Below are 107,500 nucleotides of genomic sequence, written 5' to 3'. Positions count from 1 at the left end.
AATAGGCTTAATTTGATTAGATTCGGAGAAGTTTAATCTGAAGATGATGCTGACTATAATGTACACATAAATAAATAAACACTGTGGAATAAGACATTGCTCGTTGGTTTGGGACCTACATTATCATCACTTCTGTGTGGATAGATTGTTTACAGCCTTTACAGCATGAGCATGTACGTAGTTTCGATATTAAGACGAGACATCAAAATCGGTGAAACTAGCAGCAAGGTTTAGTGTTAAGATAAATGCAATAAAAATACACACAGTCGTTGTTTCCAACAGTGGCATGCACACTTGGTCTACTAGTATTACAATAGACATATGGTAGAATTGGTTATTGAGCATCTTTAACCAGTCAAATATCCAACTTGACTGACCACATAGACAAGACAATGAAACACTTTCACAGTGAGAGGTGAATCTCTGCTTAGGACTATCTTTCTGTGTATGCTTTTTTTATTTGGTAACATTAAATCTTGTAGTTGTAGCTAGTTATACAGAAGTTGGCATCTCATCTCAATGAAACTGCATGCTCACGCTGTAACATCCGTAAAATGACTGAAAAAGAATAATGCAGTCATACGAGTACTTATCGTTCACTAATTAAAAACCAGAGGTACAGTGGAAAACGCGAGCTATTATGATATTTTATTTGATTTTGGAAAGAAACATGAATAGACTCTATGTTCGCTTTGTCACGAGGGAAAGTACATGTCATTTCACGCACTAACTCTTTATAGAATGTTATTTTGAACTGAATTCATGAAATGTATATACCAAGCAAAGTCTCCATTTTAACTCACAAATGCATCGTTCATAGTCATACCTCTGAAGGTCATGATAACAAGCTTAGCTGGAAAAATAAGCCACAATATTAGAGTGCGGCTATGCTGACTCTTATTCAAACCCTAACCCCCTAATCCTAACCCTAACACTAAACTTAATCCTAATCGGATTCCTAACCCTAATCCTAACCCAAACCCTAATCCGAAACCTAATCGGATCTCTAACCCTAATCCTAACTCTAAACCTAATCCTAATCGGATCTCTATAACCCTAATCCTAACCCTAACCCTAATCAGAAACCTAATCCTAAACCCAGCGCTAACGCTAACCTGGTACATAAAATATTAGTTTTATTTCTTCCGTCTGTTCTGTCATTCAAAGGCAAGTAAACAATAGATTATAAATTTTAGATGCAGGTTGTATATTTCCAATTAACTCTGACAAGAGAAATGTCAACATAAAATAAACACGGTCTCCTTTTCAAAATAAAAAACGAACACGACAAAGGGAGTGTTCAAATTAGTGCAATTCGTACTTATCCAAATACATACCAATATAGTTTTTGACCCATTTTAAATATTTTCAATCTGATTACTTCCAAATCAATCAACTGATCTCTAAAACATATATTATTCAATACCTATACATCAGCCATATCAGATTTTGGCATTTTTTGGGACTTGGATTTCATGATTGATGGATTGTTATATCGATCATAACATCTCAGTTTTATGTCAAGTAGATGCCATTGCTACATTTTATGTCGATACATTGCTACATTTTATGTAGATACCATTGCTACATTTTATGTCGATAACATTGCTACATTTTATGTCGATAACATTGCTACATTTTATGTCGATACCATTGCTACATTTTATGTCGATACCATTGCTACATTTTATGCAGATACCATTGCTACATTTTATGTAGATATCATTGCTACATTTTATGTCGATAACATTGCTACATTTTATGTCGATACCATTGCTACATTTTATGTCGATACCATTGCTACATTTTATGTAGATATCATTGCTACATTTTATGTCGATAACATTGCTACATTTTATGTCGATACCATTGCTACATTTTATGTCGATACCATTGCTACATTTTATGTAGATACCATTGCTACATTTTATGTCGATACCATTGCTACATTTTATGTCGATACCATTGCTACATTTTATGTAGATACCATTGCTACATTTTATGCAGATACCATTGCTACATTTATGTCGATACCATTGCTACATTTTATGTCGATACCATTGCTACATTTTATGTCGATACCATTACTACATTTTATGTCGATACCATTGCTACATTTTATGTCGATACCATTGCTACATTTTATGTAGATACCATTGCTACATTTTATGTAGATACCATTGCTACATTTTATGTCGATACCATTGCTACATTTATGTCGATACCATTGCTACATTTTATGTCGATACCATTGCTACATTTTATGTCGATACCATTGCTACATTTTATGTAGGTACCATTGCTACATTTTATGTCGATATCATTGCTACATTTTAGGTAGATACCATTGCTACATTTGACGTCTGAATATTATCACGTGACTGCTATTTGTACATTGTATGTACGAATATCAATTACACGTTACAACAGAATACCATTTCTGACGTCTCTAACGTTGATGAATAGTGAAATCTACAATGAATATTTGTTGTAGATTTCAACATCTTAATTACCCCAATTTGTTGTTTAAGTATATGCATTATATCGAGTGAGAACGGATGTGAAAGGTCAGTGTCAATATTGGTCTTCTAAGATGAGATTTTCTCTATATTCCCAAAGGCTATTGACCTTTCCGTTCTGAATGTGAACTGAGAGATGTTAAGCGTAATGAAGGCACATCTTAAAGCACGGATGCGGTAACATCTGATCTTTCTATTTCAAACGCAGATGAGCACAATTACTCGCCTTGAAAAGTCTAAGAACGTCGTGGCGTTACAAACGTTGTATTCTTATCTTCATGATATGATGATATGATTTTTATTATGTGTTAATGTAGAGAAGATGGTTATTCCGATGATGGCTTCGGATAAGATGACAGCACTGGAACATCGCAATTATTTACCGTCAGTGTTGCAGCTATTTTTGTGTTGTTGTCGCCCTGCTACCCTTGTATATATTTTTAGCCTTTTTAATTGTAACAGGGTTTAAACAGGAATAAATGTTCCTTAAAAGATGATGATGATGATGATGATGATGATGATGATGATGATGATGATGATGATGATGATGATGATGATGATGATGATGATGATGATGATATGAGTGGTGGTGGTGGTGGTGGTGGTGGTGGTGATGATGATGATGATGATGATGATGATGATGATGATGATGATGATGATGATGATGATGATGATGATGATGATGATGATGATGATGATGATGATGATGATGATGACGACGACAATGTTGATTATTTAGTGTATTAATGTTATATAAAATAACATTCTATACAAACAACAAGACTTGTCTAACAAATATACAGGTCATAAAGTCAAGTATCGCAGTTTATAATGAAGTTGACGATGATAATCTTATGATCTTGGTTACCAGGAAACTATTACTCCTACTCCTATAGTGCGTAGACATCGTTACCATAACAACATAACCCCCCCCCCCCTTGGGCAAGACTTCATTGTATCACTGTTATGATACTTTCTTTGTTACTGATATCTCCATCAATTATTCAACACCGTGAGTACATAAACAACATCCCATCATTCCATGTTATTAATTACGTTATTAATCCTAAACAATACTGCCTGTCATTATATCCTGTGCCACACATGAGGAACCCTTGAAATGAGTAATTGCTAATTGATTATCAATTAGTGACAGGAGGTGTCAAGTGACCATTTATATAATGAGCTTCGGGAGAATTATTTGACGATACTTTGTTATCGTTCGTCAAGTGTTTTACGCAAAATAAGAGGCGGCCATACATAAAATAGTATAGTTAAGTTGTTCCTATACGGTATCGTTACGATTTACATCTCGGCATCCATACTATGAATAGAGCTATTGAATTATGATGAACGTCAGTTTTGACTATTTATCAATTATATATACGGTTGATTATTGGGCAAAGTTCGTTACTAGCTCCGAGCTATTCTTCATACATGCATCATATTATATGCAGGTCACGTTTTGCGCATGTGATACTTTTTTAAAAACTGCAATTTTGAGGTGTTTTACTCGAAATGTAAAATACGTATTAATGCAAAGTCAATACAGTTGGTTTATATGGGGATCAAACAACCAGTTTTTCTTTTTTGTGTCTGTCTAGTCCGTCTGTCCGTACGTCTGCTTGCCTGCTTGTCTGTCTGTCTGTCTGTCTGTCTGTCTGCCTACCTGTCTATTCAGCATGTCTATCCACCCATCCAACCATTCCATCCATCATCATGCATCAAGCTGATACGTTATTGTGGGGTGTGTTTGTCCTATTATGACCGAATTTTAAATACGTTATTTTTTATTTCAACATCCATATTTCTTGCAAACTCAATCGCACACAACAATATTCATTTGATTCGAAAGTAAACATCTGATAATTAAAGTGATAATTGGTAATTTGTAAAAAAGCTACACGATTCTCATGAGTAAATGAAAAATGAAAACTGTTTGACAAGATAAATGATTTAATCGTCGATGAAGCACGAAAAACATTTATTTATGTACATGACCGTGTTTTCTTTGGAAATGCACGGTTTTGTTCAGTCATATTTTGATCAGAACCCCGTTAACCACATAGAAATAGATTTCGATTGCAAAGCGGAACACGAAATAAACTATGTTAGTGCTGAATTACACAGGTGATTTAACAATACTCACAATGACTTCGATTAGAGCTACTCACCTGGTGGAGTCCTTTCTTTACCGTCTGGCTCACCCCGTTCCCGAGTGGATAGAACAGACGAACACGTGTCGAATTCACTCTGCTCTCTGTACGTACGTTTGGCTGCCTTGATCTTTTGGGAGCTGCTAGACCCACATCCCATCGTGTTCGTGAAGAGACTCATAGACGTACACACTAGTATTTAGTAGGTCTACTTTCACTCCTTGATAGTCCTATAGGCATACACTATGCCATAAACCTAGGGCGACAAATGAAAGACGCTCCGTTTAAAAAGATTGCAGTTTAAGTAATAACTATAGCTAATACATACTCGTCGGCTTCAAATTCATACGTATCTTTTGTCGTGTTCGTCTTAAATTTACTGAAACATTGTCATAAACGCTATCGTGCTGGGATAGGGATCACCTAGTGATACCCATCACTCCTCAAGTTATCTATTAACAAGTTATCGAAGTGGTAAATTTGCCAAAATATTATTAATTATGTATCTCGAATAATCGATCATTGAGGAAATTTGCAAAATATTATTAATTATGTATCTCGAATAATCGGTCATTATATTGATGATACTCACACAATTGTGGCTAGGTGTACACACACACACACACACACACACACACACACACACACACACACACACTCCTCTCTCTCACACTGTGGTACAACAGTACATTATTCAAATAAATCACATCGCTTCATCTTAAATCGGAATTTATAGAATTTGACATAAAAACTTAACGTAGTCTATATAACGATCATATATATTTTTAAAATCCCGATTCGATTTCAGATAATATGGTTACACAGTAACGTGTCAGAACACGAGACACGTGTAAGTTTATAACGATTTTGAAATACATGTACTGTACTGTATATGTACGTTTAACACAAGATGATGTGTTGCATGCAGTAGATAGACGCCTTTCGATATCGATGTTTCATAAAATCTACCTCTGAGATCACGCCAATTATCCATACTCTCCAACGATTACGTCGATTTTGGATCTATCCTCACCACGTTCATGTATGTAAACTTAACATACTGTTCCCTACTTACCGTGTGTTAAAGGTTCAAAAAACGATGTATTTTATCCTTCACAGATTTCATATAGCTGTGTTGATGAAGGAAGGCTGCAGAGTCATCGTGTTTTGTCACTCTTAGCTAGGTTTGAGCAACAAGCGTTCGTCGACGGACAATAGTCTCATTAGATGTCTGAATACGACTCAATTATCGACACATACGAAGTGATGTCTTTCATGATATAGTGACAATCACTGCGGGTTGTCTCTCTGTTTCTAAAATTATAAATGTGAAGAACACGTTTGTTGAGACATCACTCACCTGTGTGTGAAATTATATACATCCTGGTTACAGAATGAATTAAAATGGAATCGCAACTTAGCCGACATAAATAATGGCTGTCACAACACTAATAGCAAAGATAATCACCCTCTTCTTGACAGTTACTATGGAAATGGTACCCTATTCCATTCATGCATACGTTTGCGTGGTTCCTACTACCGGTGTGTGTTTTTGTCAAAGATGACAATGATTCAGTAATCAATTGTACGCATGCGCCACAGCAATAAAATGTACCTTTGTCATGACTGTACGTGGTTATTAATTCCCAGTAGTAGCCAGCAATGAATTTCTGATTATAAAAGATGATACAGATAACGATCTGATTACATTGTAAGATAATTGGTTGTAACATGCATCTATTTCAGTATCTACTCTTTTGTCAATTACATAACCTAATACATGTAAACTTGTAAGTTGTAAACGTTTAGCTTGTGTCTCACAGCGGAGTCGTTAGTGTATGTCTTTTTCTAATCATTATTCATGAAATATTAACTAACCAATATTGCCCGGGTGAAAAAAAATACTTAAATTATATGGATACAAAACAAAAGCATATACGGAAGAATACACACATGTGGAATACTTCATGATCAGTAAACAGGTATAAATTACAGGAATCTATTAAATTGTTTGTTATACGTTCAACTCGGATGCTTCTCCATCCCTCGATGTCTGTCTGCATCATTTGTGCCTTCAGTAAAATGGGGTTGTCTTTTGAATTCAGCAATCAACAAAGTTAGGCATTAATTGGGTAATTTATTTAGTATGCTAAAACGTATGTAAATGCGTTGGTAAAGGCCCAATTATCAATGCAATGTATCCCGTTCAGCTTTCACTCTCACTTTCACATTCATATACTGTATTGTAGCAACATCATTTTTCTTCATTTCGATTATAAATTTCATAATTTCAAGAGTTTTTGGTACAAATTTATAGATAGAATTAATTTCTATAATATTGATCTAAAACAACTTGATATCTGTCAAAAAGGTTACACGACGAGAATTTTCTTCGAATGATTTTTAGCGGGAAAGGCTTGATTCTGAAGAAGTTAACTTCGAAATCTAAAATGGTTCAACAATAATGATTGATATCCGGGGGGAATTAGAACATAGGTAGAAGAGATGGAGGCAGAAAGAAAAAGGCAGAGTCGGTAACCATTATGGGAGTTAAAAGATATAAAAATGTGACATCCACGCCGCGTTACTTCTAATTCTACAGTAAATGTAGTCCCTAACGAGGAAATAACTGAAACGATTGAGAATAACGTTTGTTTGATCATAGACGTCTAGTCTATGGTTTGATACAGCACTGCTTTATTAAAGCTCACATACAGGCTAATGGCCACGCTATTACAGAATTAAAAGCTACGTGACAAAGAAGCATATAAAATAAAAATGAAGACCGCCATTATTATTATCAACCATTACATGGCATCGTTTTCCGTGTTTAGATTACAATAAAAAGGGTCAGTTCATAATATGTATTAGCTTTTATTACTTTTGTACTATTCAAAGTTCACTGACCGTAGATGATTTACTAGGTAGTTCATGAGCCAGGGACTATTCATAGATATGTATATAGTAAATCTAAGAAGTTATCAATTTCACTCATTTAAAAAACAACAGTTTATAACGTTTAGAAGGCAAGGCCAATTCGTGTTTCTTAATAGCAGATAGTGTAATTATAAAGGTATATAGAGATTTGAGCGACCGCTTCCGAAATGATATATATTCCATTGTCATTTTTGTCACTACAGATCAGCTATAAAAAAAGAGATAATGTATATAATTACCAAGATGATACTGTAGATCGTATTAATAACATATGTTTTAGAGTTAAATTTCTGATTAAATATTACTTTCCCAAATTGAAGGGACATTTTATGAACTTGATAAAATTATTCAACTTAATGTCCCGTATGACCATGAATATGCAAAACTCGTCATGGTTGCTAGGGACAGTCGTCTTTTGAACAATATCTGTTGTTAGGCCTAATTTTAATATCATGGATTGGGATCATCATGTCGTGCATTCGACTACTTCTTCATCTACACACCCACAGATGCATCAAATTTCCATTCCCATCAAATTTCAGCCCAATCTGCCAAGATTAAAGATTTAAACAAAACATTTTTATACACAATTTGCATGTCACTGACGGTATTGCCATAGCATGAACAATCTTCTACACATCCCACAAGAACATTCCAACCCAATTTAAGGCTAATCTGTCCGGTAGTTTTTTTAACTTAAGTTAAATTTTTATGACCTAAAACACACACACATAGATACATAGATACACACATAGATACAGATACATACATAGATACATACATACATACATACATACATACATACATACATACATACATACATACATACATACATACATACATACATACATGCATACATACATACATACATACACACCAAAATTTCACCATTCCTATAGCACTACAGAACCCCAGTTTAGTTGTCAGTGCTAAAAATGCAATTTATTCCATATTTTCACCTGTATAAGGACAACCTCCAAGTGTTTCATAGAGTGAATATTGCTGTAATGTTTTGAATACAAAGAAATATGACAAAATCTACACATATATACAACAGCTCCTCAAGGTTTCATTTCAGGTATAAAATATTAACACATTCAGCAATTGCCATGACCTTTTCTTCCCAGTATTGCTTAACATAATATTAAGTCTCTTAAAAGTTATGCGTTACAGATAAAAAATATTCCAAAATCAGATAAACTCAATTTACATTTTATTTCACATTCATACATGCTTTCAAGATGTCAATCATGGTACTTAATAGGGAACTTGACAAACCCGCCATGTTGAATGTTGCATCATGGGAAATGTGATACTAATCGAATAGTATTGTATTGTAAACAATAATACTGCATTGTTTTTAACTACAAATTATCAATTCATAGTCAATTGTGGCAGGTTTATTTTATTGGTAACTCAAGATTAGGTATTATGATAACCACAGATAATCCCATAGTCCTTTGCATCTGAGCATGCTCAGTCTGGATTGCAAGTTCCCTATTCATCTGCATTAGCTGTAACTAGAATGTTTGGGATTTTTAAAACTGTTTTGATAAATATGATGTAATATTATACACCTTTGACAGTATTGAATAAACTGTGGATAAACATAATTATGTAACTGTACAGAGTATTGTGCAACAAATCAAGTCTGGGTTCCAAACCAAGAGATTAGTGTCCCAATGCAATCATGATATCAACTTATTACTGTACTACTAATAAAAAATACTTCTAAATCTTGTCTAATATCTAAAACCTATGTAACAAGATATACATAATGTAAGCATGTACGTACGTACGTACGTACTTACTTACTTACGTACACGTGTGTTTGTGTTTTGTGTGTGTATGTGTGTGTATATATATATGTATGTATGTGTATGTGCGTATATATATGTATATACATACGTACGTACACATGTCACATCTATGATCTAGTCTGTCTGTCTGTCTGTAGGTAGGTAGGTTGGTAGGAAGGTCGGTCGGTCTGTCTGTCTGTCTGTCTGTCTGTATGTAGGTAGGTAGGAAGGTAGGTAGGTAGGTATGTAATGTTGTGTACAGCCCGTTTCAAGTTACTGTTCAGTAGCTGTTTGATAAAACCACACAGAAACCAATAAGAAACTATACATGCTACACTTTAAGATAGCAAGATTGAATAAATATGGTTCATTTCAACATTTTGTCTTAATAAACTAAAGTGCCACCATATGCAGACATCAAATCCAGATGTCAAAACATTACTGCCCATCCAACTACATCGGGTTGCAGTATATTTAAATGGTATATTTCATAATAGACAATATCTAGCAAGAATTGAGATCTTGCAATCTTGGAGTGTAGAATATGCAGTTTCTTATTGGTTTCCATTTGGTTGTATCAAACTGTGCCGCTGAATGGTCAGTTGAAAAGGGGTATATGTATGTACATACGTATGCATGTACACATACGTACGTGTGTGTGTGTGTGTGTGTGTGTGTGTGTGTGTGTGTGTGTGTGTGTGTGTGTACGTGCGTGCGTGCATGTGTGTGTGTGTGTGTGTGTATCTGTGTGTGTGTGTGTGTGTGCATGTGTGTGTGTGTGTGCGTGTGTGTGCATGCAAGTATGGGTATCTCTTTTCTTATTCTCCCATTTACTACCTATCAAACCTAGCTAACCTTCTCCTCCTCAACTCATCCTGATCAAGCACACCAGATCTAGGGCGTACTGTTTGTTCATGCTGATCAACGAACCCATAATTAGGAGGTTCTCTATCTGTATTTGGCTCAACAAAGCCATATGCAGGGGGTCCTTCATTTTCATTAGTGTCTTCTGGTTCAAGTGGGGGTGCACTCGGAGGAGGAGGAACATTATGATGAACTGGCGGAGAAGCATCTGGTTGTGTATTTCCCTCCCTGGCAAGATCTGGATAGAGTTGATTGTATGCCGGTGGTGTACTTGGTCTTGGTGTGACTCTAGGACCTGTAATGGACAATGACACTGATTTACTACATCAACTTTAGGAACATTATTAGGTTTCTGTGTAAACGAAACAAGTGAAATTGTTCATTTATAAATATGCCCCTCCATACCTTTCTGCAAATTAGCCACCCACTTTCATCCGTGGAGAACACGGCTTTCACAAAAGATCATACAAGACAGCCATTACAATGATCTGACCAATGTTAAAAATTGAGACATGAAAGTTGCATCTTTTCCTCAAACTTACTTTTTTCATCTTTGTTCAGTTTAAAATAAATGAAATGGATGTGCATTTGTCTGTGATGGAGGGGGGGGGGGGGTGTTAAGAAAACATAGAAATTTGTGTGTTAATGGAAAAATAAATTTCTGTAACTGCAATCATTTCACAGTGCTGCCAAAACATTAAGTAAGCTCAAATACAGTTTCATTTCTGAGCATAAATCTACATAATTTATGAAAGACTTTTTCCCAAAGTGAACTCTGATATCATGAGATAAGTCACATTCAAAAGTAATAACTAGGGATGTGTAAGACCTTGCATAATGAATGTGACATAACACATCACATTTGTCAAAACACAACAAGCACTTCATTCAGACATATATATCGAATGCATACTCCCACTGACATTTACGACTCAAAAGTAATTTTCACTGACCTGGATATACACTGTTGTTCAGAGCTTGTTGAAGTTGTTCCTCTTCTGTCATGCCACCAGTATACATGTGTTCATCATACTGTGAGCGGTTATCATAGTCAGGCTGAGGCATACCACCACCAGTATCTACATTACCATTGTACTGTGGATATACAGGTCTTTGTTGTGGTCTTTGTCTTCTACCGGTAGTACCACCACCAAAGAATCTTGAAGCCCAGTTCAAACGACCACCACCTCTCTGCTGTGGAACTACGGTACCTTCTACAAGTAAACATCAAACATGTTCAATTACATGTACATGTAGTTTCATTCACTGTGTAAAATTCTCATTCCTTGATGATGATGGCTGTCAGTCATCGAAATATTGCAAGACTCTGATTGTTGATTGATGAAATTACATTTTGTTGAAACATCACACTTACATGTTTTAATCATAAAAGCACGATAGAGAATTGTAAATGTTAAATTCTAATCAACAGGTAATAATAAATATAAATAATTAGATTTCATATATACTATATTTTTTTAAAGTAGTGTTATCAATGTGACAGCAACTATTTCAAAATCCCACAAATCTGAACCTCAGAGTATATTTACAAAAATATATACCAATTACACACACACACACATGCATATTACACACACATACACAGACACATACACACACACAGACACACACATGCATAATGTTACACACACACATACTGTTACACACACCACACACATGCATGTTACACACACACACACACCACACACACATGCATGTTACACACACACATACTGTTACACACATACACACAGACACACACATGCATGTTACACACACACATACACACACACACACACACACACACACACACACACACACACACACACACACACACACACACACAAATCTACTATGACCCACACACACTTGTGAGTAGAGTGCTGACATGCAAACATGAACAAATCAATGAAGACCAGTCTGATTAAAATCTGATGTTGTGAATAAGGCTCTATTACTTTATTTACATATAATATCATTCAGTTTATGTCATTTGTTTTCAATTTTGTTGTTCTGGGAGTAGGAATAAGGCAATAAATCGAAAACAAACAACAATAAATGAATGAAAGAGAGGTAAATATAGTCTAAGAAATACAGCTATATTCACCCCATTAGATCTGATTGAATGGAGACATACCTGGTCTTAGAAACATGTCCATAATAGACTTCAACGGACCCTTTACATAAGCCAGTCCTACCAGGATACCAGCAAGATGACCAGTAAATGATGCATGAGGTACCAGTAACTGAATCACTACTAACTCTACCCAACATGCAATGCGTGAATGTACTGGAATCAGTCCCATGATCCATTGGGTTCCTGGAGGCAGGAAGTGAGTTGTCACCATTTTGATTGCAAAGAGGACAGCTAAAGGAAAGGAGATATAAAAGTTGAAATGCATATTAATCATTCTTTATAATTGATCAGTTCCAACTGGTGAAGGGCAGCACCACTCCAAGTAATTGTTGTAACTTCAAAGAAACATTTTGTACAACTTTCACTTGATGCCATGTTAAGCAGTTTGAGACACAGAAACATAAACATTTACTACAAGTGTGTACACTCAACTAGAATGGGCAAATAAAAGTTAATGGGGATTTCAATTTTGACTGGCTGACTTCATTACATGTTGGTGGTTAATTATTTGAGATTTACAAATTTTTCCACATCTTATTTTTAATTTCAGCTAACACTTACAGATCTTCTTAATAACATAATTGGATTTGACCTGAAAACAGGATGGATGGATGGATGTATGGAGATAGATAGATGGGAATGGAGATAGATAGATAGATAGATAGATAGATAGATAGATAGATAGATAGATAGATAGATGGATGGATGGATGGATGGATGGATGGATGGATGGATGGATGGATGGATGGATGGATGGATGGATGGATGGATGGATGGATGGATGGATGGATAGATAGATAGATAGATAGATAGATAGATAGATAGATAGATAGATAGATAGATAGATAGATAGATAGATAGGTAGGTAGGTAGGTAGGTAGGTAGGTAGGTAGGTAGGTAGGTAGTCTATCAGCTAGACAATGCTATCGAGGATGGAACATCCGAGGTCGAGCGAATGTCATCAGGATATAAATAACTGCCAATCAGAGAACCGTATTAGCGACAAGCACAAACAGAGGACAATAGCTAAATTTTCATGTATATTCATCTTAAGGAGGGGCTTGTAAAAATAACCACCAATGCGTTAACTAAAATGTGTGAATGACAACGTCTACACACTCATCAAACACAATTACCATAAACTGATAAGACATAGTAATGACATAAATGTGTTTGTCAACACCTGCATGCAGAGATTGAATATATGAAAGTATATATATGCCCAACCCTCCGCTTATCGTAATCTCAATGGAATGTCCGGTCTGAAAATGACATTCGCTAGACTGTTCGGGCAAGCCCTCACATGCGAACTTCGTTCGCTTATAGTTATAGCATCGAAAGAAAGCCCGAACGTCTAGCAGCAAGACTAGTAGGTAGGTAGGTAGGTAGGTAGGTAGGTAGGTTGGTAGGTAGATAGATAGATAGATAGATAGATAGATAGATAGATAGATAGATAGATAGATAGATAGACGGACGGACGGACGGATGGACGACGGACAGACGGACAGACGGATGGATGAATGGATGGATATTAAAAACACTAGTTACCTACAACCATATCTATTTCTTGCAATATTGTGAAATTGTTAATAATTTCACTCATTGTCTTACTTACCAGAAAAACCAACAGCACATGAAGATATATACGAGTGATCATCTAAAACTTCAGCTGCCAGGATATTTAGTCCAACAAGTAAAGAACTACTAAGTACAGTAAACACTGCAATCATATAGGCGAAGTATTTACTGCCAAGACGTCTTTCTAGAGAAATGCCTTTCCAAAGTAAAGACACCATATTAAAGTACAAATGCATGTCACTTGCGTGAAACCAAGGAGCTAGGAGCAATCGGGACCAGTCACTCCGGTACCAGACTTCCCTCGCACTTATACACACACTACGGATACCGGGAACTTTCAGAATCCGTAAAAATATTGCAGTGTTAGCAGCCAATGTAGCAAGGGTGACAGGTGGAATATTGTCCAAACCCACACGCATGACTTGTAGGGCTAGGAGAAATATTCCAATCCCTTCTGCACGGCGACGACCGTACATACCCCCACGTCTTCTCCCGATCATGGTGGAGGTCAATCGATTGATATGATTTAGCAAATTGATGCAGAAGTTCGATCGATTGAGGATGAGACGAACCTTTCCCCTAAACTATGCTCACATAAATTGTTTATGTAGTTCTGCTCAGTAGAATGTAGTTATTATCTATAATTTCAAAAAATGATTTCGATTGAACGTGTCCAGAGTCAAATTATCACCAAGTCAGCTGTTTCACCTGTAGATTCTGTGTTTTCCTTTCCTCGAGAAGTCGCAATGTGGAAATCCTCTTCCGGGTTTGTATATTTACCATCAGAAAATCGTGAAATTTCGTTTCTCGTATCGTGTAAATGTGAACTTATGTCCAATAATCGAGTTTTATACCATGACTGCTATTGGTACACGTCAGCTTTACTTCTGGCAGTAAATAACTCACGATATATATAGAAACAGATGACGAAAGAGGGGAATGAGTCAACCAAAACATACGAACCGCTGCGGAGCGACACACAGACAAAATACAGGGACGCGCATGCTCAGTGTTCTGCTCTCCCCTTGAACAATACGTACGTATATTTTAAAGTTTAATTGTTGCTTAGTGTATTTCAAGAACGGAAAAGTAGATAAATTCCGATAAGATTTTATCAAATTTGGTGTCACCATGCGTTTCTTTTTAAAATGTTGATATGTACAATACTCTAAACCTTTCAAAAATAATTATGTTGAATTGCACTGGGCTCATTTATGGAATCTGTTGGGAATCTGCTGGAATCTTACATATAATATATCTTTATAAAAACATAAATTAGTTAATCAGTCAATTGTCTTATATTACGCCCCCTTGCGGCAAGACCCTGAAGATGGTACCACAGGAGTTTACATAAATATAATTATCACCAGCTTTTTTTAACCGTTATTCCAAAATGTTTTACACCAATGAAAGTTGTTATACCAAGGGCGCACATTACAAACATTGTCCTTATTACTGCTGGTACTGATGGTAGCCGTCGTTCTGCAAAAGTGAAGTCTGAAGCTGAGTGGTTCTAAGGAAAGTGAACAGAAATATTAGGTAAATATTATCATATTATGTCCGGATAAATCATGTGTAAAAATTATTCTCTCTCTCTCTCTCTCTCTCTCTCTCTCTCTCTCTCTCTCTCTCTCTCTCTCTCTCTCTCTCTCTCTCTCTCTCTCTCTCTCTCTCTCTCTCTCTCTCTCTCTCTCTCTCTCTCTCTCTCTCTCTCTCTCTCTCTCTCTCTCTCTCTCATTCTATCTATCGATCTGTCTGTCTGTCTGTCTGTCTGTCTGTCTGTCTGTCTGCAGCTGCCTGTCTGTCTGTCTGTCTGTCTGTCTGTCTGTTTGTCTGCACGGTCTGTCTGTCTGCCTCTATCAGCCTGTATGCCCCTCTGTTTGTCTGTCCATATAGGAACTTCCTTTCTCAATCACAAACCATGTAACTTGCCTCGTCCGTATTTCTTTTTTCAGTCTTTATCACTTCACTTTCATCGATTTGTCCTACGCAATGGAGTACCTGTAATAACGAATCATGTACAATGTACCTGTTATAATGAATCATGTACAATGTACCTGTAATAACGAATCATGTACAATGATGGGTTACTTGGCAGACACCAAGTGACAATCGACAGAACAAGGTGCCTTGCTAACGGCCCCAAGCTGTTATAATTGAGACCACCACATAAGTATACTGTGAACAAAAACATATGTACTATATATTTTCTCAAAATCCTATTTTGTCAACTCCATCCATGCATCTGTAGAAGGCCGGATGGTTGACCTACGCGCATTCTCTTTCTTAGCCTGCGAATCAGCATTTTCAATTTCAGTATTTCTTATGGATACCATACGTAGAAGCTGATTGGTTAAATCATGATGCCTATAATGACAAATTATTAGTACCCAGTTATGATCTCATTGGCCGTAAGCGGATATTTGACTTTTGTACAAACAACTTTGAACGTCAACAGAGGATTTGCTGAAGTTTCCTCACCGTTGTAGGATAGACCCTACACGTGTAGGGTCTATGGTTGTAGATTGTGAGGCATGACCAAAAATACCGAGTTCACAGGCTGAGTGGCGAGAACGCTTGCCAGGTCCACTACCCTGCATGTTACATTCTTTTTCAAAAAAATAAGCCGAAAATATGCCTATCTTAAATGTCCGAACACCTTACAATTAATTTAGATACTGTATATGATTATTTAAAAAAAGAAAAACAAAAAAGAAAGAAAGAATATAGAAGACTTCCCTGAAAGAGTTTCAAACCTCGGGGTGTGTAAAACACTATCAACTCACCAAATTATGTAGCACCATACGTACTGGTACATTTATTATGGTAATGTTTCCATTAGTCTCCAATTGTCATAATCATAAAAGTTTACCTCTCGTGCCGCCCTGCCTCCGGCTTCAATTGCCCCGTCCATATAACCCGTCCAAACAGTGGCAGTCTCCGTGCCAGCAAAATGAATACGACCAAAGGGTGATCTCAGATCTCTGCAAAACATCGGACAATGACAGTAACCCTTTACTGAAAGACGCGCCATTCGTTTCTATTTCTGATAACCCAGATTCAAACTATACCAGCTAAATCATTATAACCACACATGCAATATATATTACCGGTAGAAGCTTTACATGTAAAAGTATTGAGATAAACAAACATAATACAATTTTATGAACTGTCACAACTCTATGTATAAAACAATCGAACAGTTCGTTCATCGTCGTAAAGCACAGCCTCTTTTATGGCACCGTCCAAGACCAACCTGATTAAAATCCGATGTAGACGTCGGCTAATCTTTCATTATTATTTTACCTCCGTATTTTCGCTTCAGTTGACCTTCGTGATACATGTTTACGTTTTTGTCTTGAGGAGGCGGCCATCTAGACAAAAACGAAAACATGCGTATCACATGCGGTCAATTGAAGCAAACATACTGGGATATTAAAAATAACAATACATCGGATTTTAATCAGATTGCATCCAAGAGGCTCCGTCGAGAGGCATATTTCGTTGCGTTTCATGTGTGCTCTGGCTTGAGAGACTAGAATGAGTTCATTGCATAGATAAGTGTTAACAATGTTTAGACTATGAGATTATACTGAAACATTTGCAGTCAGCTGTTATAAACAACCTACAAAACATTGGTTTGTGTGTGAAACCAAAATTTAAAGTAAAATCGTAAATGTCTTAGATTGGAAAATTGTTTGCAATAAAAATTCGTCAAGCGATTTCAAAATTAAACTAGCGGCACATGACATGTAACTATGGGTATCTGAAAAAAACCCTATAAAATGTGGTCAGATAATACATAAAATAAGTTTATTCAACAAGAATAGTGCCACCATTCTACAAAGGAAAAGTGAATAAGATAATTTTAGAGCACGTGATAAATTTAAAACTATCAAAGGGTCAGATGATTGAGTTGTGACAGTTCTGAAAAAGAAATTCTCTCACGTCAGAATTTTACAGGGGGTGTATTCAGAGAAATTAACAGGGAAAAATTGCAATTGTTTGGGTTGTCTAAGAGGTAGTCATGCAATCAGTAGACACATTCATTTTTGAACTACGAAAACAGACACTGTTGCCAAGGTTACACACCACACTACGTCATCAACAAGAATACATGTACAGATTCTGTAAAATTGTATATTTAAGTGGCTGCTAAAAGAAATGTAATTTTGTTTCATTATACTAATCATAATTTCAGAATTCGTCATTGAATGTAGATAAGACGTCATCAAATGTTGATTTACTTACTGTCCGTATCTAGTTAGAACACCTGGTGGTAATGCACACACATAACAACCACCTGAGTATTCGTCTGCTGTCCAATCACATTCAACGTATTGTATTGGCTGAAAACATGTGGACAATAGAAGAAGGGAATTAATTGGTCAAACGACTTATATTTCTAAGAGCACAGTTGACGTCGAAAAGTATATTTCTGTGTAAGTATTATTGACTGGATTTTGGTTTTATATATATATATCAATTCACAATAGTCTATGTGACTATAAATGTACTTGAAATCTACGGGACTGTATTTCCTGAAACAACTATATTTCAACACGTCACTTCCTGTATTTCTAAAGTACAGACATGAGAGACTCAAGTCATAGATCTGGACTTCTGAAGTCGAATTTCAAAAGACAAACAGCGTTTTATATATTGAAATCACTCAGAGACGTACCGCACAAAATTCACGCGCGCGCACGCGTACACACACACTACTCACACACACACACACACACACACACACACACACACACACACACACACTACTCACATTTAGTGCCTCTTGACAATCGAAGATCTTGGCGTACTCTTCACATAGTATTCTTTTCCTGTTTGAATTTAGAAAATGTAGAGATATGTATAAATTAATGACGACACAATGATTCAAGCATAAATACATACATTCGTACATACGTACATACATACATACATACATACATACATACATACATACATACATACATACATACATACACACACACACACACACACACACGTACGTACGTACGTACGTACGTACATACATACATACATACATACATACATACATACATACATACATACATACATACATCGGTAGAAATAGAAACTCTAAATAACCCAAATCAAACAAATCGCCATACCGTGTTTCTTTCGTTTCTGTACATAATCTTCGTGCCCAGTCACCATTAAGAAAACTAGAATTAAGAAATACAATTACGCAGTTGGTTGATTTGTAATTAGCTTACAAATTGTACCATGTGTAGCTATAAGAAGATTGTTAAAAGTGGAAGAAGTATATTTAAGTATATTTAACGTAGTGACATCTGTTCAGTTCACTCCTCTAAAGGGGGGGGGGGGGTTATACTCCCCTAAGATCACCATTCACCTGAAAGTAAACGCTCTCATTCACAAGTATCTCCAATTGGAATCTATAATAGTGTCTTGACAGTAAAAGGTATGGGGAAGAGCTTGAGATGGGGATATGTCTCCCTCTAGTGGGTTAGGAGTCCTAAGGGAAAGGGTCTTCCCCAGAAGCTCTGGAGATTTTTTACTCTTAAAGCCAATTTTTAGGCTATTCATATATCTTTTGGTGCAATAATTTCCAAGCTTTACAATATTATACAGCACCAACATGTAATTAGAAACTACATGTGGCTGAAATATTTTTTAAAATGCTCAATCACGTCTTGACAGCAAGAGATAGGGGGAAGAGCTTGACTGCGATATGTCCACCTCTTAAACCAGTCTTCTTATGATATGAAATGCTTCCTTTGCATAAGATTGTCCACCAAATATACGTAGTGTTTTCGAGGCAACGTAATGAAGACCATGCGAAACGTAAAATCATTGCTGATAAATAAAAAGGAATTGAGCAAGGATACGGATCTTGAGTGCGTCACCATCGGCCTTGCACAATTCGCGCATCCGGTCACGTCAATTACTTCAAGATATCAGAGAATGGTGTGGTACGCATTGAACGAGCATTTTGCACTTTACTCCAGTGGCCGTTGCAAAAATGAAGGCATGCTTGTTTTACTTTGAAATATGAAAAAAACCAGACGTTTTCCGAAAGCCATCGGAATTTCCAAAATTAATCTGGAAGGACATATCCAGTCATAAAGTAATTAAAATGAATCTTGAGGTTTGTTTTGAACACAGTAATGGGACACAGTGAATGTAAATGCAATAGAATGTCACAACATCGTAAACTATTCGGCAGAATATCCACTTAATAACCGGTTTTTATCCCAATAATAATGTAATATGGTGATATATGGCATGACGTTGGCATTACCAGCACGTAACCATCTCTTTAAACTTCGTCACTTGGTAAATAAAGTAAAGTAAAGAACAGAATCACACAATGAAGATCAAAATACAGTTTGTGGAATTAACGTTGGTGTAGATCAATAATGTACGGGCCATGGACAAGACTAGTTCCATGGTCCACATCAGATAACAATTGTCTATTTATTTTGTATTCATTTTGTACATTTGTATCACGGTTTCTTTGAAAGTGTAGCTTATTTTTGTTATCTGGTGAAATAAATTTCACTGAACAACGAACGGCTCTGGATTATCTGTCCCTACTTTGATGACCTAGGTTCCGTTGAGTCAGCAAACACCGTTGCTATGACAGCATCATCAATGTCATCCCAAATGTCCTGAAAGCAATGACAATACAACAGTTGGTAGATGAATTAAGCACTAGTATTACGTGTTTGGTCTACCATGTGTCTACTGTATTACATGTTTATTGATCGTACATCACAGGACTCCAAACAGCAAAACAGAACAATGTGGTAGGTAAACAAGACAAAGGGTGGAACTGGTGTTCATTTCCTAGTAAGGAAAACTGAGGAATGAACCCGAATAAAATTGACTGATATTGTCGATTCTATCACCTTCGTGAATATAAAAAGTACACTGTCATCAAAATATCAAAGAAATACACAAATAGATTTTAAAATGTAATCTCATATAATCTTTTTATTGCTGGTAAAGTCCAGTGTCACTATTCAAGTGGTGACGTGTTTTGTGTAAGTGTTAACCTGGACATTGACTAGGATTGACTCAAAGACAAAACATTTCTACGTTGTATGTAAATCAGTGAGGATTTAATTTGTGTGTAAATAAGTTGGTAGTGAATTATCATGTTATAGTACTATCAGGTGGCTGAGTTGTTTACGTTTAAATGCAAATTAGGTAAACAGAGAATTAACGCATGTAAGGGCATTGTTCCAAATTTCACACATTCTAATTGATGCACGTGTACATGTGTTTGAACTGGAGCTTCATTCGGAGGCTGGAGAGTAGTGTGATAACAGATAATATAGTTTTACGGCTCCGTGAAGCTCCGCTAAATCCATAATTATAAGGCTCCGTGAGGATCCGCTGGATTACAGTTTAAGGCTCCGTGACTCAGTCAAAGACTTCACTAGTTATAACAAAAACTCCGTGACATCGTTACCAAGAGGATTGTGGATAAATTGTTGGACAATCATTTTCAACACCGTGGAAAACAGGTATTACATTCAGCGAACAATCAATACTGACGGTGAGTCTACATCGGACTGATCTGGACTTACAAATAATCGTAGGACATTAGAATAGTTTATAAAAGTTGTTATATTTGATTTCATCGATTAAACTGACGGATTTCTCGTTTGATACCGTATTTGGATTGTGGACATTGTGATTTTGAGATCAGTGTGCCAACGAACGGATAATTCTAGTGTATTGTAAGTAACCTGCTGTGGGACACATTGGATCTAAACGGGCTTGTAGAACTATTAACACTTTGACTCTCTAGACAGAAGGTGTTGCAGAGAACATGAGGTATTATAAGGCTGCACCATCTACACCCAGTTTGAAGTTTCTTTCTTGTCAATTCATTTGTCTCTTCCAATTACATTCACTCTCAGTTTCTGCCAATCAGATTCACATTCACTGTTCACGTAGTCATTATCTGAAGTCAAGCACAGTGTACTGTAACAGGTGGTTGTTCATCTTCAAATTCAAAGTGTTTGTTGTAGACTTGCTAATGGTTTTGAACTAGCAGAGTGGACTGTGTGCACTCTTGGACAATATCAACTTTGAACTTTGACTGAAATACTGTATTGCCAAATAAACATATTTCTTGAAGTAACCAGGTAATCGCCATCAGTGAATAGGTCAGCAACCGTAAGTAAAACAAGTTTATATGCATCAAAGTATATTGCACATGTAGTACTTGTAATTTGCATTGCCTATGTGTGAAGTCGATACTTGAGTTGAATACTCCGTGTTAGACTGCAATATGTCAATGTTATAAGTTGTCAATATATGTGTGTGTGTGTCAGTGTGCGTGTGCGTGTGTGTGTGTGTGTGTGTGTGTGTGTGTGTAAGTGTGTATGTGTAATTGTCAAATGGTTTCATCTGACATTTATTCCTTCTAATATTATTTGGGGTACAGTACTACTCGTTACTCATATGAAAATATTACACAGTGATTCCATTAGCTTTGAGATCTCTGGAGTCGTTGCTGAAGTTTAAATATTGTTTTCAGAAGTGCATGTCACATATTCAACAATATGTTCGATATTTGTACTTTGTACAACTCCATGAGTTTCAACTACAGTATTGTAAATTGAGGTTGGGCAAGGGTGTCCCCCAGTACGATTTACAGAAAAAACAAGTGTTGAATTACAAATTACAAAATAAAATTTGTGTCCCCTCCAACCGCCATCCATCCTAGCCTCCTTTGTGGTATTAAACTTAGCGAATCACATAACAACGCATGTTCGCGTTGAGCTGACACATATCCCGTGATATTGGTCGACAATTAAATGGACGGTCTTTCAAGAGGAACATTCATTCTTTCCTTGACCTTCATAGGCTTGGACCCCAAGCCCCCCCCCCCCCCTAAGAAAAGACACATTGTCTTCTGATAGGACTGCTACTTTTGCAAAGTCCTGGGTATGCGAACATTTTATTGAATCCTTTTAACATTGTACAACTACAGTACAGTTGTATGTATTTTTCTTTTACATGTACGAAAAAAGTGGTACTTTTACAGTCAAAATAAACAGTTGATATGATTACTCAGTACGTTGACCACTGAATTACAATTTTACGGACTTTAGTGCAACGTTTTACAAATAATAAAAAATAAAATGGCACTATTATGAAGTACGAAAATACCCCTTGCCCACCCTCTAAATTGTCAGGTCAGGTCAGGTCAGGTCAGGTCAGGTCAAGAGTCAAGTCAATGAGTCAAGTAATGTCAAGTCAAGTAAAGGTAGGTCAAGCTCAAGCAAAGACAAGTCAATGAAGGTCAAGGTCAAGTAAAGGTAAGTAAGTCAAGGTGTTGTTTTTCCAAAAACTAATAATCTACATTTTGAAGTTGAGAATTTTAGTCTGCATGTTGAACAGTAGCTGACATGTTGAACGAGTTGGTGTTAGTAGTATTGAAATGTCACCTGCTATTAAAAGCAGATGAACCAAGATATAGCGAACCCATGTAACATCCGACACCTCTGTCATGTGACTGTCCTCGTTCAAGGAAGAGGTTGTTAGGAAGAGTTGTTGAAAGAATGCTTCCCTGTTGTAAACCCTGAAATATAGGATATCAATTTCATAGCAGTTTGACATTTTTGTCCATAGAACATCTTTGGTAAGATCCTCCACCAAAGTTTTGAATTTACACCCATGGTGTACAATTATTGTTTGTGAAATAGACCAGGTTGATAACCAGCTTTTGCTGTGTGTGATATTTTCTTTTCGAGGAGCCATTGTTAAAGGCAATGAGACTTACACAGTTCAATGAGTTTTTGCAAAGTCAGTAGCAATGTAATTCCTCTGTAGTTTGCAGGATCAAAACAGTTCAATCATAGAATGTATTTTGTGCAACCATAGAATGTAACAAATGTATTAAATGCAAGTGCCTGGGACTATCATCCCATTCAAGAATGTATTTCGTGCAACCATAGAATGTAACAAAATAATGTATTAAATGCAAGTGCCTGGGACTATCACCCCATTCAAGAATGTATTTCGTGCAACCATAGAATGTGCAAATTCTCCGGCTATCGTCAGATCGTCGAATGTATTTCGTGCGACCATGGACATTCAGTGGAAAAAATGTATGAAATGTATATCGTGCAAGCTCCCCGGACCATTGCTCGATCCTAGAATGTATTTTGTGAAACCATAGAATGTATTAAATGTTTTAAATGTATACAATGCAAGCTCTGACCACCCGACCATCGCCCAATCCTAGAATGTATTTCGCACCTCATACAATGTAAAACTTGTGCTAAATGTAAAATAGCCAAGTACTTGCCATAGATCCTGTCTCTAGCTCTCCCTCTCTCTCATACACACACACACGTACACACACACACACACACACACACACACACACACACACACTATACCTATGTGTACTCCTGCCTGCCCCCCCCCTCTCTCTCTCTCTCTCTCTCTCTCTCTCTCTCTCTCTCTCTCTCTCTCTCTCTCTCTCTCTCTCTCTCTCTCTCTCTCTCTCTCTCTCTCTCTCTCTCTCTCTCTCTCTCATAGGTGATTGCAATGAAATTATCTACGTACCTTAAAGTAGCCAAGTAACTGTGATGTCCTCAGACTATCCTAACAATTATCCAAACGATGCGCAATGTCAGTAAATATTGTACGCATACGCGATTTCAATATTTCAATACCGACCCTGAGCGCGACTTGTGTTCTTCGCTGGTCATGGAGACAGTCCAACCCAAGAGAACAGTGTTATATGGGCACATTCCGGTTTCACAGCACCAGAAGATTTCTTATCGATTCAACCTACTGTGTGGACGCGTTTGCGTAGTGGTTAGCGCACAGGATTAGCAGTCGGGAGGTCACGGGGACTCCTGGAGTAATGACTCGAAAAGTCGGGGACGATTACTCACACGGATATAGCCCCGCAGGTGCTATGTTTGCCGGGCCTGGGTGACTCTGGGATAGCCTGTGGACTGACTGGGAAAGCCTTGACATGGAGCATAGCTCTGTTGCGTAGTCCCAAATCCGAATGGATCTCTGTAGCATTTGTGTGTGTGTGTTTGTATTTGTCTGCATAACAGAAATCGCTGGGAAATTTATTTTTTTTAAATACAAAAAAAAAATTAAAAAAAAAAACATTTTTGACATTTGCGAAAATAGAATTGCCACTGATGAGTTTCTGATTACCCATTTTCATTGACAGTGATTTACTGTAGGAGATAGATATCTTAGGAATTTGTCAACATCTTTATTGAAAGACATAATAAAAGTTTTTATAAAGTAAGGGCCTCCAAACATACCAATCAGAGAGAGCTGTGGATAAGATAGGATATTGTAGAGTGGTGTAGTATTGCGTGTTTTTGGCATAGACGGGAGACACAGGCAAATATTTCCTGTATTAAGGGGCGATATTAATAGTTCAATGTAGGATAAAAAACTAAATTCTTTTACGTAACTTTGGGGGGTTTCAGCCATTTTAGTTCTCACCGTACAAAAACGATATTACTTTTAATGGGTCTGTTTTATACACCTAAATACAAATATTTCTAACAAATGTCAAATTGAGAAATGGAAAAATGTTCGCATAGTAAATACATGGCACTAATATAAAGTAAAGTGTCAACAACAAAACATTTTTTTCCTCACTACATACTGGCTTTGGATTCATAGCACTACATGCTACTACATACTGATTTCAAATTGATTGTGTGGTCTGGAACAGTTTTCGATTTTAGCCAATTTAGTTAGAGGGGAGGGGGCTAACTAATCGAATTTAGTTTGGTTTTTTTTGCGATTTTGCTAATTTAGATTTCGATATATGGATTAATAATGATTCAGTTACAATTTCAAAATAACTGTTTTACTGGTTCAAATCATTAAGGGGTTAAATGTTTATTTTAGAGGATATTATTATACAGTAACCACAGATGCATAATTATCTGAGCCTTTTTCTGTCTCTTTCCTATACTTACAATTATGCTCAAATTTCGTATGGGGTTGCCTAAATCTTCACTGAAATGAAAACTGAACTACAGTCTTTAATTAATTAATCTTGTTTCTCATCTCGAGTTAAAGCATACATTTACTAAGTTATATTTTTACTCATTTAAGATTTCAACGTACACATGTTGCAGTGTTAGCATGCATGGTTTCGCTGTTTGGATTTTCTGGTATATACCTGTAATTAATTACTTTCACATAAAATAATGTTTTTCGGGAGAATGGGGAGGAGGGGAGGCCTTTTCGTCTAAAAGATGAGGGATTTTGAAAGCAGACACAGCCTATGCAAAGATGAACATTTGAACTGCCGTTTGTTTTACCTCATAAGAACTGGATGATCACCATCAGGTGTTGTGTCATCCATAGATAGCACTGGTCCATCTGAAAGTATAGTACCACTAAAACCTATAATGAAACATTAATACATTTTAAAACTATTCAATAGGGAACTTGCAATCCAAACTGAGCATGCTCAGACGCAAAGGACTATGGGATTATCTGTGGTTATCGTAATACCTAATCTGGAGCTACCGATAAAATTAACCTCCCACAATTGTCAGGGTAACTATGAATTGATCATTCGTGGTTGCAAACAATGTAACAGTTGTTTACAATACCAATTCATCAGTATTTATTATCGCATTTCCCATGATGCAATATTCAACATGGCGGGTTTGCAAGTTCCCTATGAAGCAATACAGTTTGACATCCTTCATTAGTTCGACGTATCAACTATTTATAATAATAACAAACGATTTTATAATGCGCCTGTCTTCCAAAGAGCTCTTGGCGCAGACACAGAACTATTAACAAAATGAGAGGATACAGAAAAGCAATATTACAGAACCAACCACTTATAATATTAAAATGATCGATCTATCAATATGTGGGTCAATTCTCGGTACCTGTAATATAATTTTACTTCCTAATTGTGCCATAAATATAATTCCATTTCTTGGTCGACGCCATAAATTCCGCTCCACGATACACATGTATTACTATGGCGCACGTGAGAATAAGTCGACTTGTCTGTTCTATTTTGATTCCGTAGTATGAGGTGAAATGCTTAGTATTACACATACTGTGAATTCATGGTAACATACCGTGACAAATTGATGAAAAGAAAATCGTAATCAGTCTGTCAAACCATACCATCGATCGATGATAAGATCTTTGACAAAATTACGGTGTTATGTAAAAATAATTAATAACTCAAATCTCTAAAAACAACAAACATAAAAATGTTTATATTCATAAGAGTATCACTGAAATACGTTGGTCATTATACGGATACACCCTTGTTGTATATCCCATTACTTTCACATGCTAAGTAGGTGTCACGTGACGGGGGGGTTAAACCTTTACGACTTAGGATATCATTCTACATAACTGAATGAGGCTAGAACCCATCTACTTTAATATAAAACATATATGATAAGTTAAAACATGTCAGTTGACGTCATGGTTACCTTTTTGTTTCCAGAAGCTGTCTCTATAATACATGAATGTTTTTATACAACATCCCATGGGTATGCGTTGTTTAAGCTGCAAAGAAACATATTTTTAAATTATTAAGTTGAAAGTCGACTCTGCCTAGCATGTAAACATTTCATGACCCAACAATTTGTCTGTAATCGAATTTCAACTCAAAACCAATAATTTTTTAATAAAAACAAATAACGAAGGTGACTTCTATAATATATATACGGCTGTTAAATGCAAGGTTACAGTGACCCTTCACTTTTCAAATGACGTACGTAGTTCGTATATCATCGCGTCATCAATTCGAGTAAAATAACTAGAATTGTACATGATCTATGACATCTTCCGACCGCAAGAGGGCGACAGCCTATATCGGCGAATCACGTTGAACCCTAGGGGTAATCTCCTGGATCACACCTGAGTATACGGGAAGGCATACCTGTATTCGTGATGCAGACAGTGAAGGAATAAATGTCATCTTACTAAGTAGATTAGGAGGAACAGCACTAATTGCATAGGTTGCCTAAAATTATAAAAATATCAATATACAAGAGAGAATTTGATTAAACAATATGGGACTTTCAATTGACATTCAATTATGCAAATTACATTGATACGAACTTTCCAGGTACTAGTATTCACATCGTTAACAATGGCGACTAATCCTAGGCCTCTGGTTGTTAATTGTGAACAACATAAATCTGCTGACATCAGTAAAGTATAAAGTTATACAAGACGATTGAATATGAAAGAAATCCTACGTGTATCAAATATATACCCTTTCGCACAATCATACTGACAACGCCATGTCGTGTGGCTTGGTGTGAAGGCAAGGTTACTGACCTCTCTGTGCGGTGTACTGTGAAGACTCACATTACAGCTTCATCAGCTATACTCAGTATAGTCTAGTTTATAACGTCAACTATATACGCTATACTAATGATTTGGTGCCATAGCACAAGCAAATCCACAAATTAGGGAAACAAACTTGCGGCTACTAAATGATATTAAAATCAACATAATTTTATAGAAAGACGTATACCCGGTAGTTCTTTCCTTCGAAAGTCTTCGCAACCACTTCATTATTGTCTTGTTTGAGCACAACAACTGGACTCGACAATAGAACGTTTTCTGAAGAAAAAAATATGTAAAGTTTCAGTGATCGAACTGATCATTATCGTTATCGCATTACGTCGTCATCATCATCATCACCATCATCATCATCATCATCATCATCAACATCATCATCATCATCATCATCATCATCATCATCATTATCATCACCACCACCACCACCATATCATCATCATCGTCGTGGTGATGTCATCGTCATTTTCATCGTCATTATCGTCGACGACGACATAGTCATGTGGCCTTCTCCCAAAAATTATATGAAGAGAAAAGATCAATTCCGTGATTCGATTTCCACTTTTTTTCTGGCACTGACTTACCTAAGCCAATTTTTTCAGCCAGTTTCTCACTTATTTGTTGAGTTCCTCCGAGGACCTTTCTTTCCTAGAAGAAAACAATATCAAATCTGTCAAGGCAATTAGTACTGAACGTAGACATGCATGTAAGAGACGATTTAACATTACTTGTCACAATTAAAAACAATGCAGGTCAAAGTAATTGCTCTTTGGTACCTTTCGCGAGGCTTACCATTTACCATCTCATACACACCTCAGACCACTAAAGAGATATAGTGGTCTGAGTACACACTTACGTGACACGCGCGCGCGCACGCACATACAACTACAAGTGCGCGCGAATGCTCTGCATTTCTTGAGTTTATTCTACATTGTGAGACTGACCGTCTAAACTTTTAGCAACAGACACGAATGAAAAGATGTTGAATCTCACCTGTGCTCCACCCTCAACCAGATGTATTTTCTTCACTCCTGGATGTAACAAATATTACAACATTAGAGGTGAAATGGCAATCAATACATTATCATTGGCACGGACCTATAAGAACACACGTGTCCTTTTTGCTTCTTCAACTCCCCAGGGAGAATGTAATCCACTGACATAGAATTCTCTATCCTACCAGATATTGCAGGATAGACGGTGACACAATGCTAGCCCTGTCAACATTTGTCCTGCTACTTGAACACATCGTAAAGTCGTTGACTAAGTGCTCTTTTTCAGGACAAAAGTATTTTTACACATCCCGCAATGGAAAGTACCTAAAATATTAATAAATTCTAGACAAATGACGTCATAAAGATGATCTTCTCACCTCCAGCTGAGTTGATATACCAAAGAAAGTACAGAAATGACAGGTCACGTGATTCAACGGCAAAGTTTATCCTTACGAATATATCGGCATACACTCTTGTGTTTCTTTGCATATAAAGCACAAAGGAAAACAACGTTATAGTCTTACAAAATGAGAACGTGATCAAGGAGTAGAAAATAAAGGCTCTTTGCATTCATTCATTCATTCATTCGTTCATTCATTCATTCATTCATGGTATGTCGTATTATTTGTATTTGTATGATCATTCGAATTGGAATAAAGTATAGTTTAGACGTTTTAAAACCAAGTAAAATGTCATTATCCGACTGTTAGACATGATCTCGATGTTCACGTTACGATAAGAAATTTGAAAATGGTTTAAATAGCGTGGGGTCTACATTGTACGTAAAAAATACACCCATCTATTTTGTTAACATTTATTTGGACACTAAATAGTTCTTACCGAAATATAATCATATGCATTCTACAATATAAAGTAAAGGTTTCCATATGGTAACAGTCTAGGAATACAGACGAAATCTGGATCTTGAAGGAATAAAAAAAAGGCCCCCTACCTTGTCCAACATATTTGATCGAACCATGATTTACACGTCATTCCATCCCACTCCTCTGCATGTTTACACCTCCAAGGCGCATCTAGGGGAACCTGTATAACGACGACACATTACACAAATATGTAGTGATTTCAATATTGGCACCATCTTGCCATTAAACTATACTTGTGAAAGTATGTTAGAATAATTTAAACTTAATTCGCTGTGCAGAATTCTCAACTGTACAAAAGTTAATTTCATTGATCAACAGCCTGAGTAAGCGAAAATATCTAAGACTTCATATTTTTCCGACTGGCAGCCACCTTCGTTTGAGGGCGCAATGATTTCGAATGAAACTCGTTTCGGTTCGGAAAAGATTTCAAGTTCTATACCTTACTAAGTTGAGGATTATTAGTTTGTATTTCATAACTGTTACAAAACACGTAAAGACTGGAGAATCAGTGAACGTAACACCGGTCCAGGAGTTTTTTTTGCACCTCAGTTATTCTTAGATATACAAGAGTTGTACCATGGCAACAGTACTGTAAAGTGTACAAATGGTTGACGAACTAAACTCATCAGGCCTTTTTATGGCAAGGGTAGTGACATGCTCCCCAGAGACATGTTACTGGGCCGCGAGAGACGGGAAAATTATTCAGCCAGGTTCGGAAAATTGGTGAAGTAACATCAACTAAATTCAAAACTAAATGTAGGTCACTATCACTTTACATGCAGAAGTTAGCCGCAATGTAATATAGACGAATTATTCAAAGTTTACCTGTTTAGCCAATTTACCAATGGTTCTAAACAAGTTGTTTGTATCTATCCAAGCGATAGGGTTGGACCAGTGAGGGAAGTCATCATGCGATATCGTTCTTTTCCCCTGTAAAGGTATAAAGTTAGTTTTGGTTATTGTTGACGTTTTACGTTCTTTTTTCTAGTAATTCCCGAGTAGTGGAGACGGTAACACATCCTCAAACTTTCCCGACACAGACTTGTACCAAGTTTTGGTATTTACCCTTTTGTAGCCAACAATTAGAAATGTACGTCACGTGATGATTTCTGGTAATTTCTTGTACACGTGTCCACCTCCCCGTTCTGTGTCGGATGAAGTTATCATGATTCATTTCAATATATAATCTAGATTCTAATTCTATAATGATCAAACTTACAGAAATACGGTGTTGGCATAGGCTATTCCCTAAAACAGATGGAAAAGTCCAGTCCGACTTATCTCTGCTTTAGTACGCTTGTGTTGTGTACAGTGCTATCAACTTGCATACGATTTTGTTTGATAAAAATGCACCTCGGTCAAATTTGAAATCTTGCAAAGAAGCCCTACTACACTTATTGTGGGGTTTCCTACAACTAAGGGTTAATGTGAAAAACTCTGGTGATGACGTCATACTTGCCGAATACTTTGCTCACCAATGAACTTTTCCTGTATGTAAATTGAGGAGGTTATACATACACTTGAGCAAAAAGGATCGAGACCACTGGCAGAAATTAAACGCAAACCGAACACTAATAGAAGACTGACCACGGTATGAATGATGACGTCATCATCTTCAACCACATGGTAAGTCTGAAGTCCCAATTCATCTAATAGTCGCAATAACTTGTATTGTGTTGGTCCAACAAAGGCGCCTCCAACGTCAACGTAACCAATGGACTTCTCCTGCGCAGTGATACACAATTCATTCCATGTTATCAGAGAAACATGCGTATTTACATGTAGTTCACAGGGAATTGAAGAAAAAAGTGAAATGTAAGGTACATAAAAATCGGTACAGATTGGTAGGGTTGTACATCTAGGCAGTTATAGATAAAACAGTTGGCTTGGTGGATATTACCATACGAGAGAGTGGTTGTCATGGTAACTCGTATCATATAGGAACTAGACTGCCTTACATCCTTAATATTGTTCGGTCGTCCAATAGCAGGAATCACTACGTTTCAAATGTGTACAGCAATTTTTTAAAGTACATTACAACATAGTATGATGTTTTGGTTTCGACATAAACATATTAGCTTTGAAATTAACTATTACAACATTGAATGTCCGTATGGGTGGATATACAGTGGAAAGGTTATACACACCACGTGCATAGACTCGACTAAATCAACTTTACCCGTAATGTCCATAATCTACCACCGACACGATCCCTTGCCTCTAGAACCACGATACTTAATCCATAATCCTGCAAAGTCTTAGCGGCTATAAGTCCTGGGTAAAACAAATAAAGCCATATCAAATACATCAAATCTAATGGAGAAAAAAAAGCCATTGATTGACAACTCTTTTAGCTCACAGAGGTGTCGTCATTATTTACAGCCTGGAGGCAGGGGTGGGGTTACGAGGAACTGCCGCGAAGGCACAATAAATTTTGCCAATTTTTAACCGAGAAGGCCTGTTCAAGTTCTACGATATGTCATATTATGTGTATAAGTGTATTCTATACTTCAGTATGTTTGCAAAATATACAAGAAGCTTCCTTTCGGTTTTTTAGTAACCCAACCCCCTTATATATCTATTAAAGGTTTTTAGTAAGCAAACCTCCTCCCCTTAGATTCCTCCAACCCCCTCAGGCCGTAAATAATGACGGCTCCCTTAATTCCTTTTTGCTTCGACCGTTCTATGAACCGAATGAGTGTATTGTCATATATAAGAAAATCAAAGGTCATGACCTCGATGGCTTTCTAAAAATACAGTAATATGCAGTGACTGTTTATCTGTGTTGCCGTCAGAAATAAGCTGGTAGTGGTACCATGCATAACAAATGTATTTTGTCATTATGATCTGCGTATGTATGTATGTATGTATGTATGTATGTATGTATGTATGTATGTATGTATGTATGTATGTATGTATGTATGTATGTATGTATGTATGTATGTACGTACGTACGTACGTACGTACGTACGTACGTACGTACGTATGTATGTACGTACGTACGTACGTACGTACGTACGTACGTATGTATGTATGTATGTATGTATGTATGTATGTATGTATGTATGTATGTATGTATGTATGTATGTATGTATGTATCAAACTAGAGAAATAAACATTGATAGACACTGGACTAGGTTTGTCGGTAATTTAAATTTAAAGCATACAATTTTTTTTGAAAATCCTTTCTAGTAGCTGTTGGAAAACATGATTGCCGTATAGTGTCGTGGATCATTCCAACCCTTCCCAGGAATCAAATGGTTTATCCCTAATAGTGTCCGCTTACCACTAACACCAGCACCTATAACGATGACGTCACATCTTCTAGCAAAGCTCGACTCTGGCATTATCGTTGGCATGGGACTTGGCTTCGACCCACTCTAGGCCTACTGTTGGAGTATCGAGTATTGTTTCTCGATGATGACAAGACAGGTGCTGATCAGTGTAAATCGATGTTACTCGTATATTGACCAAACACGGCAGATTAATCATCTGCCTCGATATAGTAAACGAACGTTTCACTGGTACAATCGTGTTGTGGCATGTCATCGAAGGTCACGCTGAGGTCAAATTAATGGCATTTGCAGAGCCGTGGGATTTGAATTCGAAACAGCGCCCTCGATGCCGGTGAATAGTTTTGTAAGAGAAGTTGTTTTATCATTTCAGCACTGAGTACTTTCCTCAAAATTTGTGTTTCTTTCGTCATTATTGGTATATTTCTATTTCGCTTGGATTTCGTTGTGCCGACTTGATGATGTCCTGAGAACTCAGAGCTCAACAGTGTTATAGAAATCTCACGCGCATGAGTGTAGACAGTTTTAAGTTTACTATGCTCAACTCAGTGCGCGAAGTTTCAAAAGGATTAGGATAGACCGACGTCTGCTCATTGATGATGCACAGTAACAACGTAAACTCAGTCCCTGAATCAACTCGATCCCTGTCATTCACTCTTCAGACTATTATGTGACAGAAACGTGCACAGAAACATAGTAGTGGCAGCATAAACTTTTCACCCAATCAAATTACAGATCTTTCACCCAATCAGACTCTTTCACCCAATCAAACTGCAGATCTTTCACCCAATCAGACAGCGAAAGAAGTGATAGGTGACGTATAACACATTTTATTTGTCGGCAAACTAACAAACAATCTCTCGTCTAAAATCTGACTTTATTGGTTAAACTCCAAGTGTTGAATCGTTCCTTATTTTTACAAGTAACTATCAAAAAGTTGACCTAAAATATTTATAAGTTCCATATGTTATTTTTCTGGAAAAAGCAAGAGTCCGTTAAATATGTTGTAAGACTGATCACTTCGACCGTCGATGGCGTAGTCTTGATTGGGACCTAGCATCACCCAGACTTCGTCATTCTTTGCCAGTTTAATGATGACACTTTGAGACTGCATAACTTGTCTTTCAGCCGCATCCGTTGTCAAGGTAACAACAGCTTCCTTGTTCAGCATGAGTGCCACACCGATATGTTTGTCGTTATAGGAACGCATAGTAAAAGAGAAGTAATAGACACCTGCTATTAAACAGGTAAAAACTCCCTTCTTTACGTCATAGCCCTTGCCCCTCTTTACTTTGAGGTCATTAAAGATAACAGTCTGGGGGTTGTCTGGGTGTCCGAGTAGTGGTTTTGTCAGACCGACGGAAAACACCATTTTCTTGCCGGCTGTGGAGATGAAAGACAAAGTCTTTTAGCATTTGCGAGTAAGAAATGAGTAAGAAAAAAGGATCAATGCGATACACATTACAGAATTATGCTGTCTGGGCGCCCTTATCGGCCTTCGACCTCATGTAGTGTCAGATCTGTCGCGCGTGTATTGCTATGGCAACACTCCTATTGAGAACACAACTCTTGCTGTGTAGTTTGCTAGGGACCCGTACTATGTCCTTTGTTTCTCATCGTAACACCTTTAAACTGATTGCTCGGTCGATCTGCCAAAAATATTTGTAAAAACTCGGTACAAAAGAGGAAACTTCGAACGTGGATTTTCAGCAATAATGATACTCATATTCGCGCTCGTGGCCGTTGGGTTCCCAACTGACTATCAGTCATTGTAATGGTTTTTTTTCAATTCTGCCGTAGAGCGTTCAGTTTTTTTTTTTAAAGTATAGAGTCGGTCGAGTCATGAGAAAAATAGCATTTTAATTATAAGACCGCCTATAACTTGGTGATAATTTCGATAATATTACCCTCTCAATAATGCTTTGGCAACACAGAGATGTATAGGTAGAGTACAACGTTTTTTTTATGAAAATCTTTTGTTAGGTAAAATAACTCGTAATACCGTACACCATGAATATTATTGCATCACCTGTGGGTAAACTTATATTTTTAGGGCTGTATACACGATATTAACTGATTTGCGAGTCCGCACCAGCGCCCTCAACGGTGACCACGATTTCATCTTGATTCTGTGTACTAGCTTATGGATAATATCGACCAATGATTAACATGTACACTGTCTAATTATTGGTATTTTAACAATTTTCAGTGAATATATTGTGGTTGTCTGATTGAGAAATGATACTCCACTTACAACTAGTACAGTTTTAACATGGTGACAGATTCAAAACCAAACTTTCACTCAATTTTCACTACACTACCTACAGATAATACTGACCACTAATTAACAGATACAGTGTCTTTTTATAAGTAACTGACAAATTTTTAGTGAATATATCTTTGTTTTCTTTTGATGAACAAATATCCCAGTTACAGCTGGTGCAGGTTTAAAATTATTAAATTCTCCAGAATTAGACTTGAGACCCTAAGTACCATCACTTTCTGAACTATAAATCTTCAAATTTGTGATTAGCATACTTACATTTGGCTGCAGTTCTTAACATCTGTTCCATTTGATTTTCGATAACGTTTTCTTCCACTGATCGGTGCTGAGAACTAGTTCCGTCCGTTGATGATGATTTTGTCTTTGTGTGTTTACTGGCTCCAATTCGTAATTTGCCATCGTCACTTGAGGAGAGAGAGGAGTGTTCATCCATAAGGGAGTCTGAGTTCTCCTCTTCAGATTTGATGAGCCTAGCAAGAGCTTTGCTCATGGTATGTATTGCATTTTCATCTATTGCATCATTATATTCATAATCATTGTCATTATCATCATCAACATCACCAAATACTTTCTTCTTTGCGAAATCGTCAGTTTTAAATCGACTCCTTAAAAGTTCGATTGCTTTGGGATCTATTTTGTAGAACCAGTCGTCAGCGAGCGAATTACCCACTCTTGTACTACCTTGACAAGTTTCTGCGCATGTCACCTCTCTGTTGCTAGCCAGTTCAGCCACCCTTGCTTCGAGAAATAACACTTTTTCAATGTTCTGATGACGATCTTGAAAGATAATAGGTACCATTTCAACGACTTTCTGCAGTTGTTGAAGTCGCGAGGCCTGGTAGACGACAGTAGCTTGCAGATCAGTGTTACTTTTCAAGACTTCTTGGAAAGAACTTTCTAATACGTTATACTTTGTGGATATTTCTTCCAGACGATCGACAACGTCTTCTACTGTAGGCACAGAAGATGTTTCCAGCTTTTCAGACGGTGTTCCGATGCCGAACGCAACTCCAACGAACAGAATTGAAATCACCCAGTACGCCATGATGGTTTACTTAGCTAGAAACTTCGTCATCTGCAGGTCACATCTCAGGTCAAATTCATGAGATAACGTTTAGTCGTTTACTTACACATTTTTCCAGTATCGTATTAGTATGATACTCTTAAGTTTTGACACGTGTTTATACCTCTAGATACTACACAGAACTGTTTACATTGCGTTGGCATTGAATCAAAACAGTCTGCTACATCGACCACCAGTAGGCCTACGCGTAGTCCACTTATTGCCGAGCCTGTTTACTAGTAATATGACGTATGAAAGACATTCTGGTTCGTAGAAACCATCATTATGGTACCTCATAACTCATGATAGGTGTAAGCTGGGACCCATCATGGCCACAGGGGGTTTTCATAACTAACTAAACGTGTATGTGCATTCCAACTAACGTCCTTTGACTATTCTGGTATAACCTCATGGAAAGTAGCAAATATGACCAAATTGTCCGCTGTGTTTTATTCACCGTACCCTTCTGCAGACTTTAAAATGCAATCTTTGGGATATAACAGCACCGCTTACGAGTGTATCTTGCTGGCTATTCTAACCCCTCCCCTCCCCTCCCCTTCCCAGAGAATTTTGTAATAAAGTCGCAAATGTTCTATTATTATTATGTGACCTCAGTCGATTTTGTCGTATTCCGTTTTGATAAGCTAAATTGATGCCGAAACCAGAACATATTTCAGAAGGGGTTTCCAATTTCATAACTTGTTGAAGGCCGCGTTGTGCTTAATAAATGAGGTGGCCATTTTTTCACGAAGAAGACGTGAAGTGATGTTCATGTATAAATCATCAGCGAATGTACTGTGTGGTATACCTGCGCTTTGTCAACTTTATGTGACTCCCAGTTTCGAATATCTAAAATTGTCCCACCGATCATGATGGAGGGTACACTCTCTCCTACCATGCATCCCCAACGCCTACCATTCAAGAGTTAATGGAACACTCTATAAATTATGGAAAAAGCCGTATTAAAGTTGTATATCCTTTTATTACAGTAGCAGACGATGTATACATATAAATACAAGTCGTACCATTTGCAGTTGACGTTCAACCGTCTTTGCTTGTAGTGTACAATAGAAACTAGTTAACCTAAAACAGAATGTTGTCTCAGGCTGTCTTAACATGTAGTTCTTACTGCACATTGTCATGGCTACATTTTATCGTCTGGCTCGTCAAAATCTTCCTCACATTACTATATATCATCTGGCCCGACAAAATCTCCCTATATCATCTAGCTCGAAAATTTTTCCCCACATTGCTACATTTTATCATTTAGCGCGACTAAATCTTGCTCACATTACTATATCATCTAGCGCGACAAAATCTCCCTCACATTGCTACATTTTACCATCTAGCGTGATAACATCTTGCTCACATTACTACATTTTACCATCTAGCGTGATAACATCTTGCTCACATTGCTACATTTTACCATCTAGCGTGATAACATCTTGCTCACATTGCTACATTTTATCGTCGTACAATTAAAAAATTATCGTTACATATGTACGTTTTAATCTTTTTCAGGGTGCTGATCACCTAAAGATAGTTCATGCAAAGAAAATACAGGTAAGATTTCTTGTGGACCAGATAATAGAATATTGCAGTGTTCGCAACATTTTGTTTCGGAATTTTTGCGATCAGTTTTTGTTGTTGTGACGTACAGTTGACGGTCTGCTTCATGCCAACTGCCCTCAATCGTATATACTTTATTTCATTGGTGACGAGGTAACAAACAACCCCTGCCCTAAAATTGTCTTTTGTGATGGTCTGAAATAAATAACTTAAATCTATGAACAATATATATATGACTATGTAAATGCACAGCAAACATGTTCGTGTTTATCTTATTTTTCTGTAAAAAGCAAAACTCCATTAAATACATTGTAAGTGTGATCGCTCCGTCCGTAGATGGCGTAGTCTTGAGACGGACCCAGCATCACCCAGACTTCGTCATTCTTTACCAGTTTAATGACGACACTTTGAGACTGCATCACTTGTCTTTTAGCTGCATCCGTTGTCATAGTAACCACTGCATCATCATTTAACATCAGTGCCGCACCGATATGTTTCTCATCATATGAACGCAAAGTAAAAGAGAAGTAATAAACACCTGCAATTCGACATTTGAACACTCCCTTTTTGGTGTTATAGCCCTTTCCCCTTTGCACTTTGATTTCATCGAAGACAACAGTTTGGGGATCTTTGGGATGTCCAAGTATCGGTTTTGTCAGGCCTACGGAAAAGACCATTTTCTTGCTCGCTAAGAAGAAAAGAAAAGAAGAAGAAAATCATTAAAATTTTCGAACTCAAACAACGTTCTGACGCAGAAAGGTAGATAAACTTGAACAAAACGGACGTGGTCATGCCTGATTGGTGTATCTCATTCAGCTCATCAGTGATACAGTTCAACATGGAGTATTCAGTATTTGATCAAATTTATACTGGCAAAGTGTGTTTGTTTGTGTGTTTGTTTGTGTGTGTGTGTGTTTGTTTGTTTGTTTGTTTGTTTGTTTGTTTGTTTGTTTGTGTGTGTGTGTGTGTGTGTGTGTGTGTGTGTGTGTGTGTGTGTGTGTGTGTGTGCACATATACATGTACATACATATGTGATACGATTCAATTCGTAACCTATGGAGGAAGAACTGTCAAATTTTTAAAACTTCTGACAGTTCCTCTGGCAAGTTTTATTTTACATGTACTTACATTTCGTTGCAGTTCTCAGCATGTGTTCCATTTGGTCTTCGATGTTGTTTTCATTTATATGTTGGGTACCAGTTCCGCCCGTCAACTTTGTTTTTGTTAGTTTGTCGTAAATGTTATGCTCATCAGCACGACCAATGCCTTCGGAATCTGTCTGAATTCGTAATTTCCCAACATCCCGGTCATTTAGAAATTCAGGGTTTTCCTCTTCAGCTTTCACTAGCCTGGCAAGAGCTTTGCTCATGGTCTGTATAGCTTTTTCATTTACGTCATCATCATATTCATCATCATCATCATAATAATCATCGTCATCAACACCACCACCAAATGTTCTCTTTTTAGAGAAATCGTCAGTTTTAAATCGACTTCTTAAAATTTCAATATCTTTTGGATCTATTTTATCGAACCAGTCTTCTGAAATTAAATTACCACTTCTAGTTAATGTATCGCGACATTTTTCTGCGCATGTCACCTGTTTGTTGGTCGCCAGTTCAGCTACTGTTGTCTCCAGTGACTGCACCCTAGCCTTGGTCTCGTGACGATCTTGCAACATCGTTGGTATGATCTCAACGGTTTTCTGTAGTTGTTGAAACCGTGAGGCCTGGTAGACGACAGTAGCTTGCAAATCAGTGTTACTCTTCAACACGTCTTGAAACGAGTTTTCTAATAAATTGTATTTTGTGGTCATGTCTTGAAACGAGTTTTCCAATAAATTGTACTTTGTGGCCATGTCTTCCAGCCGAACAGCAAGATCGTTAACCGTCAGCACTGTTGCCTTTCGCTGCCATCTAGATCTGTACGGTGGCTCGATGCCGAATACAACACGGACGAACACAAGAACATAGACCCAGTACACCATGTTGGTTTTGGGATTAGAAACTATGTCACTCGAAGGTCAATTTTTCTCAATTCATGGCAGGAGGTACAGATCCTTGCATTTATATACATTTCCGTTCTCTTAACTATGACGTGTACCCTTTGTATATCTCGCCTTAGTGCAAATCAGAACAGTTTACAGCATGTACGTCATATTGTAATGGAATGAAAACAGCACAGCATGTTATATGATGAAAGGTTTCTCTTATCATGGATGCACGTTGTCGATATACATCCATATCCTTATCGGCGAGTCCCTCGCCTGGCACGACGCCCGTAAACAAAATAAGTGTGACCTGGAGTTTACTCTAACCATAGTGAATTACATTTGCCAATGCAATAAGGGGGACTTCAGTGTTTACAAGGGGGAGGTCCGGGGGACTTCGGGTTTTTAAATAAATTCTTCTCTGGGAAATGCCATATTTTAGAAAATTGAATTGGGGAAGAGTCACATTTTACATTGATTCACTATAATGTTTAACTTTGCATTATTTTGGGGTCGCTAGTCCTAAACTTAACCACTAACCCTAACCCAAATGGGAGTAATAAGATTTGGAACTGGTTGCAGCGATGGGATGGCTACATAACATCAGCCTATATCCAATTAATTGTCCGAGTTGCGGTGTGAGGAGAGAAGTAGGTCCTAAAGGAGTAAAACGGAAACTGTTGGGTACGATGCTTGGAACAATGTTTTGGTGATGTTGACCTCGGTCCCGTCAATGTGGAGAGTGTGCCAATCTAATAAATCTTTGGGAGTTTGTGGCCTTCAACTCAGCCAATGAGTTCCAAACACATGTATTGATTAATGCAATGCCTTCATTTACATGTGGTAGTGGTGGAAAATAACCAATGCCTTTAAAAACTTGAAACATGGTGGCAGCGATGGGATTAAGTCATTACCATTGATTCGGGGACCCAGTTCTGACAGCAGTTTAAGCCATATTTTTGAATTACTTTAACAGGGAGTCATGTTTTTAAGAGAAAGAAAGCTTAGTGATGGCCACTTTTTAACACGACGGAGGGTCATATTTTACACAACAACCCTGGGCCTGATTTCCCCCAGCCCTCCTCTTGTAATTACTGGAGGCTCCCTAACTCTGCGTGGCAATCGTCCAGTTTATCCCTCCGACAGATTTTGAATAAAGTTTCTTTTAACTGTAAAAGCACTGATCACCCCCAGTAACCTAATCCCCCCTCCCTCATAACCAAAGTTTTTTTTTATTACTAAACAGAGGCATGTATGTATTTAAAACAGCCCTGATAACAACGTATTTACAACAATGGATCACAGCTTCTACACTTCCGTTTTAACAACCCTTTTACCCTGTATATATGCCATAAACAACCCTTTTACCTGGTATATATGCCATAAATAACCCTTTTACCTGGTATGTATATGCCATAAACAACCCTTTACCTGGTATATATGCCATAAACAACCCTTTTACCTGGTATATATGCCATAAACAACCCTTTTACCTGGTATATATGCCACAAACAACCCTTTTACCTGGTATATATGCCATAAATAACCCTTTTACCTGGTATGTATATGCCATAAACAACCCTTTACCTGGTATATATGCCATAAACAACCCTTTTACCTGGTATATATGCCATAAACAACCCTTTTACCTGGTATATATGCCACAAACAACCCTTTTACCTGGTATATATGCCACAAACAACCCTTTTACCTGGTATATATGCCATAAATAACCCTTTTACCTGGTATATATGCCATAAACAACCCTTTACCTGGTATATATGCCATAAACAACCCTTTTACCTGGTATATGCCATAAACAACCCTTTTACCTGGTATATATGCCATAAACAACCCTTTTACCTGGTATATATGCCACAAACAACCCTTTTACCTGGTATATATGCCATAAACAACCCTTTTACCTGGTATATATGCCACAAACAACCCTTTTACCTGGTATATATGCCATAAACAACCCTTTTACCTGGTATATATGCCACAAACAACCCTTTTACCTGGTATGTATGCCATAAACAACCCTTTTACCTGGTATATATGCTATGATGACTCACTTTTATGCCATAAACAGCAGTCGATGACGAAGGTACTGAGTGAGTGAGTGAGTGAGTGAGTGAGTGAGTGAGTGAGTGAGTGAGTGAGTGAGTGAGTGAGTGAGTGAGTGAGTGAGTGAGTGAGTGAGTGAGTGAGTGAGTGAGTGAGTGAGTGAGTGAGTGAGTGAGTGAGTGAGTGAGTGAGTGAGTGAGTGAGTGAGTGAGTGAGTGAGTGAGTGAGTGAGTGAGTGAGTGAGTGAGTGAGTGAGTGGGTGGGTGGGTGGGTGGGTGGGTGGGTGAGTGAGTGAGTGAGTGAGTGAGTGAGTGTACCAAGTGATTATGTATGACGAGACACTAGTAGTTGGTCCAATTTATTGACATTAGGGCTAGCAACGCTAGAATACAGGATAAAATTGACAGAATGATTGTTAGAGGCTTTATCTAAAGTGAACGTAGTGTCTGGTGAAAGGTTTGATTCAATAGTCTTCAGAAGCTGCTTCGCCACTCAGTGGGGAGTTGTGAACTACGTGAGTCTTGCTTATTCTATAGAGGACGAGTGTCATTTTCATTTTGAGTGCTCCTTTTATCAAAGTCTTAGGGAAAAATTACTACCACAGTGGATATTTCGACATCCAAGTCAACAGTTTTTGGCAAATCTTTTTTTCAAATAAAGATATTAAAATTATATGTAACCTGGCAAAATGTGTCTACCAAGCATTTGTATTGAGGAAGGACTCGAAGCTGTCTTAGGGATCTGTAGGAGCTAACTTTTCCTTTGAGCGGCTGATTTGCAATGGGTCGGTGGCCAAAGGCAAATTAATTGACACACCAATGATAAATATCCAACAAGTTTAATAACAAACCCCAATATTAATTTTCATAAAACATGTTTTCTTTGTGTGGCGTTTACAAAGCGCACTTCATTTACATAATACATGCACATATGCAAATACATGGCTGAAAATATATTGTAGCTGAAAAGAGCATAAGCTGATGAGTTGCATGTATTTGAGGTTAAATTTTGCTGTCTGTGTATGACAAAAGGTCATAGTGTACTGGTCTATTTACTGTCAGGTAAAATATTTTTAAAATATTGTCTGTTTCCGATAACTAGTTTCAGCCGCCGACCCTATCTGATTAAAATCCGATGTGGTGAAAGCGGCTAGATGTCCTTATTTACCTCTATTCATCGTGTTGTGACGTTTGTTTTGTTCGGAGTGATCGCCGCCTTCCCACGCGATCACTCCGAACAAAACAAACGTCACAACACGATGAATAGAGGTAAATAAGGACATCTAGCCGCTTTCACCACATCGGATTTTAATCAGATTGCCGCCGACCCTAAACATTGTTAAACATTAAAGCAAAAATATAAGAAATTCTCTGTCTTCTTGACGTTCATACACGTCTGTTTTCTTTCATGATTTTACATCAGATAATTTTCGCTCGGTTGCCAAGAAACACCAAGTTGATACTTTTTCAACGCTGCAGGCATGAATATTTGTTAGATGTACACTGAATATTCATGACAAAAGCTCTTAAGAGTATCACTGAAAGAACAACAGAGGTGAGAAAAAGAGTTTACATTTGGTGTTTCTTGGCAACCGAGCGTAATTTATATAATGTGAAATCATAAAACGACTCTCAAGATACCAAAGTTTATGAAAATACTTCTATTTCCTAGAAGAAAACAAGTTTTATAATAAACTCAGCTTCTGCCATTTTAATAAATTCATCAAAGTATTGAGTATAATTGTTACTATAATACTAATGTCAGTAGTCTAGTGTTAGATAATCGGAATAATATGTACGTAACTCTTCAAACTTGTCAGTTATTTGCCATAAAGTAAGATACCATTTAATGTATTATACGTGAAGTCGTATCTTGCGTAGATGGCGAAGTCTTGAGATGGACCGAGCATCAGCCACACTTCGTCTTTCTTCTTCAGCGTTAGTATCACACTTTGAGATTGCATCACTTTCCTCTCACTCGCATCAGTCGTCATGGTAACCACGGGGGTGTCGTTCAACATGAGTGCCACACCGAGGTGCTTGTCGTCATAGGAACGCATGTTAAACGAAAAGTAGTAGACACCAGGTGTATGGCATTTGAATACTCCATTCTCAATGTCATAAGCGTTGCCTTCATTGACCTCCCCGTGGTCAAAGATGACGACCTGGGGTCCATCGTCTTTGCCCAGTAACGGTGTTGTTAAGGACGTAGAAAATGCAACGTGTTTTTTGTCTGCAATTTGGGCAGAAAAATGAATATCAGTAATTAAGATCTCAGAAGTACATGAACACAAATGGAAACTGAATGTCTCCGCAAAACTCAACTCAAAAGGTTTCCAAAATTGTGACTAGCTTTCGCCCTGTTAACAGAGCATCGTCAGTTCAGTATCAAGAAGTGCCTGAAATACTTGCAGGCAAGATACAGCCTGAAAAACAACGTAATATTAAAGTATCGATTCAAAAATTCAAATTTGGTTTAAATATGCTTTTCAGATTATCATTGAGAAAAGAAACATCCATGGTCACACTTTATGCCAAGAAAAATACTAATTAAAGAAATATGCCTCTAAGAACGCTCAAGATAAAATCCTTCGATAAACACCTGTACTATACAGGCTGTTCCATGATGTCACCAAATGTTGAAGTCTCTCTAACTCATATCCGTGTGTTTATATATAAATAATGAATCATAACTAATTAACGTTGTTACTTTGTTCAAGAAAAATTCTCGATAATTTTGAAATGGATATCAAATGATATTAAAAATTCTTCAAAATGATTGCCGAATACTATATTAAAGATAGTTTTTCCTTGAAAACAAGATTGTGATCCCATAATTTCTTTTTTATTATTTCAAATGTACCAGAAACAAACTTTCATTACAGCACAGATTTGGAGAAATTTGAAAACTAAATATGACCTGACCGACGATGCTCTGTTAACAGGGCGAAAGCTAATCAGAATTTTTTGAAAACTTTTTGAGTTGAGTTTTGTGAAGACATTGATTAAATTGATCAAAAGAGGTGTTTTCCGGATATTACTTACCTATTACGATATTTCTCACAATTTCTTCTAGTTGGGCTTGTAGTGCTTCTTCTTCTTCTTCTTCTTCTTCTTCTGTAGATCTACGTTGTCGTACCAGAATGTCCGATCCCTGACCGTTATTCTTTCCACTATTACCATTCTTATTATGTCCATTGCTGTCACGTGAACGACGATACCTTGCTGGGACATACTGATTGAATGGTGGTAGTGGTCTCATTTGTACGTCACTCACATCAAGTTGAGGTCGCGAATTTTCTTCAGCTGCAGGACTTTCTGGGGAACTATTTCCTTTGTTCTTTTTAATCAACTTGGCCATTGCTCTACTCAGGCTTTTTATAGTGTCTTCATCCATCTCATCCTCACGGTCTTCACTGTCAGTAGTTTGCTCCTGTTTCCTAGCAACAATGTTACTACGGAAACGTTGTCTTATCTTTTTTATCATGTCTGGTTTCACCTTCGTTATCCAGTCCTCGTTGAGAGCTCTTCTAGTCTTATTGTTTTCTTTCGTGCTTGTGGACACGTCTGGTTCAGAGCAACCTTCTGGGCACGTTACCTGTCCGTCGGTTGTCATACCTGCCAATCTTTCCTCCAATGCCTGTACCCTTGTTAAGAGTTGACGACGTTCACGCTCCATTCTCGGGACGTCTTCTACAAATTGTTGTAGCTGATCAAGACGTGACGCTTGATAAACAACAGTAGCCTGCAATTCAGAGTTACTCTTCTTTATTTCTTGGAACAAGTTTTGCAATAAATTGTAGTTCTTCGACAGCTCCTCGAAGTGAACGACCAGATCGTCTAACGTCATTGCGGACAACCGTTTTGCTGGGTACGGCGTCTGATGCCATTCGAGCGCTGAAAATTCTTCTAAAGCTCCGCTAATGCACAGTAGAACGAAACACCAGTGTGCCATGTTGTCCAGTTATCCAGAGCCTCTTGTTCTGTATTTGTTGTTACAGACTGTACTTCACAATGTGCAGACAGGACAAGGTGACATTTTTATATATCCTTTGCCAACATAAATCTAAACCAAAATGTGTTTATCTTGCCGGAAAGTGCGTTGGTGATGACAAATCCGTATTATGATTTAGTGTGATTATCACGGTACACAGTAATACATCGCGGTCATTGACCATGAATAGAAATTAAATTGTGCAAAAAATGTAAAATATCAAATATCAAAATGATATCTTTTGATAATTAAAATATAACGACCGGAACAAGTACCTGGGAGAGGAAGGTAAATTTTAAATTTTATATCGAACGAACACACAACAAAGTCGTTGGGTTGATTAAAAAAAACAGACACGTTTGCAACTTTGAGACATTCTGAGATTTTCAGATTTAAAGTGAAAATTGTTGTACATTGTCAGTGTGACGTTATACACATTTGAAGTTACATGCGGGTAACTATAGTGACTCAGTTTATCGTGATCGATATCCCATCTTTGCAAGTACATAGTTTACTTTTTAAAATGTTGTTATTCTTTGTGTGACTGTTGTTTATTTGGCTTCTGTAATGGTGTGATGAAAGTTTTACAAAGTGTTTCATTCACTTTGTTGTATTGCCTATCATCATATGACGTCTAAAAACATCGAATCAGATCTTATTTCTTCGTTAAAATTGCCATGCCTTGATATGTACGTAATATTGTCCCATTCCATCATGACACAGTTCACCCTACCCATCCTGTCCTATCTCAACCCTATTCTACTTTCCACGCACGCCTACCAGGATGCCGATCCTCTATATAAAGTTCACGCGTACTGACTTCTGCGGTTTCTGATGTAAGTAGCGAGATGTATACTTTATAGAAACTGCCAACTCACAACAGAGCGTTCTATATAAAGCGGTGTACAGAGTGTTTATACACAGTGTTTGATACATTCCATATGTTCGACGGTAGTTGGTAGCGTCTAGCAACACGATATCGCTCTTATGAAAATAAACAGTCAATTGAAAACTAACCACACTAGATAAACGTTACCAACCCTGCGTACCAGGGACCAAGTAAATGTTATGACTACATGAATACATTGGGTCGAGTAAATCACACGATAATGTACGGACATTTTGATTATTTATTTATAACTAGATGTTAAAATATTTGACTCATGTTATAAAGTCAAACACGAGATGTGTGACTGTGCAAAGGTTCATCAAACTAAACAGCAGTGGGTCTAACAATTTTGGCTACTAGTAGTATCAATTTTTCCAGGGGCGAGGCAGGAAATGTGACTGGACAAATGAAAAACATTCATTCCAGTGTTCTTCGCTTGTTCATTTCAGAGTTATTTTCTTGTCCATTTCAGTGTTATTCCCTTGTACACTTCAGTGCTATTAAACTTGTTGTCAGTGTTATTCCCTTGTACATTTCAGTGCTAAATTCTTGTACATTTCAGTGTTATTCCCTTGTACATTTCAGTGTTATCCCCTTGTACATGTCAGTGTTATTCCCTTGTCCATTCCAATGTTATTCCCTTGTCCATTTCAGTGTTAAATTCTTGTACATTTCAGTGTTATTCCCTTGTCCATTCCAATGTTATTCCCTTGTCCATTTCAGTGTTAAATTCTTGTACATTTCAGTGTTATTCCCTTGTCCATTCCAATGTTATTCCCTTGTCCATTTCAGTGTTAAATTCTTGTACATTTCAGTGTCATTCCCTTGTGGTACATTTCAGTGTCATTCCCTTGTCCATTCCAATGTTATTCCCTTGTCCATTTCAGTGTTAAATTCTTGTACATTTCAGTGTCATTCCCTTGTGGTACATTTCAGTGTTATTCCCTTGTCCATTCCAATGTTATTCCCTTGTCCATTTCAGTGTTAAATTCTTGTCCATTTCAGTGTCATTCCCTTGTGGTACATTTCAGTGTTATTCCCTTGTCCATTTCAGTTCAGTGTTATTCCCTTGACTATATTAGTGTTAATTTCTCGTCAATTTCATTTAGTGCTATTTTCATGACTATTTCAGAGTGCTATAATCTTGCACATTCCAGAGTGTTACTTTCTTGTCCATTTCATTCAATGCTATTTCCCCCGCCTAATATGTTATTTACACTCTACTGGGACCCAGACAGTACACGTAATTACAGCTGTTATCGGTAATTGAAACTGTGTCCAGCTTATAACGCGACCATTGCATATTGTTTGCAATTATGGATAGCAATCATCCGAAACAAGATATGTTACATGATGTGTATTTGTCCAGCAATCACCGGTCACTCCACAGCCCAAGAGTTTAGGTGACACTTGAAAGGTTTCCTATGTCAATCTTGAGTTTATCAAAGTATCTTATGAAAGAGATAAGAAGATGGATAAATAAAATGTCTGCAAAGTGTTTTATTTTTGTAGCTTTCAAATTTTGTTTATTTAGATATTTTATTATTTCTAAATTCTATCAGCTTTTTGCCAAGTGTCGTGTGTCACGTACTATTGTCTTGTGTTACTATTATATATGGCAGAGCGATTGCTTTTTCTTTTTTTTTAGGAATTGTTGACTTTTTCCAGTCTCTAGGGTATGTTGTTTGCTATGACGTTGGATTTTCAAAACAAAAAAGTATACGTAATAAGACAATGACATTATCTCTGAGCTTTGTACAGATGTAATCTATTGTCCATCTGTTGTAGGTCTTACGTCACAACAACGTTTATCCTTTCAAAGAATCTACTGTGAGTGGTCTGAGAAAGAATCGATAAAGTGGGTCTTACGAGTAATCCAGTGTCTGTACTATGTCACATCACTATATATGGAAAGAAACGCATGTGTCCGATTGGCTAAGATCCGTGACGTAGTCGATGACGCATGGATCGGCCTGTCATTGACACTTAGCATGAGTTGTTTACAAGGATAACCACCTCATTTATAAACATCTGACTTTTCAATCATATGTCAGTACAAGTTAGAACGCACAGGAAAGCTATCTGGTCAAACGAGACGCCGGTGAACTGTGTACACGGTAAGTACAGTGTTGTGACGTTGTATATACAGATTAGGATGTTGACAAGTCCGTCACTACCTCCTTGGACATCGGTGACCAGGAGGGCAAGTAGGATCAGTTTTCAGCCTCTGACTTTTGTACGAAATTAACTTTACCAAAGTTGTTTTAAAAATATGTCAATCGGAAACAAATTCGTCTGACTGTCATTGCAAATCCAAGTGTTGTTATTTCCCGCAAAAACAAAACCATACCGTGGATTACCATTTACCTTCAAGTTATATTCAACGACTATTCTACAGCATTCATAATGAAACTGCGTGGGGAGATTGGCGATTGGAGGGGAGAAGTGGCCCTTCATTAGAACTTTAGTCTGTGTCTTGCTATATCCACATGCAGAGATACAGTTTGCTACAGATTTACACCAACGTTTCAACGCGGGGAAATGTGGTTTAATTGCCCCACTTCCTAAAGTATTGAAAAATCGCTTCATTTTTTTGTTGCTTAATTGTGATTATTTCCATGATCCTGGTTTAAAATAACTTCGGCTGTACCAAAAAACTTATCAGATTTGTCATTTTTGTGTTGGACGGTGCTGAGCACTGTCCTTGTCAACATGGCCAGTTAATACAGGGTCGCTTTTACTCGACGAGCCTCAGAGAGGGGGTGAATGTCGTGGCCATGCTGTCACTGGTAGCACGTGTACTTGGGATAAAAGTTTTATGAAGTCACGTTATCGATCTATCCAACTAATTCTAATTCACCATATTTCCACGTCTCGCACATGGCATTTAACCTTATCGCACGAGTATCGGAATACCAAATAGGGCACTATGTTAATCATAACAATATGATTTCACTTTAAAATTGAACTACATATTTGACACATAGTCTAAGCCGACCCTAGAACTATGACATTTAATCCAAAATTGACATTCGTCAGGTTGGAGTGGTAGAGAAAGCTAACATTTACGACCTTCAAGGCATACATGTTGCTGAACGAGATTACAACTAAAAGAAGCAGTATTCGCTACAAGACTAGTATATGGCACTGTATACATTTATGATCAAAGTTCATAATTTGGCAAGTCTATGCTGTTGTTTTACTTGATAGATAATAACACGTTTGCTACTGAACACAGCATGATTGTTATTGAGGGAAATTTCAAAAGCTGAATGAATATAAACAAAACTCTCGCTTCAATCACAATCCAGCTGTGTTACAATAGTATTATCTGCCACTAAAAGAACAGTCCCAATGTGTCAAGTGATTTACGTTGATCATTAAATGCGAGGTACAATATTCTGGCGAACACTCTGTTGTAGCTGTATGTAAGCATAGTGAATCAGCATAACACCCTAAGATGCTATTAATACAGTTTTTCTTCAAAAACGCTGCTTGCATTTAACTACAACTACAATAAAATGCTAGTCGTACAAAACGGCAAACGAGGCCATGGGGATGGTGGGGGGGGGGGAGTCACGAACATATACAGTAGTCGACATGATTCACATATGCAAAGTGTGCACAGTTTCATCTTTACATGATTTGATTGTCAAATAACCGAACTATACTAAAATGATTAATTAGTCTGTGACCATCTATACCAACAATCCATGACCTTAATTATTTCCTGAATAACTTGATGATTTGCCAAAGTTACGTGATGACAACTGTGATTACTAATATATCTAGAGGTTGGGAACCATAAAATGAATCATTTGACCTATGAAGTTGCTAGGATTGAAATCGACAGTGATGTTCCTTGTTTTACTTATAAATGTAATATTGAAGCCATCAAAATGTCAAGGGCTGGGGTTGATGGTACAAAGACCACAGTCAAGCATGACATAGGATGCGATCGATGGGAATTATCTATACCACGTAACTCTTTGGAAAAGAAGAAAATCGAAACTGCTTAGGAAAAGTTCATTATGGGACACTTCCTACAGAAGTTTATTCTGGATTGTATGAAGTGATTGTAATATTATCATATTGAAATAGTGATGCCTTTCGTAAATTAAAGACTTTAAAAAGAGGAAATAATAGTTCTCTTTCGGACCAGTTGTTATCCAGGCGACTGGTCAGTTTGTTGTCAAGGCGACTGGTCAGTTTGTTGTCAAGGCGATTGGTCAGTTTCTTATCCAGACGACTGGCACTTACTGTCTCGTACCTCAACGTGATATCGTGCATGTGTGGGGATGGGGGAGTTAGCTACTTAGATAAATGAATATATGTACAGTCTCAGTGTACTATTAAGATAAATATATACGCCTTTCTAGTGTTTGAATAGCATCACATTCTCGTTATTCACGGTTTCACGCCCTAAGATTTGCCAAGACATTCAGAAACATCGTGATCATTGGAATCACCCTCCTTCAAGTCATCAAGACAGAAAAGCCACAGTCAGGTTAGGATTACACTGTAAGAGAGAAAAACAGCTATAGAAAATGTTAGTCCTGCCCCCCCCCCCTAAACAAAAAAAACCCCACCACCACCACCACCAACAACAACAACAACAACAACAACAACAACAACAACAACAACAACAACAGAAACAACATTCTGCGCCCCTTTTCAATCAACTCCGCATATTAGATATCCATAAACTGTGTAAATTCCAAACATGCATGTTTGTCTATGACTTACAAAATAACCGCTATGCTCATAATATTAACCACTACATTACTAACCGTCTATCCCATAGCTACCCTACCAGATCAGCCCTCAGTTGTAACATTCCCATTCCAAAAGTTAATCTTACAATTTGTCAAAAGAATTTCAAATATGCATTACCCAAACATTGGAACTCCCTACCAAACAAACTTAAGAATATACACAAGCGACATGAATTTAAAAAATGTATAAAGACACACCTTTTCTCTTGATTCTAATTTGTACTGTAAATATGTAAATATCTTTTTCTGTACATGTGCTATAATAGATTTGTGAATATGTATGTGTGTATTGATTATTACTATATTATTTGTTATTATTAATTATTTATCATAAGTACGCCGTGTATCTTTACCTTCTATATTTTGACAGGATAAGGACCATGGACTAGATTAGTTTCTAGTAAACTATTTCCATGGTCCTCACCAGAGCATTTTCTTTTACTGTATTTGTATTTTCCTCTCTGTAATGTTATTACCTTATGTTTCCGGTGAAAATAAATTCAATTCAATTCAATTCAACAACTACAACAGCAATAAAACTATCCTGTCCCATTCGTATGATTAACAAGGTAGCACTAATGCGCGAGACGTTTGACCAAATACATGACTGGGCTAATGTGTTAATGATTTATTTTGTATAGAAATATACGCATCTCACTTCATTTTCTTGTATTTTGTGTTTTTTTCTCTCCATAGACTTCATTTAGACATCTACAATTCTATATTATTGGGCACCACGACGAAATCCCATCATGAATGTCAAGTTATTGATAGCGGTTGTCTTTGTCTTGGTATTAAGTGATGCCGTCAATTCGAGACGCGTGCGTGACAGAAACAGGGGCAGGGAGCCTACTCTAGCAACGGTGCAGACGAATGAGCCCTCGTACCAAGCTCTGAGTGACCAGTATGAGGAATTATCTCGACGGTTTGAAATCTTACAACGTCAGCTTGAGTCGGCTATTAGCGCTATAACGCAGTTATCAGGTGATGTTAGTTACGTCAGGGATGAGATAAATACACTGAATGAAGACGTTCCAGTGCTTCTTCGCAGCGATGAAGTCCAGTCAAGGACATTATCTGATATTGAAGACAGGCTTAGTGAAGGGTGTTCCTGTAATGGAAACGGTGGTGGCCGGGGCGAAACAGGCCCATCTCAGGGCAGAAATTCGATGGATGGTTGGGTCAGTAATTTAGACCGCGATTTTATACATGGTATGAGACAGAACATCAATCGTGGACCATCAGCTGGCCGAAACGCCGACGACGACGAAGAAGAAGAAGAAGAAGCAGATAATGAAGTCAATGTCGACCCGGATGTGGTGAAAGCTCTTGGTAAAGCCTTTGCAGATATGATGACACCAAGAGTTGTTGAAAACGCTGGACGAAATGGGATTAATATTGTACGTTCTCATCGTCCACATGCTAGTGACAGTATTGCCCAACAACCTACCGCTGTAGCAAACCCTTCGGTGACAGAAAAAGAAACGACAAGAGGGTTCCCCTTCCGTAGACAGGGAAGATCTATCAGTCATCGTCATAGGCGGGAACTTACAGAAGACGAGGTGTATACCCAGATGGAGAGAACTTTCACTGACTTAGTGAAATGTAAGTAATCCATTTAAATTGTATTCAGTGTAAAATAAAATGTCGCGAAAGGATGAGTCACCAAATGAACATACACTCAATCTCAGACTCAATACACCAATCACACACAATGATGTGACCACGTGCACTTTGAGATACGTACCTGCATAAAGTCGAGTAGGCAAGTTTTTATGTATACGATTCCAGACGAAAGTAAAAAAAGGATGTTTCAACACAAAATGTCATTGATCAATAAAATATGTATGTATGTATGTATGTATGTATGTATGTATGTATGTATGTATGTATGTATGTATGTATGTATGTATGTATGTATGTATTGGACTTTGAGAGAAATGTACGCATAAACTGTAGACATCTAAATTAAACCAGCATTTTTTCCTTTTATTTCCAGCGAACAAAAAATGTGCATTTTCCTCCATCCGTACCCAACCACTCCTTGGACTGTCGGACACGCCACAATTGATCACTTTCCAAAAAAATACAGCAAATAAGGGGAAAGCCTTTGAACGTGGTAAAGGGTTGTTTACTTGCTCGATTCCTGGCATTTACTACTTCTCCTACACGATGAGGAGTTACGATCACAAACACATCGGTGTTGCCCTCATGCTGAATGATGGTGCGGTTGTCGCCATGACAACGGACGCAAGCGACCGTAAAGTGATGCAGACCCAAAGTGCAATGATACAGTTAGTGGAAGGAGATCAAGTCTGGCTGCTCCTCGGTCCCTCGGAAGACTTCGGTCTCTATGGCAACGATTTCAACTATAATACTTTCAATGGTCAGCTATTATACCCGAACTATATATAGACACTAAAGCCTATAGCTTTGTTTTCAAGATGAAATACGTGCCAAATATATGTGTTTATTGTGTAAATGAACAAATGGACCAAGAGATCTCTGATTTACAAGGCGAAATCACAGATATAGACATTCTTTCTGAATTGAGAATAAAGGATCGTGGTTTGAATGGGGATCCAATTAACACATGAAAATAAAAATAAAAATATTTTAATGACATCTTCATATTCGTTCTTAAGCTTGAATATTTAGAACTGTCGGCGTTAGTACCCAGTAATAATGTCGAAGATTTCTATAGTCAGTTGTAATGCGTCTTTTTCAAAACCAGATTAAGGATAGAATTGATTTTAAGGCTGCTTTCTAAGTCGTTTCTTTCCGATGTCTTGTACATATAAATAGAGATAGAGATACCATTTGTGGTAAGAACCTAAAGTTTGAGTCTTAGACTAGCTAGGGGTCATAGACATTACAGTAAGGATTCGTCTTTGACCTTCCATAATATCGCATTTATAGAGAAACACTGGTTCATTCGTATCGGACAATCTTAAAGATACATTTACATGTCTGCCACTCCGAGTGAGAGCTAGAGTATGAGTACAAACTGTGTGTTCTATTTCCAGCTTTCAGTCACCAGATTTATGATCACGTGACGTGCACGTGTAAAATGTAAATGGAAATGGGACCAACTTGGAGAAAAACAAAAACTATCAGTATATCTGAAAGAAGTGGAGTCTGAGATATTTTTTAAATACACTTATTTTACTGTACAGTTCATTAGCTCACGGAAATAGACACCGAATTATATAAACAGTTTTATCCTTGTACACGTTACTACATTTAATACATACTACAATCTGTGTACGTCTTTTTTCCTATGCATTTTTTTTGTTAGAACAAAGATTACAGAAAGGAAATTTATTTTATGTCTGCAATAAAAATATGCTTTTTATATTATGACCATACTCCGAAAGTCTATTGCTTTGTATGTATGTATGTATGTATGTATGTATGTATGTATGTATGTATGTATGTATGTATGTGTGTGTGTGTGTGTGTATGTATGTATGTGTGTGTGTGTGTGTGTGTATGTATGTATGTATGTATGTATGTATGTATGTATGTATGTATGTATGTATGTATGTATGTATGTATGTATTGAACTTTAAGAGAAATGTATGCATAAACTGTAGACCACTACTTTCCATGATGATGATGGTTGTTGTTGCATACATTAAGGTATTTTGCATAATAGCGATGGATGGTTTGTATATACAAATGTACTAAGGTTTTTGCATAATGGCGGCTGTTGTTTGCATACATTATGGTAGTTTGCATAATGGTTGATATCATGATTATCATAATATTATTCTTGTCTAGTTTTGGTTGTGGTCTACATATATTTTGCAAATCCTATAAAAGTGCACATATTTGATTATTTTTTAGTATGATGATTATATCTGCAATATTTCAGTGTTTTCAATAAAAGGGTCTCGAGAGGTTTGCTGTATTTAGTTATGTTTGTTTTGATGGTTATGCCTGAAATGTGTCAGATAGTAAAACCTGTGGTTATATCTTGCATATATTTGCATATATTTGCATATATTTGGATATTTTGACATCAACAATCTTAAGGCCATAGTTTAGTTCATACGTTTAACTTAAGTTGGATAGCGGCAATGTTTTCTCATTACTTATTTGTTACCTTGACCACTGTAGGTATGCCGTCTGTACACTTGAAAACTAAATACCCATGTCCTGCTCTCTAAATAGAATACGTGGTGTTTTACTCTGGTGAACCGTATAATAAAGGTCAATACGAAAATGACGGTATCATTGTGTTATTGTTATATCATGTTGGGTATGATTGCAGGACGTCTATCAGTGAAGGCCTAGGACAAGGTCTGACTACTTACATGTCGGGTATGATTGCAGGACGTCTATCAGTGAAGGCCTAGGACAAGGTCTGACTACTTGCATTTTGATCAAAACAAGTTTGAAACAGCCCGACATTAACATATTATGTTTGTATGCTCCCCCCTTCAAACTTTCTTCCTATACCCCGCCCCCACGTAACAAAACAGAAAACAGATTTTTGTAACTGTGATATTGCGAGAGTGTGTAATGTTCATTGTTCGTATTTTTGTTCACAAACACAATACGTGCCTTACCCATACTATTCTGGATGCCAACTGTGGTCTAACAAAGTTCCAACCACCTTCTTGCATTTAATTTCAATATTTCTTTGACGCCAAAGTTTAGGTGCAATTGGACAGAAATGTTTAGTTTAAAATTTCTCTTTAGAAAACTAAGTTTTGTTTTCGTACCGTGGAATGCCAAGGCACAAAATATGTGAATTAGACTACTGTTTCGCCTTAAAAGGGCATACACATATACTGTAAGATACATCATCGTGTTGTTCAGCCCTATCAGGCTTCTTACATGTAATGAGTGCCATGGCTGGTACATGTAGCATGGCATGAATGTCTGTGTCTTATTATAGACTAGCATACGCACACACATTTTCAAAGAGAAGTTTCTGTTCCAGGACTGCCAATAACCATAACTTATACGCAACTGTGGCCTATATCATGTATATGAAACAGTATAAACCAGATGGACGATGAAAGTTTTAAATGAATGTGTATATAGCACACTACATGTGGTAGAACATGTTCTAAACATTTAACCCAAATGACCCCGTGGTCAGCAGAGATCTGTCACGGGGTAATGATTTAAACCAGACACACATTAGAAAGTCTTTGCTTGACATAGATAGACAATTGACCCTTGGACCAAAACACATCGGAACAACTTTGTGAAATATAATTGTCGCAAACCACGGCCTGTTTACGGCACTGTTCTTAGGGAGCCGTCCATTTCGAAGTGTAGCGGAAGAAATAACAGCTCTGGTTTGCGAGAATGATTTATATCATCTATATTATATGAGAGGAGGGAGGAAGGGACGGAGGGAGGGAGAGACATGGGCATACAGACTGAGTTACAAGAACTTACCGACAGACAGACAGACAGACAGACAGACAGACAGACAGACAGACAGACAGACAGACAGACAGACAGACAGACAGACAGACAGACAGACAGACAGACAGACAGACAGACAGACAGAGGGGAAGGCGATGATTTTCTGATTTGTTTTCGCTTGCTTGTACCAGAGTACATTGTCTTTCGAATTAATAATTTGGTAACTGAATTTCGAGTAGAATTTTCTTCAACACTTGTGTTGTGTCTACATAAATGTTACACTTGACTATTTGATCTTTCTTGTGAATGGCGCCTTTTTCACAAAATTATGTAACTGTAAGATAGGGTTCAGGTTTGAAAAGTAAAACATACTTCTGAGTCTACCACAGTCACTTGTGAGCTAATATTCTATTCCAGGATGATCATTCTCTTCCAGGATGACCTTGATACAAAATAATGACGTCATTAGGTGTTTGCGAATATTCCAAAATTAACATCATATCGGCGTCTGTCACGGATACACAACACATTGTATACGTGGCAGACGCCGATGGTGGTAGTTTTGAATATTCGTGTATACCCAATAACGTCGATCATTATTTTGTATTAAGATCATCCTGGAATAGAATATTAGCTCACATGTGACTGTGGAGGCTACGTATTCTACGAGTATTACTACGAGTCACTGCGTACATAGTCCAATTCCTATACAGTATCATTACGATTTATGTGGTGTGGTTAAACCATAGTCTGGTCATCCAAACTAATGCGTACACGACAACCATACAGTATTGGTGATTGTACATCTTGGATACATATACCATGATCTCAATTGACTACATACAGTCTCACCATGTTACAAGATAGCACTATCTATCTATCTATCTATCAATGAAGTACTAGATTACATCTAGATATATAAACCAGACACTATAATACAAATTCGGATAATCAGCTGAATAGTTGTGTCACGCTAAACTAGATAAGCGTTTGTTAGGTGTACATACATACATACATACATACATACATACATACATACATACATACATACATACATACATACATACATACATACCTTCTCTATATACTCTGTATTGTGTAACATGTGTTATCCAATCAATTCTATTCGTTTACGTAATGAGGTCTAACCCATACACTCGGTAAATGTATGAGTAACTAACTTTACAGGAGTGTTTGGGGTGAAATATAGTACTATCCCCTGAGACTGATGAGCAACAGGCCGAACGCCTGGAGATTTTCATAATAAAAAGATCGACAAAAAACAATAGGTGATCGAACACTAATATTTCACCGGATATGTCACAAGGCCATGCGTTGGCATCTTTCAAAACAACAACAACAGAGTGTTTCCTCTGTTTATAAAATAAAAGAGACTTTCATAGAGTCATATTCGTACTGCCTACGCGTTGTGTTCCTTTGCATTGGGCGTTACCCTTAGACTGGTCACGTGCAAACCATTGTCTTCAATGGCCCCATTTAATTAAAATTGAGAACATACACAACTTGATAAGAAAATCCTTGACTAAGACGTTGTTGATAAACGCCTAGGATATGTTCATATGTTCTGGTAAACATTACAGCCACTAGTCCTGCTTGCAGACGGTGCATGGGTTGGTCTAGATTACTGACATGACCCCCCCCCCCCCAATCCTTATGCAAGCAGGACTATACAGCCACATACAAAGTGTATTTCTCTGCCATCTTTTCTCCTCACTTCTCACTTCTTAAAACCCACTTTAGAGGTCGAAAATGATAACATTCCCGCGGCCGGACACTAATATGTGCATGTTTTTTTTTTTTATTCAGAAATTATTTTCTACAAAATACAGAGAATACTGAGAAACAAGTTAAAGCCGTTGTAAACAGTTCTACTAAATCACCATGACGTTAGTTGAAAGTTAATGTATTCCAGCGTGAAAGAAAGTGACGTAGGCTTTGACATCAATGGCTGGCAGGGAATCCGGGTCAAAGGTCAGCTTCCCAGGCCTGGAGGAGTATAGAAGGGTATATAAACAGATCATGGTATAACGTATACCTTCAGACAAGGGGCGTGCATTGCATGTGACAATTACAGTGTACATGTTTGAGACAATCTGAAGTAGTGCGTTCTGAGCTTGGAATCACCTACACAGTACCCTTACTGAGAGGTAGGTTACATAAATTCTGTTATGATTATTTTATTTTCAATACTTAGATAGAGATCATGATGTCATTGACGATAACTACTTTGAAAATCAAATGTTTTAGGGTTTATCATAATATAGGATCTGTTCTGTACGTGTTTGCTGACAAATCAAAGTTTGAGCGAATATTTCTCCAAGTACAGATATTTTCTGTAATTTATTCGATAGCAATACATATATGTCACAATGTCATTCAGGACGAACAAACGAAAGTTCAAGTTTTGCAACGAATATGTTGAATTTTGAAAGTTGAAAATATAACCATTCGTTGTCTCCCGTGTCGGCAAAGATCAACGTCGTGTCTTTTACAGAATAAGTACAACTCGAATAGTGTCCCTATAGTCAAACAACGCTGATATCACCACCGCAAATATGAAGGCAAAGGTCACATAGTAGTTAAGATTTCAATAAAATTGGTTGTCATGGCAACCATAAACGACTCGGAAAATTAAGAGTCTGTCTTCTTCACGTATAAATATCGAACTGCATTTATAACAAAAACAAATAACCATGTCACTTTGAGAACATACATCACAAAATTGAACCCAATGAATACCAAGATTAACAAAGTCGCGACTCATGATCACTGCGTGGTCAGAAACCACACATCCTAAAACTGTCGTCTGACTGACAACAGAAATCTTACTAACATTGTTAAATTTGTCAGATTTCTGTGACGTCAGACAATGGAATACTGCAATGTTATTAAGATTTACTGTCGAGCCAGTCAATTTACTGTTTCATGTTATTGTTAATTAACTACATAATGAACTGGCTTTTAATGTATTAGTTTGCTATTTACAGTAATATATATGAAACATTTCGGTATATAAACAAGAATACTATGTTTGAACCATTGACGTGATAGAGCTATTCTCTAACGTATGGTTGAACCGAGCATTGCCAAACTACTACATGTGACAGAAAAATATACGATATATTTCTTTTCTTTTTTCTGTAGACAGTCAATTTTAAAACAAAATGGTTGTGCTTAATATATATATATATATTATATGTATGAAGTCCAACAAAACTAGGTACCACCACGTCGCTGTGGTTACCTTACTAGCATTTCCAACAGAATCCATAAATAGACACGAGTTTGAACAATTGAAAATATGGACCTCAGCTGTCCCTTGCATGATTTATGAGCATCAGCCCATGCTGAACGTTATCTGTCAGCCACATAAACCACAAAGTATCCATCACAGCTATTAGCACTTCCTTTGTGGTTTGTTTATGAGGAAATCAGAAATTTGATGCCACCATTGTCTAACGGCCCAGGGAGCGAATCGTACGATGTTTGCAATTTACTATGTCGAAGGTCACTGCGACTGGCAGACACCCACTAAATTCCCCTGGCTAACTATTAAATCAGCCTGTGAATCGCAAACACACATGTGTAAATTAACTATAGAATTGGACCGTGAATTGACAATTATAGACTGTCATGCGCAGTTGAAGAGCAGAGAAGAGTTGATGGAAGAGAGATGGAAATGTTGACAATATTTCTTTAAAAAGAACAAAATTTTATTCCAAATCATTTTCTGTTGCATCGTCTTCTGCGATTATTATGCAGGGTGTATGCACCTACTTCATTTGTTTAAATATGGACGAAGCTCATTCATTATGAAAATGTCGCGTGTTGGATAACGAAATGGTCAATCGCAGACTTGTCTGTGGGTCTATGCACCATGTTCGAAATCAAAAACTTTTATCAGTTATCAGCCTGATAGGGGGCGCTATCATCATAACTGAATAAGCTGAATAAGTTAACGCGTGATTGTGAGCAGATCAAAAGATCAAATAGACACTGAATTTTTTACTGATGTGACTAAATACTTTAGGTATGGTAACTTTGTAGACCAACCACAGGGAAAAGGATGAATAATCAATTTTGTTCCTCACGAATTTCCAGATTTCTAATATTATTTTATGTATATTTCAAAAAAAGTTTTAATCATTATTTCCTCTCACTGTTTTTTTTCCAATTTCCTACCTGTTATCACTGTCTTATCAGAGTTTATCAGCTTTGCATTAATTAGTAGCTTGCTAATCCGAGAAAAACTCACTAGTTATTTGCCCACATTAACGCATTATGCCATGAGTGTAAACATCCACTGATCCGACTAATGGCAGTACACGTACTGTGATGTGAACAGTATTGCATCACCTGCGGTAAACATATTTTGTATCTGTATAAACGATAAATCAAATCAAATTGATTTTTTGGGTCCGCACCCAATAACATTCAAAACCGAGCTTTCGCTCAAGCTAACTACAGATAATATTGACCACTAATTATTGACCAAAATTTGGCAAGAACGTTGAATTCGCCGTTGGTGGCGCTCTCTCAGTCTAAACTGAATCCGGCATCCAGGGCCTCGCCATCGATTAACATTTTGGTGGAGGTGGGAGGAGAAGTTACTTCGTTGGGTAATGGAAAGAGGTGTACCCTGGCGATATCACATTACAAGTACAGTCGCTAAAAAGAGTACAAAACTACGGCGGGAAAAATGTCCACATTCAGCCAGAAAATAGGGGTTAGAAGTATCGAAAAATCTGAAATCGACAAGTGTGGGGTTAAACTTAAAGGGCGTACGTGCATCATGTTCACGTGTTAGTTATCTGTGGTGCATTCAAAATGCGTAGCCTCAACACAATGCTTATACAGAAAATGAAAGATTTTAAATTCTTCATAATTATAGTACATAGGTATATACACCACTTAGTATATGAGTATCCCCCGGTGGCTGGGTGGGGGTGGGGGTTGGGGTTGGTGGGTGTGTGGTGGATGGATGGGTGGGTGGGAGAATGCATGGATGTGTCTGTCTGTCTGTCTGTCTGTCTGTGTGTGTGTGTGTGTGTGTGTGTGTGTGTGTGTGTGTAGTGTAACATTTGTATTTCTCTCATGTATTTGCTTTTGCTTACATGGTAACATTTGTCAAAACACATTTGCTCATTTTGTAGGTATAACAGTTGGATTAAAATAAGTGAAATATAACTAAAACTCACAATGTTGTGGTTAAGACTGGTTGGAGGGTGTTTACTACTTGCATGGTGTACCAGTTCGGTCGATCCCCGGGCACTGCACAGAAATAGACCGAGGTCTACTGAAACCAGTGGGACATCAAGAAGCGCGACGAGTGAACCAAGTTACGAACAAATAGTGTCACGTATGGAAGATCTGTCTCGAAGATTTGGTCTCTTGGAACGAGAACTGCAGCTTAGTACGTATAACAACGAACGCTTAGAAGACACCATAGAAATGCAGACAGTACAGATTGATATACTTCTCTCAAGAACACAGGCTGGTTTTATACAAGAAACTGAAGGACGACTTTCTGAGATTGAAAATAGAATGAGTAGCGGGGAACTTTGCGGCTGCTCACCGACCGTTGGTGGCGGCGGCGACGACGACGAACAAACTGGCGGTGGTGATAGAAGATTAGAAGGTTGGGTTGAACGGTTAGATCCTGATAGTATACATGGAATAATCGAGGGCTTTGACGAAGATCGTCGGGCAAGTGATAGAAGTCTCGGTGCAGGCACCAACATCCTCAGTACAGACGAGGACGATGACGATGACCTCGTTGAACTGAATCCTGAGGCTATCAGCATTCTCAGTAAAGCGTTTGCTCAACTTATCACCCAACAAGCAGAAGGCGATGGGTTGATGCTAACTGACGATGAAGACAATGATGGGGAGCGGGAAGAGGAAATCGTAGACGACCAACAAGAGAACAGACAAAGACCGACAACCCCAGCCGGTCAAAGTTCGTCAAATGTAGAAACTCGTCCTCGACCTAAGTTTCCATTCAGACGTCCTAGTAGACGACTTCGCCGAGATGTTACGAGATCGGATCTAGAGGGACAACTGGAGGCAGCATTTACCAGCTTAGTTAGAGGTAAAAAAAAACATGTTTGGTTTCAATTTAAAGCTACATACATAGATAGATACATACATACATACATACATACACACACACACACACACACATACATACATACATACATACATACACACACACACACACACACATACATACATACATACATACATACATACATACATACATACATACATACATACATACATACATACATACATACATACATACGTACATATGTTATTCTACATTTTTACTTACAATTTGAAGCGTGCCTTTAAATTGTCGTAGATGACGCTCTAACGTTTCCGTTTGTTTGAATTACAGCTAAGAAAGACAGAGCGGCTTTTTCTGCTGTTCGAACTCAACCCCTGTTTGGATCATCAGAGCCTCAACCAATCACCTTCCAGAAAAACCAAGCCAACAAAGGAAAAGATTTCGTTCGCCAAAATGGTGTATTTACATGTGAAATACCCGGTACATACTACTTTTCATTTACAATGCGCAGTTACGACTCCAAACATATCGGTGTTGCACTCATGCTAGATGAAAACCCAGTCGTCGCTATGACAACAGACCCTAGCAACCGCAAAGTGATGCAGACACAGAGCGTTATGCTGGAATTAAGCCAGGGAGACAGAGTTTGGCTGTTACTTGGCCCTTCTGAAGACTTTGCTCTATATGGTAATGAACTCAGTTACAACACTTTTAACGGAGTCCTTTTGTTTGCAAAATAACTTTGCAGGAGACAGTGATTCGCTTTTCAGGTTACTGCATGAAACTCGTCATTAGAACACCTGTAAAAGTTCCTTCCGTTGTGTATATATTAAGACATCCTTTCTAACGGCAAGTGATTGAAATACGTAGATTTGAGGCCAAATTATACTTAAATGGTACAGTCTCTCTGAACATTACTATGCATGCATTTAAAATCCTGTCTTTAATCTTAATCCTTAACTTTCTCATCATTCATTAGAAGGGGTTATTTCTAATTGAAAAAAAAACGCTTAAAACAGCTTAAAGAGAAAAATGCATTATCTCCGATGGTTTTTGAGGGAAAATTGTTATAGGTATATGGCACTTGTAAAATTATCACCAGCATATTTCATATTAATCACGTGAAACGTAGGTTAGAAATGAAATAAACTGTTATCAAAAACAAGTTTTTGTTTCCATAGTATTTTATTGTTATACTAATAAAGTTACTGTTCTGCTGCTTCACCATGTAGACACCGTCATGAAACTATTCTTGCGGGAGTTTGAGCAGGCTTTTGGTGTGTGTGTGTGTGTGTGTGTGTGTGTGTGTGTGTGTGTGAGTGTGTGTGTGTGTGCACGCGCGCGTGCGTGCGTGCGTGCGTGCGTGTATGCAGTTATGTATGTGAGTGGGGGTGTTACGGGATAGTCACATTCACATAAAACACATAGAGTTTAACTGTGCATCCCATTGTCACTTTCTTTTCATTAGCGGGACGTTCATGTATGAACGACCAAGCAAAAACGACTAATGTCCAAAAAGGGAAATGTAAAGTTCTTTTAAAAATTAAAATTTATTATATACATTCGGAAATTCCTTGTGTCATACGTACCACTGTGTGCCATGATATTTATATATAATCCCATGAAATCAATGTTAGTTTTACGTCATAATGCTCCGAGTATGATTCCGCGGACTAATACAAATTCGAGCCGGTAGGCGAGAATTTGTAGTCCCCGGAATCATACGAGGAGCATTATGACGTAAAACTAACATTGATTTCATGAAATTATATATTTATCACATAATTAAGTATTTCCCCGTATTTTTCTGAAATTTTAAATCGTATTTTACGAATACTGCATCATTTCATCGCACTATATTCTTCATCGCGTATTTAAAAAATTCGCCCGTCGGCTATGCAAATTACATAATCGCGTGACCTGTCGCGAGGTCAAGCTTACCATTGTACGGTATCGATCATACTGTTGTGTGGTTTATCAACCAAAATTATCGGTTATAACCTTGCGATGTACATGTAATATCGAATTTAGTTTAAAACGTAAGTAGAATTGTCTGAATGCGACTTTTGTGCCGTCATTTTAATCATATTTTCTCGGGTTGTGTAAGTTCGGAGATCTGAGCTCGACGGAAAATCTGAGTCGGAAGCTTTCCGGCTGTGACATCGATAATCTACGTGATTTTTAAATAGAATAAAATGTATCAAATACAAATAAAAGGACTTCTATGTATCAAACTCATGCCATCCAAGGATATATGTAACGTAATGTATGTATTTACGTTTGGAAAGCACATAATTATTACGATAAACTTGATCGTAGCGTGGGATTGACACGAACACTTGAACAGTACGGAGAAAAAATAGTTCGGTAGAACAGGGGTGATATGCTCTGAAATCACCCCTGTTTGACGTCACACAGTAGAAGATATGCACGTATTTATGTGATAAGAGTAGTTATACCATGGTACGGACCTAAATAACAATGAAGAACTAGTAGTTTAACTTGAGGAAAAAGTTACTAACCGTCTTCTGAATAAAGAGCGGTGTAGTTAATCAACAATTCCTCCTCATATTTCCATTCATGCCCCCCCCCCCTTGTCCTGTGCGTTATCGTTATAATCACGTACATCACTACCGCCGCCGTCATCACCAACATCGACAACATGCAACAATGGCCTCTCTATAATCATAAATTGTGTCCGGTTAGAAATCATAGGGACGTGTCTACATTGTGTGATGGGCCTCATAAAGTAAAAAGCGTTAGGCTTGAAGGCTCGAGAAACATCATGTCCGTTTTAAACTATCAACTTGTCTATAAAACTTATTGTTGTTTTACCAATCATGTTGGAACATCATAGTGAACTCATCGTTTGCTTAAAAAGGTTACAAATTGCTAGTAACAGTTGGGATTATTTATACTACTTTGCTATCATCGACACCAGTTACTGGTATATCCTTCCTAGTGGTTCTACAACGGATCTATTACCAGGAAGCCAATACAATTGTTTATCTGATTATCATCCACAACAACAGTACTGAAACAAAACACCACACTCGTTAGCGAAATCAGTATTAACAACAACAACAACAACAACAACAACATAAACGACGACGACGACGATAACAACAACAACGGTAGTAGCAACAACAACAACAACAACAACAACAACAACAACATCATCATCATCATCATCATCATCATCATCATCATCATCATCATTATTGTTATCACCATCAACATAAACACACGCCATATCGTCAGTGTTCCGTCCTCATCGGCCTTGCGCATCGAGAGATTAGGCCGATGAGGGCGCCCAACATATGCGCTTTCAGATGCTCTTTCAGATATACCAAAATGTACCACGGATCCCAAAAAAAAACACAAGGTCAAAGCGTAGTAATGCGTACCAAACAGGTTGTTGTACATTCTGGGTAACAAACTTTGCACACATATTTAAGATAATTATGATGAGATGTGATCTGAAAAGTGGGTGGGCTCAACACACAGACATAACTCAAATAAAAAAACAACTCAGACCAGCATTTGTCCTGATCACTGAGCAAGTACATTGAATCATCATGCCAGCAAAAATCCACAGACTGAATTGATATTTGAGGGAATATATGTCGCCAATAGAGAAGCTATATTCACGTTTGCGACTTTGAAGAACTTCATTATGAAAAATAACATTTCGAGCGCAAAGTATCACTACCGTATTATGATAATAATTGAGAGTTTTGGTAAATAATATGTATATGTTTTCAGATTTTGGTCAAAGCAAACATTATTGATAATATGTGTGGTTCTGACATCGAGTCACCTTTGAAAAATGGCAGGAATTATATTTTGCGGTGTTTTCTTGTTTTGGTTTAGGCGGTATGATATCTCAGTTGTTTTGGGGAAATGGCGAAACTTTACAACCAATCACGTATATATATTGAGATAACCCTATGATTCCGCCCTTGTAACTGGTCTAAATCTTCCGAGCTTTAACTAAATGTCATGTTTTCAGAATCTTCCTTTATCTCCAAATTGTTAGCGTAGATGAGGAATCCATTGAACGTTATGTAATAATAGTCCGATCGGCCTACAATTTGGAACTGCTCGCTAGCGCCAATCCACAGCGACACACGATCACCAATCTCAAGATTCAACATTGCGGAATGACTTTGCATTATTTCCCTACTACTGGTGTCCGTACTTACGGTGATTGTGTTCTCGTCATTTTTTATCATAGTTACTCCAACAGCCTTGTCGGCATACGATCGTACCGTGAATGAGAAATAGTAGATTCCTGGAATTTCGGCTGTAAAGTAACCGGTGTCTTCGTCAAAATCTTTCCCCTTGTTAGCTAGGATGACATCAAACGTTACGATAGTCGGCGTGCCTATTACACCGGCTAAAGACTTTGTACGTACCGCTGAAAAGGCACACTTATTGGCATTGACATCGCTACCTGTTATACAAACATGAAGAGATAAAAGAAAACATTGAAGGAAAAGTTTCAAAGCCCTACGGTTGTCGGGGCGCATGCGTGGGTTTCAGCTGATCACTTCCATTATCTGTTTCGGGCGATAGGATAGTGTGATACAGATATGTATGGAACAGAAACCCGTCCCTAAGAAGAAGAAAGAAATTGAGTTCTGATAACTGATATCCAGCGAGAAAATAAATAGCTCACGAGAAAATATTCTGAGACATTTATTTTCTGTGATCAAAACAAAAACGTTTTGAAGCACATAAATAAAAAGAAAAGAAAATCCACGGGAAAAGTAACGATAATTTTTCGACACCCTCGTATGATATACTAGTATCTCGGTCATTCTCTAAAAGTTCATTGACTTTCGAACATTCAAGTAGAGAGTGGCCGAAAAGGTGGGTGTGATTCGTTTAAGTATCAACAAATGTCGTCTAGTTTAGGCACAGACAAGTAACACGTGTGTTACTTGTCTGTGGTTTATGTGAAGAGATTGTTTGTAAAAGCACAAAGCACTTAATGCGACTACACCTCTAATAACGACAGCGCTGGCGCACATTCTTGACAGAGTTAATAAGACATACCAATGCATGATCATGATATCGGAGGTCAACCCAAATCAATTACAAAGCATACTTTATCTCACTTGATAACCAACAAATATTTGATCTCTATGACACGGTACAGAAATAGATTGAACATTTCCGAGTTGACAGCATGCTATTGTACATGGTTTAGAGTCACTACCGCAACTGAGAATATATAGAAGGTGAACTGGTAAAAGGAGTGATGAGTGTCTGACTGTACTTCACTTTAGGCCAAATTAAAAAAATGTTTGGTTCCGGTTACCCGACCCCACCTAGTTTTTCACGACGACCCTAAAATTTATTTTTACGTATTCGAGAAAAATGATAATAAAATCGCGAAAATCGTGAAGTTTCGCAAGAAATAGTGGGTAAGGAAACTGACACCAACTTGAAAGAGACAATATTAAACTATTCTTCATCAATATCATGCATGGCTGTACATCTGATAGGAAGAAATAAACAACACAGAGACCAATATTCGATCAGCCCCACAATTAGTCCATCAGAATATTAATGTATCAATAGGTAACTCGCTGAATGTTTGGACCTATATATCTATCGATACACTAATCGATCAATTCAATCAATCAATCAGCGCAGAAAGCCTTGCATTTATTTATTATAATCGATAAATGGCATAATCAGCACCCCACAACACCCCACCCCACCCCATATGCCATATAAGATGGCGACATACTACATACAGACAGATATATCATTTACTTACCAGTAGACTTGACTGTATTCAGGTTTGGTACAAGTTTATTGTCAACTTGATCCATTCCTGTCATGAGGACGGCATTGTTATTACCACTTCTCCATTTATCAATTGAATTAACGATAAATTGGTTGTTCGTCTTTCCTTCCTTGATAATATATTTCTTTGGTTCAAAACGTAATAAAGTGTCGTCAACATTAACGCCAGTGGTTAACTCTGAATCTAATAAATCTATCGGTACGTCTTCACCATTTGATTGAACGACTCGATCACCTGGATATGGTGTATCTTTTTGGACCTTTTTCTGACCACTTGATATTGGTATCGGAACAATGAAATCTGGACTTTGGTCTTCTTTCTGTACATCACTGAGTCTGACATCATTTTTAAGCTTTTCCAGTTGTCCTACAAGATCCCGATTACTCACAAATTTAGGATTTTCTTCGCTCCCAGCATTAATACCGAGGTTCTCAGGCTGAAATGACGCAGACCTCTTGAATGTTCCGAAATCTTCGCTTGTGGGAGGTTGTTCAGAAATCTTTGTGTTTGACAACAAATCCAACGCAGCCTTCAAATCATCGTTTGCCGTTTTCAGTTCGGCGTACCTCTCTTCCAAACTATTAACACGTTCTAGCAATTCTTGTAAAACGTCACTGTTCGTCTCAGAGCGTATCGTGGTGACTCCCCTTACGTAAATAACGTCTGAGGTTAAAATGATAGAACACAGCAGCGATAACTTCCCCCATAAATTCATGATTCCGAGCTGTTCGGGTTTGAAGAGACCGTGACAAGCAGTTACTGTTCGCTTGCTCAATGTCAACATCAGACAGCACACAATAATTAATAATTGTTTTGCCCTTTAATACACTCACCTTGACATCCTTAGAGGCTCAGAACATCAAACAAACAAACAAAGAAACAAACTAATGAACAAACACATGAATTAATAATGATAGTTATAATGAATAAAAATTAAAAACAATAAAATCAAAATGGGTAAATATGGGTCATGTTTATAAATAGATTTTAACATTGTTTGGTTGTTGATGAATGAATTCCGTATCTGAGAAGAGTTTATTGACCCCAGAAGTACACTGCCTTCTAACCGTAACTGCAACAAGGATGAAAGCAACACGATGAACGATAGACACAATTTCTATAAAATATTTGGCCTGGCGTTTTCGTTGACAGCGGGACTAAAAACTTAAGAGGAATCTAAAGTTGTCTTCAGGATCAAACGAGATTACCAATTTATCTTTGGAGCTATACGGTAAACTTTATAGTGAGTAGATTAAATAGTTATTAGAATATTTACACCTATCTACTTACAGTGCTGATTTCGAGTCACCTCAGCGTGTATGGCTAATGGTAATGAGATAGTTACCCATATGTGTGGATATATTTTGAACATTTATATTGTTATCTGAGTTACTGTGTTTTCTATTTCGTCATCTTTATCTTCAACTGCACCACCACCACCACCACCACCACCACCACCACCACCACCACCACCACCATCATCATCATCACCACCACCACCACCACACCATCAGATGCATCATCATCATCATCATCATCACCACCACCACCACCACCACCACCACCACCACCACCACCACCACCACCATTCCTCCAGAAAAGTACAACACAACATTCAATGTTGCTACAAGTTGTATTTATTCACTTTGACGTGTGTCAACATATTCTATAGCACTACTTCTATTCAACTTGCCACATAGGTGTACGCATTAGTGTTTCCTATACAATCATCCTACAATTAAAAGTTAAAAGTTTGAATGATGTAGAAATGTTAAAGAAAAAACTGTCAAAATCTATAAAGATCAACTACCATAATGTTGAACTAATTGTCCACTTTCCATCACCTCCTACAGAGATTTTCTGAATATACTTATTTCATTTATTAGATAGGCGTCATCTACAATGAATACCTTGTTCAATCACACATGCATGTGGAGGCAGTTCAAAACACATGAACTGTATCTTTTACAGGAGGCAACCAACTGTACTAAATAAAGGAAGTCTAGTTTTCATGTAGCTATCCTTTCCGGATATTTTCATACCTTCCATGTATTATAATTTCTTATCATTCCACAACATATCAGGTTTCGCTTCCACTTTTAAATGGTATCGACATGCACACGAAAGCTTACGTACTTTCTCTAGAAAATCTACAACTGATCATTTTACTCTCATTGTATAGACAAACGTTGTCATACATTTAACAACGATAAAAATATACTGACAGTCTAAAAAAACAAACTATGAGTATCATTTGATAACTGTTACAATGAAGAATTTCGCGTTTTGCAACTTACATCATTACTTTGTGGTTGTATTTTACTTTCAAAAAATATTCTATCTTGTAATTATTTATCAGTGTACAGACTGATGCCGTTGAATGTAGCGTAATGATACTTATTGCTATAGATAGCGAAATTTGGGCTTCCTCCTAGTTGGAGCCAGACTTGGTCGGCATTTTCCAGCCGTAGCATTAGTGACTGTGTCTGCATCACTTTCCGATCGCTGGGGTCTGTTGATATGCTTACCTCGGGCTCGCCGTTTTTCAACAACGTCACACCAATGGTCTTGTTGTCATAGGAACGCATTGTGAAAGAGAAATAGTATATCCCAGTTTTATTGCAAGTGAAGACTCCAGTGTCGATATCAAAGTATGCTCCCTTATTCGCCAACGTGAAATCGAAGGTTATGTTTTGTGGACGCGATTTGCCTAGCAACGATAACGACCTGGATACAGAAAAGACGCACTTGCCACTGGCGGCGAGATCTGAGGAGTAAAGAATCGTTATTGCTGTATGATTTCAGATTACGTCTATAATCATTACCTCTCCGTTTTTTGTTTGTTTGTTTGTTTGTTTGTTTGTTTGTCTGTCTGTCTGTCTGTCTATCTGTCTGTCTATATAATGTATGTCTATATGATGTCTGTGTGTCTGACTATCCCCGTCCCTCACTCCCTCTCCGCATACATGTCAATTTTTCTGTACACCAGTTCCCTGTGTCCACTATACATGTCCTAGCCTGAAAAAATTGTCGTTGCGACCCTATTTGTCACGTCACTCGCCGATGTGCATGTGTGGTGTGCATGTTAGCAAATAAATGACTTCCAAAACGACCAATCTTTCAGATTATATGTCCTTATGCCTCGCCCTATTACCAGATAATCAGTTTCAAAAATCGAAACATGACGTCGAAAATGAAGTGTTATTAAATACGAGAAAGGGCGCTAGAACTGAATTTGGGATAAAATTAAAATTGGAAATTGAAACTAGGCATTTATTCAGTAATCTAGGGACTCTGGGAACTCTTGCAATAAATAACATAAACTTCATTTGATAACGATTTTACTGCTGAGTTCTCCCAGAGCAACGAGTGCATTCCTGAATAATCTGACGCAAGTTACACAGCGTCACTGATAAGTGGGTGGTAATGAATTGCAGACCTTCCCTTCAAAAGAACCCGTTGTGTTCTGCAGAGTTGATACGAATTCTTGTTAGGAAAGAACACGTTTATCCACTCAGCGCAACGCACAGTACAGTTAGGCAAAACAAAACAAATATTTGTTTCCGATAACATGACGTCACTGAGAAAATAGGATAGGTAGGTCGGAATTTTATTTTATTTTACGTTAATTTTCAGTTTACTTTGACCCCATATATTCGTCGGTCACAGTACTTCCGTGCGAGTTTTATGAGTTATAAAATAAGCAAACAAATTTACCTGTTGCCATGGGAAGACGAGATTTCAGATTCTCGAATTGATCAGTCAGGAATTTCACTTGCCCAGACAAAGCCTTCAGGTTATATGACCCCTGGTCTTCATTCACTTGCAATCTTTGATCTTCTTTTGTAGTCGATTTGGACCTTTGGTCAACCTGTAAATAGTCTTGAGGGGAAGCAATGTCTGGTACATTGAAATTTTGATTGGCAGTTTCAGCTACCAATTCCCTCACAGATGGGTAGAATTTGAACGTGTGTTGGGTCGTGATGCCGTTGGTTTTTTCGTTTCTGTTTACTTCGTTCATAGGTGTTGTACCATGACGGTGTTCTGTTCCGCCATAATCGTTTTTCATACTATCAAAGGAATCGAATAGTTTCGGAACGTCATTAAATGACCCGTCACCTGTGTTAAGGTCACCGTTTTCAGGGTGTTGTAATTTCACTGGTGTATTTCCATCAACAGCTCCGTGGTCTGTCATACCAGTTCGAGATTTCAATCGCTTCAACTCACTGTTCTCTTCTTTGAGTTCTGCATACTGATCTTCAAGTTGTGTGAGCCGATCTAGAATTTCACCAAGATGGAGGTTCTTCAAATCTTCATTTGTGACTTCGTTGTTTCTAAGCAATCCTTCCACAGTCATAACAAAACCATGAATCAGAAGACACAAAGTGAATGTGTAAATTGGTCTTGACATGGTTAGATAGTGTCGTCTTCGTTCAGAATCGAATTCACAACCTCATATAGGTTACTGTCTCATCAAAGGATTGAAATGGTCAAACTGTGAACGTTTTATGCACAGGTTTTAGTTTCTAATGTGAGTCAACTTGTTTGATTATACGGGTAGCAATAAATCACGAAATCAGTAGCACGTGAAATGTCATGAGAGGCAAAGGTGGCGCTCTAACAAACAAGTGTATGGATAGATCAGCCAAAGAGATGGCAAGGATTTTGTGTTTTTGGCATCTATTTCAACATATTTCAAAAATATAAAAAAAGTATAAACACCTGACGTAAAGCACATCTAGAGGGGAGGACGGAGACGGAGATTGGTCATGTAATAAAATCAACCAAGTCGTCAGTTGGTGTTCTTTGAAACCAGATGTGAATGTTAAATTTCGTTGTGAGTTCTATTCAACATACAGTCCAAGACGCGGTACGGTACCTCGTATAAGAGATGGTTTGAGAAGAAACTAGTTGGTCGGCTAAATCAACGTTATAGTCTTAAATGGAACAGACTGGAACCGTAGTGCGAGTGAGTACTTCCCCATTTAAACACAATATATCGATAAAACTGCACGGAAAGCCGGTCGATAACGTTTCACTGGTACACTTGATATGGCTGCTATAACGATTGTGGTACATACAGAAAAACATTCCTTTGGTGTTATGGGTTGTACTAGTACGTATCAGGATCAGAACCAGATTGACAGTTGTTAGTGAAAGTCATTGACATGTACTCTATTATATCATTACTAAAGAGCAGTGTTGTCATGTCCTATTGTGCAAAGCTAGAAATTACCCTAGAGCAATTCAACTTGACATTTGAAATATTATATTTATATTTGTGAAATTCAATGTTAAAGGCCATGAACACGGGGACATTTCCGGTTGGCTATAGTTTGTACTACATGTCGACATCATCATCATCATCATTAATTGTCACCACCACCACCACCACCACCACCACCACCACTACCACCACCACCACCATCATCATCATCATCATCATCATCATCATCAACATCATCATCCACTACGTCACGTCACATCACATCATGTCACGTCACGTCACGTCACGTCACGTCACGTCACGTCACGTCACATAAAAATGCACATACGTCTCAGCACTGATCTTCTGTCACGTCATGACATGTTTTGACACATCACGCCAAGTCAGGATTTGTATCATGACATATTTTGACACGTCACGTCAAGTCGGGATTTGTGTCATCACATTTTATCAGTATACTAGTTTATCACACCAAACCATACAGTAAAAAGAGTATACCAGAACTACAATGTTCATTATTGTTTATGTCAAACTAAATTTCTATCTTCATTTTTTAAGGTTCGACGTACAAAATGTGAGAAAATCTTACACTGCGTGAATAAATCGTTCATCCAGAAATGGACAAGATAACTGCTTCACTGTGATATGAAGAAATAGCATTTAGTACTATTCTGTAAAAGGTGTACTCTGTCAACAAATTCGGCAGTTAAAAGTTTGAGAAATGTTTTTTTTTTAAATATGATGCAAATCTATGAATATCAATCTCCATAATCTCGTAATGACTGTCTAGTATGCACTAATTCCTTACAGAGTTTTTATGTTTATATGTACTAGTATTCACCAGTACATATATTCCATCGACAGGGACACTTCTACGTTCGAAGACAGCCCAAGTTACCAAAATGGTGTCAACAATATGGTCCTACAGTTAGTTGGCAAGTTCATGAAACATCATCATATACAGCAATGTGTGCTCATAACCCACGTTGATGTTACTTGACCAAGATATAATAGAATATAGTGGATATCAATTATAAGAAATAGTACCAGACGCTGGTATGTCAGACAAGGTCAGTCTGACTAGACAGCCTTTATGAGATAATATTAACGGGGCGAGCATACAACATGCATATAGCAGCCACCGCTGGCGATGTCCGTTGGAGGCTAATACATGCGAGTAAAAAGTAAGTTTACAAGAAATGTTCACAATACGTGGCATATGGGTCTCTTTAACAGAAAGAGAAAGGTGTTAAGATGCAATTATATCAGCTTTTCATGATTTAGTTATTATTTCATTTAACATCTTCGATTCTCTCTTTATTCTTATCTTCCCATGCCTATGCCAGATTTATTTTCACTTCGTTCCCGGATATCTAATGGAACTATGTGCCAAACAAACCAATGTACTACCTCTACATACTCTTACAAGTGTTAAACACCCACGTTTTATAAATAAACGAAGCTTTAGACACCGTATGCTATGATAAAACACTTTCTAAAAACAACATGGAACATCAAAGACGAACGCTGGGTATCACATACTAATGAAGAACTTCAGCCAGTTCAATCTGATTAAAATCCGATGTAGATGTCGGCTAATCGTTCATTGCTATTTTACCTTCGTTATTTAGCCTTCTCTACGCGATCAGGACGAAAACGTTAACATGTACCACGAAGGTCAATTCAGGCAAAATAACGAAGGTAAAATAGCAATGAACGATTAGCCGACATCTACATCGGATTTTAATCAGATTACACCCAGTTGTGCTTTTGAACTTATAGAAGTGCATGGCTTTCAAAAATATATAATTTTATTTGGTAATATACAGAATTATACCGTTGAATGTAGCGTAATGGTAATCATTGCTATAGATAGCAAAGTTTACATGTGGTCCTAGTTGGAGCCAGACTTGGTCGGCCTCGTCGAGCTGTAGCATAACCGATTGGGTCTGCATCACTTTTCGTTCGCTGGGGTCCGTAGACATACTAACCTGTGCCTCGCCATTTTTCAACAATGTCACACCGATGGTCTTGTTGTCATAGGAACGCATTGTGAAAGAGAAGTAGTATATACCGGGTATTTGGCAGGTAAAGACTCCACTGCGCATGTCAAAATACTTCCCCTTGTTTGCCAACTTGAAGTCGAAGGTTATGTTTTGCGGACTCAAATTGTTGCCTAGCAACGATTTCGATCTGGCTACAGAGAAGGCACACTTGCTACTGGCGAGATCTGCAGAATAGAAGGATTATCGCTGTTGGTGAATAACTAATGTTATGTTATATAATGTTATGTTATTTTATGCTATGTTGTGCTATGCTATGTTATGTTATGTTATGCTATGCTATGTTATGCTGTCATGTTATATTATGTTATGTTATGTTATGTTATTTGTTTACAAAATGTCCTTTATGGACTTATGAAATTATAAATACAATTCTTATTACAATTTACAAGTTTGTGGTATTAATGGTAAAGTCTGTCATCATGTATATTCATATGACTAAAGTTTATAAAAAGTTGTTATTTTGTCTAGTAATAATTTGCTAAGGTCCATGTATAGACTACAATAAAACAAAAACATGTACTGATAAATAACTAGCATAACTGAGGGTACAGCGACAACATTCCAATATTCTATCTTTAGACGAATGCAGTTCCATATGGTTGATCCCTGTGACTTTAGCCATGACATGCGCTGCGCTGATTGCCACTTGAATTGTGACCTTAGGTGATTTTCTGATGTGAAGTTCATTTGTGTCTGCCAAGTCGCTATAGTAGTCTCATTTGATTACCCCAATACTAGTACTGACTGAAACTGATGACAGACAACTTAACTTCACGTTTTCATCCACCCGATTCATCTACCTCTACTTCTTTAGTTTGTTTGTTTGTTTGTGTGTGTGTGTGTGTGTGTGTGTGTGTGTGTGTCTGTCTGTCTGTCTGTCTGTCTGTCTGTCTGTCTGTCTGTCTGTCTGTATGTATGTATGTATGTATGTATGTATGTATGTATGTATGTATGTATGTATGTATGTATGTATGTATGTATGTGTATGTATGTATGTATGTGTGTGTGTACGTATGTGTGTGTGTATGTGTGTGTGTACGTATGTGTGTGTGTGTGTGTGTGTGTGTGTTTGTTTAAATGTCCGTCAACAACAATCTCTCTTTTAGTCTGTACGTCCTCATGCATATACCATGATTTCACTTTTCCTATTGATCCCTCGTTCAGAAAACTATAATATCGAGGAAAATGAACTGTTTTATCGATATCACGCATGAGAAAATGAGTACTCGTACCGGACAAACATAAAGTTATTTCATTAAATTGAATTAGGAGTGTAGTTGCTTAACAAAACGACAGGCACTAAAACCTGTTGCAATCTATGATAGATGGCTTAAACTTCATTTGCTAATGTTCATACGACCTTGGAGTAATTATATCCTGACCGAGTTCTCTAATATCAATACGATGGATTCTCTGAAAGAACGGTTCCATTGCGTAACTGATACGGGGTCACATGTTAATAAGGAAAGTGTCTCCTGTCAAAGGGAATACGAAGTGCTATTCAGAACTGACATGAATACGAATTGTTTGCTTGTTAGATTTTAACAAAAGATCACGTCTGTACCATGCATACAGTTATTTACTAAACGCGATTTATGCTGTGATTACATTCATTTGGATTCTGAGATTAGAATACGTTCACAAAGAACAACAAAACAATATTGTTTATAATTATTGTAAAAGGTATGAACGTGTTCACAATTGCAAATTTACCTGTTGCCATATCCATGGGAAGACGAGATTTTAAAGCCTCGAACTGACCAGTCAGGAATTTCACTTGCCCTGATAATGCCTCCAGGTTATAGGATTTCTGACTTTGAACCAGGTGTAACCGTTGAGCTTCTTTTGCTGCCGATTTGGATCCTTGGTTCACCTGTAAGTAGTCTTGAGGGGAAGCAATGTCTGGCACATTGAAGTTTTGATTGGCAGTTTCAACAATTTCCCTCACAGAAGGGTAGAATTTGAACGAGCTTTGGGTCTTGATGCCGTTGGTCTTTTGGCTTCTGTGTACTTCATTCACAGGTGTTGTACCATGTTGTTCTGTTCCGCCATTCTGGTTTTTTATAACATCGATAGACTTTAACACCTCCGTGACGTCATCGAACGACCCATCTCCTGTGTTACTGGGAAGGTCAACGTTACCGTTTTCATGACGCCGTACATTCCCTGATGTATCTCTGTCATCAAACGGTAGTCGCTTTGCTTCAAGGGCAGATTGGGCTAGCAATCTCTTCAACTCTCTGTTCTCTTCTTTGAGTTCTGCATACCGATCTTCAAGTTGTGTGAGTCGAGCTAGAATTTCACCAAGATGGTCATTCTCCGGATCTTCATGTATGACTTCATTGTTCATGGGCGATTCTTCCGCATTCAAAACATAGCCATGAATTAGCAGAAGAGAGAAAAGTAAAGTGTAAATTGGCCTTGACATGGTTAGATAATACTTAGTAATACGGTGCGCGGTGAAAGAACCCGGTGTTATCTACGTTCAGAGTTCCAACCTCGATGGGTTACTGTCGCATCGCAGCAGGAACAGGTAAAAGCGGATTTCCCCGGCTAAAAATAGCTACGGTACACAGACACTTCTCAGAAAAGATTGATTTACTATCACGACACCAGTGTCACGGGGAGCACTGCACTAGTCCCTCGACCTGGAACAGGGGCACAGAGTTAACCATAGGTGGCGCTCTTTCAAACGTGTGTAGGACGCGTTAAACAGACGTAGAGAAAGCAATGATTTTGTATTCTGAACATCTGTTAAAGATAAATAACATGTACATGTACACGTATAAATACTGACTGGACCAAATTAAGGATTCAAAGTATTAAACTGATGCCCTCGGTCCTAATAAATTAAAGAAGTGTAAAGATAACATTTCGGGCAAATGTTGAGTAAAATAAATCACACATCAACTGTGCAGGAAAGGTCAAAATAGAAGGCAGTAACCAATGTATACTTCAATTAACTGCACGGAAAGCCCCAAGGGGTGTGCAAAACCATCGAGGAGTGAGTGGATAATACACGAACGAACGAACGAACGAACGAACGAACGAACGAACGAACGAACGAACGAACGAACGAACGAACGAACGAACGAACGAACGAACGAGCGAGCGAGCGAGCGAGCAAACAAACAAACAAACAAACGTACGTACGTACGTACGTACATACATACATACATACATACATACATACATACATACATACATACATACATACATACATACATACATACATACAAGATCGGGTTAGTACCCGTTCTTCTTGCTAGTTATTCCTTCTTTTGCTTCAACATTTTCATCACAACCAGAGATCTTCAAAATCACTTTTACAGACAGTTCAGATGCGATATGGTCATTACTAACTAACACTGTGAATTTTTCAATCTATTTTCTGCTCCAGCCTAAGTGAAAATCTGCCTGCCGATCGATGTTAGGGCACAACATATACTACACAACAGCGATACAAAAGTTACAAGCTTTCAAGAAGTAATGACTGATGAGGATAGCATACAGCAATGGACAATTTGTGTGAAAAACCTGTCAAAAAATACACAAAATATCATTTTCCCCAAAATTTTTACCATAAACGTTCCCAAGATGAAATAGTTTACGGCAGCAATCATAGACCCGACACGTGTAGAATCGTGTAGGGTCTATGTCGCAATGTACATTCATAGTTCTCTCGTTTCTTTTCACTGCTCTATTGGATCATACGGTTGACATAAGAGCTCAGATGTTCGGTTCCGTAGAATTTGTTTAAAAGCGATGCCAATATTGTGGAAAAAGAGTGAGAAGAGCGCCATCAACGGCTGATCTTTCAGTCTAAGTTATCATGCCCTATTTATACACGAGTACATTTATTTCCCTGGTTTCACTTCAGCTAATGGCCGTCCGTCTGAAGCATAATACCTTTGTAAATTCAGAGAAACACCCAACGTATCTAGATAGACACATGCACATACATAGACATAGATATATATACATACACACAGCCAGGCACACATAGAGACGGACGGAGAGATCCTTGATCACCATGGCATTCACAAAACCACCCGTCCAACCATCATATGCATACTATGTATGTGTTGAGATTTTTGCAAAGTTTCGTCGATCAAGATGGTATTGATGATGATGATGATGATGGTGATGATGATGATGATGATGATGATGATGATGATGATGATGATGATGATGATGATGATGATGATGATGATGATGATGATGATGATGATGATGATGATGATGATGATGATGATGATGATGATGATGATGACGACGGTTGTGATTGTCAACACACATTTGAACACTCCAAAATATGTTATGTATGCACGTGACGTGATGGCTTTATAGATGAACGTGTGGAAATGTTCATTTAATTCTAACACTATTTGTACTCATCAGTTCTAACTTCACATATCAACGATGAAGGGTTGACGAGAGGTCGCACACTTGCCCTCAGTGATTGACACACCAAACAAAGAACTATCTAGCTTTGCTTGGTTTTGAAGTTACTGAAACGGTAGCTTTGTCGTACGCTGTATTAATGTCACGCTATTTTCACGGCGAGGTGAAAAATGTCCGTTGTTTGGTGAAAGTTCTTTAAAACACGGTCTCTTAGTAACACAATGACTTTATAATTACTTTGGTTCTCTTTCATATTTGTGGAACCTTGACTGAGCTGGCACGTGGGTATATGGTTGTGGTACGCTTTGACCCTAGATCAAGCCTGTAGGGGATGCATTGCTTGGTTATTGTTGAATTTTCGGGGAAATGGGCTAGTAATGACACGAAAAGACATCCAATATAGAATTCAGGGGAGAACCATTTGATTTCAGACAAGGGGGAGTGCTTGATGATTTTCGGAAAAAATGTTTAGGTCCAAGAGAGCAGAAGGTCTGGAAACTTGTGGTAGCAAACTCTTTGCTTCAGGGAAGAAGTAAAAAAAAGTACAGTTGTTATACGATGCAGGTGTTGAAATTTTAAACCACTTCAAGTTCAAAACGATTAATTCGCTTGGCTTGCTGCCCACGACTGCAAAATTTCAACATGTCTATACAGCAGCAGGCGACTAAGTAGTGATACAGCCCTATCTGATACTGTCGTTGCAAATCTGCATCTCTCTTCGCCATGGCATTTCTAATTCACTCTTATTTCGATGAAAAAGAACGATATTTATTGACAATTAATTTGATTTATATAATATACAGCATCTCATATCCATGTATGTACACAATTTGTATATCTCAGTATCAACAGGTTTTTATTTGTTAAAATGTCATTTCGTTTATAAAATCACATACGTAGGGACAATGAAATATTCTCTAGGTATTCTCTTCATTCAGCCAAGGAAAATGTGAGTGACATAAGGGGCTTTGTCACTACGAGTCAAAGACGAGTAACGACAAATTTAAATTCACCTTTAGGTCACTAGTATTTCCCAGCAACTGAATGAAGGAAACATTGGAAAAGAATGTTATTTTACCTGCGCAAGCGTACTTTACGACAAATCGGGATATAATCGATTTTGAACGTTTTCACTCTTATTTCAAGTACCACACAGAAATAATAACGTAGGCACTCGTTGTCGTGACGCGTGATGTAGAACGACCAGTGTATAAATCCCATATTTTTTTGTGCGAACGCGGTATAATAACACGTGTTACCACACCGTATCTGGTTGACCAGCACTGGCGTATCAAGTAGGGAGCTCTATCGATATTTGATGAAGAAAGAATTCCCTAGCAATCGGACCAGACTAAGTATTACGATATACATACATGCATACATACAACGCTGGAACCCCTTGGAATTAATAGATTATTCTCGTCTTTCCCAATCTAATTATCATGATTATTGGGTATTTTTTAAATTTCAGGCGTATTCTATTGGGTTCTATTAGGTGCGTGCGAATTTAAGAACTTATCCCACGTACAACCGTTTATTTATATCACGCGCGGTTTTGTTCCATTATATTTAGAAATGTTCGGGTTGTCACCTGGCATTTCTCTGTCTCGCCAATTTTTCCTTTGAAAAAGAATATTTATTCGAAACGTCGGATTTAACAGCTATATATACGGACTGGTTTATTAGTTCCTTATGCATTTCTTTCTGCATACATACATACATACATACATACATACATACATACATACATACGTACGTACGTATGCAGATTTTAACTTTAGTGGATAATTCAAATGATGAACATTTCATGGTAAAAATAGACAGTATCTAGAGAATGCAGGTTTCAAATGTTAAATAAATTGGTCTGTACATTAATGATAACAAAGCATACATATCTTGCAATGCTTGTTTGTGGGGGTTAATGAGTCATTTGCATAATTAATTATTATTTGTAATTAACCAGTATTTTAATAACAATGCAAGCTTCAAATTTCATATAACTTGTACATACAGTGTATAATTCTGTAACTCAGCCTAATACTAGTATTGAGAAAGTACTTTCAGTTAAAGATGGTTTTCTTTCATTTTTGCAATTATTGCGTTACAAACACGGCCTTGGTCTGCGTTGTTTTACCATTTTTAAAACATGGTAAAATATCCAAATAGGCACCCCATTCTCATCCATATGGCCATTTGTCTAGGTTATTTGCACCCCTCCAGCTCCCCTCCTGCTCTGTTTTATCTCCACGTCGTTCGAAGTTTGATACCCTTTCGGAGTAACATATTGGAGTGTGTCATTGGACATGTGGTATCTTCCGTACATTGTTTCCGACGTGCCATTCTATTGAATGTACTTGACCGATAGTGACGTCATTACACATGACTGATATCAATCCTATTGTTGTTTCCATCTACCACATACAACTAACCATTCAACCAGGATGACCTAACGGTGACCCGGAGAGACATCCACCAAAGTTAAACTAAGAGATAACAATCGAAAATCCCACAATTGCTATACGGCAATTTGCTGAGAACAGCTGGGTAAGCTGGCCTTTGTCCCAAATTACAGCCCTCCAAACTTGAATGCAACCTCTCGCTTGACCCAACGGATCTAATAAGCAATTTGAATATTGCCACGTGCGCAGACAAGGACGCGGAGCTCAGATATAGGCCCAGCTGCGAAGTGGGACAATAGCCGATCTATTTGTTACAAAACTTGACACTTCTTTGCCGCCTTCCCGCGAAAGACGGAGAAAAAATGAATTGATAAATACCATTTAGCTTTAACACATTAAATCTTTCATTGATTTTTTTCTCTCTAATCTTAACCGCGGTCGAAATCAATATGTGAGTAAACGATAAGAGAAGTCAGTGTATCTAACAATACCAACGATTCAATTTACTTCAATACAGTCTCGTGTTACGAAGCTCCCCATCCAAGCTCCATCAACTTTCTGATTTCTTGCAACGTGAATACCTTGTGTAGTTCAATTTCGATTCCGGAAATCTCCGTTGACCATCTATTGACTAATCTATAAAATCACAAATTTTTTCCGTAGGAAACTTCGAAAAAGTATACTCACGAAAACTAATTTTTTGCGTGTAAAATTTGTTTTGATGACAGAAATGACAACAATGTCAATGCACGAGTGCCATTGTTGTACCTAGTAACCTTTGTGCGATGAAAACCACATCTACTATGTTCTATCTGATTTATAAATGCAAACCACACGTTCTTCTTCGCCCTTCGTTTCGCCCTATAGTTTTGTTAAGTTCAACCTGACCCCCCCCCTCTCTCTCTCTCTCTCTCTCTCTCTCTCTCTCTCTCTCTCTCTCTCTCTCTCTCTCTCTCTCTCTCTCTCTCTCTCTCTCTCTCTCTCTCTCTCTCTCTCTCTCTCTCTCTCTCTCTCTCTCTCTCTCTCTCTCTCTCTCTCTCTCTCATATTTACCGGTAAAAGGAGAACGCCACATCACCCTGTGGTATTAAGAAAATCAATGCTTAGTAATCCTATCATACGCCTTTGCACTTAATGGACTAAAGTGTGGCTAAATAAGTACAGTACCTAATACCACGACAACTGGTTGCATAGATACTACCAATACAAAGTTTACTAAGCATGTTTTGTGGTTTTAGTTGTTATGGATACGATGAAGCCTGTCTTTGGCGTTGGTGGAATTTGATATGTAAGCCTGAGAATAATGGTGTTGAAATTTTGTCTGCGGCTGTACTTCACTGTTTAATACGGTGTGTAATGCTTAAAGAATACGGTACTCAAAAGTTTGCTCTACAACTTGAACTACGTCGTCCAGTCACTAGACAATACACGTGTGTGCAGACAAAAATACACAGTAGCGAGAGAGACTTTGCTGTAAACGGACATTGTGGGTGGAGATTACACTCCAATTTCCGAGTGTTACCACGATGTTATGATGTTTCCTTGACATTTACGATGATAATCAATTAGTGACAGCTTGGATCGAGTCAGATTGTTCAAACACAGAAGTTGCAACATGTTATTTCGTGCGAAGCATTGGGTGCAATATAGACAGATGTTAGGACTCTGAGAACACTGTCAATGCGTCCTACGTATAGAATTGAATTGACTAAAGACAGATAAACTTTGATATGCATTGATTTACATGGTATACGTTATTGTATATGTGGCGAGATCTTCTAACGATCAAGTACTATAATGGTCCAAACTTCGTAGTTCTATAGCATCATCAAATGTTTACTTTCCAAAAAATGTAGAAATCAGGCTCAGGCATACAAACAAACACAAAAACCGTGATGTACCTCCACATCTTTGATTTTCTCCACATTGTCATTATTCTAGCAGAACCCTATATTTTGACCTCTGCGTTCGCACACGTCATGACATTCGTAGCCGACGAAATATAAAATCTCCAAACTATTAAGCAAGAAATAATAATTTGGTTCGGCTGTAAGATTAACTTACGGTAACAGGCTGACGAACCTATTACCATTTCAAGAGTCAAAAAACGGGACATGACAAATTTTAAAGTCTACCTTTAAACAAGAAAAAAAAGGAAAGAATTCTCCATCATATATAGTGCATCAAAGTATAGTCTTACAACTTGTCTAGAAAAGTGCTCGTGTCATCACTGATTCGTTCACAAATAAAGGTATAAATCAGTCTAAGAGTCTATTAATGGCGCAAGAGGCTGGGTCCAATTATCAGTATTCTTATTATATGAATATATTATCTATGTGATAACGTGTGTATAAAAAACTCAATATTTGAAACCAGCCTCTTGCCCCATTTCTGAAACCCGGTTACTGCCTTCAAAACCTAGTTTCAACAATACCCGTTGCCTCTACAGTGTAGTTAAACTGGCCCTAGTTCATGCAATAAAAGTACAATGAGAACAATGCCATCTGAAACAGAGCATCGCCTGGCTCTACTAAAATCTCACTGCAACATTTCATTCTCTGGCTCAAATATGAATCTTAGACATTGCTACATTTTATCGTTTTGCTCAACAAATATTATAATTATAACCCCCAAGTAAAAGAAAAAGTAGCAATATCTGTAAGAAATGTGCTTAGCCAGATGAGGAAATGTAGTAATTTTGTTAGTAAGATTGTTGTTGAGGAAGACGATAAATTTTGTAATAACATCACGATTTTTGCCGATCCACCTGACCAAGAATTTTGGGGGAGACGATGAAATATAGTAAATGTTAGTATTAAATGTTTAATAGCCAGACAATTAAATGTAGCAATGTTAGTAAGATGTTGACACGACGATAAAATGTAGCAATATCAGTAAGATGTTTGTTGTGTCACACAATAACATGTAGCAAAATTGCTACATTTTATGTCTGACGCAAGAACACCTTACTGGCATGAAATGTAGCAACGTTAGAACGATATTTGTCGGCCCAGACGACGACGTGTTGTTTCTGTTGACATGATTTTCGTTGTTAAGGGGTTAGATCAAACACGGTCTAGAGTAGTTGAATACTATGAAGTTGGTTATCCTAATGACATGTATCAGCGCACACAAAATTACACAAATAACGTGAAGCAAATAGTATCTTTATTTCCAAAAAGGATGTAAAATGTATATATCAAGACATACAAAATAGAACTATTACACTATTGTTTGAATATGTTTAGAAAAAAAATAGCTATTTACAGCGTTTTAAGTAGTATGGAAATAGCTTCAAGTGAAAAATGAAACCTCGACTGTTTTAATGAAAATGTTTGAAATTTTGCTTTTGAAATATCACCTGGTGATTAGAAACGAAGTAGAAATTATAAATATATAAATTATTTTTTATTGTCTGGAAAACCAAGTAGAGATTTTTAGATCATATGCAGACTTCGTTGTATCTTTGAAGAAAATTTAAAAAGTTAAGGAAGTTGGTGATGTGAGGAACACTGATGTGGTGTTAACAAACAAGTGAAACTTTTAAAACACGAATGATCAAAAGAATATTTGTATCTATGGAAAGTAAAATAACAGATATCTCGGTTCCATAGAAAGTTTTGTTCCAAACTACGTTTCCCCTCCGAGTTATGCGTCGATGCTAAATTTATCATTTTAAACTTCGAATTGAGTAATTTTCACCGTGATATATGGCGCTTTAATCAATGGAATACAAATGTGGTTGTGGAAAGTACTGAACAAATCGATCACTGACACATCTGTAAAAAAAATAACTCGAGTTTTGTACGGCCAAGCTCAAATATGTTGAGCTTGATGATAATTTACGTTTACCGTGAAACTTTTAACTTTTCATATCTACAATCGTGACATAATCGAGTTGGTCCTGTTGTCATATGAATTCTTCCAAAAAATGAAGAAACGATATGACAAAAATATAATGCAATAAATAATGCAATAAATGATATTTTTTATAAAATGAATCATACTTTAGTCTGATAAAGCAATAACACCATATATCGGAATATAATTAGATATCAATTTTTGTCTTAAAAAGGATTTCAACTAGATAGACTGAAAAACTAATGAAAAGTGTGCTCCACTAATCATGAATAAATTAACGGGGTCAACACAAATAAATTACACATTCTGACAAAAGTAAATGTTGAATAACAACATGCATTGTGTATTTTTATATTATATAAATTAATGTTTAAAATCAATCAAAAATGAAATAAATAAATTACCTAAATTAAATATCTCTCAAATAAATTCTTTTTCAGAGTCGTGGCGAAAATATATATTCAGAAATACATAAATAAATATTATGGCGTTTAAATGAATTAAATTTACTAGTTACCTTTTTAAATGTTCACAAATTAATATAAGTTCATAAGCTTCTTTCATGTAATATAAATAATGTTTTAAAATTATCTGTCAAATAAATAAATAAATAAGTAAATAAATAAATAAATAAAATTACATTCATTTGGAGAATAGCAACGCAAAATGAATTCAAACCTAGGAAAATAAATGCATTAAAATGCAGCAAACAGATAAATGCCTACGTTACGTCACGTTACGTCACGTCACGTCACGTCACGTCACGTCACGTCACGTCACGTCACGTCACATCACGTCAGACGACAAAATGAGGACGATGTTTAACTATTTGCATAATTTTTACTTCATGGGGTATTCTGTAAATTTCAAATATTATTTGATGATGGAGAAATGTCTGGAAATATTTTATTACGTAGTCTCGCAGTCTGAAATCGTAAAAATAAACTATTTGACTGTATGGATGAATAAATCGGAATGTTCAAATTTTCCAAAATAGGCCTTTTTTAAACGTAGCAAACACACGAATGGCGGTTTCCATTAGAAAGTCAAAAATTGCTATAAAGATATTGAGATCTAAAGATATGTCCTGTGTATCCGAGGGAGAACATTTTCCATCAAACTATGGATGTGTTGTACGAAGTACTTTTGGCCTAATGTACCCATCTCGTTCATCACGTTCGTAGTATTTCAAGTAGTTTTGAAGGCATTCTTGTAACTAGCAATAAATTAACAAACGTTATTATCATAATATGTGCTTATAATAATTTTGATGAGAATTGCATGATGGTATAATTCAATGAAATCATCGAGCCATCTTATTCTGACCCAAGATTGGAGGGGGTGGGGTGGGGGTGTGTGCAGACCCACCTCTTTATGTGTACCGTATGTACGGCTTTTGACCCCATACAAACTTTTTGGCTGAAAGGTTTACGTTGTCGATTTTCCAAAATGTTCGGGTTCAGTCGTACTGGGCTCCACAGTCGTGTTACCAAGACAACACCGGTATACTGACCAATCCCAGTAATACTAACCAATCCCAGTGTGGTCTAATAACGGACGGGAGCCTCGTTCACAACTTGAAAATATATCTCCGATGAATATGATAGAAAGGTATGAAATTAGAACCATAAACTATCAATATTTTAACGATAAGATGCATAAGTAGTTCTGTTACTTCTGTTTTTGGAAGGAGCTATATCGTCAACGGATGAAACAAAATGTTCATAAATTTGACCAGTGACAATGTAGTGGCGCCTTATTAATATCACAACAGTTTAAATGTGACAATTTCCCTAAGAAACATTACTTTTCTGTCCTTTCAATGTGAATGATATTTGTATAATGATAGTTCATAACAGAACGTCAATCGACGATACATTACAAAGACATACATTACAAAGACGTCCATCATACTCCACTCGAGGTCGATCTCAAAAAAGAGGGCCCGTTCCCAATCTTATATCAGACTTCTGTGTTAAATGATTCATCTCAATTCAATTCAATTCAAAGTCTTAAGAAGACAAAACCTTACTCGCATAGCTCATCATAGTAATAATTAAAATACAAAGTGACTTAATGACATTTAAAAGATAGATATATGCGCTTATTCACAACATAAATGCAACTAAAAAAACTGTGGAGAAAGCAACGTATCTTTAATGGTATATCAAGCCGAGAGACAACTTGTTCTGCTTCACTTGTCTTCATGTGAACTCAAGGAATCATTATTTTCTCATTTGATCGCACAAATACGCTTTCAATCCCTTAGCTGCTAAATCCAGGGTGCTGCAGGTGAAGACTTTTCGATTCAAGACACCATTTCGTACTCAAACTTTCATTATCCTTGGTTTGTTCAGGGCTAGCGCTTGTGTGGTTATGTATCCGTTGACAGTGATTCCAAGGAAAGGCAAGTTAGGTATGTAGGCAGGTATCCTAGGCACACGCACCAGACGTTAAAATCCACCTGTGTGATGAAAACAGTTGCTTTCTAAAAACGGCACAACGCATGGCCGGGTTTCTTTTACTCATAATTCCACTCAATTAATGACATGTAAGGTAATCCAAAGGGCAAGGACCTGAGGTTGGCCTCCTAGTATGTAACATCATGACAACAGCTACCACAACCATGGTGAAATGTCATGAAGTTATGTGTCATGTATTCCATGTGTTCCACAAATTCTATATCCATATAAACTCCAACACAGTGGCACAAATCCTTAGTTAATCCTCTTGGCAGTATTTATGGATGGTTGTTACTACAACAGTAATCAGTACAAGTTTTTTATCCTGGCAAATAAAAAAGCCACATGCTTCCTCGAGAGCTTTATCAAGAAAGCGATGAGCGATGTAACACAAATATTGATAGAGAACTTTTAGCATACATCCAGAAAGATTTCAGTTTAAACGTTGGAAGCCAGCTACATGTACACGGTATACGTCTATTAGAACGAGAAACTCCGCAAGTGATTACGATAGTGAATATAGTATATTTGCTGATAATATATTCTAATACTAGCATAGCATCTCACTATCTACACATGTGGCAGGTACACATACAGGTATCCGTATCTCGGATTTCCATGGAACAAAAGTTCTTATTTTCTTCAAATAAATAAATATATGGCAGCTATATCCAACTTTTTATCTGGTTATAATAAGTTTTGCACATAAAAGTATTATATATTGCGATGAAATGGCACGTCCTTATCCAAGTGTTCATTTGATGAAATTGGGATACAGGAGAAATCCGTTGAAAGTGACGTAGTTAAAATTGTTGCTATAGATCCCATACTCCGGATGTGGGCCCAGCTGTAACCACACTCTGTCTCCAATCTCCAATTGCAACATGATACTCTGCGACTGAACAACTTTCCTGTCGCTTGCATCCGTCGTTATGGCAACCATTGTTTCGTCATTCTTCATCATGGTGATACCGATGTACCTGCCATCGTAGGTCCTCACGTTGAAGGAGAAGAAGTAGATTCCTGGAATCTCAGTGACAAAGACTCCACTGGAGATATCGAAGTCTTTCCCCTTGTTCGCATTCAGGTGGTCGTACGTGATGACTTGGCTCGTGGATGATCCGAGAAGGACCGTGGATCTTGATGCAGAGAAGGCCGACTTCCGCTTAACTGCAAGAAACAAGTTAATAGAAGCAAGTGTGTTCTTTTAACGACATTAAACATTAAGTAACACAAGATCCATTCCTTTATTGGATAAACAAAAATGACAACAAATTATTTTGTTATCTTTTAAAGGCGTTTTAACAACAAAATGTAAATTGAGCATTTCTTACTTTAGCTGAAACATTGATGTTGAGATTGGAAAAACGGAAGTATCATTCTGACGATGGACATATGGATTAAAAGAAGCTTAAACGTATTAATCCAGCTTAATAGTTAGTTACATCTTTACTCATCATATTATTTAAACTTGCTGTATCTTCATAAGTTAAACTTGACTTTTAAGTAAACTATGTCAACAAAATAGAACATGTTCAAAGTGAATAATGAATCTGAACTAATTGTGCAACTACTTTTTTTGTTATTTATATTTAAATGTTAGTTACTAATTTTCGTATATGTGTCTATTTCGATGTTTGTAATGTTAAAGATAGAACGAATGATTATTTTGGAGTACTGCAAGACATACATAATTATATACAAACAGAGCTAGGGTCGCAACGATCAAGATATTTGTCAATATGATAATTACAGTGAAAGTGTGATTGAATGTGTTATCGTATTATGATATATCTCCGCACAAGCTTGTATCATATAGTTATTATTGAACTAATCATTTACACGAATTAACGTTTAAGATATTTGCCAATGTGGCTATACGTTAACTTTAATATAAATATATTAATGCGAATTTACCATTGAAATAAAGAAACCATAAAATTACAGAGTAAAGGAGATGTTGTCCATGCTTGGCAAGAAATGTATTTGGTACCGAAAGGGTACGGTTTGGAATCCGATATGTTGACTATGCAAATTACCAATTCGTTTTTTAACCTGTGAAGCACACAACGTATGATGTGAGTGTTTAAGATTTGTATGTCAAGTATTATCTATCCAATAAATTCAATGAATATAGTATTATATTTCAAGAACATTGAACAGTCAAAACGAAAATCTCTACAAATTTCTCCCGGCTTAGAATCTATCAGAGTCGATGCAGCTTGTATTCGAAACTTCGAAAGTGGAGAATATATTGTTTTTATTAGTCTATATTGATATTTTTTGTGACGAACATACACTTAAAGCATGGTTTGCACTGGTAATAATGGAACCAAACAAATGGTTACGTGACCGCCATTTTAAAAGAAATTTAACGGTTTTTGCTTGAACTAATTACACCAACTCTGTTAGACATCCCCTGTGTATATCTTAACAACGACTCTTATTACCAATACATTGTGAATAATTATATGTATCAGTGTTCATGAAAGATGGGTGTTTGGAAAACGTCTAACTGCTGAACGTGACAGGAACAAAAATTGCCAGTACAAAGATAGGCAATTGAAAATACATTTAAAATGGTGTTTTGAAAGAATTTGTGATTGATCATCTAGTATTGATAATTGTGGGCGATGCTGACAGCACTTCAGTCAAGATTTCGTATAAATTCACCCAGTGACGTTATAATTGAATTTTTCAATTGACAAAGGGCTATTTGTTGTATGTCAAAACTTCGGCAGAAATAAAAGCGTTACGATGTTAACATTTATGTACGTACTACGCCCAGAGCCAATTTTATGCCGAATTCTTTGTATGGGTTGATTAATAAGACGCGCAGGTGTCACGTACCGGTAACCCTAACTAGAGTCAGTTATTGAAGGTCACTCGAGTCAGTTATTGACACCAAGGCCTCATTGCCATAAATCGTACACACTGACTGTTCATTTACAGTACGCAACGGCGACCAACGACAATGGCATGTTATCAGAATTACCATACAAAAACTGGGCTCACAGTTGCTTACGAATTCAAACACAGTCTGCTTCTGGGGGGAAAGTGGGGCGTCATTTGTCAAACATAACAAATGATAGAACTGATCCTGCCACGTTCATCGGAGGAGATAGAATAAGTAGCACCGACACACCGACCCTTTAATTCCTCGCGTGTTTTTAGTGTTGTGTATACCACAGTGATGATGATGCTGACGACGACGACGATGATGATGATGATGATGATGATGATGATGATGATGATGATGATGATGATGATGATTGAATTACCAATAGCAAAGATATTTACAGTGCAATTTTCATTGAATATATTACCGTAATACAGACATATCTTCTCACAAGCTTATCATGACATCAATTAATTGAACTTGTTACAGGCCCAATATTTAACCATGTTTTGAATTAGCCATCACAGTGATTAATATTTGGCGCGATTTTGCAGTGCCTTCCTTAGTTGTCAAAATAGTTATATGCTCATTCAGATTGTTTTCCTTGTTTTTCTTTAATAAAAATAATTGTCGACGTTTTAAATTAGTCACCGCGGCGATTATTTTTGCACGATTTTGGCGACTTCCATAGCTAGCAAAATAGGTACAACTAAAATCACGAGACCTGAAACAAAACGTTGTCTGGCTTGTCAAATATCTTACAAACACTGCTTCATTTTTTTCATCTGGCTCAACAAAAATCTTACTAAAAAGTGCTACATTTTATCATCTGGCTCAACAAAAATCTTACCAGCAGAGATATTTGTTGAGCAACTCGATAAAACGTAGCAGTATTAGTACGATTTTGTCGAACCAGACGATAAAATGTAGCGATGTTAGTAAGATTGTTGGTAAACCAGATGACAAAATGTAGCACTGTTGGTAAGATTTGTTGTGCCAGACGATAAAATGTAGTAGTGTTAGTAAGATTTTTGTCGCGCAAGACGTCGTTTTGTTTCAGGTCTCGTGATTTCCATTGTATATACTCAATCCAATTTTTTTCCATACATTTCTCCAGTCAAAATAAATGGCTAAGTATTTAACCATCACTGCGGAGATCGTGCGATTTTTGTGTGACTGCCATATTCGTCAAAATAGTCGTATGCTCATTCGAATAGTTTCCTTTATACATTTCTCCAGTCAAAATAATGGTTAAGTATTTTAACCATGTTTTGAATTAGTCAACGCAGAGATCATGCGATATTTTTGTGACTCACATAGTCGTCAAAATAGCTGTTTGCTCATTCGGATAGGTTTCCTTACATTTCTGCAGTCAAATTATCCATTGTTTTACTTAGTAGTCTTTTTATTTACTTCACCCACATTTTAATGTAAAGACACAACACGACATCTTGCATGAACGCGATTTGACCTTTGACCTTTATTGTAACATCGTTGCGAGATTAATAAAATATTCCGCGTATTGAGCGTTATTGATTGCACTCTATGGCGTCGCGCTATTTATCCCGTTCTCCATTCGCGTCATCATCGTGAAGGAAACAAAGAATCGCGCGATTTGTTTATCTTTTGATAGCTCGCCTCTCTTTCTCTGAAAAGCAACGAAATTAAAGGGTCGGTTAGCTGAAGGTGTGTTGCAAGTGTGGTTTTGAAGGATGTGTGCAAGGATAGAATTAAAGCTTATACTCACAGACTTGAATTGATCGAAAACTTTGAACAACAGAAAATAAACTACATTGGCTAAATTATATTTCATGATGACCCCTTCCCTAACTACCTAATCCCCTCATGCTACAAACTCTTACGTGCTACTTTTTTTTTGAGTTCTGTTTTGGACTTCCCAGAGCCATGTGGTTGCACGGAGATAGAGGTCAGAGGTCAGACTACTTCAGTTTGGTCTGGCATTTTTCTTTGTTCGATCAAGTTCAAGTCTGTGAGAAGCCATCTACTGGTTTAGCTGTTGCAATGGTGTTAGAAGAAGCAAAATAGAAGCCAGCAAATGGCTGATGTATAACGACGTAGTTATAGCAATCTGAGGAATGTCCAGGAGTGAAGGTGTTCTCTAGGCGAACGAGGCTGGGTAACCATGGTATCAAAGGTAGTCTCATTCATGCCCACATCTCGTGCGACCACGTGACCGGGTTTCCAAGTGACAGACCCACTCTGTTTAAGGTGGTTGCCGAACATGGCGCTTGAGATGAAGACGTGGTATTTCACGAGGTAAATGGGTAATTTGACGAAATCTGATCATTTCCCACAAAACATATTTTCATGTTACTCCTCTGGTCACGTGGTCGCACGAAGTAGGGCTTTCTTGACGGGCGTGAATGAGACGGCCTTTGTGGCTGAGCCTCGTTCGCAACTGTGGAAGTAAATAAAAGGAATATAAGATTAGTATAGGAAATTAAAAAACAGAACAACATTAACTTTACATCAAAATCCCCGTTATATATATATATCACAGTTCAACAAGTAGAAGTGATTGTGTCCGTTTTGTAACGCTTTCCAAGAATTCAACCAAAGCGCAGTTTGTGGTTCACCTCGACGGATGGTCCCCTCAGGGGTTCTTCAAACATTGTTCAAGTGCAAATAAAAGGTCCATAACGCTATCGTACGAAATATGAATCGCCGTGAGCGCCGTTTTCATGGTCTATTAAGGAGCGTGATGTGATAATGAAGTAAATACACATTAGACACCGACATAGAAAACAGCGATTTGATTTACGTCACACCTTTATCAAAAGTTACACCCAAGTGCCTCCAACAATCAACAATGCATATGAAAACTTCTAACAATCTATCTATCTATCTATCTATCTATCTATCTATCTATCTATCTATCTATCTATCTATCTATCTATCTATCTATCTATCTATCTATCTATCTAGCTAGCTAGCTAGCTATCCATCCATCCGTCCGTCCGTCCGTCCGTCTGTCTATCTATCTAATCTGTCTGTCTCTCTGTATGTCTGTCTGTTTCTATTTCACTGTCTGTCTGTATGTATGTCTATCTCCATGCATCCATGCATCCATCCATCATCTATCTATCTATCTATCTATCTATCTATCTATCTATCTATCTATCTATCTATCTATCTATCTATCTATCTATCTATATATCCATCTATCCTATCCAAATATATAAATGTTTCTAAATATCTATCAAAATATATATCCATCTATCTATCTTCATATTTATTTATTTGTGTGTCTATTTATTTATTTATTTATCTATCTATCTGTCTATCTATTTATCTATCTATCTATCTATTCGTCTACCAATCAATCCGTCTAAAATTCTGACAAGAAAACCTTTGTTGATGGACGATATAAACTTTTACTGGCATTGATCACGATAGGGACTAAACCATGTGACTCTCTTAATCGTCTTCCTCAACCATACTGAGTACTAGTCTACTCTGACAGAATATGTGTTTAGGTGTCGGTTATATTGTAATTTTTTTTCATATTAACACAACTTTGCGTAAAAATATGCACACACACGTGCGTAGGTTCATCTATGCATGCTTGTGTGCGTGCTTGCGTGTGCGTGTGTGCATACATGCATACGACGTACGTACGTACGTTCATACATACATACATACATACATACATACATACATACATACATACATACATACATACATACATACATACATACATACATACAAATGCAGTTAATATAATATATTATAAGTATATAATATGTAATATAATATATTATATGTATATAATATATATATTTATAACGATTAAAACATAGTTACTGGTGTACAAAAGCTTATAGTAGTAGTCGGTGGCATTAAGTATACCACCTGTAGGTGCAATAGCAAGTAGAAGTTTGTACTTTTAACTGGAACGAATTGAACGTAAATGTTGTTACAGCTGGTATGGGTATCACACGCAACTGTGTGTACAGTTATCTCTGTCAAAACTAAATATATGGCCGTGCATAATTTTAGAAGGTAGAGCTAAGTGCCAGTGACTGGCTTAATAATATGAAGTTTTTGACTAATAAATACACACAGGTGTAGTATGCTCGCAATAGTTGCACAGGCACGTTTGCTTCCTTTCGTTCTATACCTGAAGCGGAGCATGTTATTTTTTGAGCATTGTTTGACAAAGTTTAAATAAACAAGGAGTATAAAGTATGGATAAATGGAAAACCTTTTAACGTTGTTGAACTAGGCTGAACGCTGGATGTATACATCAAACGACAATATGAAAGTTAACAACCAAACTGTCAAATTAATCACTGTAACTCGTCATACTCGTGGCAACCAAATAACATACTATCCCAGCCCATCCCAAAAGAAAATCAAATATAATGACACCCGTTTACGGTTGAAAAAAAATGTAAATCAACACCTTGTCCTCATTTGGAAGAGAGGGAGAGAAATTAAAGCATGTAAAACATATTCGAAATTCCATTTTTTTAATTGTAAAAATCACTGTGAGGGATAAAAGAACAAATTTGTTAAAACAATCCTGCAAATAATTTAATATCAAGTATTATCCCGACAAATCTTGGTTAAAATAAACCCGCAAAAAAAATCCTTTTCTAGATTTATCACGAGGCCTGGTAATGATTTGGTAAAAGACATTAAATTCTTACATGTATAGCATAAAGAAATTCGTATCACACGACGCAAACAGAACCTTTGAGCCTGAATGTAGCTTCATACGACAGTTCATTTCAAAATCATAGAATCTTTTTGTGTATGATCATTGTGAACAGCCTTGCCCTTCAAGTAGACGTAGGTATTATATATTCTTTATCCAATATACGAATTGACTGATGTTTGGTTTATGGCCGACTTTTGCTTGATTACACATTAGGTCGAACTTTGATTTTCTGTCTTAATGGCTATATCCAAAAAAAACTAGATATGTAACAAGGAAAACGAAATTGCAGCCAAAGACTTTCAAAATACTAAGCATACCAAAGTTACAAATTTGTTATTTTTTCCTGCTGTCATATGCCAGAAGTATCTTGATCTTTACACAGCGTTAACCAGATTGGCAAGAAAAGATTTACCATGGCGACTAAGTTACAATCTTTCACTAAGATTTAATTGGTCTGCAACGTGAATGCACTGATTGCACAATAACCCAATTAATTTTCATCAAGACTCGTTTGCTTATTACATGTAGGCAAAGTTTGAGTAGTCCGTTGCTGTTGATTGATCATTTGTGTATATACGGTATATGACAGGATACAACTGTACATTGGAGGTGAGTTAAGTTGAAACAAGTCATCGTCTGGCACGACAATATATTGCTACAATTTATTCTCTGCCTTAACAAATATTTCACAGACATTGCTACATCTTGTCTGGCTCAACAAAACAGGAAGTATAACGTTGTTACATTTTTAATTCATTGCGGCCATACCTGATAAAGTCTAATAAGTTGATATAACGTGTGTAGAAGCAAATGCAACGAAAATATAGCAAATACCTTTAGTAAAGATTTTGCCGCGAAAGATGATAATCAACACAAGTGTTGGTCATCAGACGTTGTAGATGTAGTGATTTGTATTGTATGGAGGCGGTGTTACATCATGGAATTGTCTGTAAGATACGCCATCACGTTATCACGTGTACGTTATAAAAAATAAGTTATATGAGCGAAAATACTGTACTAGTACGTACAGGTTTATACAACAAACTACGTGGGTTATTCTTCATCAAGAATCGTTTCCAGAAGAAAACTAAACCTAGGAAAGTAATGGTCGAGAATTTGAGGTTTGGGAACAATTAATTAAGTTGTTGTGGATCCTAAGTTACCACAACATGCAAGATGGTTCGTTACTGTCTTATGAAACCAACTCAAAGACGTAAGATGTGTTGCAAAAAGAATGTAAATCATATAATTTTACTGAACACATCTTGAATCCATTATATAGATTTATTTCAAAGTACATTATATTTTCATTATTTATCATTCGTAATATTTTGTCAATAAATATCAATATGTTTTGTAATTGTGCGAGTACGCTGTTCTTTCTAGTGATTGAATTATTCTTTCACTACCACTCACCCCCTCTCTCTCTCTCTCTCTCTCTCTCTCTCTCTCTCTCTCTCTCTCTCTCTCTCTCTCTCTCTCTCTCTCTCTCTCTCTCTCTCTCTCTCTCTCTCTCTCTCTCTCTCTCTCTCTCTCTCTCTCTCTCTCTCTCTCTCTCAGAGTAACTTGAAAAAGAAGATTATTTGACCTAAAATACTTGCCAATGATTTCAGCAAGAACTTGGGTTTATATGTGATCTCGCCTCCAAATTTGTTGGTCAAATTCTGAGCCTATAGTTGGGCTCACAGCATGATCAAGTTATCAATCTCTCCAGCCTAAATTTCATAAACAAATTCTTCGGTTTTTTTATCTTTTGAATATCATTTATATCATTTTAGATTGGACTCAAATAAATTATATTTATCGATTCATCCATGCAGGAATTGGTTTTTAAAATTGTAACATTAACAGAAGAAAAGTCTTCAAAGTGGGTTGTAGTTTTGTTCATGTGTGTACGGAATTGTTCAAATTATATTTATAGTAATACACGTGAAATTATAAGACTGCACGTTCGGTATGAAAATTCACTACTTAGAAACATCGCTTATTGTTCTCTACCACTATGGCGGTTCGAGCGTCGTTCCACTTCTTGTGGTGACAATACGAAGTAACATTTGTGGGACACTTGCGTCGAGGTCCGTGTACAGATCAATAATTTACGATTGTTTGTCACACACTGACTGTATAAGAGCTCCTTCATGCATGTTGTAAGTATTGGTGGACACTTCACCGTCTCTTTAATTTGGTAGCTAAGGCTCTTGTAATGTCCATTGTTGCCTCCTTTAATCGTGTTACAATTATCAAGTAACACTTGTTGCAGAATCACTTCACTTTCTGGAATGTGTAAACCTCCCAGTGACGTTTTCGGCGGGAAGCAGCGAATTAACCGTGAAGGAAACCTAACAGCAATTTTCTACACTACATTAACCGATATACTGTAAGTAGTCAATCGACTGTGTCGGCTGATGAAAAATTGTTTTCATAATTTTTAGCTATTGCAATATACTATATGCGCTAGTACCGTTTTGCCATTTTCTGTATATTAAATAGTTGCCATTCTGTATTTATTATTTTTTGAAATGTTAGGATTCGGTCCAACAGAACCTTATCGATCAACATTTTTGTACGTTAACTTTAAGCTACAAAAATAGTATTGGTACGTTAATAAATTATGAAGGAGTAGTATTGGTACCTTTAAGAAATTATGAAAATGTTGTATTGGTATGTTAAGAAATCATGAAAAAGTAGTATTGGTACATTAAGAAATTATGAAAGAGTGGTATTGGTACCTTTAAGAAATTATGAAACAGCAATATTGGTACGTTTAAGAAATTGTGAAACGGCAGTGCAGTATTGGTACCTTTAAGAACTTGTGAAACGGCAGTATTGGTACATTTACAAATGATAAAACAGCAGCATTGGTAAGTTTAAGGTATTGCGACAATTGTTTTAAGGTCATTAATATAGTCAATTGCATAGATAGATCTTTAATCTTCATTGCTAATTGCTTTTTATGTAAATAAATCAATTTTTTGTATTTTTGTGTAACCAAGTTACTGGCAAGTGTCAACTTTATAATTGGCAAATATCAAGTTTGTTTATGATTGACAAGTATCAACTTCATGGTTAATGGCAACTATCAACTTAAATGCTTCTATTAAAGGTTTTATTAAAGTATACTTAATTGAGTTGTTTAATATCGTCTTTAACATACACCTTTCATAAATATATATTAGCAACGTTGGCTGTATCTCCGTGTTTTCTCGCTTATGTAATATATATGTGCAATTATACATTTTTGGTTGTTTTTAATGGATTTAGATGCAGTGTTATGCATTTTACAAGAAGTGTTTTTCAGAATAAGATTATGTGCAACTGGTAATATCTTCAAGTAAACGGTGGGTGATAGTCGCATATTTTCCTTTCTTGGGCTCCTCTAGAAGCAACGAGGCATATATCAAAGTATCTGAGAACAATAATCACTATATAATAACTAGCTAACTTCGAATCTGATATATGCTCTCGATATTTTTGACACTAGAGCGGTTGCACAAAAACAAAACATACTGAAAGATATCCGATGATGAAATACCAGTAGTCAGATCCTAGGTGTGTTTAAGTGGGTTAAAACTAGAAAGTGGGTTATTTTCCGTGACAGCATTATAAACATCACAGAAATACCCTCAATTGTGCAATGACAAGCCAGGTTAATTTCGTAACAGTCTCTTGTCAAATTGTAGTTCTTGTGTCTATATATTTCAGAGAGATGGTGAATATGCATGTTCGATGTGTAGCTCTTCTTTTTATATTTTAGCAAACAATCCTTTACAATATACCTTTTCATACACTGCAAAGAAGAAGACTACTTGTCTCATTTCATAACTTTTATATTGAGTTTGACACCTGTTGTAGCAAGTGCTCAATGTCTTGATCTGTGTTATACCATTTGCTTAATGAGGTATATATCCTTATATGTTTTATCTCTGAAATACCTCACATTAAAAATAGTTTTTTTATCTGAACATATCAGCTCAAATCTACTCAACTGAAGTAATTTTTGATATGAGTAACATTTACCAAAAAAATAAGAAAATTATATTTCCATATCTCAGTTTTGGGTTTCACAGATTTCAAATTTATTTGTTTTGTACATCATTGTACATCATTTTTTCCTAGAAATATGTTTGATATCTGTTTTACCTGGTGGAAACAGAACAACTACATTACTTTGTTTGTTGATAAAGTTACAACTTAGCAGTTTTAATGTTTTCAAGTACAGTAACTAAGAGATGTGTCTTGAAGTAAATTAGGACGTATATATATGAAGTACTATGAAGTACTAGGAACTTTTTATATTTGTACAAAATTACTAGGGGGTATGTATAGGTGTATGCGAGTACTAGGAGTTATTCATATATGTCTTGATGTACTAGGAGATGTGTGTATATGTCTAGAAGGACTGAGAGATATGCACAGCTGTCTTGAGGAGCTATATAGATACGTCTTGAAATGCTAGGAGCTATGTACATGTGTCTTGAAGTATTAGAAGCTATGTAGATATGTCTTGAAGTGCTAGGAGGTGACTTGAAGTATTAGAAGCTATGCAGATATGTCTTGAAGTACTAGGAGGTGTCTTGAAGTATTAGAAGCTATGTTGATATGTCTTGAAGTGCTAGGAGGTGTCTTGAAGTATTAGAAGCTATGCAGATATGTCTTGAAGTGCTAGGAGGTGTCTTGAAGTATTAGAAGCTATGTAGATATGTCTTGAAGTGCTAGGAGGTGTCTTGAAGTATTAGAAGATATGTAGATATGTCTTGAAGTGCTAGGAGGTGACTTGAAGTATTAAAAGCTACGTAGATATGTCTTGAAGTGCTAGGAGGTGTCTTGAGGTATTAGAAGCTATGTAGATATGTCTTGAAATGCTAGGAGGTGTCTTGAAGTATTAAAAGCTACGTAGATATGTCTTGAAGTGCTAGGAGGTGTCTTGAGGTATTAGAAGCTATGTAGATATGTCTTGAAATGCTAGGAGGTGTATTGAAGTATTAGAAGCTATGCAGATATGTCTTGAAGTGCTAGGAGGTGTCTTGAAGTAATAGAAGCTATGTATGTGTCTTGAAGAACTGGGAGGTATGTAAATGGAGAAACAAGCTTAAGTAATAGCAGGTATGCATGTGTTTTAGAGTGTAAGGAGCTAAATATGTGTATAAGTAAGTACATAGGTTGTAGGTATATATGTATGAAAGTACTAAGTAGTACAAGGAGGTAGGTATATGTGTTTTGACGACTAGAAGGTGTGTATGTGTCTTGTAACAAGTAACAGGAGCTATGCACAAATGTCTTGAAGTACTAAGAGCTACAGTTATCAAACTGTAGATGTGTCTTGACGTATTAGGAGCTATGTATATATGTCTTGAAGTACAAGAGACCGTGTATATAGGCCTATGTCTTGTATGTATGTATGTATGTATGTATGTATGTATGTATGTATGTATGGATGCATCTATCTATCTATCTATCTATCTATCTATCTATCTATCTATCTATCTATCTATCTGTATCTATGCATTTATGTGTGTGTTGAAGTACACGGAGGTATGTATATATGCCTTGAAGTACATGGGGCATACATATGTCTATCACATCAATATTGAGAAGTTTGATAACACAGTGGCTTAGATTTGTATTTACTGCTGAGGATGATTGTCTAAAGTAAGAGTCTGTCAGTTATCATATTACAAGGGTCTGTTGATTTGTTATACTACATACTTTTATGAATATGTCCTTATAATATGAATATAAAAATTCATGTCATTTTACCAGGGAATTAAGTTGATTGACACGAAAACGTACACAACAATTTTGACAAACTTGAACACTTATATTATGCATTAAGTTAAGAGGGGTATATATATATATATACTTTGAGAGGCATGAAGGCAGTTATGTAGCACAAAACATTTAACGACTGGGGTTTTTTTGGTCGATTACTATTTAAATGTTTTCGTTGACTATACTATAGTTATAGTCATAGCATTTGCTATGTCACAACTGTTCTACGTTGTGTCATCTTTGTGACTTCCATTTTGTAGGCACATACGTTTTGTCAAGATAGCTCGACACTTCATCACGTTCTCTTTTGATGGTGTTTTTTTCTTGCCAATGTAATGTGGCATTTTTTAAAATGAAAATCTTGGTAATTCGTAATACACGTAATATGTAATCATGTAGTGTTAGTAAATGGTACATTTGTTACATTGGGGTAAATGTCATGTTTGAAATAGTTCGTCTAAAGAACAATAAACTATTTCTCCTGATATAAAATACTGCTATGTTCCACATTGCTCTGGTGTCTAGACATGAGTTATACAATGTCTTTCATCCCTAAAACAAACATGGCTTAGGGATAATTTGGGGGGAAGCAACTTTGGATATTGAAGCGGAGAATCGCCCTAACTTCGGAGGACAATCGTTGAGCATACTGGCGTGTTTATATTGGCATACAGGCTGTTACTTCTGTGTCCCAAGAGGTTCACTACAGTCATGTCACAGTATGCAATGATCTCTCTACCGTGAAAAGATCACGCTTTCAGTATTTTGTTTTCTTGCAATGAATTTCCCTGATTAACAGCCGAAAAAACATGCCCTAGTAAATGCCACACTTTTTACTTAGTCCAGTCAAGCATCTCTGTGGAGTCCCATCGGGGACTGACACTTATTGTATATATTCTAAGGTTCCTGGTAACCCGACATCCGAACACTGGCAACTGGGGGTATTGGTGTTCGTTTTAAAATGTACTTCAACCGTAATTAAAAGTATATTAAAACTATGATATATAACTTTAATATTAGATCTACAACCATAAGACTTGCTATCCTAGTCTATTGCACGTGTCAGCAATGGACACTCTCTCTAGTTATGTGTTTAACAAGCCTGTCAAGTACTTAAAATGCTTACCAACGGTAAACATTCGCACAAGCTGATATGGAATAGACCGTGGCAACAAGGGGCAATTCTCCGCGCTGTTGAACCGAGATAGGAAGTTGGGTTATGTGCTACTTAAACAGCATTTCATTATACAGACTATAACAAAAAGAACGACTCCTCATCTCTGTTCAACTGTGCCTTCTCTCTTTACTCACCACGTCCTTTGTACAATCTTGCAACCGCGAAGGTCATTATTACAAAAGAGTGGTGAAGCGAAAAAATATAACCCGACCGCATGCATGTTTTATATGGGAGATTTTCCCAAGTATACCGTTCAGGGAAAGTGGTTGTCAGTGAAAATGGGGAGGCTGTCGTTAGAAACCGATGCCTGCCCGTTTCCAATGTCTGACCTTGAGGCCTGTGGAAAATGAACGGTCTTAGTATGTTGGGGTCATGCAGAGTGAAAAGTAGCTTTTTTCGTGCTAACAGTCACGTGGTGGCATTGGGGGTGCCACGTTCTCTGTACCAACCGACACATCAATGATGACTATGTCCTACACGGTCTGAATCAACTGACCGCTTGTCAGAACCTCTGAAAGCACAAAACCGGTCCGCGCGGATTTGTATTATTCAATAATGCTAAGGACATTGTTTGCATTGTAGTCAACAAAGGGCCGGCAATTTTATTATAGAAAGTTGGGTACTAATCTTCAACGTAAGAACAAAAAGAAGTCTGCGTCCAGCCGTCCTATATGTTACCTTATGGTGTAAACCTTTGTGTGTATATTGCACATTTAACATATATCAATATTAAAAACATAAAATGACGAAAATAATGCACATATTGAAGCTGGTATATTGTGTAAGAAAGCCTTTCTTTGCTGTAAACTTGAAAGTATAGGAAAGATTATGTAGTGTTTCGATACCTGTTGCTTCCAATTGCACTAATAATTCCCTCATGTGGTCGAAGAGTTCCACACTCCTGGTCATATCAGAATTACTAAGGTCGGTCTTCACGAACGCACCTCCATGTCTAAGATCTTTCAATTCAAGTTTGACGATACGCTCATCCAATTCACGTTGATTTTGGGACAAAGTCTCGAACTCCAAGTCCCGCCGCATGAGTAAGTCTCTCAATTGTTTTGTTTCTACACCGCCGGACGCGATCATTGAATTGTCACTATTTTCTCCGGAAATTCCACCATCTGCGGTCAGTGGCCAATCGCTACGTTGAGATGGGTATTCTTCAGGTTCTTGTGTCGATATCTCAGGCTGACTGATGCTCTTTCCTTCGCTAGTTTGGCCTCTAGCCTGGTCTGCGTGGGCGGTTGTTATTAGTACCCATAGTTCCTCGTTCTGTTTTTTCACTTCGGTATATTTTTGCTCCAGCTCTTGCACGCGATTCCACAATTCGTCCAAAACCTCCCGGTGCACGCTCGGACCTTCTAAAGGCATCGACTCGGCACGGAAATTTAAGCCGAAAATGAAAAAGAAAAGCAGTGCGAACGCTAACTTCATGATGGTGGTGGAAAACATGGCCTCTCAATTGCTAGTCCTGTGTCCCTGGTCAACACCGCGTATAGGCAAACTAAGGCAATCTTACTATCAAAGCATATTTCATTAAAATTCAGAGTGCATCGTCTTGGTTCTTTTGAAGTTTTTATTTGCTTTCATGCCCGGTGGTCTCGGGGCCATGTATTTAAAAGGACAATTCAAAACCCTGTGCTGTTGCACGCATGCCGCAGTTTTCGAAAACCACAGCGCTGAGTCACACACAAAGGATTCCTTCTAAGCCGGTTAAATTTCGGTGAAGAATTCTGGAAGAACTTCAGGAGTTATTTCGTGCAATACCAGTGAGGATGCGTGCAAGTTCGGTCACCGTCACTGGCCTTTGTTCTGGAGCTCTTTCTTTGAGCGTGCCTGCAACTGCTTCAGGGTTGAGTGACTTGACCAACCCGCTACCTGTACAACACCAGTCACGCTAGTAGTGCCCACACTCTTTCTCATGCCATATAAATGTTTATATGTTAGTCGGGAACCTAGGAGAACCCATTTGCATGGCACATTGATTGTGGAATAATTGTATCTTAAGACACAGCGTGGGTAGACGGATTTCCAGGACGACCAAACGAAACTGGAGGAAACTTCACATAGGATCTACCGAATTTGTTTCGATATGGCCTGTCTGTGTTACGGTACAGGCCACTTTGTTTGTTTGCTACGATATCAGCAAATCGGGACTAGTGACAAGAGGATATATACCCGAAGACAGGGTGTAATACAATCACAAGAATCAGGTATCACTGACCCTAAGGAGAAAGCGAAACATAATAGGTTATCATGACTATATTCGTACGGATTTATTCCATAAAACTTTACTGAAGTTTCCTTTCATACATTTGTGTCATGCCAATACTAGCGATAATGCCATCGTACGTGAACGATATGGAATTCTATTTGAAGATTTCAGGTTAGCTGAATTAGTCAAGGTCAGATCGTAGACTTGGTTCATGGAAAGGAAATCCCTGGAGTACATACACCCTCCCCTGTATTCATATCCTGGCCGTCCAATACAAATTCTGTGTGTTGTCTTTCTGTATGAACATTACACTATTTCATTATTTGTCACGACACGTGTTGATGGAAAAGAAGGCAAAAGTTGAAGGACGGGTTGTTATTGCAGTCTGCTATTTTACTCCTGTGAAGATTTTTTTTCCATGTGTGATGAAACGAGACGCAGACAGCCTTGGTCAATCATTTGCGGTTCAGAAAATTACCACTAATTTCTGCCTAACTTTACCCTATCGGAACTTTGAAGTATATATTCCATAGGACCAACAATCGAAGGTATGTATTATTGAGCCGGGTCTCAAATGATTAGGGTTGAGGAAATTGCTCCAAAGAGAACACAAACAGAGAAAAGAGACACCTGTTTCCATGTGTATTTTACCCGGTTTCAAATCAAAATTACCTTGCAAAGGATACAGCCCGGGGCGTCAAACACCAGTTGCGTGCACCAACGTGTGTGTAGACAAATCATTATTGTTGAGAAGTAGAATATTAATTTTTCTTTGTCACTTTCTCTTTTTTTCAATTTTCACCTCCATTTGTAGTCACGTGTGTAGTAGTTAGGACCAGTTTTATCGAGGCGTGAACGAGTTTTACTTCAGATGTATTTGCAGCTGTGTTAAAC

At 37.3% G+C, this 107,500-nt stretch overlaps 9 protein-coding genes across 9 annotated transcripts; 2 read left to right on the top strand and 7 right to left on the bottom strand.

Moving 5' to 3' along the window:
- Positions 1-10,226: 10,226 nt before the first annotated feature.
- On the bottom strand, positions 10,227-14,996 carry LOC144442520 (rhomboid-related protein 4-like). The gene is made up of 4 exons (XM_078131887.1): positions 14,028-14,996; positions 12,413-12,643; positions 11,229-11,489; positions 10,227-10,570 (listed from the first exon to the last, which is right to left on the bottom strand). Exons 1-4 carry the CDS (start codon positions 14,488-14,490, stop codon positions 10,245-10,247), a joined length of 1,281 nt encoding a protein of 426 aa, XP_077988013.1. The 5' UTR covers positions 14,491-14,996; the 3' UTR covers positions 10,227-10,244.
- Positions 14,997-15,269: 273 nt separating this feature from the next.
- Positions 15,270-33,757, bottom strand: LOC144442689 (amine oxidase [flavin-containing] A-like). Its single transcript, XM_078132064.1, has 18 exons — positions 33,508-33,757; positions 32,401-32,495; positions 31,809-31,946; positions 31,047-31,151; positions 30,290-30,381; positions 29,715-29,818; positions 29,336-29,373; positions 28,927-28,990; positions 28,518-28,606; positions 27,915-27,998; positions 27,463-27,538; positions 26,314-26,398; positions 19,123-19,176; positions 18,771-18,828; positions 18,242-18,339; positions 16,863-16,974; positions 15,923-15,991; positions 15,270-15,314 (listed from the first exon to the last, which is right to left on the bottom strand). Exons 1-18 carry the CDS (start codon positions 33,578-33,580, stop codon positions 15,270-15,272), a joined length of 1,479 nt encoding a protein of 492 aa, XP_077988190.1. The 5' UTR covers positions 33,581-33,757.
- A 577-nt stretch (positions 33,758-34,334) lies between these two features.
- On the bottom strand, positions 34,335-37,130 carry LOC144442481 (uncharacterized). Its single transcript, XM_078131843.1, has 2 exons — positions 36,057-37,130; positions 34,335-34,897 (listed from the first exon to the last, which is right to left on the bottom strand). Exons 1-2 carry the CDS (start codon positions 36,841-36,843, stop codon positions 34,482-34,484), a joined length of 1,203 nt encoding a protein of 400 aa, XP_077987969.1. The 5' UTR covers positions 36,844-37,130; the 3' UTR covers positions 34,335-34,481.
- Positions 37,131-37,836: 706 nt separating this feature from the next.
- Positions 37,837-40,653, bottom strand: LOC144442295 (uncharacterized). The gene is made up of 2 exons (XM_078131603.1): positions 39,559-40,653; positions 37,837-39,118 (listed from the first exon to the last, which is right to left on the bottom strand). The coding sequence occupies exons 1-2, from the start codon at positions 40,412-40,414 to the stop codon at positions 38,703-38,705; spliced, it is 1,272 nt and encodes a 423-aa protein (XP_077987729.1). The 5' UTR covers positions 40,415-40,653; the 3' UTR covers positions 37,837-38,702.
- A 2,226-nt stretch (positions 40,654-42,879) lies between these two features.
- LOC144442289 (uncharacterized) lies at positions 42,880-46,543 on the bottom strand. Its single transcript, XM_078131596.1, has 2 exons — positions 45,529-46,543; positions 42,880-44,716 (listed from the first exon to the last, which is right to left on the bottom strand). The coding sequence occupies exons 1-2, from the start codon at positions 46,436-46,438 to the stop codon at positions 44,304-44,306; spliced, it is 1,323 nt and encodes a 440-aa protein (XP_077987722.1). The 5' UTR covers positions 46,439-46,543; the 3' UTR covers positions 42,880-44,303.
- Positions 46,544-49,344: 2,801 nt separating this feature from the next.
- LOC144442345 (uncharacterized) lies at positions 49,345-55,504 on the top strand. The gene is made up of 3 exons (XM_078131661.1): positions 49,345-49,483; positions 52,838-53,746; positions 54,141-55,504. Exons 2-3 carry the CDS (start codon positions 52,894-52,896, stop codon positions 54,554-54,556), a joined length of 1,269 nt encoding a protein of 422 aa, XP_077987787.1. The 5' UTR covers positions 49,345-49,483; positions 52,838-52,893; the 3' UTR covers positions 54,557-55,504.
- Positions 55,505-59,561: 4,057 nt separating this feature from the next.
- On the top strand, positions 59,562-64,785 carry LOC144442388 (uncharacterized). The gene is made up of 3 exons (XM_078131722.1): positions 59,562-59,697; positions 62,704-63,641; positions 63,951-64,785. Exons 2-3 carry the CDS (start codon positions 62,750-62,752, stop codon positions 64,358-64,360), a joined length of 1,302 nt encoding a protein of 433 aa, XP_077987848.1. The 5' UTR covers positions 59,562-59,697; positions 62,704-62,749; the 3' UTR covers positions 64,361-64,785.
- Positions 64,786-71,109: 6,324 nt separating this feature from the next.
- Positions 71,110-73,977, bottom strand: LOC144442514 (uncharacterized). Its single transcript, XM_078131878.1, has 2 exons — positions 73,159-73,977; positions 71,110-72,208 (listed from the first exon to the last, which is right to left on the bottom strand). Exons 1-2 carry the CDS (start codon positions 73,850-73,852, stop codon positions 71,790-71,792), a joined length of 1,113 nt encoding a protein of 370 aa, XP_077988004.1. The 5' UTR covers positions 73,853-73,977; the 3' UTR covers positions 71,110-71,789.
- Positions 73,978-75,220: 1,243 nt separating this feature from the next.
- On the bottom strand, positions 75,221-79,371 carry LOC144442434 (uncharacterized). Its single transcript, XM_078131781.1, has 2 exons — positions 78,448-79,371; positions 75,221-76,898 (listed from the first exon to the last, which is right to left on the bottom strand). The coding sequence occupies exons 1-2, from the start codon at positions 79,160-79,162 to the stop codon at positions 76,480-76,482; spliced, it is 1,134 nt and encodes a 377-aa protein (XP_077987907.1). The 5' UTR covers positions 79,163-79,371; the 3' UTR covers positions 75,221-76,479.
- Positions 79,372-107,500: the final 28,129 nt, after the last annotated feature.

The sequence above is a fragment of the Glandiceps talaboti genome, chromosome 11 (assembly GCF_964340395.1).
Source record: "Glandiceps talaboti chromosome 11, keGlaTala1.1, whole genome shotgun sequence".
Classification (NCBI taxonomy): Eukaryota; Metazoa; Hemichordata; class Enteropneusta; family Spengelidae; genus Glandiceps; species Glandiceps talaboti.
This window is presented reverse-complemented; position numbering and strand designations above follow the sequence as displayed.

Coding starts and splice junctions, on each gene's coding strand:
- LOC144442434 (XM_078131781.1), bottom strand. CDS start 79,162: ATGTCAAGGCCAATTTACACTTTACTTTTCTCTCTTCTGCTAATTCAT. Junction 76,899..78,447: donor TCCCATGGATATGGCAACAG/GTAAATTTGCAA, acceptor TCTATTCTGCAG/ATCTCGCCAGTAGCAAGTGT.
- LOC144442388 (XM_078131722.1), top strand. CDS start 62,750: ATGTTGTGGTTAAGACTGGTTGGAGGGTGTTTACTACTTGCATGGTGT. Junction 63,642..63,950: donor ATTTACCAGCTTAGTTAGAG/GTAAAAAAAAAC, acceptor TTTGAATTACAG/CTAAGAAAGACAGAGCGGCT.
- LOC144442520 (XM_078131887.1), bottom strand. CDS start 14,490: ATGATCGGGAGAAGACGTGGGGGTATGTACGGTCGTCGCCGTGCAGAA. Junction 11,490..12,412: donor GGACATGTTTCTAAGACCAG/GTATGTCTCCAT, acceptor GTTTACTTGTAG/AAGGTACCGTAGTTCCACAG. Junction 10,571..11,228: donor GAACAACAGTGTATATCCAG/GTCAGTGAAAAT, acceptor TGTCCATTACAG/GTCCTAGAGTCACACCAAGA.
- LOC144442689 (XM_078132064.1), bottom strand. CDS start 33,580: ATGCCAACGATAATGCCAGAGTCGAGCTTTGCTAGAAGATGTGACGTC. Junction 28,607..28,926: donor GGCTGAAAAAATTGGCTTAG/GTAAGTCAGTGC, acceptor TTTTTTCTTCAG/AAAACGTTCTATTGTCGAGT. Junction 18,340..18,770: donor ATTGTCAAGAGGCACTAAAT/GTGAGTAGTGTG, acceptor ACATGTTTTCAG/CCAATACAATACGTTGAATG.
- LOC144442289 (XM_078131596.1), bottom strand. CDS start 46,438: ATGGCACACTGGTGTTTCGTTCTACTGTGCATTAGCGGAGCTTTAGAA. Junction 44,717..45,528: donor TGTGAGAAATATCGTAATAG/GTAAGTAATATC, acceptor CCCAAATTGCAG/ACAAAAAACACGTTGCATTT.
- LOC144442481 (XM_078131843.1), bottom strand. CDS start 36,843: ATGGCGTACTGGGTGATTTCAATTCTGTTCGTTGGAGTTGCGTTCGGC. Junction 34,898..36,056: donor GTTAAGAACTGCAGCCAAAT/GTAAGTATGCTA, acceptor TCATCTCCACAG/CCGGCAAGAAAATGGTGTTT.
- LOC144442514 (XM_078131878.1), bottom strand. CDS start 73,852: ATGTCAAGACCAATTTACACATTCACTTTGTGTCTTCTGATTCATGGT. Junction 72,209..73,158: donor TCGTCTTCCCATGGCAACAG/GTAAATTTGTTT, acceptor TTTACTCCTCAG/ATCTCGCCGCCAGTGGCAAG.
- LOC144442295 (XM_078131603.1), bottom strand. CDS start 40,414: ATGGTGTACTGGGTCTATGTTCTTGTGTTCGTCCGTGTTGTATTCGGC. Junction 39,119..39,558: donor GCTGAGAACTGCAACGAAAT/GTAAGTACATGT, acceptor TTTTCTTCTTAG/CGAGCAAGAAAATGGTCTTT.
- LOC144442345 (XM_078131661.1), top strand. CDS start 52,894: ATGAATGTCAAGTTATTGATAGCGGTTGTCTTTGTCTTGGTATTAAGT. Junction 53,747..54,140: donor TTTCACTGACTTAGTGAAAT/GTAAGTAATCCA, acceptor TTTTATTTCCAG/CGAACAAAAAATGTGCATTT.